Here is a 144179-nt window from a genome sequence, read left to right as displayed (position 1 = left end):
GTAGGTCTTCCAATCTGAACCTCAATTTCTTCACATGCGAAATGAAAAGATTGGGGTAATTTAGTGTAACAACAATGTTGCTAGCAGCTGTGTGGGAGCAAAAGACCAACAACATCAGCACACAGCAAGGCTGCTAAAGCAGGTTCTTTGATCAGCTTTTCTAAGGAAAGCAACTTCAAGGGCTTAATAATCTCACTTTAATTATACATATATCATTCACTTAGTTCAAGAGAAAAGGCCAGCACCCTGAACCACAGAGAAAATACAAACAGAAATTACAAGCATACATTATATAAACAGAGCAAATAAACACAAATACATACAGTTACCAGAGAGAAGCACCAACAGCTGGGGGTCTTCAATAGCTATTACCCAGAGTCTCGGCTGGTCAAATCACATGGCACTCTTCCAGCAAGTGAGAGCCCCAAACAAAACACTAACCTCTGGATTTATATACCCTGTTCAGGGTCGAAAGTCATCACAGCCGTGTGACTCAAACCTATGTGAACTAGGCTTTCTTGTTTCTTAAGGAGGTCATCAAAGACCCCCAATTGAATCAAAGAAACAAAGGCCAGACTTTTCAAGGCTCTTGATTACCTCAGTGCTCCAAAAGAGAAAACAGCAAAAAAGTCCCACTTTAGTTACCATAACATTTAGCTAGGAGATGCCTTCAACTTTAATGCTCCCTGAGGCAGGCTCCTGGGCTAAGACATTGTTTATCAAAGAACCATATTGTTTTCTCTGGTGTTTAGTTGACCCTATTCTGGGGTTTTCTTGGCAAAGATACTGAAGTGGTTTACCATTTCCTTCTCCAGTTCGTTTTAAATATGAAAAACTGAAGCCAGCAGGATTAAGTGACTTCCCAGGGTCACACAGCTAGTAAGTGTCTAAGGCCAGGTTTGAACTCAGGTCTTCTTAACTCCAGGTCTGGTACACTATACACTGCACTACTTAGCTGCTCTTCAAATATGTTATATTAAGCATGTTAACAGGTTAAGACAGAGCTTCAGGAGGTTGCTTGAGGGTAAGGATTGTGTCAGATACTTCTTTTATTGTTCTACTAGGTCAAAAGTCCTTAGCCTGGTGTCCCTGAACTTTAAAAACAAAATATCTCTATTTCAATATAGCTTGTTTAATGTGTCATCCTTCATATTTTATTTTATTCATTTAAAGATAGTCTGAGAAAAAGATTCATAAGCTTCATCAGATGTCCAAAAAGGTACATGAAATTTAAGAGCCCCTGTAACTAGATGCTCAGTAGATGCTTGTCTAATTGGTTAGAATCAATTTAGATTAGATTAGATTAGTTATTCTTGAGGATGGAGTAGAGCCATAAAGGAACAGGTCAAAAAGCATAGGTAACTTTTTTGGTGGGGGACATCTTGGAAGAAAAAAATGAGGAAAGCTTTGAAACATGGGGACAACATCATGAGGTTTGTGGGAGACTTTGGGTAGCCAGGGCCTGGATGATAACAATGGATGTAGATGATTATATAAAAATACAGGAAAATTTGGAAAGCATGTGTTAGTAAAAACAGAATGGTCCATTTTACTTTTTCTTTCAAATGTTACCCTCAATACAGGAAGATTAATGAGAATATTTTCTCATCAAAAGAAAACCAAAGTGGGCAGAGCCAAGATAGCGGCTTGAAAACAGGGACTCGCTTAAGCTCTCCTCCAAATTCCTCCAAATATCTGTAAAAAATGACTCTAAACAAATTCTAGAGCTACAGAACTGTAATATCAATTTAGTCGGGACTTTCTTACTGTTTTAAAATGATTAATTAAGTGTCTTTGATTGAGTCTTACTAGGTGCTAAGCCTGTATGGGTGTGAATTGGTAACTAAGGTGGGGTTCCAGGTGGGGCCAAGGAAGGGAGGTCTGATTATGTCCTAGCTCCCAAGTTGGCCCCAAACCCCTAGCTATTAGGTGCTAAGTACATGTGGGTGTGAAGCCCACAAGGTCATAGGGGGAGGTGCTAACTCCAGAGCCAGTAATAAGAGCATAAGTTCTGGTTACTCAGATGACATTTGATGATGGCTAAAGAGTGCCTAAAAGGGAAGACAGAGCTATTTGCTTAGGGCTCTCACTCTTGGTGGCTCGCTGATGTGGAGACTCCAGACAGCTGTACTTAAGAGCCCTCCAGCTTGCCCAGATGTTCGGGACTTGGTTAAACTCTGGTAACTATGAATTGGGTTTTGAATCAGACAAGGTCTGTCTGTTGATGTTTGTAATTTGTTTGTATTTGCTCTGAAGTTCAGGGTGCTGGCTTTTTCCCCTGATCTAAGTGAATAATATTCATATGCTGGATTAAAGTAAGATTGTTAAGCCCTTAAAGTTGCTTTCCTTAGAAAAGCAGATCAAAAGAAGCTGGGTTTGCAGCATTCTGTGAGCTGGTTGTTGTTGGTTTTACGCCCCCACAGCAGCTGCTAGCTGGATTGTTGAAACAAGAACCCACAAAATAACAGAGAGAAATAAGTCTCCAGCCCAAGACAGCCTAGATGGTTGCTGGGAAGGGTATATACCACCTTGCTGGGATTGAAGCACAGCCCAATATGGGCCACACCAGGACAGACCAGGCCAGAGTACACCAGGAGCAGTCCCTAGGGCCCTGAATCACTGAGCTGTGGCAGTTACCAGACTTCTCAACCCACAAACACCCAAGAAAATGGAGCAGTTCAGTGGGAGAACTGCTGGATCTGGGTGAAGGAAGTGCAGCAGCAGCAGCAGCAAAAACAGCAGCAGTGGCAGCAGCAACAGCAGCAGCCATGGCAGCTGCTACTGGAGCCCCTGGCCCAACTGGTGGGGGAACCAAAAGGCTGATCAGAGAGGGATTATAGGGATCTCTTTGCTGGCACTGAGGCAAAACTCTCTTGCTTTGCCCTGCTTGGATCTCGGTCAAGGTCCTGGCTGACAGTCCATGGGAGAGGAGGAGTGCTGGTGTGGCAGAACTTGTGGTGGCTGTGGAGAGGGAGTTTTCCTGGTGGTTACACAGCAGAAAGGAGTACCTGCACTCACAAACCAGAGCACAGGCCAGGGGAAGAGCATCATACTACTTCAGAATAGAAGGCGCTCTGAAAACAGCAGCACAAAACCCCTGAAGGTTGGGACAAAGCACTCTCCAGTCTGAAAGCAGTCATACCTTTACAAAAAGTTCAAAAGTAAAGTAATTGGCTGGGAAAATGAGCAAGCAGAGTAAAAGGACTCAGAGTATAGAATCTTTCTTTGGTGAAAAAGATCAAAATGTACAGCCAGAAGTCAACAAAGTCAAAGGTCTTACATCAAAAGCCTCCAAGAGAAATATGAATTGGTCTCAGTCCTTGGAAGAGGTGGAAAAGGATTTGGAAAAGCAAGTAAGAGAAGTAAAGGAAAAATTGGGAAAAGAAATGAGAGTGATGTGAGAAAATCATGAAAAACAAGTCAATGACTTGATCAAGGAGACCCAAAAAAATACTGAAGAAAATAATACCTTAAAAATAGACTGCCCAAATGGCAAAAGAGCTCCAAAAAGCCAATGAGGAGAAGAGTGCCTTAAAATGCAGAATTAGCCAGATGGAAAAGGAGGTCCAAAAGACCACTGAAGAAAATACTGCCTTAAGAATTAGAATGGAGCAAGTGGAAGCTAATGACTTCACGAGAAATCAAGAAATTATAAAACAGAACCCAAAGAATGAACAAATGGAAGACTGAAATATCTCATTGGAAAAACCATTGACCTGGAGAATAGATCCAGGAGAGATAATTTAAAAATTATTGGACTACCTGAAAACCATGATCAAAAAAGAGCCTAGACATCATCTTTCAAGAAATTATCAAGGGAAACTGCCCTGATATTCTAGAACCACAGGCCAAAATAGAAATTGAAAGAATCCACTGATAGCCTCTTGAAAAAGATCCTAAAAAGAAAACTCCTAGGAATAATGTAGCCAAATTCCAGAGTTCCCAGGTCAAGGAGAAAATACTGCTAGCATTAAGAAAGAAACAATTCGAGTATTGTGGAAATGCAATCAGGATAACATAAGATCTAGCAGATTCTACATTATGGGATCGAAGGGCTTGGAATATGATATTCTGGTGCTCAAAGGAGCTAGGATTAAAACAAAAAATCACCTACCCAGCAAAACTGAGTATAATACTAGGGCAAAATATGGATTTTCAATAAAACAGAGGACTTTCAAAGCCTTCTAGATGAAAATACCAGAGCTGAATAGAAAATTTTAATTTCAAATACAAGAGTCAAGAGAAGCATGAAAAGGTAAACAGGAAAGAGAAATCATAAGGAACTTACTAAAGTTGAACAATTTTGTTTACATTCCTACAAGGAAAGATGATATTTGTGATTCATGAGAACTTTCTCAGTATTAGACTAGTTGAAGGGAACATATATATATATATATATATATATATATATATATATATATATATAGACAGAGGGTGCAGGGTGAGTTGAATATGAAGGGTTGATATTTAAATAAATAAAATTAAGGGGTGAGAGAGGAATATATTGGGAGAAGGAGAAAGGCAGAGATCGAATGGGGTAAATTATCTCAAATAAATGCTGCAAGAAATATCAGCTATAATGGAAAGGAAGAGCGGGCTAGTGAAAGGGAATAAGTGAATCTTGCTCTCATCAGATTTGACTTAAGGATGGAATAACATAAACACTCAGTTGGGTATCTTACCCTACTGGAAAGTATGGAGCAGGGGATAAGAGAGGGGGGAATGATAGAAGGGCAGAAAGATAGGGGGAGGAGGTAGTCAAAAGCAAACTCTTTTGAAAAAGGACAGGGTCAAGGGACACAAGTTAATAAAGGGGGACAGGATGAGATGGAGGGAAATATAGTTAATCTTTCACAACGTGAATATTATGGAAGTATTTGGCATAATTACACATATGTGGCCTATGTTGAATTGCTTGCCTTCTCAAAGAGAGTTGGTGGGGAGGGAAGAAGGGAGAGAATTTGGAACTCTAAGTTCTAAAAACAAATGTTTAAAAGAAAAGTTGTGTTTACATGCAACTGGGAAATAAGATGTACAGGCAATGTGGTATAGCAATCTATTTTGCCTACCAGAAAGTAAGGGGAAAGTAAAAAGTGGTGGGGAGTAGGGTGATAGAAGGGAAGGCAGACTGGGGAAAGGGGCAATCAGAATTTATATCATTTTGGGGTGGGGGAGGGTAGAAATGGGGAGAAAATTTGTAACTCAAAATCTTGTGGAAATCAATGTTGGAAACTAAAAATATTAAAGAAAAAAAAAACTTTAGAAACAGGAAAACAGAGGTTATGTCACATTTGAAACAACTCACTTGAACGACACATCAAGGAGAGACCACTGTGGGGAATGGTAAAGATATTCAGGTTTACTAAAATATGTGTATGTATGTATGTGCATGTGTTTCTGTACACATATGTATATATGTGTGCGAACATTTGTGTGTATACAATCTGTGTGTATGTGTATGTATGTATATATGTGTGTATGTATATATGTATATGTGTGTATATATGTAAATACATATGTGTATATACGTGTTTATACATACACACAAACACATTAAATGTTATTTCTATGAACTAAAGCTGGAAAAAATTTATTGGAAATAGATGTTGAAAAAGCCTTTCCTTGAATGCCAGATGAAGGGCTCTGATATATGTGTACACATGTATATACAAACACACACACGTACATGCATACATGTACATATATACACATACATACGTGTATGCGTATTATATACATGTATATGTATATATTAGGAAATAGAAAATAATTTTTTTAGACAGCAAAATGTAATACTACATGTATATTTGAAAGGTGAAGCTGGAAGTTATGGCTTGAATAGAAGTTTTAAATTATGGAAGTAGGGAGACCTGTTAGGAAACTAAATAGTCTGGACAGAGGGATTCATTGAAGGGGAAAGGGAACAAGAAGGAAAAGAAGGTGGGAAAGTCCAATATAACTCCAGGTATTTAAATCTGGGTGGATGAAAGAATGGTGCATAAGGAACTTCAGGGCATATATAGGTTTTAGGAGAAAAAAAAAAAAACAAAGGAGCCCATGCCTGCCCTTTGCTTTGTTGTGCGTAATGGATTTGATTCAGACCTAGGTACACAGCATCCACAGCTCCTTATCAGCAAAGTGGTACAATGCAAAAAAAAAAAAAAAAACAGTGTATTTGTGTCTAAAAAATCTGGCTTCTGCTAGATGTATGACCTTGGGTAAGTCACCTTAGCATCTAATCCTAGTAATACCTACCTGCCATGCTTTTGTTAGGAACAAATAATATAATATTTATAAAGGACTTACCATGATGCATGGAAACATAGTAGGAACTATACAAATGTTCATTCCATCCTAAATCTCTCTGGTCTTTTCTTTATAGAATGTCTAGCAGAATGACTGGCATATAGGAGACACTTAGTAAATACTTGTCAGTTGACAGATTGATCCTCAATATTAATTGTGTGTAAAATGAGAGGTTTGACTTTATCAATACCCTTTCCTGTCCTAAATACTATGATCTTCTTTACTTTTCAAAACCTCATTCTCAGTCCCTCTGAGAGGTAGAATTATATTCACCTCAACTTTTAACAGCTGTCTTCAAACTGTGTTTATCATACTGGTCCATAAAACATTCAATTCTCCCCCAAAGAGATCCAAGTCATTTTTCTTTAGTATATAAATTCAATGTGAGGCAGAATCTTTTTTGTTTGTCTTTTCATCTGTCTTGAGTAGGAAACTCCATTACTAACACTATTAAAGCATATGATGAGAAGAGAAAAAGAAATAGAGACTATCAGGATCATAATGTAAGCCAGCATTACCACAGCCCTGACTGACATGGCAAAATGAGAGCCCAAGGGGTACAGCAAAGCCAGAACCTCCTTAAGTAAAGTGAGCTAAGGCATCATGACAAATGGATTTCAAATTTACAAAGCAGAGAGGGCACACGTCCATTCATTTAAGAGACATAAAGAAATACAGTCACACTCATATGGTGATAATTTAAACTATAGCTCAGAGAACGTGTTATTTTTACTTCTGAGAACTTGAAAAGCTGCATATATTTTGCTACTAACTTGCATAGGTGATTATGAAAACCAGTTATGAAAAAATGTCACCTTTGTTTTTTAGCTGCCCATTTAGCTGAACTTTTGGCTTCAGGAGCTAGACAGTCACCATTAGAGACTTTTGAAAGGCAAAATGGCATAACACAGAACCAGACTAGCAACCAAAAGGTGGGACTACTATATTACTTTACTCATTTACTGAAGTCCTGTACTTAAGGCAGGGTTCATGGTATGTGTGTGTGTGTGTGTGTGTGTGTGTGTGTGTGTGTGTGTGTGTGTGTTTGTGCATGCCTTTGTGTATGTGATGTACCCCTTTGACAGTCTGTTAAAGCTTATGGACTCCCTCAAAGAAAAAAAATGTTTTAAGATGCATAGAATTACAAAGCAAATCACATTTATCAGATTGGGTAATAGGAAAGGAAATTGAAAAATGCTGCAGAGGATGTAGGAAAATAGATATACTAAATCCCTGTTGGTAGAGTTGTGTACTGGTCTAACCACACTGGAGAACATTTGGAACTGTGCCCAAAGGGCTATAAAACGGCTTTGACCCGCAATACCACTGCTAGGTCTATATCCCAAAGAGATCAAAGAAAAAGAAAAAGGATGCATACATACAAAAATATTTATAACAGTTCTTTGGGGTGGCAAAGAATTGGAAATGGAGGGGATGCTCATCAACTGAGGAATGGCTGAGCAAGTTTCGATGAAAACTATCTTCCTACAAGAAATGACAAAGGGTATGGCTTCAGAAAAAGCTAGGAAAATTTATAAATTATGAACTGATGCAAAGTGAAATTAACAGAACCAGGAGAACATTGTACACTGTTATATCAATAATGATGTAACCAGGATTTTCAGTTATAAGTTGTAACAATGTAATGATGATCAACTATGAAAGACTTAGCTTCTCTGATGAATAAAATGATCCATGACAATTCCAAAGGATTCAGAATGAAAAATGTCATCCACATTTCCGCATAGCGGAACTGATATAACAAAAAAAAATAAAGGGAGAAAAATTGACCTATGGCCAACTGCTGTGAAAATAATTGTAAAGAAAAGCTGCCTAAAACTCATTTGATTGGTTCAGAACTAACTGCTCCTAAGCTTCCTGATACAATGAATGCAGATTGAAAGTTTTTTAACTTTCTCTATCTTTCATTTCTTTAAAACATGGCTAATATGGAAATCTTTTTTGCATGACCTTACACACAGGGAAGGAGAAAATTTGAAACGCGAAAGAAAAAAAAAGAAAATTAAAAGAAAAAAACAAAGCAAATCAATTATGTTGAAATAGTTATTTTTTTAAAGTTCACAGAGTTCAGACTAAGAAGCCTTTGCTAAAGGTCAAAGCAATAAGAAGTCACATACTTTTTAGAGCAATTTGAAGTTTTCACTTAGAGAAGTAGTATAAAGAATAATGCATCCAAAGTGAGAAGACCTGAGTTCAAATCTCTGTTTTTCCACTTACTGCCTATTTGATATTGGGCAAGCTATTTAACCTTTTTGAGCCCTGAGTTTATTCATCTGTAAAATGAAGATGTTGGACTTGACCTCTGAGGTCACTTCCAGCTCTAAAATCTATGACCCTAATTTTTTTTAAGTACTTTAATGTGAATTATCCAGGTTAAAGTTTAGTTTTCACCTGTATAATTAGTTACTTAATTCCCAGACCTGGAGATCTATTCTATACGAGCCAGAGAGTCACCAGCAAGTTTTCTTTTCTTTTCTTTCTGTTTCTTTTCTTTTCTCTTCCTTTCTTTCCATGAAAGGCAGATAATTATCCTTTCAAGTATTGTTTCCCAGGAAACTCAAACAGATTTAGAAAATCACACTTCTGAAGTTTGTTTGGCAAATAACAATCATTCTTAAAGTTCTAAGGGAGAGATTCAACTTTTACTTAAACATACCCAGGAAATAGTCTTCCTGATAGAGGGCAGGAAAGTAGAAGGAAGCTTAGGAGCAGTTAGTTCTGAACCAATCAAATGAGTTTTAGGCAGCTTTTCTTTACAATTATTTTCACAGCAGTTGGCCATAGGTCAATTTTTCTCCCTTTATTTTTTTTTTTTTTGTTATATCATTTCCGCTATGCGCTCAAGAAGTACGATTGATTCTTTCAGCGAGTTACAAGATGTTTCCTGTGTGGGGTCAGTTGCTTTCATCCAATGGCTAACAACCTATCATCCTCTGAAATTAAGGGAATTAATTGTTGTGAGGTTACAAGAAAACTCTTTAGTGCCTCCTTTACAATTTGAGATTAAATTTAGAGCCTTCTATGAATATATTAACTGATACCAACTACCCACTTTTGTTAATCCATATGGGGACAAATTGTATGATCCAGAAGAACTAGGAAGAAGAATCTGACTCTTGAGAATCTTAGGAGCATAAGTGGTATTTTCATCATGTCTGTCAATTGCAGAAACGAGCTACAGTAAAAAAAAAATCACTGATAAGGGAAATGAAAGATTTTTAAGGTAATTTCTAAGGCTGAGATGTGGATTTTCCAGCCAAAGCTTAATATATAGGAACAATGGGTGTTTTGGCTGGGAAAAGAAAGTCTAAAATGAGAAGAATAATAACTGACATTTCCATGGCATGAGTACACAAAACCAGTGAAAGTAAAATACACATTTGCCTGGAGTTTTATGAATCTAATCATAAGAGATAATGGAATTTATGACTGGAAGAAAACTTAGGGATGATCTAGTCCAATCTCTCTCTGTTTGTTTTGTAGGTAAGGAAGTTGAGATTTCTAAAGTTTTGATTTGTCACCCAGTAGGCAGAATTTCAACCCAGACGCTCTGATTCTGGATGCACTGATTTCTATCATTATAACATACTCATGAAAATGAACATATAAGGGTCATATTAATAATAATAATGACAATGACAAAAATAACACATATAGCCCTTCACATTTACAAAGCATTCTGCATATGTTACCTGATTGGATTTTTTACAACAACTCTGTAAAATTATTCCTTTTTCTCCATTTTAGTGGTGGGGAAAATGAAAGTTACTCACATATATCTCCCCAAACTAGATACTCCAGAGCTAACATTTATTAAATGCATACTATGTGCCAGGCACTGGAAATACAAAGACAGAAAGAAAAACAAACACAGTCCCAGCTTCCAAAGTGCCCACAGTCTAATGGGGAAGACAATATGAAAACAACTATGTAAACAAGATATATACAGTATAAATTAGGAGTGGTCTCAGAGGAAAAGGACTGTTAGACAGACTTGCAGGAATCTCTTGTATAAGGTAAGATTTTTTTACTGAGACTTGAATGATGCCAAGGAAAAAAAAAGGGAAAGATGAAAAGGGGAGAGTTTTCAGGCATGAGAGACATCTAGCGAAAATGCTCATTGAGTCAAGAGATGAAGGGGTTCAATTCAAGAAACAGCAAGGAGGTCAGTGTCACTCTTTCACAGAGTATATGGTAGGAACTAGACTGGAGAGCTAGAAAAAGGTCAGGTTATGAAGGGGTTTAAAATCAAAGAGAATTTGTTTTTTTTATTAAATTCTAGAAATGAGCCACTTCCTTTAAGGAGCTACTACCTTTTTATTGAAGAGGATGGTGATACAGTCAGACTTGCATTTTGGGATCACCAAATTTTTGGTTGAGTAAAGAATGAACTGGGGAAAGGAGAGACGAGGCAGGGAGACCAACATAATTCATAAGACATAATATAAAAGAAAGCCCAAAACAAGAGCAACGATAACTGATAGTTACATGATATTTTTTTAAAGTTCACAATATATTTCAAATATTTTATCTCCATTCACAACCATCTTGAAACTGGGATTGAGAGAAGATAAGTGTTTCGCCTGTGGTTACATAGCTACTTAATATCAGAGGTGCGATTTTAATCTGTGCTTTCCTGACGCCAAGTCCAACAATCTGTCCATTTTGTGAAGTAGGGACAAGCAATAAGGTAAACTTGAGATCTTAATACAAGAAGAAAAGTTCAATATCTTACATATCACTGAGGCTTTGTGGGACAGGATTCATGACTGGAATAAAGCTATAGAAGAATATACCTTATTCATAAAGAAAACAATAGTTAAAAGAAATGATGGATAAAGATTATACATTAATAAGACATTTTCATGTGAGTCAATCCAAGAAGTGGAAGTGGGGGAGGTGGGGAAAGAGTGGATGACATGAGTGTGAAAATTAATGGCAAGAAAAACACAAATAGCATGAGAATATTCGTCAGTCCACTAAGAAGGAAGGAAATACAAGAAGAATTTGGGAAATACGTCTGGCATCAATAAAATAGTGGCAAGGGACTTCAATTGTATGGTTATTTACTGGAGGTCGTTCTGTCAAAAGCAGAGAAGCAGATAAATTCTTAACCTGTCTAAACAATAATTTCGTCAAAAGTTGGAGGAAGTGCCTATGGGACAGATATTATCCTACAGGATTTGGTCAGTAAAGGGTAACTGGTTGTTAAAAGTCAAAATAATGGGGATTTTGGGAGGAAATCTCCCACACTCAACTTGGTCTTAGGTTTGGATAGTGTAATATGTATCAGATTTAGGGAAAGCAGATTTCTAATGATGGATTGGATCCCATGGCTCAAACTTATATGAAGGTAGTTAGTTCCAAAGTTATAAAAAACAGGAGGGTTCTTTGTTTTTATCCTGTTAACAAGCATGGTTTTTCCTTTCCTTTCATCTCCCATGGGGAAAGGGGCACCTTTTAACAACCGGGCACAGTCAAGGAAAACACATTAGCTATGTTCAAAAATGTTTATTCCCTTCTACATATTTAGTCCATCACCTTTCTCTCAGGAGATGAAGAGTATTTTTCACTGCTTCTCTCTAGAATTATGATTCATCATTACATTATTGATCAGAATTTTACAATTCTTCCAAGTTGCTTGTTTTTAGAATATTGTTGTTATAAATTGTTCTCCCAGTTGTGCACATTTCATTCCTTTCGCTCCATTCATACAGGTCTTCCCAAGTATCTTCAATGATATTCCATTTATTGTTTCTTATGGTAAATAATATTTAATTATATTCATATACTATAATTTGTTCAGTCGTTGCCTCAGGAATAATGATGGACATCCCCTCAGTTTCCAATTCTTCTCCACTACAAAATGAGCTGTTATAAATATTTTTGTAATATATAGATTCTCCTTCATCTTCTTCTACATTATAAACAGAGCAAATAACACAAACCAGTCTATCCACAACAATACATAGTTACCAGAGAAGCACCAACATTTTGGTTGTTGAAGCCAGGGAGGGGGTGCATATTTCAATGGCTTGTCCAGAATCTTGTCACCATTTCAATGAGTGTACCCCCGAAAGTGAAACACTAACCTTCCAACACATATACTCTGCTCAGCACCCTGGGGGATCAAGGCTTACCATCCAGGGAAACCAGGTTGTATGAAAGCACCACATCATATACAAATCAATGACTCTCTACCACCCCAGTGCTGAGAAGCATTCCAAGACAAAAGATCCCATTTTACCTGCCCCATTTAAACAAAGGCCAGACTCATCAAGGGTACTTGATAGTCTTAGCATTACAAAAGAGAAGAACAGCAAAAATACTGTTCTGATTACCATTACATAATCCACCTGTTCAAGGATCTTTGGACTTACAAATCCAAATGGCCATGGATGCTGGAACAAATAGAAGCATTATACATTGCAATCACATTCAGGGAACAATAAAGAAATATATCATTCAGTATCCTCCCCAAAATAATTGTTGACAAAACACCATCCTCCCCAGGTCATAGCAAGTTACAATTTGCTCAGTCAACACAGAGTGTCCAAGTAAAGTCCTTCTTGAGGGTGTGTCTTCCCCACACTGACATTGCAGGCTTCCTTCTAGCACCCTCAGGTACCTGCACACTTTATTAGCAAAGTCCCAAGCAAACAAAAAAGTGCAAATAAAGTTCTCTTGGGCATGTGTTCTTCTCCCCACACTGCTCCAGCACCCTGCTTCCATGTCCTGAGGGGCAGATGGGTAACAAAACCAACTGGGTGGGGTCCTAGGGGTCTAAGGCACCCTACCCACCACGGTCAATTCCACCCTCCTCCTGAGTCCCAAACTGTCCCAGGAGAAGGCAGCAAAAAAGGACACTCAGCACCTTGCTGCAAAGCTTCCTTCTTGCCCTAGGGCTGAACTCCAAGTTCCTGGATTCCTGGTCATCCTGCTCCTGCTGGCCGCTCATGGCTTCTGCCAGAATCCCGATGTAGATGGTTCTCCTCTCTCACTTTTCCAGAGTTCTCACATAGACAGTCCTCCGCTCAGGCTGGGTGAGTATTTCGGCAGCTGTCCCCTCGTGGTCTCACCTCACCAACTGCTCCTACCAAATCTACGCAAAGGTTGTTCTCAGCTCCTCTTTCAAAGCTCCACATACAATACAATTTCAGGACATTCACCCTTCCAGCACAGACAGAGAGTGGGGCTAATCCAATCAAGTCCTGGCTCTGGCTATCCCCACCTCTCCCAAGCCTCTATTTGCTCTCCTCCTGTAGGCGGGGGGCCTGTCTCCTCCAGAGTGCTAGTGAGATAGGGAGGGGGAAGGAGAAGTTATCTCACAGGGCCCCTGCTCTAGGCACCTGGGAAACCACTCCTATCACTGCCACCCACCTGTTTTCCTTCAGGCCTCTGGGGCTCTACAGAATCATGGCCACCACAAGTATAAAGAGCAATCCAATAACTGAGAAACATCCAACTACTATCTCAGTACCCCAAAACTCAGACTTTCCTTTTAATCTGCAGATCTTACCACGACTATGCCATTTTGTAACAACAATGTTTCTAGCAGCTATCATGAACTCAGAGATCTTACTCCTTCTCCTTGGCCTGAATTCTGAATTCTGGCTTCTCTTCTGACTTCTGAATTCTCATTTCCGAATGGCTACCTTCTGGGTGTATATGTTCTTTTAGGGCTGGAGGACTTTGCACCCAATTAGCAAAAGAGTATGGGAAAGATCTTTAATCACTGATTGGCATCACAAAGGTGTGGGGCTTGCCCCTCTTAACCTTCCCCACCTGAGGCCTATTGAATGGGTGGGAAAGATCTTTAATCACATTATCACCATGCTGCTCTCCTGGTCTTCCCTGTCTGTGGAGAGAAATACAACAGGAGGACTCAGATATAACAGTTTTGCATAAGGTTACAGGATTGTTAATTTTGAGCTAAATGGATCTGGGCTATCTAGTTCCATTCCTTCATTTTACATATAAGGAAACTAAAATCTAGTAAAGTTAAGTAACTGCCTCAGGGTCACATTAGCAGTAAAATAAATATCAGAGGCAGGATTACAATGTAGGTCTTTTGACTGCAGAGTCTAAGTTCTTTCCAGAGAACTATTTTGTCTCAGTCATATAAGTTGTGAAACATACTCCTTCATCTTAATCTATAATGTTAAGATGAAGATAAGGGATTGTATGACTTGACCCTATACTCAGTCTTGGATATACTGTTTTATTATTATGTAACAACAGAATTTTGGCCATTAACTCTCAATTACATTCTTTACAATTTATGCATGTATGACTCACAAAAATCCTTAGGTTGCCAAATCTTGCAGCAAGTTCAAACTCAAAAATTCTCCTTGTTTGAAATCCCATACGGTCCTACTATAGGAACTCTCTAAAGAGAGCAATGGAGATGGAAATGGACATCACTGATCAATTTAAATATTTGAGACAGACATGTAAATTGAAGTAAGGCCAGGAAACCAAGGATGAAATGATTGATAGTCATATACAAATAGTATAGGACTTATAAAACAGAATGCTAAAGGCAAGTGAAAAAATTAGGAACAAAAAAGAGGGGGTTGTGTATTTTTTTTCTTAACTCAGCTGGCAGTGAATGAAAAATTTTAAAAGAGATAAGATATACTGCTCAAGACAATGATCATGGCTGATGGGATGATTTCAACCTTCATTATGTTTTCATTTTGTCTAGCAAATGAATAATCTTTGGATTGGAAAGTATAGAACAAAGATGATTAACAGGTAGTAACTCCCTAAGAGGAGTGAAGAAATAGTCCTATATACTCTGGCCCCTTTCAGACTCATGTTCAAGTCATGAGGATTTCTGATATCAATTCAGTTCATCCAGATCCCCCCTTTCTCCCAACTTTAAACAAATTCTAAATATTCACAGTTCCCCATGCTAAAGGATCTAAGAAAGAATAGCATTAAAAGAGTAAAGCATTTAATCGTTTATGAAATAGTAGTAAAGTAACTGAAAAAGGTGTTAGCATGTGATCCAAAATAAATACAATCTAATTCTCTGTTCCTCTAAGAGCAATTTAGAAAACAAACTCCCCCAGACTTACACTTCCAGAATTAGAGGTTAGCTATAGGTACAGTTTCAGTAGTCTGATTCTGCTCCTGGATGTGTGTATACTGCCTCAGCTCAGCCTTGACAAAACAGACTTCCCCTTAGGTCTTTCTGTGTTGTCCCCTCAAAGTCTTGCCTACTCACTGAGTCCTCTCATCTCCCTTTCAGTAGATTCACAGACCAAGGAATTAAGATCCACAGAACAAAAAATAAGATCTTCCCTGCTAGTTAATGTCCTCAAGTTCTGTCTTTTCTTTAGATTGCACCTTGCTATCTAGGGGATTTAGTCCATCTGTCAGTGACTTTGCTTAATTTATGATAAGCATTCCATCCCTATGCATCACAATTTTAATCTCTAAAGGGTAGACAATAAATCATGTACTGCTTGTTTAACCAATAACTACCAAAGAACTCTTAGACTTAGCTGTTTTGTTTTTTTTTTTCCCCCATGTTCAAGTCAGAAATTTCTGTGATGTAGGTGAATAGGTGGGGAAGAAGCCCAGGGAAGTATAGATACCCCTGTGGTAAAGTTAAGGTTTTCTATACCAACTTAATCATTTTCTCAGGTCTTTAACATGCAGATACAGCTAGAGGTGCTTTTGTTGTTTGTTGTTATTATTGTTGGTGTGGAACTCCCTGTCATGTTCCTGATTTTTAAAAGTCTAAGAGTCCTTTGACCTCTTTTAAGAAGTCTAGTTGGATAGCAGCCTGAGGTAATCCCTGCTACCCGGGAGGCTGAGGCTAACTTATCACTTGAGTTTCATAGTTCTGAGCTGCCATATATTAAACCAGCACCAATATGGTGATTCTTTGAGAACAAGGGACCCCAAAACTACCTAAAGAGGGGTGAAACAGCATAGATCAGAAATGGAGAAAGTCCAAATTCCCCTGCTGATCAGGAGTGGGGTCAGTGAGTAGCTTCTGTTTTTCTAGTCTGGCCAGGATAGAGAGACCCATTCTCAAAAAACAACAAAGTTTAGAGAAGCAAAACCCATACTCATGAAACAATTAAATAATAGTACAAGACAATATATGATTAAATGGTGAAATGATGGTAGAGATGACTGCTGTTGAAATTCAAATACAAAATTCAAATCCAGTATGTTCAGTATGCAGAAAAAATAAAAATGAAGTGCATCTTGACCTGGGTCTGGAAGGATTAGAAGGGTTGGATAGACAAAGGTGGGGATAAAAACATTCAGGATGAAGGAAACATTAGTAAAGGCTTGGAATTGGAAGCAAACATGAAGAGCTTGAGAATCTAGATGATTATGGGGAAAAATGAAGGGGAGAAATTACGTTTTTCCTATTAGTGTTTCTGTCAATGTTTTGCTAAACTGAAGATGAGAAACCTGCGAAATGTTACTCCAAATATTCCTCTGTGGTAAGTAAACAAGGGGAGAGGTTGAATCAGTTCCTCTCTGCAATTTCAGTATGCAGATTCAATGCACATTAAAGCCAAATGACCTGTCCATGTTGCAGGAAACCAGCTCCTCTGGTTGGATTTCCAGCACTTCCTGCTTCCTGATAAGATACACTCTGAGTACTCTAGCAGGGCTGCTGAATTACAATGAACACAATCTTTCCGACATCATTTCTACACTTTAGTCTACAATATCAGGCTAAACTCCAATGAACTGAATTATGTGAACCCAAAGAATGATTTCCAATGTTCCAAATGTCTACAATCACTTACTTTACCATTACACTGAGTGTGTTTCCATCAAAAGTTCACATTTCAATTGGCAACCTGTATCATTTTGTCTGTTGCCAACATCACAGCACACTTATAGCTTTTATTTTTCATAGAACGAAACTAAAGGGTTTCATCAATGTAAGTGGGTGAAGATTGCATACCATACCTCTGCCACAGAGATTAATTAGAGAGTCATCAATACTGGGAGCATTTACATTTGTGCTGACTCATTAAATGTATCACTTTTCAAATGGCCTTCCTTGGCTATCTGTCTCTTTCATTAGTCTAGTGGACCCTTGACTAATGTCTCCTGCTTGTTCTGAAGCACTGTCCTGGCGAAAGCTCAACGTATTAAACAAAACCAACTCTGGCTGAAGACTTATCTAAAGGAGACATTGAAACTTGACTTTTATTAAGTGTGGTTAAAGATGTAGACTCTTGAGGTAATTTCAAGGACCTTGTAATGATTACAGAATGTCAGTATGCATAGACCACTATTAACCCATCAAGTGCCATGAGAGGGTAATGGAATAGACTGTCTTTGAGCAGGATGACCCCAAGTTCATCATTTTTGCTTTTAGGAATATTTTTATTATCAGTTATGTTCCAGATAAAATTTGTTTGTGGCAGAACTCAACTCTCCTGCAAAATAAATAAATAGATAATGCCAGTTAGGTTGTTTTATGTGTTTTAGCTTCCAATGTAGTGTTTAAGAATAAACTAAAAAGAAATCCTCGAGCAATGTCTATGGAATGAACATTCTGAAAGTAATTATTTATGAAGTTTTAATTATCCTGAAATTTATAGAGGAAATCACTTTGGAACAGTACCAACTGTTCCTCTGATTCCCTAGCTCCTAGAGAGCACATTTCTTTTTCCCACTAAGAACACCTCTCCGTAATGCTCTGATATAGTCTTCTGGGTTTGCTTGCCAATTGTCACATTGTACTTAAACCAAATCATCTTTTCCCTCACCCTCCTCTTCTCTCCAGCAAGGAAACTGGTATCTAGTGGTTCAGAGCTATAGAGTATAAATGACCTTCACTTACACATGTAAATTTAAACAATTACCTTACAGATTGTTTTTAAATCTGAAATTATTACTTAATTCAACTCAATTTAATAGGCATTTATTAAGGGCCTACTATGTTCAAGGCACTATGATCAGCTAGAAGTAAATAAAAGTGAAAAGAAAAGTTTCTGTCCTTGAAGAACTTACATTCTATTGGGAGGGGGGAGGGAAAAGGAAGGGAACAGGCATTTTATTAAGTGCCTATTTTATGCCAGGCATTGGGCTAATTACTTCAGAGATTTTAAGTCATCTGACCCTTATAACAACCCTGAGAGGTGCTATTATTCACCTCATTGATCAATCAGTCAAACATTTATTAAGCACCTACCATGTGTCAGGCATTGTGCTAACTGCTGGGATACAAAAAGGGGCAAAAGACAGTCCCTGCCCTCAATGAACTTACAATCTAATGGGGGAAATATTTTTTGTTTGTCTTTCCCTTTCAAAGAGCAATGTCATTGATTAATTGGATTTAATGAATTGGATTTAAATGAGCAGAATTGCACAAAGTTGTCAGCCTCTCTCTTTCTGAGTCATGGAAGACTAGTGACAGGACAAGTCAAGATTACTGGTGATGGCCTGGGATATGGTGGATGACCTTGGTGTCCTCAATGCTTGACCAAACTCTAAGTGCTCCATCACACCTGCTTCAGCTGTCTTCATGGCCGCTGGAACAAGTTGTTCTCATTTGCCCATTCTGCCAGGGAAAGTCACATACTTGGGGTAGACAATACCTCAGCTCACCAACAAGTGTGAAGCCTGCACATGGATTAGCCCATCTGCTGAGAAGGTTTACCAGAGTGTGGTTCCTATGCATGCAAAGCATCTTGGAGCCACAGGTGAGAGTTGGGTGAATCAGGTAGACACCAAAGGTGAATGAGCAGTCCCGAAAAAGGCTCAGCAGGACCTCACACCAGAAGTACTATTTCTCCTGAACACACCATAAACCCCACAGATATATACAAAGCAAGCTACATACAAGATATATAGGAAACCATTAAAAGAGAGAAAGTAGTAGAATTAAGAGGGATTAAGGGAAGGCTTCCTGCAGAAAGAAGAATTTTAGTTGAGACTTAAAGGAAGCCAGGGATGTCAGTAGTCAGAGTGGAAGAGGGAGAGCATTCTGGGTATAGGTGACAGCCAGAGAGAACATCATGAGTGAAGTAGAAGTATATCTTGTTTGTGGAACAACAAAGAGGGCAGTGTCACTGAATCAAAGAGTACATTTTGGATAGTAAGGACTAAGAAGACTGGAAAAGCAAGAGGGGACTAGATAGGTAATGAAGGGCTTCGAATGCCAAACACAGCATTTTGTATTTGATCCTGGAGACAATAGGAAGGTGGGAATGGCAGGAGAGAGAGCAATGACAAGATCAAACCTGTGTTTTAGGAAAATTACTTTAGTGGCTCAATGGAGCCACAGTTGGAGTGGGGAGAGACTTGAGGCGGACAGTCCCACTAACAGGCGATTGCAATAATCAAGGTGTGAAGTAATGAGGGACTGCACTAGAATGATGGCAGCCTTGGAGGAGCGAAGGGGTAATATTTGAGAAATGTTGCAAAGGTAAAAGTGGCAGGCCTTGGCAACAGCTTAGAAATGTGAGATAAGGGATAGCTTGTGCACCAAAGGGATTGAGAGGATGGTATTGCCCTCTGCAGTACTAGGGAAGGTTTGTGTGTGTGGTGGTGGGAATAATGAGTTCTGTTTTGGACATATTGAGTTTAAGATATCTATTGGGTATCCAGTTCAAGATGTCTGCAAAGCAGTTGAAAATGAAAAATTGGAGGTCAGTAGACAGAATGGGGCAGAAAGATACAATTGAGAATCATGAACATAGAGATGGTTATTAAATCCATGGGAGCTGATGAGATTAGCAAGTGAAATAGTACCAAGAGAAAAGAGAACCCTGAGGGATACTTAAAGTTAGAGGGTGTGATCTGGCAGAGGAGCTAGCAAAGGAGACAAAGAAAGAGTGGTCAGACTAACCAGGAGAGAATGCTATCGTGGAACTCTAGAGAACAGAGTACCAAGGAAGAGGAAGTGACCAATAGTGTCAAAGGCTATAGAGAGATCAAGGAGAATGAGGACTGAGAAAAGTCCATTGGATTTGGAAGAGAAGAGATAATTGGTATGAGAAATGGTGGGAGCAGTTTTATTTCTACAGAGTTGAAATTACCTCCCCAGCTTTAGAGCAGAGACCAGGCTTCTGATTGGTTAAAGATTAAAGGCTTGTGTGTGTGTGCTTAAAGAGCTGTTTGAGGGAGTCATGATGTGGGCAGTTCAGGAGTTGCATCTGGCCAATGAAGAGCCAGGTGGGAGACTTGAATTAGTAGCCAATAAAAGGACTGGCATTTGTCTGATTCCCTTGTACTTTCTCCTGTACTCTGTTCAGGGGATGTGCCCATTTATGCAGGGGGAATAAATGTAAGATATAATTAAAACCTTCTTGGCCTTCCAGCAAGTATTGTTTATTCCTGGACAATGAAAGTATGTTTCTAACAATAAGTAACTTTGGAGAGAGCAGTTTAGGTAGAGTGATAAGGTAAGAAGTCAGATTGTAGAGCCTTGGGGGCAGAGCCAAGATGGCAGCTGGAAAGCAGGGACTTGTGTGAGCTCCCCACCACGTCCCTCCAAAAACCTATAAAAAATGACTCTGAACAAATTCTAGAAGTGCAGAACCCACAAAACAGCAGCGGGAAGCAGGGATCCAGCCCAGGACAATCTGGATGGTCGCTGGATGAGGTCTATCCTGCATGGAACAGAGGGGAGTGGAACCCAGCATGGGCGGCAGCAGGACCAACCAGACCAGGAGCTGGGCAGAGCAGGCCCTAGCACCCTGAATCAGTGAGCTGTGGCAGTTAGCAGACTTCTCAACCCACGAATACCAAAGACAACAGAGAAGGTTAGTGAGAAAAGCTGCAGGGGACAGAGTGAAAAGCGTTCACAGTTTGGCCAACGGCCCAGGGGCAATTGGGGGAGGTGCAGCTACAGAACTAGAGCTTCAGTTGCTTCTGGCCCGAGACCCACCTGGTGAGAGGAATTAAGTGGCGGATCAGAGTAGCAGTGCAGAGCCTGCTGAAGATCTGAGTCCAATCAGGGTTAGTGGTTCTTGGGGAAGGAAGAGTGCTGGTGTGGCAGAGCTGGCTGTATAGAAATAGCTCTGAAATCAATGGCACATCCACTCAAGCTTGGAACAAAGTACTCTTTACTCTACAAGCAGTCATACCCTGACAAAAAACTCAAGGGTCAAGTAAGTTGGCTGGGAACATGACCAGGCAGCAAAAATGCACTCAGATTCAGTCTCAGACCTTGGAATCTTTCTTTGGTGACAAAGAAGACCAAAACATATGGCCTGAAAAAGTTAACAAAGTGAAAGAGCCTACATCAAAAGTCTCCAAGAAAAACATGAACTGGTCTCAGACCATGGAAGAGTTCAAAAAGGATTTGGAAAAGCAAGTTAGAGAAGTAGAGGAAAAATTGGGAAGAGAAATGAGAAGGATGCCAGAAAACCATGAAAAACAAGTCAATGAATTGCTAAAGGAGACCCAAAAAATACAGAAAAAATATTGAAGAAAACAACACCTTAAAAAATAGACTAACTCAAATGGCAAAAGAGCTCCAAAATGCCAATGAGAAGAAGAATGCCTTGAAAGGCAGAATTAGCCAAATGGAAAAGGAGGTCCAAAAAACCACTGAAGAAAATACTACCTTAAAATGAGGTTGGAGCAAGTGGAAGCTAGTGACTTTATGAGAAATCAAGATATTATAAAACAGAACCAAAGGAATGAAAAAAATGGAAGACAGTGTGAAATATCTCATTGGAAAAACCACGGACCTGGAAAATAGATCCAGGAGAGATAATTTAAAAATTATTGGACTATCTGAAAGCCATGATCAAAAAAAGAGCCTCAATATCATCTTTCAAGAAATTATCAAGGAGAACTGCCCTAATATTCTAGAGCCAGAAGATAAAATAGGAATTGAAATAATCCACCAATCGCCTCCTGAAAAAGATCCCCAAAACTCCTAGGAATATTGTTGCCAAATTCCAGAGTTCCCAGATCAAGGAGGAAATATTGCAAGCAGCCAGAAAGAAACAATTTGAGTATTGTGGAAACACAATCAGGATAACATAAGATCTAGCAGCTCCTACATTAAGGGATGAAAGCGCTTAGAATATGATATTCCGGAGGTCAATGGAGCTAGGATTAAAACCAAGAATCGCCTACCCAGCAAAACTGAGTATCATGCTCCAAGGCAAAATATGGATTTTCAACAAAATAGAGGACTTTCAAAACTTCTCAGTGAAAAGACCAGAGCTGAATAGAAAATTTGACTTTCAAACACAAGAATCAAGAGAAGCATGAAAACGTAAACAAGAAAGAGAAATCATTAGGTACTTACTAAAGCTGAACTGTTTTGTTTACATTCCTACATGGAAAGATGATGTGTATGATTCATGGGATCTCAGTATCATAGTAGCTGAAAGGAATATGCATATATATATATATATATATATTTTATAGACACATATATATATATGTGTGTGTGTGTATGTATATACATACATTTGTCTGTGTCTATGTATGTATATATGTAGGTGTATATATATATATACATATATATTATATATATATATGGACAGAGAGAGAGAAAGAGAAAGAGAGAGAGAGAGAGAGAGAGAGAGAGAGAGAGAGAGAGAGAGAGAAAGAGAGAGAGAGAGAGGGAAGGAGGGCACAGGGTGAGTTGAATATGACGGGATGATATCTAAAAAAGTAAAATCAAATTAAGGGATGAGAGAGGAATATATTGAGAGAGGGAGAAAGGGAGAGATATAACGAGGTAAATTATCTCGCATAAAAGTGGCAAGAAAAAGTGGTTCTATAAGAAGGGAAGAGGGGGCAGGTGAGGAAGAATGAGTAAATCTTGCTCTCATCAGATTTGACCTGAGGAGGGAATACCATACACACTCAATTGGGTATTTTACCCCACAGGAAAGAAAGAGGAAGAAGATAAAAAAGGGGGGACGATAGAAGGGAGGGCAGACAGAGGGAGAAGGTAATCAAAAAGAAACACTTTCAAAAAGGGACAGGGTCAAGGGAGCAAATTCAATAAAGGAGGATAGGTTAGGAAGGAGCAAAACATAGTCAATCTTTCACAACATGAGTATTGTGGAAGGGTTTTACATAATGATGTGCATGTGGGCTATGTTGAATTGCTTGCCTTCTTAGGGAGGGTGGGCGGGGAGGGAAGAGGGGAGAGAATTTGGAACTCAAAGTTTTAAAAACAGACGTTCAAAAACAAAAAATAAATTTTGCATGCAACTAGGAAATAAGATACACAGGCAATGGGGCATAGAAATTTATCTTGCCCTGCAAGAGAAGAAGGGAAATGTGGGGGTGGGAGGGGAGTAGGATGACAGAAGGGAGGGCTGACTGGAAAACGGGGCAACCAGAATATATGCCATATTGGAGTGGGCCGGAGGGTAGAGATGGGGAGAAAATTCGTAATTCAAACTCTGGTGAAAATCAATGCTGAAAACTAAATATATTAAATAAATTAAATTTAAAAAAAGAAGTCAGATTGTAAAGAGTTAAGAAGACAGTGAAAGAAGAGATAGTGGAGGTGCCTATTGCAGATGGCCATTTCAGGGCGTTTAACTACAAAAGGGAGAAGAGAAATAAGATGATAGCAGGGGTGGAAAGATTAAGTGAAGGTTTTTTTAATCTTTTTTTCAGGATAGAGGAGACATGTGGGCATCTTTGTAGGCGGTAGGAAATGAGTCAATAGAGGAGGGGAGATTTAAAATATGTGAAAGAATGTGGATGACAGAAGGGGCAATCTGTTGGAGGAAATAGATGGAATAGAAGGGTTAGCTTTGGTAAAGAGTAAGTCACATTTCATTATGTGAGAGAAGAGTAAAAGAGGAAAAAGTGGCAGAAGTCACCTGTGTGATAGGAGATAAAAAAGATGGAGTTCAGAGTGAATATTTTCTATAAAATATGAGGCAAAGTTCTCAGCCAAGAGACAGTAGGGGGAATGGGAGTACTGGGAGGCTTGAAGATGGCTGAAGGGGCTTGGAAGAACTGCAGTAGAAAGTAAGATATTAAGTTGATGAGGGAGGTATAGTGAGTGAGATTGCCTAGCAGCAGTGAGGGTTCAGTTGAGGTTATGGAACATAAACTTGTAGTGAACCCAGTCAGAATGATTGTGTGATTTTCTCCATGTTTGGTCATCAGCACATGCGCAGGTATCAAAGCAATAAATGATGGAAGAGATCCAAGGTTGAGGCTAGGCTGGGGATAATCAGTGATGTGATAAGGAGGGGTAGGGATTCAAGAGAACTGAGTATAGAGTTGATTTGGTTCACTGAAGAGTCAAGATGGGGAGAAGAGGAAAGACAGGATAGTACAGGGTAGATGGCTTGGGAGAGAATTGAAGAGTCAAGGGACTGGAGGTCATAGTGAGGATAGAGTAGGGTTATATAAGGGAAGGCAGAGGGAGAGGTGAAAAATTAATAGATTATAGTCAGATAAGGGGATTTCAAAACTCTTAAATATTAAGGTGTATGTTTGCGGGTGATGGGAAGAGCAAGATTATGGCCATCTTTGTATGTGGCTGAGGAGGGGTAGGGGAGTAGCTAATGGAAGGTTAGTAGGTTAAGGAACTGAGTGGGTGGGGTATTCCACAAAGAATCAATATGTTTTTGATGTCCCTTACCAGGCATCAAACTCATTTAGGAAGGAACAGGAGTGACTGGGGATCTATATATAAAAGTCACCAGGATTTTGATTTATGGTAGATATTAGTAGTATTAATCTAAAAGGAAGAGGGATTCCTGAGTAATGGAGAAAAGGGAAGAACCTAGCAGTGACAATGGGGAGCAGTGAACATGCAGCTAGTATTGGATAGGGAGGCCAAGGAAGATGTGTCTTTGGGGAAAAGCATGGTTTCAGTAAAAGCTAGTAGATGGAAGGAGAGGGAAAGGAATCAATTTAAGATGAAGGAAACATTTTGCTCATGGAAGTCATTCCAGAGGGCATGGTAGAAGGGCTAGATGGAGTTAGGATGAAACTTTGGGTTGGGTGGCTTGAGGGGAGAATGAGGAATCGGATGGTAGGGGCTATGGAATGGGATTTGGATGATGATTTACAAGAATTGAGTCATTTTACAATCGAAGAAATGAAGACAGAGATTTAGTGGCTTGCCCAGGGACACATATGTAGTATATGTTTGAGGCCAGTTTTCAATTCACATCTTCTTGATTTCAGGCCCAATGTTCTATCCACTGTGCCACCAAGTTGCATGTGAGTAGGTAAATATGTACACAAATTATCAATAACATGCACAGAAAAGTATGTACACGTATTATATACAAAATGATGCAAAGTTATATCAAGAGGAAGTGAAGCTTTGAAGAATGCTTAGTTCTCTTCCAGATAGAGTGAAGAGCAACTGATCTGGGGAAATACCTATGCAAAAATATGGAAGTGCATGATGGAATGTTGGATATGGGTAACAGCTAGCCAGCCAGTTTGGACAGAACAGATGATGGGTGAAAGGGACTAACAGAAAATAAGACTGGAAGGACAGGTGGGAGCCATAGTACTAAAGGCTTTAAATGGTCAGATAGACTGAGGAGTTTGCATTTTATCCTTCAAGCAGAAAACAGACACTGAAGAGTTTTGAGTTGGGGATGGAGTGGGAAGTGCAAGTGACATTGTCAGAGTTCTGTTTTAGGAATATAAATTCAGCAGCAGCATAGAGAATGAATTGGAGATGGGAGAGATTGGGAGAAAGAGAAGGCAAGAAGTTATTACAGTAGTATAGAGGAAAGGTTATAAAAGACTTGAAATTGAGCAGAGATTGTGAGTGGAGAGAGTGGGATAAATGTAAGACATATTGTAGAGGTAGAATAAATAGGATTGCAACTTATTGGATATTGTGGGAAGGGAATAGTGAGCAAGGAAGAAGAGTAAAATATATCTCCAAAGAATGGAAGACTGGGAGTCCCTCAGCAGAACTGGAAAAGTTTTGAGTAGTAGGAAATATAAGCAGTTTGGAATATGTTGTATATGAGATAATTATAATTTTGGAAATTTTTATAGCTGCTAAGGATAGCCCCAGTTTAAAAGAGCTTAGAATCCAGTAATGATAATATATGTATATAAGTAAATAATATACAATAAAAGGAAATTGAGAAAAGTGGTCAAGAGAAGCATGCTTTGAATAATGGAGTCAGAAAGCTACCTCCAAGATCCAACCAAGAACTGACAATAAACCTCTTCCCTAATGTATCAAAACAGGTTACCAAGCTTGTATTTGAATACCTCCACTGAGGGAGGAAACTGTTCATTCTTGAACTTCGCCATTAACTTTTATAGCTCTCAATGTTGGTGATGGGTTTGGGATCTGAACCACCAAAAGGAAAGACTATATTTTTGGAATCTGGACTCCAAAAAGGAAAAGCCCCTGGGTTTTCCCACGTGGCCAAGGTCCTTGGCATTGTCCTGTGGCACCCTGCCCTTCCAGGTCCTTCTCTGTTACCTCTCAGTCACCCCAGTCTGTTTGGCCACTCCTAGATCCTTCCCACAATCTTTCTGTACATATGGTCCATCTTGCCCTCCATTAAATTGCTCAAATTCCTTAAGAGTCTGGTCTGCCTGCTTTAGCTATACAAATGCTCAGATTCTTTTAGAGTCTCGCCAATGCCCAGATTCTTGAAATCTGGCCATTAGCTCAGATTCTTAAAATTTCGCCCACCCGATCAGTGTTCTAATAAACCATATTTCTGGCTGAAAGAAGACTTGAGTCAAATTCATTCAAAGCAGGACCCATGTGTTGTTTGCCCCTGAATTTCAGGGTCCCAACATGTGTAGACCACAACATAGGGAAATATCTCTACATCAAAATTAATTCTATCTCTCGGAGCCACCCATCATTTGTTCCTATGTCTGCCCTCCAGAGCCTAAAAGAACAAGTCTAATCCCTTTTCACAACCTTATCACATCCTTTCCCACCTCAAGATTTCTCTTCTTCAAGCTAGATTATCCTCAAGTCCTTCAACTAATTCCCATCTGGCAAGATATTAAGACCTTTCGTCATCTGTAAGGGCAAGCAAAGTGGGACTTTTTACTATTTTTTTTTTGGTGTGCTTCTCAGTACCAACACAATCAAGTGCCTTTGATTGAGTCTTGCCCTTGTTTGTAGGAAGGCTCACATCCATTTGCTAACTAGGTCACTAGAGGTGTGAAGCCCAGGAGAGATGTGAAGCCCTGAAAAAGGTTATGTATACCCTGAGGGTAGCCATTAATCTAGAACTCTCAGAATTGCAAGAGGAGAGGTTTTGCTTGGGGGCTCACTCATCAGAAGAGTGTTCCCACGATTTGGTCAGATGAAACTCTGGGTAGCCATTAAAGAGCCCCCCCGCCTTTGAAAAGTCAGGTGTTGGAGCTTCTCTCCCTGGTAATTATATATGTATTGCCATGGACAGACAGTTAGAAGCCCTGTCTGCTGATCTGTGTTATTCGCTTTGTTTATATGATTTCTACTTGTAATATCTGTTTGTGTTATTTCTGAAGTTCAGAGTGCTCACTTTTCCCCCTGAACTAAGAGAATAATATATGTATGCTTAATTAAAGTAAGATTGTTAACCCCTTAAAGTTGCTTTCCTTAGAAAAGCAGATCAAAGAACCTGTACTAGTAGCCCTTCTATGTGCTGTTGTCATTGGCCTTATACAGCCACAGTAGCAGCAAGTAGCACTGATGTTACGCCATGCCAGCGACCTTTCTCTAGGAAGTTTCATAAATTATCAAAATCCTCCCTAAAATGTCACATCCTAAAATGTGGAATTGAACCACTACTCCTGATATGGTCTAACTAAGATGACATAAAGCAAAACTTCAATTTCCCTAGTTTGAATAATCTCTTAGATACACAAATGGATATGGATGTAATCCCAACAAATGATGAAGATGACAACCTGTTTATGCCTGTCAAGCCCACCCTGTTCTTGTCCACATTGTCCCATAATTTCATCAAAGAAGGTCCACTCGATATGCTAGAGACCTTCCTTGATATCTCTTGAAATGAATACAGCATTGAGTACTACTCTTTTTTACCAGTTATTTCACCTCATTAAACAAGGATTAACATCTACTATCCTCGGGCTCGGCTATTTTTTCCTTAAAAGTTACTGAGACTTAATTGTTCTAGGAGACAAAGACTCAAGTCTTTGATTTGACTTCCTACAGACTAAATACAAGAGCCACCGTAGGAGGAGTAACTGCTTCCTGAGGCTTAATACCCACTTCATACCCACTCATCTCCAAGGTAGGTTGGAGGCAGGGAAGCTTCACTCAACTGAATAAAGACCATATCCTCATTGAATACATTTTGCTTGTTTTGATTAAGTAAATTTTCTTATCTAATGGTCTGTAATTATTCTATTTCATACTTTTTTAATTAAAAATTCTTATTGATCCTACATGGAAAGATGATGTGTATGATTCATGAGACCTCAGTATTAGGGTAGTTGAAGGGAATATGCATATATATATATATGTTTATGTATATATATATATAGGTGAATGTGTATGTATGTATGTATCTAGGTGTATATGTATGCATGTGTATGTAGGTATATATATATGTGTGTGCTTTTATATATGTATATACATACATATACATATATATATATATATATATATATGTAAAAGAGAGAGAACAGACACAGGGTGAGTTGAAGATGAAGGGAAGATATGTAAAAGAAATAAAATGAAATTAAGGGATGAGAGAGCAACATACTGAGAAAGGGAGATAGGGAGAGATAGAATGGGGTGGATTATCTCGCATAAAGGTGGCAAGAGGAAGCAGTTCTGTGGGAGGAGGGGAGAGGGCAGGTGAGGGGGGAATGAGTGAACCTTGCTCTCATCAGATTCGGCCTGAGGAGGGAATACCATACATACTCAGTTGGGTATCTTACCCCACAGGAAAGAAGAGGGAGGAAGATAAAAAAAATAAAAGGGGGGGGGATGATGGAGGGGAGGGCAGATGGGGGTGGAGGTAATCAAAACAAACACTTTGGAAAGGGGACAGGGTCAAGGGAGAAAATTCAATAAAGCGGGATGGGTTGGGAAGGAGCAAAATGTAGTTAGCCTTTCACAACATGAGTATTGTGGAAGGGTTATACATAATGATACATGCGTGGCCTAGGTTGAAGTGCTCAACTTCTTAGGGAGGGTGGGTGGGAAGGGAAGGGGGGAGAGAATTTGGAACTCAAAGTTTTAAAAACAGATGTTCAAAAACAAAAAAAAAATTTGCATGCAACTAAAAAATAAGATACACAGGCAATGGGGTGTAGAAATTTATCTTGCCCTACAAGAAAGGAAGGGAAAAGGGGATGAGAGTGAAGGGGGGTGATAGAGGGGAGGGCTGACTGGGGAACAGGGCAACCAGAATATATGCCATCTTGGAGTGGGGGGGAGGGTAGAAATGGGGAGAAAATTTGTAATTGAAACTGTTGTGAAAATCAATGCTGAAAACCAAATATGTTAAATAAATAAATTAAAAAAAATTCTTATTGAATATTTACTATATGTACAAGCGACTATACTAGTTGTCATGAGAGAAGGAAAATGGGTATAATATAGCTCCTGCCCTCCTTCAAATTACAGTTTCCTTGAAGAGGCCAGACATATACACGTAAACATAGGACATTCTAATTTAAAATAAAATATGTTAAATACCAAACAATTGTGCTTTTTAGGAATACTTTTGGGTGGGTAAAAGAATGGTTGGCCTTCTCTGAATACTTTGATTTCTGTTAAAGTAGGAGCAGGAGAATAAATCTGATCTAAAACCTCTTAGTAAATCAATTCAAATCTGTATTATCTATTTGAATTCTTTGCACCCTTTTCCTATTGCAAATCATACCTTACCAAACCCTAATCTTGGATTCCTTCCCCCTGAATGGAGCTGAACTAAGTGACAAAACTACAAATTTATGTTATCTAATCTCAAAAGGCCCCAAATCTAATGGGGAAAAATCCTGATAATTTCCCACACTCCACAATAGATTTGTTATCCCATTCCCTATAGCATCTATTCAAAACTTCTCTCCTTAAGCCTCCCACATTATCTGGCTCCCAACCCTTGTGGTAACTTCTTACCTCACTTTTTAAAATAGAGGATATTTTCATAGAGCTCCTTCTTATCTTCTCCTCATCTCACATTCCTTTAACATAATCTCCTACTATCTCCTTCGTTCCATTCTCTGATGATAAGGTGGCCTTTCTGTGAGCCATGCCAAACCCTCTATTTTTACACTTGATCCTCTCTTCTCCAGCAAACTGCCCCCACTATCATCCTCATTCTCTTATTTATCTTCAGCATCTTCCTAGGTACTGGCTCCTTCTCAGCTGCCCATCCACACACCTGTATCTCCCCATTATTAGAAAAAACAAAAACAAAAACAAAAACATTTGCTTCAGCCATCCTAGGTAGCTATTGTCTACATCCCCTCCTCCCTTCTCAGCTCCACTTTCCTCTCCTCACATTCTTTTCTAAACCCTCTGCACTCTGCCTCCTGGCCTCATCATTTATCTGAAATTGCTCTCTCCCAGGTTACCAATGATTTCTTAGCTGCCAAATCTGATGGCCTTTTCTCAGCCCTTATCCGTCTTGACCATTCTGCAGCATTTGACACTGTTGACCACCTTCTTCTGCATTATTTTCTTTTCTTTCAATTTTTATGACACTACTCTCTTTTTACTCCTTGTGCTTGTCTGTCTGCTCCTCTGTTTCCTTTGCTGCATCCTCATCCATAAAATACATACTAATTGTAGTTGGACTCCAAGGCTCTGTCTCAGGTCTTTTTCCTTCTTTTTCCTTCCTTCCTTCCTTCCTTCCTTCCTTCCTTCCTTCCTTCCTTCCTTCCTTCCTTCCTTCCTTTCTTTCTTTCTTTCTTTCTTCTTCTTCTTTCTTTCTTCTTTCTTTCTTTCTTTCTTCTTTCTTTCTTTCTTCTTTTTTCCTTTTCTTTCTTCCTTCCTTTCTTTCTTTTCTTTCTTTCCTTCCTCTTCTTTCTTTCTTTCTTTCTTTCTTTCTTTCTTTCTTTCTTTCTTTCTTTCTTTCTTTCTTTTTCTTTCTTTCTTTCTTTCTTTCTTTCTTTCTTTCTTTCTTTCTTTCTTTCTTTCTTTCCCTACTATAACAACTTGAGTCCCATCTCTTCCCATGGATTAGATCACATGCTAAATGCAAGCCTCTTTCCATCTCACCAGGTGTGAGAAAGACACATTTAATTCCTTTCCAGTGTCAGTACAAGCTGGAAGCTGAAGTTCTTTGCCTGTCTGGAATGGTTGTGGCAACCTTGACCCTGCCCCTAATTTCTCTTTGTGCTTCTCATTCATCAGTTCAGCTTAACTCTGCTCTACTCACCCTCTTCCAACTTTTGCTGTCAAATCAAGATCGAGCTCACAGAGGTATGGGAGGGTCTACTTGATAATGTTTTCTAGTTTCAAGCAAAAAGACAATTCCCATGGCAATGAACTTCATCCTGTCTATATCTCTATTCTTCTAACCTCCATCAAAATCAATGCCTAGAGATGTCCGTAAATCTTCCTAGCAAATAACTTCAAGGACACAGGTACCCCTTGAAACAAAATCTTCTGGTAGACTTAGTACATGGCAAAATCCCCATAAGTTCCTAGACACAGGTCCATTTTTCCAGAAGAGGAAATTGAAGCTCAAAAAATTTGAGTAACTTGGTCATGGTCACATACAGCTAATAAGTGTCATGGATGGGACAGGCTTCTGGGTTCCTAATGATCCCACCTGGAAGTAGCAAGTAGTATAGTCTGGTTGAAGCACAGTTTACATGAAGAGGAGTAATCTGTGAACATTGCTAGAGAGATTTGGGATGCTGGAAGTCCCTACTGTCTAGCAGTCACAGAACAGTAATATATTAAACTTATTGTAGCAAGATGGAGGAAGAAAATCCATCTTGAGTGCCCAAGAGGATGGTACACTCTGTTTCAGGCATGCTGCCTCCCCAGGCCTTGGGACCTTGGGATCTCCTGTTGTAGATAATGATGGATGGGATCTGTGGGAGCTAAGTTTCAATTACTTCCCTGAGAAATGACAGGTAGTGCTGGAGGCTATTGTTACAATGTGGATGGGAGTCTTTGCTTCCAGTCCCAATCCTTTTCTCTCCAGTTCAGGGAGGAAGAAAGAGAGAAGGAGAGGGAAAAAGCGAGAGAGAGAGTGACAGAAAGACAGAGAAATTGACAGACACAGATAGAGAAGCACAGAGACACAGTGAGGGAGGGAGGGAGAGAGAGAGAGAGGCAGACAGACAGACAGACAGAAAGATTGAGACAGAGAGAGAGAGAAACAGAGAGAGAGAGAGAGAGACAGAGAGAGAGAGAGAGAGAGAGAGAGACAGAGAGACAGAGACAGAGAGAGAAACAGGGACAGAGAGAGAGAGAGAGAGAGAGAGAGAGAGAGAGAGAGAGAGAGAGAGGTGATATGACCTTTCTGGGCTGCTAGCCAAAAGCAGCTGGTGCTCACACTCCTTACCTTGTCAGTAACCCTTTCAATTTCTTTGCTATCTCCTTTGTTCTTTATAAAAAGTCAGGTGGTCACCAACAATACTTGTTTGTGTGATTAATGATGGCAATGGATAGAGAGAGACTGGGAGAAGGAGCTTTTTTTCCCCTTTAAGAAACAGAGACACTATTCCCTTTCAGCTGAGGCTGGGGGAAGGGTCAGAAAGAAGTCCCTTCTGGATTCCTACAAGAAAGAGAGTGTACCATCATTATCCCCTAGACTAAATATAGAGAAACCCTTGAGGCAAACACAAGTTCATATAGGAAAAGTCTCTCAGAATGATGACTGGGAAACTATGGACAATGGTGTTGCTGAGGACGAATGCCACTGTTAATAACAACAATGATGATAATAATAACAAATGCCATTTTAATATTATTATATTCCAGTATATTGTTGTATAATTGGCACATAGTATTTTATTATGTAACATTTATTGCTGTATAAATAATACCATAACACTTTAAGGCTTATGAAGCCCTAGCCATCTCTTTTCCTCTGGTACAGTGAGGACTTCTAGTAAAATACCTAGTTCCCTTTCAGACCTTTCAAATGAAATTATACACACATTATTAGTATTCAAATTCTCTTATTTGTGCTACAGTAAGATTTAGAAGTAGAAGGATTTGAATATGACTAGTCTGAAATTCTCAATTTGCAAATGGGATAACTGAAAACTTTAGTGATTAAGTCCCATGGAGAGGTCACCTGGGTAGGTTGTAATGGAGATAGAGTTCAGATCCAGAACCTATGAAGTGCCTGACAGCGGTCTTCTCACTACACCACATTGATAGTGATGGAACTACAACTTCTAGAAGGTTCTTACCCCTGGAAATGTTCAAAAAGATTGAATGACCACTTACTTCCCTCATTAGACTGAGCACCCTGAAAGCAGGGTCTGCTGTGTGCCTTTGACTCCTCATCCGTTTGCACAATACCTGCCACATAATAGATATTTAATAAATGCTTGTTGATGACTAACAAAGGTTTTGTATCTTATTATAAAGGAAATAAGGAACTACTGAATTTTACTGAGTGACATGGTGAGAAAATAATTTTAGCAATTGTGCAGGGAATGGAACTGTATGGGGAAAGACTGAGGCAAGAAGATTAACTAGGAGACCACTCCAATGGAGTAGAATAGACTTAATGAAGTCCTGAAAAGGTCCGGTGGCTGTGTCAGTAAAGAAGAATTAAATGTGAGAGATTTTATGGATGTAGAAATTGCAAGAATAGACAAATGATTGTATTCTCTCTCTCTCTCATGTACATATATTTTCATATACATATATACACAAATACATGTATGTGTGTATTATATATATATATATTTGTGTGTGTGTGTGTGTGTGTGTGTGTGTGTGTGTGTAATGTAAGATATGAGTGTGTAATGAAGGATAATAAAGAGTGGAGGATGACACTGAGATTATGAACCTGGGTAAATGGAAGCGTGTGGGCACGCTAGCCATAATAGGAAAGTTTGGAAGAGGGCTGAGTTTATCACTCAACAAGCATTTGCCAAGTGCTTACTGTGTGTCCTTGCCCTCAAGGAACATGTATTTTAATGAGAGACAACACATAAATAAATAGGTACACCTGTGATAGATACTATTAGATTTAGGCACTAACATCAACTGGGGAGAACAGGAAAGATAGTGAGTTCTCTTTGGGACATTTTACCTTAGGGATATCTTTGTGACATTCAATTTGAAATTCACAATAGGCAGTTGATGATTTGGGACAAAAGGTCAGGGAGACTTAGTTAAATATATAGATCTGTGAGTCATTAGCATAGAGATGAAAATAAAATCCATTGGAGCTGATGAGGTTTCCAGTGAGAGGGTAGAGAGAGAAAAGTGTTTGAGACAGAGCTTGGGGGAAGCCAAAGTTAAGTAGACATGTTATGGATTTTGAAATTAGCAAAGGAGACTGAGAAGAAACAATCAGGTATGTAGAAGGAAAAGCAGGAGGAAAAACCTACAGTAGAGAGACTGCCCAGGAGGAGAGGGTGGTCGATATGTTAAGTGTAGCAGAGAGGTTATTAAGGATGACTGAGAAGAGACCATCAGATCAAGCAGTTTAAAGATTGTTGGTGACCATGGAGTGAGAGCAGTTTCATTTGAATGATGAGGTTGAAAACCCAGTTTGCAAAGGGTTAAGGAGTGAGAGAAAAGGAAGCAATAATCACAGATAGCTTTTTTCTAGGAGTTTAGCTAAGAAAGGAAAGATTGTTTGTGATGTGCATGTGTGTGTGTGTGTGTGTGTGTGTGTGTGTGTGTGTATGTAACTCTGCAGTTTGGTTATGCTTCCACTAGTTGGAACTATTAAGTCAGTCCATCAACAAATATTTATTAATGTGGTCTTAAATGAAAGCTTAAGCTTAAACAGTCTTTATCTATTATCCCAGATGGTGTGAAAATTCCATTTTATTTCCCTGAGAATAGTTCTTTAAAGTGGAGATGGCCACCTGAGATATGTATCTCAAGAATAATGCACTTCAGAGGTATGATCCATCATCTTGGAGAATCTGTATACTCAAGTTTCTCTTTTCTCCCAGGAACACAGAGCCAGGACATATTTCCCATGTGAGACTTACCTGGGTTGAACTCAGAGAAATCGTACAGAGTCACACACAAGAAAAAAAGGAAGAGGATCTACAGGCTTCTGGGGAACTAGGGGCTCTTTGGGGTCAGTTCCATTGCATACATTTCTGTAAAAAAATTCATGCAGCTTTACTGCTATAATGACTTAAGCCAAAGACATATCAAGATCAGATTTCCAGCACCATCATATTTCTATTTTAATAGGCAAGACTAACTGCTAGAAGGAGATGAAGACAGCCACAACTTCATTCACCAGATGACTGAATGTTTATACTTTTTGGTTCCATTGCCATTAGTAATTGTTTCTTTACTCAGACTCCCAGGATAGAATATGGGCAACTATACAAGATAAAGTCCTAGAAGTGGAAAGAAAATTAGCAGTCATCTAGTCCATTTTCCCTCATTTTCCAAGCTTCTTGAGGGTTGGGGACTGTGATTTGTTTTTCTTTGTATCCCTAACTCTTAGCATAGTACCTAACACATTTACTGTGTTTAATAAATATTCTTGACTTGACCTGAAAAGGCAGCTCTGCTGCTTACTGTGTCATCGTGGGCAAATCTTTTCTCTAGGTCTGTTTCCTCACCTGTAGCATTAGGGAATAGGATCAGATGACCTCGTAGGTCCCTTCCAGATCTAAGTCTCCTATCTTATGAAGAGACTGATAACCAGTAGAAATAGCAAATGCAATGAGTAAGAACATTTGTGCCAAAATAGGATAACATACAACTCCCCAGTGAAACAAACAGTGCACCAACACATCCAAGCAAACAATATGGAGCAGAATCCCTGCCCTGTCTTTAAAGCAGTTCCCTATTCACTCAGGCCTTCCAGTTTTGTAACTGTGTAGACCAATGTTGTTTCATTAAACAATATCTGCCTTCCTGAAGAAGTGAAGAAGCTGCGGGTTGTCTATTCTGCAACAGGTTTGATGAGATAATTTTTTTTTTATGGATAAGGGGAAAGAGTGGATGAGGAGACACGCCAGATGTGCCTGACACAGTTGCTCCTTGTCATACACTGTATGCTTTTATGATCTACTGGTCTCCAGAGTGAATAAAGCTTTTGGCCTGAAGCCAGAATGACCTGAATTCAAATGCTGTACCAGACACTTCCTAGCTGAGTGACCCTGGGCAAGGCACTTGCCTCACTTTCCTCAACTGTAAAATAGAGATAACAATAGCCCCTACCTCCCAGGATTGTTGTGAGGGTCAAATGGGATATTTGTAAAGTGCTTAGCACAGTACCTGACACATCATAGGTGCTTAATAAATGTCTGTTTCCTTCCTTCCTTCCTTCCTTTCTTCCTTCCTTCCTTCCTTCCCAAGAGTCCTTGACAATTCCTCTGTCTCTTAGCTTCCAGTTTTTGTCTCCTCCGTCATAGGTCATGGACATACAGTTTGCTCAGCATCACCCTGAGATGATGATCTCTCATTGGTTGCTATTTTTTTGTCTCAGCCAGAAGTTAATTCATCTCTTAACCATAGTGTTAAAATTCATCACAGAAAAGGCCTTAGTTTGCCTTTCTATTTGCCATTTTTCAAGTCCTTGCTTTCTCTAAGCACAATCAAACTGTAAAATGTAGAGGTTGTCTAAGATGATTTCTAAGGGCTCTTCTGGATCTAACAGTCTGTGATTCAATGATTACAAGAGGGAAAAAAAAAGGAAAAAAGACCGTGTTGGGCAGTTTTTATTGAAAGCATAAAACTTCTCAGGCTATTTCCTTTTCAATTAGTCCTATGTCTCAAATTATTGCTAATAGCAACAGGCTGTTAGAGATGTAAACAGATATTGTATATAAATCAAGTTACAACTTGCTTCGGCTAAAACAATAAATAGCTTAAAGAAGACGAGAACTTGAAAGATACAAGTATAAATAAAGTTTAATAAACAATTATGAAGGACCTATTGTTTCTGAGGTATTATCTGTACCTCATGGGGGAGAAACAAAATTGAGGTACACCATCATCTCTGATCTCAAGGAGCTATATAATCTAGTAGGGTGATAGGTTACAAATAACTGGGGTACAAAATAATACATAAGTGAATGATGAGAAGTCTGACATAACAGAGGTATAACAATACTGGCAAGACTTGGACTTAGTGATTATCAAGGGGACACAAGTTGTAAAAAACTGAAGGAGTTAAATTTATTCTGAGCTTGGGAATAGAGGAAGCTAGTGGGAGTTAATGACAGTAGGGCTAGAGGGCATTTTGGTGTGATTGGCTTTTATTTTGGCTTGAGTGGGACTAAAAGACCTAGTAAAAGGAAAACTAAGCAAAAAAGTGGGGGAGGCAGCATGCCTCCTTCCTTTCTGCCTGTTTTTCCTCCATTCTCTCTTACAGATTCTTCTTTTATTCTGTCTCGTAATAAACGACAGCAACAAAAATAATAATACATAATTTTAAAAACTCCCCAGTACTGCTTTTATAATAGCTTTCCCTCTTGCCAAGCTGAGAGAAGATCTGACTCCTAGGGTCTTTAACAACTTAGTTTTCCATGAAAGCCAGCTAGATTAAGCCTCATCAGGAGTGTTCAGAGGGACAGCCCTGAAACCTGGAAGACCTTAATTCAAGTCCTGCCTCAAATATATACTGACTCTGTATACTGACTCTGCAACTATAAGCAAGTCTTTAAAATTCTCATTGCCTCAAGATAACTCTCTAGAGGAGTGGTTCTCAAGCTTTTTGGTCTCAGGACCTTTTACACTCTAAACAATTATTGAGAGCTCCCCAAAGAGGTTTTGTTTGTGTTGCTTATGTCTATCAATATTTATAATATTTGAAATGAAAACATTTTAGTATTATTGTGAAAATAGTTTTGACCTGTCAGATCCCTGAAAAATCTTAGAGAATCTCAGGCAGGAATATGCTGGAGCCAGTTACAATGGGCTCATTTTTATATTTTCAATGTATTTACACCTCAGAAACCGGCAATCATTGCATATAATTCTGTTGATTACCAAAATTTAAGAAATTGATGGAAAAAAGGCTAATAGGGCATATTAAACTTAAAAGTATGTTAGGTGCACTTTTTTTTTTCTTTCAGAGAGCCAGTTGTTAAACATTTAGCAGTATACTCCTGCCCCTAGGGGTCTTCAGACCATACTTTAAGAACAATGTCTCTATAGTCCCAGAGGTTCACAAAGTGGGCAATACTGCTCTCTGGGAGTACGGTATGATGGAGAGGGAGAGGGAGGGGTTGGTAGTAGCCTCTGTACAATTGGGGAGTGTTGAAAAAAATAAGGAGGCAGAGGAAGCATAAGAAAGAAGAGAAGAAATTTTTGAAAAACTGCTCCTACGTGTTTCATCTATTTTGTAACAGAATTTAAACTTATACTGATTATATATTTTACCAATAAACACACAAAATGCAAGTTATAACCAATCAGTGGTCAAGTCTGCCAACAGGTCTTAACAAGCAAGTGTTGGCAGGCAGGAGCATGTAGCACAATGTGGGGAAGTCCGCCATGCATTGTCAGGAATATGTGCAAGTAATGACTTGTTATAATATGATACTATATGGTTTTATCGTGCAATATTACATCATCAAAATATCAATACAGGAAAAAAACACAAGTTAATAATACCATATTTCACTGCATAATTGTCACAGATCTTATGCCAATTTCTTTTTTGCAAAAAAGTAGGGTATGAGCATTACGTGAAGCTTTTAAAAAAATTGTACTGGTATCAGTTAAATATCAATTATTACTAAAACAGTATCTCTGGCAAATGAACCTGTACAGTTAAGCTAGCCTGGGAAGATGGAAGTCTTACATATCCTGAGTTATTTATGGCAGCTTTGCCTGACCCACCCACTCCCCTTGTGCCTACAGCTCTTCATGGGTTGAGTGACAATACCATTACTACCGCAATGCTCTAAACAAACCATGTAAGTGGGCTTTTGGAAATATACTGAGGATGTGTGCATGTGCTGAGAATTCTTGACTCCTGGCTAGCAAAGTGTGAGAGATAAATGCACATCCATATGCCACTGGTGAATGTATTGTTGCTTTGTTTGTCTTTTAAGCAGTGTGATAAACAGAATTATACCATGTAAAGATACATAATGAAAGGTTATAAACCAATTTTTTGGACTGAAATAATGGGCTTGACAATATTCAGTAGCAATAATTATGTGGTGAAATATGGTAAATTATTAATTTTAAGATGTCATTTAAAAATTATATTTGTTTGAAACAATGCAATTTTTTTTTTTAAATTAAAGGGTTTAAGACTTCCAGGGGGTGCTGAGTAATTTTTTAAAGGGAGCGGTAGGCCAAGTAAGTTTGGGAACCTCTGCCCTAGACAATGTAGGAAGACTGACATTTTTTGCTGGCCAATAAGGTTTTGATGCTGACAGATATGCATAGTAAAGACAGGAGTACAGACTAAGTGAATAGGGAACTTCAAACTTGTCCACATAGCTTACTTTTTATTATGGCTCAAATTCTCATAGGAATTGTCTATGATGTCCTAATATTGGCAGAACAATGGCTGCATGAGTGAAACAAGCACTACCCCCAGATTCTCAGAACTGTTCCAGTTCATCTGGAAGCTTAGAAAGAATCATTGAGCATGACGATGCAATGGAATATGGCCTTATGGGGTTCCAAGACAGCTTTCCAGATATGGATTACTGATGACATGAAAGACTACCCTAGATCACCCAGACTCCAACCGAAAATCAGTGCTAGTCTTCTGGGTAGCCATCTAAGGGAACCAATTAGGAGACTGATGTAATAATTTAGGTAAGAGGTGATGAGTACCTTAACCAAGTAAGGTGGTGTGTGTATAAGTAAAGACAAGAGGTCAAACATGAGAAATGTAGCAGAAATAAAAAAGACAATATTTGTTAACTGAATAAATATGTGAAGTGAAAGGGTAAGGAGTCAAGGAGAACACTTAGGCTATAAACCTGAAAGAATGAAAGACTGGTGCTTCCTTTGGCAGAAAAAGGGAAAGTTGGAAGAAGGATCAGTTTAAGAGAATAGAAAATGAACTGTACTTTGGACATGCTGAGGTTGAGACATCTTTGGGACATCTACTTTGGAAACGTCCAATAAGCAATTGTTACTACAGGATTGAAGATAATGGGAGAGAATAGGGCTGGAAAATTGATCTGGAAGACATCAACAGAGAAATTATAGCTAAACCCAAGGGAATTGATAAGGTCACGATCTGTTGGACATCATGTGTTCCTGAACACTAATGTTTCGTAACCATCACATCATAGAAAATTTTTGCAATAAATTTGAGCATTACATTTATTTCGCGAGAATTTTTTTCTGAGCTAAAGCCATAGCTTAATGATAGGCCCCTTTTAGCTTACCTTTGAGCTAAGAGATCATTGTGAATTTTTTCCATTTTTTCATATTCCAAAATAAATATGGCTCTTCACTAAACATCAAAAAGTGTAATACAAAATCTTTGTTGCCATTCTTCATAGTATTATGCACGCATGCATACATGCATGCATATTCTATATCACAAACTAACTCTACTTAAGCTTTCTTCCTAGGTCTCGAGGCTTAAGGGTTTTAAATATTGCATAAATTAGATATGCAGACTGCATTGCTCCTAGGGGTTAATAAGGGGTGATATTAGGCTTTTATATTCCGCCAAAGCCAATACCTAGTTTATTCTCAAAGTCTCTGCCTCGGCCAGAGTGGATCCTGGAACAGAAGACAAATATCTATCCCACAAGACTAGCAATTATAGCTGACTTCTGGTTGTATAAGCTTGTGCACAGGGAGCAAAATGACCTAGAAGAGGATAAAGAAGGAAAGGGAACAGGCATTTATATAGCACCTACTATGAATCAGGCACTATGTTAAGCACTTCTTACAAATATTATCTCATTTGATCCTCACAACAATTCTGTGAGGTAGATGCTATTACTGTTTTTTTTTAATTGAGGGACCTGAGACAAACAGTGGTTAGTGCCTTATCCAGGGTCACAAAGCTAGGGCATGTTTGAGGCTGGATTTACATTCAGATTTTTCTGACTATCCATTGAATTACCATCTTCCTTTGTAGATTAGTCATCTATACATTGATTATATATTTCCTTTCTCCCTATGGAGGCAAAAAGTCCATGCATACCAGATCCAAGATTTTACTGGCCCTTATACTCTCCATATATGTAACATATATGTAACATTGTTAGCATTTTTTCATGGATACACTGGGCACAGTTGCATAGGTCTTATAAATAACCCTATGACCATAATCACTGGATGTGACCTCTCACACCCTGAAAATGTACACAAGTGTATTAAAAAAAAGACTACAGAAGGTGGAAAGCACAGGCAAGACATTTACTGACAGGGCAATCCAGAAAGACCTCACAGAATGTTTTGATTTGGACAAAATTACTTCATAGACAGAATAGTATAATTTTAGAGCTGGAACATATACATCAGCTAGACCCCAGATTCATTCATTGGCCAATTACTGGAGATGGCAGAGTGAGTCTGATCTCAGTCACAAACCACAACGGAGGCTGAGTCATCTCTCTTGTTACAAAAAAAACAAACAAAAAAAAAACTTTCAATTTGTTACGGAATAGGGATAGAAATTGGACCTATGATTTCATCGGTGTTGGGAGCAGCTCTCATTTAACAATGTCCTCTCTGAGTTCAGGTTGCTACCTTCTCTACAAATTATAGTCTCAGAAATTTGAGCGAACTTGGAGGATTAAGAGATTGGCCAGTGTGATACAACCATGTATCTCTCTATTTCTTATGTGGAGTTGCCTCTTCTATTCAATTTTCTCAATTCATTAGTCAATATATTTGCTCTAAAAATACTTAACTGTCGTTTACCAGCTTATACATATTAAGTATTTCACAATCCCTAATGCATTTTCTTCAAATCATAACAGCCTCTCACATCTGAAATATTTGTACCATGATGACTACAATTAATAAAAACTTGTCCCATAACTTTAAAGAAAAAGTGTATTATACCTTCCTGATTTTCATTGCACTGAAATGAAGCCAAAAAACAAATGAACAACTTATTCATGCCTCATTTCACTGCTTCCTCCCACCTACAACTTCAACACTAAATACTATGCGTGTGTATGTGTGTGTGTATCTATCTATCTATCTATCTATCTATCTATCTATCTATCAGCCTAAATGTTTCAGCATGATGAAATAACATCAAAATGTGGGACTTTCTGAAGTTTAGTGGCCATTTATGGGCCGGGTTGCTCTGATTGTCATGGAAGCTTTTAACCAATCCTTCTCCACTCAGAGCCAATTCACCAACCTGGGAAAAATATTTTAAAATTTGTCTTAACATTTCTATAAGTATACTATTTTATATAATTAATTAATTTTTTAAAAAAATTTTTGATAAAAATGAGTTTGAAATTCTTTTCCCTTCCAATTCCTCCCAACCCATGAGAAGGAAACCGATGTGATATCAATACAGATGTGAAATCATTCAAACATATTTCCATATAGACATATTGCAAAAAAGGTAAGAAAATAAACCAAGTGAGAAAATTATACTTCAATTTGCACTCAGAGTTTATCAGTTCTCTCTTTGGAGGTGAGCATTTTTCATCATAAGTCCTTCAACTTGTATTGGATAATTGCATTGATGAGAGCAGCTAAGTCTTTCACAGTTGATCATTATTACAATTTTGCTATTACTGTGTACAATGATCTCCTGGTTCAACTCACTTCACTTTGCATCAGTTCACATAGATCTCCCTTCTGAAACCATCCCCTTTGTCATTTCCTGTAGCATAATAGTACTCCATTAAAATAATATGCCATAACTAGTTCAGCTATTCACCAGTTGATGGGAATGCCTTCAATTTCCAGTTCATTGGCAACACACACACACACACACACACACACACACACACAAGAGTTGCTCTAAATATTTTTGTACATATAGGTCATTTTTCTTTTTCTTTGAACTCTTTGGGGTACAGACCTAGCAGTGGCAAGGCTGATTTAAAGGGGATGCCCTTTGGGCATAGTTCCAAATTGTTCTCGGGAATGGTTGGAACAGTTCATAATTCCACCAAAAGTTCACCTACTTTTCTTCATCCCTTCCAGGGTCTAGTGCTCCCATTACATCGTTGGCCCTCTAGTCATCCTGACTGATATCTAGCTCCTTGTCCCAGATGGCTCTAGAGGATAAAGTGAAACTGGTGATGTTGCACAGCCTCTCTCACTCAAATCAAAGTCAATTGCAAGTCAGGTCAAATATGAAGCCATCTAATAAGGCATGGACGAGTTATAATGGCATTGGTATAGGTTATACCCCCACAGATGAAATCATAGATCTGAGGTAGAATACATATTAAAGTATATGGGTTGAAATTTAACAGTTTTTCATAACTTTTTCCTTTTTTTTTAACTTTATATTATTTATTTATTTAATATTTTAGTTTTGAGCACTGATTTTCACAAGAGTTTGAAATACAAATTTTCTCCCCATTCTACCCTCCCCCCCAAATCCAAGATGGCCTATATTCTGATTCTCCATTCCCCACTCAGCCCTGCCTTCTGTCACCCAGTGCCCCCATCTTTTCCCTTAATTTCTTGTAGGGCAAGAAAGAATTCTATGCCCCATTGCCTGTATATCTTATTTCCTACTTGCATGCGAAAACTTTTTTATTGAACATCTGCTTTAAAAACTTTCAGTTCCGGGGGGGCGGAGCCAAGATGGCAGCTGGTAAGCAGGAATACTGTGAGCTCCGTACCGAGTCCCTCCAAAATCCTATAAAAAATGGCTCTGAACAAATTCTAGAATGGCAGAACCACAAAACACAGAGGGAAGCAGGGCTCCAGCCCAGGACAGCCTGGATGGCCTCTGGGTGAGGTCTATCCCACACGGAGCTGGGAGCTGGGAGCTGGGAACGGAGTGGAGCAGAACCAGCCTGAACGGCGTAGACCATCCAGACCAGAAGCCGGGCAGAGGGGCCCAAGCGCCCTGAATCAGTGAGCTGTGGCAGTTACCAGACTCCTTAACCACAAACACAAAGACTGCAGAGGAAGATTCGTGGGAAAAAGCTGCGGGAGTAGAAGGAGTTCGCGGTTTGGCTTCCAGCCCCCGGGAGCAGCGGAGGTGGGGCAGCTAAAGCTGTTGTTACTTCCGGCTCCAGGCTCACCTGGTGGGAGGGATTAAGTGGCGGATCAGAGCAGGAGTGCACAGCCTGCCGAAGATCTAAGCCCAGTTCGGGTTGGGGGTTGGGAAGGAGCAGTGCTGGTTTGGCAGAGCCAGCACATCCCCACCAAACGTGGAACATAGAACTCTCTAGTCTACAAGCAGTCATACCCCACTGAAAAATTCAAAGGTCAAGTTAGTAGGCTGGGAATATGGCCAGGCAGCGACAAACGCAGCGAGATTCAGTCTCAGACTTTGCTTCTTTCTTTGCTGACAAGAAGACCAAAACATACAGCCTAAAGAAGTCAATAAAGTGCAAGAGCCTACACCAAAAGCCTCCAAGAGAACATGAATGGTCCCAGGCCATGGAAGAGCTCAAAAAGGATTTGGAAAAAGCAAGTAGCGAAGTAGAGGAAAAATTGGGAAGAGAAATGAGAAGGATGTGAGAAACCATGAAAGAGACTCATGTCAATGAATTGCTAAAGGAGACCCAAAAAATACTAAAAAAATACACTGAAGAAACACACCTTAAAAAACAGACTAACTCAAATGGCAAAAGAGCTCCAAAAAGCCAATGAGGAGAAGAATGCCTTGAAAGGCAGAATTAGCCAAATGGAAAGGAGGTCCAAAGACCCACTGAAGAAAATACTACTTTAAAAATTAGATTGGAGCAAGTGGAAGCTAGTGATTTTATGAGAAATCAAGATATTATCAAACAGAACCAAAGGAATGAAAAATGGAAGATAATGTGAAATATCTCCTTGGAAAAACCACTGACCTGGAAAATAGATCTGGGAGAGATAATTTAAAAATTATTGGACCTACCTGAAAGCCATGGTCAAAAAAGAACCTAGATATCATCTTTCAAGAAATTATCAAGGAGAACTGCCCTGATATTCTAGAGCCACAGAGCAAAATAGAAATTGAAAGAATCCATCGATCGCCTCCTCAAAATAGATCCCAAAAAAATCTCCCAGGAATATTGTCGCCAAATTCCAGAGCTCCCCAGATCAAGGAGGAAAATACTACAAAGCAGCCAGAAAGAAACAATTGAGTATTGTGGGAAACCAATCAGAATAACCCAAGATCTGGCAGCCTCTACATTAAGAGATTGAAGGGCTGGAATACGATATTCCAGAGGTCAATGGAGCTAGGATTAAAACTAGAATCACCTACCCAGCAAAAACCAAGTATCATGCTCCAAGCAAAATATGGATTTTCAAAAAAATAGAGGACTTTCAAGCTTTCTCAGTGAAAAGACCAGAACTGAATAGATAATTTGACTTTCAAACACAAGAATCAGAGAAGCATGAAAGGTAATCAAGAAAAACGAACAAGAAAAAGAAATTGCAAGGAACTTACTAAAGGTGAACTGTTTTGTTGACCATTCCTACATGGAAAGATGATGTGTATGATCATGAGACCTAAGTATTAGGGTAGCTGAAGGGAATATGCATACATATATGTTATGTATATATATGGGTTAATGTGTATGTATGTATATATCTATGTGTGTATGTATATATTATATATATTATATATATATAATATATATATATATATATATATATATCTATCTATATATATATATCTATTATATATATATATATATAAAGAGAGAGAGAGAGAGAGAGAGAGAGAGAGAGAGAGAGAGAGAGAGAGAGAGAGTGAACACAGGGTGAGTTGAAGATGAAGGGAAGCTATCTAAAAAAAAATGAAATTAAGGGATGAGAGAGGAACCTACTGAGAGAGGGAGATAAGGAGAGATAGAATGGGCTGGATTATCTCCCATAAAGGTGGCAGAGGAAGCCGTTCTGTGGGAGGAGGGGAGAGGGCAGATGTGGGGGGAATGATGTCAACATTGCTCTCATCAGATTTGGCCTAAGGCGGGAATACCATACATACCCAATTGGGAATGTTACCCCACAGGAAAGAAGAGGGAGGAAGATAAAAAAAAAATAAAAGGGGGGGATCATGGAGGGGAGGGCAGATGGGGGAGGAGATAATCAAAAACAAACACTTTGGAAAGGGGACAGGGTCAAGGGCGAAAATTCAATAAAGCGGGATGGGTTGGAAGGAGCAAAATATAGTTAGTCTTTCACAACATGAGTATTGTGGAAGGGTTATACATAATGATACACATGTGGCCTAGGTTGAATTGCTGACTTCTTAGGGAGGGTGGGTGGGAAGGGAAGAGGGGAGAGAATTTGGAACTCAAAATTTTAAAAACAGCTGTTCAAAAACAAACAAAATGTTTTTGCATGCAACAAGAAATAAGATACCAGGCAATGGGGCATAAAATTTATCTTACCCTACAAGAAAGGAAGGGAAAAGAGGATGGGAGGGGAGTGGGGTGACAGAGGGGAGCACTGATGGGGAACAGGGCAACAGAATATACATCCATCTTGGAGTGGGGGGAGGGTAGAAACTGGGAGAAAATTTGTAATCCAAAACTCTTGTGAAAATCAATGCTGAAAACTAAATATGTTAATAAATTTAAAAAAAATAAAAAGTAGGTTTCCATTCGGGTCCTAAAAAAAAATAAATAAAAAAAACTTTGAGTTCCAAATTCTCTCCCCTCTTCCCTCCCCACCCACCCTCCCTAGAAAGGCAAGCAATCAACATAGGTCCATGTGTATCATATGCAAAACCCTTCCACAATACTCATGTTGTGAAACACTAACAATATTTTGCTCCCTCCTCTCCTATCTCCCTGTATTCAGTTTTCTCCCTTGACCCTGTTGGTTTTGAAAGTGTTTGGTTTTTATTACTTCCTCCCTCTTTCTGCCCTCCCTTCTATCATCCCACCTTTTTTATCGCCTTCCTCCTTCTTCCCTGTGGGGTAAAATACCAAATTGAGTGTGTATGTTATTCCCTCTTCAGGTCAAATCTGATGAGACCAAGATTCACTTTTTCCCCCTTACCTGCCCCTCTTACCTTCCAAAGAAATGCTTTTTCTTGCTCCTTTTATGTGAGATAATTTACCCCCCTTCTATCTCTTCCTTTCTCCTCTCTCAATATATCCTCTTTCATCCCTTAATTTTGATTTTATTTTTAGATATCATCCCTTTCATATTCAACTCACCCTGTGCCCTCTATCTATATCTATGTCTATATATCTATATCTATATATCTATATCTATAACTATATATCTATATCTATATCTTATATCTATATCTATATCCCCTTCAGCTACCCTAATACTGAGGTCTCATGGAATTATACACATCATCTCTCCATTTAGGAATGTAAAGAAACAGTTCAACTTTAGTAAGTCCCATAATGATTTCTCTTTCTTGTTTACCTTTTCGGTGCTTCTCTTCATTCTTGTGTTTGAAAGTCAAATTTTCTATTCTGCTCTGGTCTTTTCACTGAGAAAGCCTGAAAGTCCTCTATTTTATTGAAAATCCATATTTGCCTTGGAGCATGATACTCAGTTTTGCTGGGTAGGTGATTCTTTGCTTTAATCCTAGCTCCATTGACCTCCGGAATATCATATTCTAAGCGCTTTAATCCCTTAATGTAGAAGCTGCTAGATCTTGTATTATTCTGATTGTGTTTCCACAATCCTCAAATTGTTTCTTTCTGGCTGCTTGCAGTATTTTCTCCTTGATCTGGGAACTCTGGAATTTGGCAACAATATTCTAGGAGGTTTCTTTTTGGGATCTTTTTCAGGAGGCGGTTGGTGGATTTTTTTCAATTTCTATTTTACCCTCTGGCTCTAGAGTATCAGGGCAGTTCTCCTTGATAAAAAAAGACGATATCGAGGCTCTTTTTTCGATCATGGCTTTCAGATAGTCCAATAATTTTTAAATTACCTCTCCTGGATCTATTTTCCAGGTCGGTGGTTTTCCCAATGAGGTATTTCACATTGTCTTCATTTTTTTCATTCCTTTGGTTCTGTTTTATAATATCTTGATTTCTCATAAGTCACTAGCTTCTACTTGCTCCAATCTAATTTTTAAGGTGGTATTTTCTTCAGTGTTCATTTGGACCTCTTTTTCCACTTGGCTAATTCTGCCTTTCAAGGTATTCTTCTCCTCATTGGCTTTTTGGGACTCTTTACCATTTGAGTTAGTCTATTTTTAAGGTGTTATTTTCTTCAGTATTTTTTTGGGTCTCCTATAGCAGGTCATTGACTTGTTTTTCATGGTTTTCTTGCATCATTCTCATTTCTCGTCCTAATGTTTCCTCTACTTCTCTGTCTTTCTTTTCCAATCCTTTTGAGCTCTTCCATGGCCTGAGACCAGTTCATGTTTTTTTCTTAGAGGCTTTTGATGTAGGCTCTTTGACTTTGTTGACTTCTTCTGGATGTATGTTTTGATCTTCTTTGTCACCAAGAAAGATTCCAAAGTCTGTGTCTGAATCTGAGGTCCATTTTTACTGCCTGTTCATGTTCCCACCCAACTAGCTGACCCTTGAGTTTTTCATCAGGTTATGACTACTTGTAGAGTAGAGAGTACTTTGTCCCAAGCTTGAGGGGTTGGGCTGTTGTTTCCTGAGCTATTTCTACACAGCAAGGTCTGCAACACCAGTGATCCTCCTACCCCAAGAATCAGCAACCTGGACTGCGACTCAGATCTAAGCAGGCTCTGCACTCCTGACCTGATCTGCCATTTAATTCCTCCCACCAGGTGGGCCTGGGGCAGAAGCAACTGCAGCTGTAGCTCTGTAAGCAGCCTCAATCTGCACCACCTCTGTCACCCCTGGGCCAGTTGCTGCCTGCAAACTCCTTTCACTCAATCCCTGCAGTTTTCCCCACTAATCTTCTCTGTTTTCTTTTGTGTTGTGGGTTGAGAACTCTGGTAACTGCCAAGGCTCACTGATTCAGGGCACTATGGACTGTTCCACCGGGCTTCTGGTCTGCTTGGTCCAGGCATGGCCCAGGTCTGGGCTGTGGGCTGCTCTGCTCCCAGGTCTGTGCAATAGCCCTACCCAGCGACCATCCAGATTTTCCCCGGGCTGGAGCCCTCCTTCCCTCTGCTATTTCATGGGTTCTGCAGTTTCAGAATTTGTTCAGAGCCATTTTTATAGGTGTTTGGAGTTTCCTGGGGGAGAGCTTTGGGCAAATCCCTGTTTTCCAGCTGCCATCTTGACTCCACCCTCTCTCTCCTTATTTAATTCTGTGTTTGTTTCTTTCCAGTTTAAATGTGTTTATTATAAACAACATATTTTTGGATTCTTGTTTCTAATCCTTTCTGTTATCTGCTTCCATTTTATGGGTGAGCTCATTCCATTTACATTCACAGTTGTGATTGCTAGCTGTGTATTTCTCATTTTTTTTTTCTGTTTATCCTTCTCTCTCTATCTCTCTTTCTTTCTCTCTCTCTCTCTCTCTCTCTCTCTCTCTCTCTCTCTCTCTCTGTCTCTCTCTCTCTCTCCCTCCCTCCCTCCCCTGCCCCTGTAAGAAAAATCAATTTTCCTTCTGATCACTGCCTCTCTTAATGTAGCCTCCCTTTTATCATCTCTCCCACTCCACCCCAACTTTCTCTTACCCTTTCTTCTCTTATTTCCTTGTTGTGTAAGATAGATTTCTATATCCAACTGAGGTGTACATATATACTTCCCTCTTTGAAGACATTCCCATGAGAGTTAGGCTCAAGCATTGACTGCTACCACCCCATTTTCCCCTCCACTGTAAAAGCTTCTCTTTTATACCTCTTTTATGTGAGATCATTTTCCCCTATTCTACCTTTCCTTTCCCCCTTCTCCCAGTGCATCCCTCTTTTTCTTACCTTCACTTTATTTTGTGGTTATCCCAACAAATCATCTCACACCCATGCCCTGTGTCAGTGAAGATTGCTTTTAACTTCCTAGTAATGATAAAGTTCTTAAGAGTTGCATGTATCTTCTTAACAAATAGAAATGTAAACAATTTAACTTTATTGAGTCTTTTAGGATTTTTCTTTCCTGTTGACCTTTCTTTCTTCCCATGGGTTCTCTTGAATCTTCCTTTTGAATGTTAAATTTTCTATTCAGCTCTGGTCTTTTCTTCAAGGATGTTTGAAAATGCTCTATTTCATTAAATATCCAATTTTGCCCAGAAGGATTATACTCAGTTTTGCTGGATAGATTATTATGGTTGTAATCCTAGCTCCTTGGTGTTCCAGAATATGATATTCCAAGCCAATTGCACCTTTAATGTGGAAACTGCTAAATATTTTCTGATCTTAACTGTGGTTCAATGGTATTCAAATTGTTTCTTTCTTCCTGCTTGCAATAATTTTTTTCCTTGATCTGGGAAGTCTGGAGGTTGGCCATAAAATTCCTGGAATTTTCATCCAATTCTCTTTCAGGTGATGATTAGTGGAGTCTTTCAAGGGACCAGTTTTCTTTTTTTTATCATGGCTTCAAGTAGTCCAATAAATCTTAAATTATCTCTCCTTGGTCTATTTTCCAGGTAAGTTTTTTTTTTTGACATTTCACATGTTCTAGTTTTTCATTTTTTGACTTTAATTTTTTCTCGATTTCTCATGAAGTCATTAGCTTCCAGTTGCCCAATTCTAGTTTTTAAGGAATTATTTTCTTCACTGAACTTTTGTACCTCTTTCTTCATGTGGCCAATGCTTGTTTATAAGGAGTTCTTTTATTCCAGGAATTTTGTCCTTGTACCGTTAGGCCAATTCTGTGCTTTTAAGGTTTTACTTTCTTCAGTACTTTTTGTGCCTCTTTTTCCAAGCTGTTAATTCTCTTTCCATATTTTCTTGCATCATTCTCATTTCTTTTCCCAGTTTTTCTTCTACTAGTTTTATCTCTTTTTTTAAACTCTTCGAGAAATTCTATCCAATTAGCATTTTTCTTTGAGTATTTCTTTGCTTTTTTTCCACTTTGTTGTCTTCTTCTTAGTTCATGTCTTGATCTTCCCAGCCCCTGTAGTAATGGTTTATGGTCAAGGTTTCTCTCTGTCTCTCCGTCTCTCTCTCTCTGTCTCTCTCTGTCCCTGTGCTCTCTCTCGTCTCTCTCTCTCTGTCTCTCTCTCTCTCTCTCTCTCTCTCTCTCTCCTCTCTCTCTCTCTCTCACTCTCACTCATACACAGACACACACTCACACTTACTCTCTTTTTTCTGTTTCCTTATTTTCCCAGCCTATTTCTTGACTTTGAACTTTATGGTAAAGTTGAGCTCTATTCACCTCAAGATAGGGATGGCACTGTCTCAAGCTTCAGGCTTTTTTGCACTGATGTTTTCAGAGACAGAGATAATTTTGGAGGTCTGCAATTTTTGGTGCTTCTAAGTTGATGTTCTCTAGGGATAGGTATGGTCAGTCCTCCTCCCAGTGTGATTTCTGATCTTTACTCAGGAAGAGCCCTTGCTGTCCTGCATCTACAAGTGTTAGAACTCTTCTTGCACGGAATTGCAATAAGGGCCCCTTGTCCCTTGTGACTGACTAAAAGCATTCCTCTTTATCTGGAACTACAACCCCAAACCGTTATAAGCAGTAGAATTGCCAGTCAGTTCCAACTGTACTCAGTGTTAGCAATGGGTCCCCTATAATCTTTTTTTCCGGCCATTTGTCCTACCACCTTACAATCTCTGGTCTGAGCCCCTGAAGCTGTGTGCTGCACTGTCACAGTGGCCTCCCTGGTCTACTGTTGGTGCTACTGCCTTCCCAGCCTCTTTCGCATGCCGTCTGGCTGGCCTCCACCTAGTGCCACAGACCACTCCTGCCAGAGTTGTCTGACATTGGGAAAATGTCTCTCTCTGACCTTTGTTTCTTTTGCCACTCAAATTCACTTTGAGGGTTATTTCAATGTTGTTGGAGGAAAATATAGGAGTATTGGCTGGGTTGCTGTCCCTACTGCTCCATTTTCTGGGAACTTTCTTGATGACCACACCAAGAGAGGTTTAGCTTTTGGGTCAACCCACATTGCAATAGCATTAACACATTCTATTTTCCTTTCAAATGCCAACTTTTATTATTTTATTTGTTATTTATTATATTAAATCACTTTTTCTAGTGAGGGAGGTATCTGGATTTTACACGTGAAAAAACTAGAGATAAAAGGGTTAAATGTCTGCCTGAGTCACATAGCTAGTATTTATTGGAGGCAGGATTGGAATCCAGGTTTTCCTAACTTTAATCAACACTAGCTATACTGCTTATGATTTCAAATTTCAAACAACATTATAATCTATATCGACACCCACATTTATATAGAAGCAAATATATGTATTATGTATATATACACACAAACATGAATATATAATATATACATATATGTATATATGTTTCATATTAATTTATGCAAATGCTTACTGATGGTCTTCTTTTAAATCTTATAGAACAATCTTTTTTCTTTTTACCCATTCTTCTGTACAATAATCTCTTATACTATGGATGAGAATGACATAGAAACTGAGGAGAAGACAAGTAACCACATCTATGTAGTCATTTGTGTGCAGCTGCTGAATTCTCTAAATAACAGCTGGGCAATTATGACTATCAGCCTTGTCTTCTGGAACACAGTGTCTGAAAATAATTTGTATTAAGTTAAAGCTTCATTGCTTTGGTTCTTTTATGGCCCTCCCTTCTTCCTCCCTCCCTTCTGATGCCTGCCTCAAGCCCTCTTCCCCCTCCCATTTCCAACACAAATAAGAGGATTTTGTACAAAGTCAGTGCATTTTCTTTCTAAGAAGAGATGATATTAAATTTTATTGCTCAGACAGTTTTTCTACCTAGCGTACCTTCAGCTTGGATTCAGCATTGGAAATAGGTTACGAAGGCAGTTAATACAAGCCTTAATATGCTTCTAGAAATGCACTTTTCAATTCATACCCTTTCAGTTTCAGAATGTTTCCATACACTCTTTTAAATGAATTAACATGTTACTGTAACTCTCACATCTCTATGGGTCACCAGGGAATTTCAAACTGGTTTCAGAATTGTTTGTAAATTTTATATGACTGTTTGCAAATGTATTCGTTTGTTTCCTACTACTTATCTTTCCCCTAAGCTTAAATTTATATTCTGCCTGATTTTGTCCTTTGGGAAATGCAACAATGTAGTCTGAGTATGAGAAAACCCCAACTAGACTAAGTAGTCTGATTTGAAGCAGAGACCTCTGTGGTTCTAGTCTCTGGTGACTGGAGTAATAGAGAAAAGAGATTTGTAGTCCGATCGTATTTTAAGTAAACAAGCATTTATTAAGCACTTACTATATGCCAGGAACTGTGCTAAGGGCTGGGAATATAAATGTAAGTAAAAGAAAAATGTTCCCTGAGTTCTAGTAGCCTACATTCTAATGGTGAAAGAACATATGAAAGAAAATAAAAATGGAGAGAGAGGAAGATCCCACTCAGGGCCGTAGTGGAGAAAGAAGTCTGGAGTCAGGAGTAGAGCGAGAAAGAAATGGCAGAGTGACCCTGGCTGTCCGGGCATTTTCCTCCAAATAGAGATTTGAGAAAAAAAATGCACCAAATCAGGAACTGACACAGTGGTGGAAGTATGTACCACGTAACAAAGCTGCTGGGGAATAGTGGAAAATGAAGTCGAGAAAGTCAGGAGAAAATTTTGGAGATAATACCAACTCTTTCACTTATTGTCAATTACGTCTTTTGTCTCATGTAGTTTTCATTAATGATCTCTTGAAATATAGCTCTGGAAAACCAGGTTTTGATAAAGCCCATCGGGAATCAAATGGAGCTGCTTGTCTATGCTTTTAAAACCACATCTCTCTGGCTCTCACTGATTGGTCAATAATAGGTCCCGGCCCAAGCTCGTTTGTTTCATTGTTTCAATTTGGATGGCTCAGAGTGGACATAAATAAGATTTGCTTCTCTTGTGGCCAGTGACTCTAAGGGTCTTTCCCTCCAGGTTGATTCTTTTATTAAGGCAAACTAGGCCATGTTTTGCCTCAGTTGTTACCTGGACTTTAACTTCTGTACGGGCATTGTCTCAGACAAATTGAGACCTGGGACAGATCTTAGCTTAAAAGGCCAAGGTCTCCCACTGCATATGGGGCCATCTCCATTATCCTGATCTGCACTGGACTTGGATATCTCTGGAGAGGAGAGTAAAGTTGGTGACTTTGCACAGTTTACCTCACTTAAATCCAATTGGTTTGCAAGTTAAGACATCACCCTCCTGATGTCATTGGATAGAGGAAGGATGAACCTCTGGCTGCTTCTTATCAGCTATGAGGATTATTTTGGTCAGCTGCTGAGGCAGAACTCTGTGGTTATACTAAAAGCGCAATCTCCTTACCTTTTGACTCTTATTGCTACTGATCCTTGATCAGGATAACCTCTCTGAGCTTCAGTGTTGCTAGAGAGATGCCCTTCCCACCAGTGCCCTAACTCTGTGAGCACATGTGCCCCTAAACAAACTGATGTCTAGAATGTGGCCACTTCCTTTTTAGGTCTTCCTTCACTAGTGCAGAGACTCATGAACTCTCTTTCTCCTTTGTGGGTGCTATTGCAGTAGGGTAGCAGATAGCAAAGTAGTTGTGGCAGAACAATAGTAGCAGAGGCAGCAGCAGACTGCCTGAGGGGGAGGTATCTGGAGTAAGGACAGAGTGTATGGAAAAAGAAAAGAGCCCATTTGATATTGATCTCACTATATTTGGTAGTGATGAAATGTAGAATAGCTAACAAGTAGCCCTGTTACATAGTCTAGATGTCTCCAAAGTATTGAACATTTATTGCTTAGCAGGGCAGCTACATGATACAGTGGATAGAGTGCCTGGCGTGGACTCAGAAAGACCTGAGTTCAAATCCAGCCTCAGATACTTACTGTGTGACCCTGGGCAAGTCACTTAACCCTGTTGCCTCAATTGCTCATCTATGGAAGAGGTTGGAAAAGAAAATGGTAAACAACTCAGGTATCTTTGCTAAGAAAACCCCAAATGGGGTTGTGAAGAGTTCGACACAACTGAAACAATTGAACAACTCCTACTTAGCATTTCTTTTTCTCTGTGGGATTCAAACTGCCTGTTCTGTACCTGTTTTATGTTTGTACCTTGAATACCTTTTCACTTCTCCCCACCCCATTCCTATATTCGGGGGAGGATTTCTTGGACCACAGCCTAAATAGATTTTTTTTTTCTCGGAAATCGGAGGTGGGATTAGAATTAGAGAATTGGCAAACCTAGTCCCCTTTTGTTTTTTTTTTTGTTTGTTTGTTTTTGGCAGGGCAATTGGGGATAAGTGACTTGCCAAGGTCACACAGCTAGTACATGTGTCAAATGTCTGAGGCCGGATTTGAGCTCAGGTCCTCTTGACTTCAGGGCCGATGCTCTACTCACTGGGCCAACTAGCTGCCTCCCTAGTCCCCTTTTGAGGTGACAGAAAAGCACCAAAGAAACAGACCCCAGAGCAAACCCCTAGAGCATGTAAAAGACAGAGAGTAGAGAATGGCGATAGTACCTTTGGTTTCAGCCATACACTAACATACACACAACCATGTACACACACAGAAATACATACCTACATACTGTAGGTATTGGTACATGTAACTAAACATAATCACTAGGTATTATGTATCAGCTTACATCAGGGAGCTATGACATAGAGGATGTGGCCTGGAAGTCAGAAAATCTTTTTCCCCAGCCCAGCCACAGGAACATTTGTGCTATGTGATTGGACAAGTCACTTAAACTCTTAGGCCAACATGTCCTGTAAATTGCAGACAGGTACTAACCTGCATCATCAGAAGGGATTTCCTCTCCAGCAGTTTTCTTATATAAATGAGATATAAAGGTATTATCTCCCACCTCCTAGTTGTATCATATTATATATCTGATAATGTAATTTTAAAAGAGAATATAAAGATTTGAACTAGGGCCCCTAAATATGCATCAGGAACATAGCTCATTGCTAATCATTGGCATCTACCTACCCTTGGCCACCACACTAACAGGCACCTGATTTGTGGAGGTACTCTGCTATACCTGGGGATCAGGAAGGAAAGTTTCTTTGAATCTTGAGTAGACCCGAACAGATCATTTTTCTTCAAGTCTAGAAGAGCTTATTATCCAGGCTCAGGTTAAAAAAGGATTCCATTGATCCATAGTCGAGATCTGCCTCCTTCTTTCTCCCCATAATCCTCTCTTCCCCCAGAGTTTCTAAGTTTAAAAAATAGAGTTTAGGCCTTTTTCCTTATGTTGTAGAGTTATCTTCCAGTTGCTACTATGAATAATTTTGTTTCACTTTTTAAAGTCATGTGTTGATCTAGAATTTTCAGTATTGTTATTTATTTGGACATACATAGATCTAAGAGTTTGGTGGCATGATAAGTATCATATAAAAGAAACTTGTCTAGTAAAGGGGAAAAATACTTTTGTATCTCTTGTCAGTCATCAGTAGCAACCTCTCACTATGTCCTTACTTCACTATGATTTAATGGGGCTACAGGAGTTCTGAAGGGATCAACAGGAAGTAAAAAGGAAGCAGAAAATAGGACATTCATAGTGGTGAGCTTCTCACTAGAACTGTTTGTTGCTTCCACTCAACTAGGTAACTGAAGGTTCTGTGACACCAGATGAAATGAAAGGTCCTCTGCCAGTAATCAGACAGCAGAGATGCCTCTCCTGAGTTCTAGTTTACACCCCACCCTATATTCCATATTTCCTTTATATTGTAAGCATAGATTTCCCAGCTCCATGGCCTTTGTATCTGCATTCAGTCTTCCAGGAATAAAGGAAGTATGAAACACACCTCTTTTGGAAGTTTGTGTTGTTATATTTGTCTGCTCAAAATAAGACTCAAATTTCCCTAGAACTCCTGGGTTCAAATTGATTCAATGCCTCAGGGACTTTTGGGGTCTAGGAGAGCAGTGGAAGGGGCTTGCAGACGCTGAGCAGTATTATTTAGGTTTGTTTTTCTATGTATTGTCTCATTTGTTTTTACTAGACCTACAGTTTTAATAACATAGGAAACAACTAGAAAGGTTACTTCCTCTACCAGTGAAAAATAGTACCTGCGGTTTAAGTACTGCTTATTTACTTATTTATTCTGTATTGTGTCCAAATGTTGTATCCAGTATTCCAGCATAAGTGCTGGCCTCTATGGAGAAGAATTCCACTGTGTCAAGGCTGGATAACTGATAGTCATTGAAATACAGGACATTCATTAAGAGCTAGTGTTGGCCGATAGGATGGGCCCTAGGACCTAAATTTTAAGCAGTAAACTTAGACTCACAACTAGCCCCCTCAAACACATACACATATGCATTTATCAGAATGGCACTAGTCAGGGAAGAAAGGTGGAGCTGAGAAATAGAAGGCCATTGACTGTCTGGTAATCCTAGTGAGCAGTGTGTACACTCACTACTTAGACCCCAGCATGCATGCGTAGACCACTAGGGTGAGTGAAGACTAGTGAACAGCATCAATGGCCCCCTCTCATCATTAAAATAGTTAACTTTTGAGGAAATCCAAGCTATTAATAGCCATATAAAAATGTTCCAAATACATGACTAATGCAGAATATGTTTTGCATGACTTCATCTGTATAAGTATTATATTTCTTGCTTTCTCAAGGGTGAAGGATGAGCTAGAGAGAGGGAGAGAATTGGAACTGAAATAAACTGAAATTGAATTTAAAAACATTTTTTAAAATGTAAGAAGTTATAAATTACTAATAATTACAAATATTCAAATTAAAACAAAGATGCCCTACCTGACATCTGAAATGGGGACAGATTAATAAAAAGGTGCTAAGAGAAAACAGGCACATGAATGCATTGATGGTGGAGCTATGAATTATTTAACCATTCTGAAAAGAAATTTGGAACTAGCTATGCCTCAGGAGTTATTAAACTATACCTACACTTTGACCCAGTGAAATATATACATACATGCACACACACATATTATGTGCAAATATATACTATATATACCTATATGTGTGTCCCACACATATATTGGTTTATGTGTTTATGTATGTCTATATATGTGTGTGTGTATATGCTATACACACAAAAAATTTATAGTGATTTTTTTTCAGTAGTAAAGGACTACAAACTAAGAGGATGCCCACAAATTAGAGAATGACTTTACAAATTATCTTATATGAATGTACATTTTTGTGTCATATGAAACTATTAAGGGGACAGATGCACTGAAACCTAGGAAGATTTCTATGAACTGATGAACAGTGAATTGAGACGGACTAGAAAAAACAATTATATAGTAACAAGACTGTAAAGGAAAATAACTTTGAAAGAATAAAAAACTTTGATCACAGCAAAAATTGACTAATACCATAATTTGCATATTTGTCAGGAGGATTTTTTCCCCAATGGAGTGGGTAGGAAGAAGGAAACTGAGTTAGGGAAAGGAGGAAAGAAAGAGAGGAGGAGGAAAAGAGGAAGGAAGGAAACGGGTAGAGGAAGAGAGAAAAATAGAGAGGGGGAGAGAAAGAGAGTAAGAAAATCATTTGCGTTTAAAGCAATAGAAGATATCTGGACAGAATCACACTTATGACAACTTTGAAAGTTATATTTTGAATTTACTGAATATTTTAAAGAGAATTATACCTAATAGAGTATAGTTTCCTACACAATACTCTTTTTTCTGTTCTACTCTGTATATGGGAAAATGTCATTTAATTGTGTTTGTTAAGTTCAGAATAAAAATACTTGAAAAATAGAAACAAAAACATAGAACTACCTTTTTTCATTTTGCATGTAAGTCTTATCCAATCTTTTCCTTTTTTTGATTGGGGAAAGAAGGTCCTTGTGTATTAAGTGTCATAAGAATCAAACCTTCTTAAAAATCTCCAAGCAGAAATTAGAGTTTAGTTAACTCCAAATGTAAATTTCTTTAAAATAGGTAATGAATAGATATTTTGTAACATGGTAGACCATAGATCATATACCATTCATTTGAGCTGGAAAAGACCTCAGTAATAATGCCATCCAACAACACATTTTATAAATGAGGAAAACAATACCCAGAAAGATTGAGTGACTTTTCTAACATCACACTAATAATTTTTGACAGTGCTTGGATTAGAACCCAGGTCTCTTAACTTTCAATGCAAAACTTTTTTTCACTGATAGTCTTCATTAAGATGCAGGGGCAATAAAATAGTCCTCAAACTACTTTCAACTTGAAAATGTGCACAAGAAATAAGGGTAGTAATGAGGAAAAGCAGTCAATTGACTGCATGCCTCAAGAAGATTCATTCTAAATTCTTAAAAGGTTTACAAGAAATTTGATGTTTTATTTATTTGGAGTATTTTGAAGTGACTAAAAGAAGGGAAAAAATACAACTCAGATGTTTATGAAACAAGTAATATAATCCAGCCAGACAGGGTTAATAGTTTCAGTCTAAGTAATTTTTGATTGCCTGAGAGTTTGTTTATAACTCCCATTCCATCCTTAAGAACACAATGCCATTTTCATTAGGCATTTTCATGAAGCCAAACTCTGATTACATACTTTTAATTTAATGAATAATATGACTCTCCATGTTAAACGTCAGAGGGTAGAATGAAGCTGCAACCCATCAGCGGTTTTTTGCTTGCCTCGTAAAATACAAAGCCAGAGGAGTTTTTGGTATCACCAGGATTCCAAAATAGAAATGCAGCCTCCAGTTGTGCAAGGAGCAGGAATACATTTCATAGATAGAAACACATGGAAATCCACCCACTAAAGTCACAAAAATACAGTGCAGCTACTGGGGCCACTTGCAGCTGTCTAAAAGTCATTGAAAGGCTATTAAATGTTAGAAAGTTGTGAGAGGCACTGACAGTCTTTTTCTTTCGAAAATCACATTCCTTCCCAGTGTTTCTCTGATTAGTTTCCCTCATCAAGTATTTTTGGGAGAACCCCCCCCCACCTCCTGCGTATAATACTTCTTTGAGGTTAAAGAAGGGACATGGAAATAAACTTTAGGGCAGTCATCTTATTACAGATTCTCATGTACTTTAGCCAGCAGACCGACCAAAGTATTTTGCAAAAATTATTTTAATTAAAGTGAATCTACTTGACACAGCATATTTAGGCAATCAGCACTGGAGTACTCAGAAGCAGGCCAAGAAAGTTAGCAAATTGTCCCACTGAGCAGAGAATTGGGAGTAGGAGCAGGGAACTGATGGTGTCTGCCTGTAATCCCTGCTACCTGGTCAGTCTGAGGCTGGTGGATTACTTGAGCTCAGGAGTTCTGAGCCACAGCAGGGTTAAAGGTGAGTCAAGCTGGGCTAAGTCAAGCACCAGATGGTGAATGCCTGGGATAAGGGAGACACCAAGTTACCTAAGGAGAAGAGAACTGGCCCAGGTCATAAATGAAGCAAGTCCAAGCTTCTTTGAAGAGCAGTAGGGGCATTCGGCCAGTGAGTACTTCCAGCCTTGGTGAGATGGGAATGGACAATGAAGTTGGTGGGAAGGAGGAGAATAAGCATTTATATAGGCACTATGCTAAGCACTTTTCCAAATATTATCTCTTTGGATCCTCATATCAGCCTCACAATGAACAAGTTAGCGTTGTTATCTTCATTTTGTACTTGAGAAAACTGAGGCAAACAGAGGTTAAGTGATTGCTAACACAAACAGTCTGAGGCCAAGTTTAAAACTCAAGTCTTTTTGACTCCAGGCTCAGCTCTCTATACAATCAGTCCACATGCAGGAAGCTCCAGTCTCAAGACAAACAAAGAAACACAAATGAACGAATAGAAGAAATAAGGGTAGTAATGAGGAAAGCAGTCATGGAGTTGGGCAACTTGTTTTCTACTTCAAACTCAACTACCATTTTGCTCTAGCACTGTGCCTCAATTTCCTTATTTGTATAATTTAATAATGAAAATTGACATCAACCTCATGAAGACCTTTAAAAATCTGATTATTTATAAATGTCACTAAATTACTTATCATGTGGTAAGGTATATTATCAAAGGGGATAATTAGTGTAAAAGATGGTCATTCAATAAGCATTTATTGATGCTTTGAAAAATACTTTGAAAAATTAAATATTACTTTGAAAAATTAAAATTCAAAAAAAAATTAAAAATTAAAAAACTTTATATGATATATCATATTGTATTACTCTCATTCTCATATCTCCTTTTTAAATGGAATTCAAATAGAAATAGTCTCAGAGAAAGTCATTATTTTGGCATCGTTCTTTTATACTTAATGTCCTACAGACTATTGCATTGTTCCACAGAATAACTGCTTTTCTACAACTAGATAAAAGCATTGGTATACAAGGTCATTTTGTCTATGATCGTTCAAGGCATCTTTGGAATAATTCCAGTAACAGACAAGATGATGAAATCATGTGTACCTTATAAGTTTTAAAAACTCATGATTTTGATTTCTTTTGCTAGGTAGCTATATTGTTACATCTTTTATTCTACATAACTTGGATAGTATGAATATTTGATATGTCAGTTGTTAAACTATTCTTAAATTTTATGGATCAATATCATGTCTGGGTGGTTATGGGCAACAGTTTTGTCTCTGATAAATCTAAAATTCCATGACAATCAGTTGTTGAATTCTCAAGGATATTTTAAGGTATTTATGAGGAGTCTTCATTTGTTAATTTTTAGTAAGAGGTCATGCTTTTTTAGGTATTTGGTAGACACTAAGTTTTTGCAACCTGCAGCTATATGTTGAATAATTTCTACAATTTCTTTGAATATCCTATTTCTTTAAAATAATCCTTCCATAAAGACCAGATCTTGAACCACCATAATAAACCTTGACGTATCTATAAACAAATCTTCATAACACGAGTTGCATCTTTCTTTGATTTGACTTCATCTTTCTTAACCTAGAGTTCATTAAATTTTTGTGATTCTTAGCCATGTAACATTTTGATTCTAAATTGTGTCACCTTCTTGTGTTGTTTCAATTTGAACTCTAGCTCCAAGCTTTAAGCGTTGAGAGTCTGTTCCATTTCATTCTTGGTACAAAGGTAAATATATATACACACATACATATATACATAAACACACATGCACATATATGTAGGTGTATATATGTGTATGTCTACACACACACACGTCTTCCTATCTAATTAATTAGGTAAAAGAGATGCTGATGTTGTTGGAAAAATTTTCCCTGTATTGAAGGATCTATTTATTATCTTTTGCCTGAAGACACAGAATGTCATTCATTCATATACATCAAGTGATTTACAGAATATTTTCATAGAATATCCTCTTTGATATAGTAAATTCTATTCCGGAGCGACAACAATGATTTAAGGCTAGACAGAATAATGAAAGGTTTAAACTTGTTTCCCTGGAAGATATCATGTTTCATGTCAAATAATGTTTGACATTATTGCATTGGTGTCATGTTTTGAAAAGAGAATCATTTTCCACGTGGACATCAGATACTCTATCATTCCTCCTATACTTGTTGCATTATGGATATTTCCAAGTCATGACCAAGCCATGAGTGTGGAACTGAATAAAGGTTTTGCAGTAATCAATGAAGACAATGCATACATTCAAGCACTTTTGGTTGACTTGTTCAATAATCATCAAATTGACAATAAATTGGTGGTTTATACTACCGGGACTTTGGGTGCTCTTTTTCTGACCATTAGAAAATATATTGTCTTCTTGGTTTATATGTTTTAGAGTGATACAAGTTTGTTGAAGCTTTGTAGAAAGTATACAAATATGTCATTGATGTATATTTGGAAGGGTTGCTGATGTTCTCATCTTTTGCTAATATATATTTGATGTGTTTTGTTAGGGAAAATGAGACCAGCCTTGTACCAGAGACGGAGTTGTCAAGCACTTTGATAAGAATTCATTTACCACTATGAAACGTATGAACCAATAATTTTGGATCTTTTCCAGATCCAACACTTTATAGTCTTGCAACTGCCCCACCGTTACTGAATTGCCCTGTTGTTTTAATATATTAACGGTATGCAAACTTTCTGTTTTGTGCTTGATAGAATTTGTGGTTTTAGTGTGATGGACTTCTTTCAACCCTAGTAAAAAAAACCAGAAATTTTCCACATTCTCCTCCTTTGTATTTTTTCCCCCACTTCTCCCTACTATATCTCTGTATCTCCTTATCTCTGTGTCTCTCTCTGTGATTCCTTGTCTCTGTCTCTATCTCTGTTTCTTTTGTCTTTCTATCTCTTGTCTTTCATCTAATTTCATTGATTCTCCAGTCTATATTGTATGTTTTTTGTTGTCGTTGTCTTTAATCGGGTGATAAGTTGTTCATGTTTTTAATGTCCATACTAAATATTGGTATAGTTCTTCAACATGTCTGAGTAAGTTTAATAGTTTTCATACTCTGTTTCTTTCATGGAAATATTTTATTAATTCCCAATAGCCATTAGGAATATCCCTAGTGATAAAGAGATGCCAGAGCCTCCCTCCTTTAAGTAGAAGCGGACAACCACTTGTCAGATATTCTATAATGTGGATAACTTTTTGAAAAATTTTTTTTAAATTTATTAACATATTTAGTTTTCAGCATTGATTTTCACAAGAGTTTGAATTACAAATTTCTCCCCCTTTCTACCCTCCACCCACTCCAAGATGGTGTATATTCTGGTTGCCCTGTTCCCAGTCAGCCCTCCCTTCTGTCACCCCACTCCCCTCCCATCCCCTTTTCCCTTCCTTTCTTGTAGGGCAAGATAAATTTTTACGCCCTATTGCCTGTGTATCTTATTTTATTGTTGCATGCAAAAACATTTTTGTTTGTTTTTGAACATCTGTTTTTAAAACTTTGAGTTCCAAATTCTCTCCCCTCTTCCCTTCCCACCCACCCTCCCCAAGAAGTCAAGCAATTCAACATAGGCCACATGTGTATCGTTATGTATAACCCTTATGTGGATACCTTTTATGAATGATTTGGATAAGATGACCATTGTGGTTCTTTCCAGCTCTAGCAGTCATGTCATTCTTTCTTTTTGTTGATCTAAAATACTACTACTACTACTACTACTACTACTACTACTACTACTACTATGGCAGCTAGGTTGCACAATGCATAGATTACCAGGCTGGAATTAGGAAGATTCATTGTCCTGAGTTCAAATCTGGCTTCAGCCACTTACCAGCTGTTTGACCCTGGGTAAGCCACTTAACCCTGTTTGCTTTGTTTCCTCATTTATAAAATGAGCTGGAGAAAAAAAATGGCAAAACCAGTATCTAAGGGGTCACAAAGAGTTGGATGTGACTGAAATGAATGAACATAACAACAAAAACAACAAACAACTGCTACTACTATTACTCCTTATAATAATAATTAGCAATAATAATAATTATGTAGATAGTGTTTTAATGTTATCTCATTGATTCTCACAACTCTGAGAGGTAGGTCCTATTATTAACCCTGATTTTACAGAGAAAGAAGCTAAGACTGACAGAGGTTAAATGACTTGCTTGGGTCACACAAGATAATAAATGTCTGAGTTAAGGTTTGAATTCAAGTCTTCCTAACTCCAAGTCCAGTGATGTAGCCAATTCACCACCTATCTGCCTCAGTTAGTCCCATTATTCCTTCTATGGTCCTTGATATGGCAACACCCACCACACATTCTGTTATGTGGAGGTCCTGAAATTTTTTTCACATTCCCTGTGAAACACTGTTGGAGAATAGCTTTGTTATGATGTCATAGCAGATAACCAGTTTTTAAAAATTATTCTGTTTTGGTACAGTTGCTCTATTATTTGACTTTGTGCAGCCAATGTTAAAAATGGCTTTTCAAAATCTCATCCTTTTAGGAGGCAGAGCCAAGAATGTGGAATCAAAGCAGGACTTGCTTGACCTCTCCCCCAAAACCCTCCAGACACCTATAAAAAATGACTCTAAACAAATTCTAGAGCTACAGAACTCACAAAATGACAGAATGAAACAAGTCTCCAGCCCAAGATGCCTGGATAGTCGCTGAAAAAGGTCTTTCACACTGGGCTGGGAGCAGCCCAGCTTGGGCCACCCTAGCAGAGACTAGGCCAGAGCAGACCTGGCAGATCAGGCCTCAGAGCACTGAATCACTGAATTATGGTGGTTTCCAGACTTCACAACCCACAAAAGCAAAAGACAACTTAGCACATCCATGGGAAAACTCTATCAACCTGGGTGAGAGAAGGGCACGGTCTGGCCCCAGCCCCAGGGTGGGCAGAGGAAACTGTAGCAGTGACACTGGGGAAGCAGCAGTGGCAGCAACAGTAGTAGTTGCTGCTTCTAGAGCTCCAGGTCCACAGAACGTGGGGGTAATCAAGAGGCTTATTATAGCAGGAGTGCAAGGATCTCTTTGCTGCTGCTGAGGCAGTATTATCTTGCTTTGCCCTGCTTGAATCTGGGTCTCATACCTGGTTGGTGGTCCGGGGTGAGGAGTAGTGCTGGTGTGGCAGACCTTGTGGTGACTGTGAAGCAGGAGTCCTCCTAGCAGTTACAAAGCAGAAAGAGTGCTTGAGATCACTCACAGATCAGAGCACAGGCCAAGAGAGGAGTAACACCTCTCATTGGATCATACCACCTCAGAAGAAATGGAAATTTACAGGTACCCAGAAATAGCTCCGAAAACAGCAGCACAAAACCCCAGAAGCTTGGGACAGAGTACTCTCCACTCTGGCAGTAGTCATACCTTGACAAAGAGCTCAAAATCAAGTAATTGACTGGAAAATGAACAGACAGTGTAAAAAACCTGAAACTAAAGAATCTTACTTTGGTAACAAAGAAGATCAAAACATATAGTCGGAAGAAGACAACAAAATGAAAAATCCTATATCAAAAGCCTCCAAGAAAAATGTGAATTGGTCTCGGCAATAGAAGCCCTCCAAAAGGATGAGGAAAACCAAGTAGAGGGAAATAGAGGAAAAATTGGAAGAGAAATGAGAGTGATGCAAGAAAATCATGAAAAATGAGTCAACAACTTGCTAAAGGAGACCCAAAAGATCCTGAAGAAAATAATATCTTAAAAATAGATTAACCCGCGTGGCAAAAGAGGTCTAAAAAACGAATGGGAGAAGAATGCCTTAAAAAGTAGAATTGACCAATTTGAAAAGGAAGGCAAAAAGATCACTTAAGAATATAATTCTTTACAAATTAGAATGTAGTAAATGGATGCTAATGACTTTATGAAAAATCAAGAAATTATAAAACAGAACAAAAAATGAAAAAAATAGAAGACAATGTGAAATAACTCATTGGAAAAACCACTGAACTAGAAAAGAGATGCAGGAGACATAATTTAAAAATTGCTGGACTACCTGAAAGCCATGATCAAAAAAAGAGCCTAGACATCATCTTTCAAGGAATTATCATGGAAAACTGCCCTGATATTCTAGAACCAGAGGATAAAATGGAAACTAAAAGAATCCACTGATCACTTCTTGGTAAAGGACCCAAAAGGAAAACTTCTAGGAATATTGTAGCCAAATTTCAGAGTTCCCAGGTCAAGGAGAAAATATCACAAGCAGCCAGAAAGAAATAATTTGAGTATTGTGGAAACATATCAGGATAATACAAGATCTAACAGCTTCTACCTTAAGGCACTAAACAGCTTGGAATATGATATTCTGGAGGTCAAAGGAGGTAGGATTAAAACAAAGAATCACCTATCCAGAAAAACTGAGCATAATAGTTCAGGGGAAAAAATGGATTTTCAATGAAATAGAGGACTTTCAAGCATTCTTGATGAAAAGACCAGAGCTGAATAGAAAATTTGACTTTCAAATGCAAGAATCAAGAGAAGCATGAAAAGGGTAAACAGGAAAGGGAAACCATAAGGGACTTACTAAAGTTGAACTGTTCACAGTCCTACATGGAAAGATGATATATACATATACATGTATATATATATATATAATATATGTATGTATATATATGTGTGTGTGTGAGTATGTATATGTATGTATATGTATAAGTATGTATGTATATAGACAGAGGGCACAGAGTGAGTTGGATATACCTAGAGCAGAAAGGGAGAGATAGAATAGGATAAATATATAAAAGAGTCCAGAAAAGCTGTTATATGGAAGGGAAGAGGGGGTATTTGAAAGGCAATGAATGAACCTTCCTCTCATTGATTTGGCTTAAGGAAGGAATAATATACAACACTCACACTTGGGTATGGAAATCTACCTACCCTATGGGAAAGTAGGCAGGGGAAGTGGATAAGCAGGGGTAGTATGATAGAAAGGAGGGCAGATTGGGGGAGTGGTAGTCAAAAACAAAAACTTTTGGAAAGGGACAGGGTCCAAAAGAGAAAATTGAATAACTCGGGGATGGGTTAGCATGGAGGAAAATATAGTTATTCTTTCACCACATGACTATTATGGAAGTGTTTTGCATAACAATGCATGTATAACATATGTTGAATTGCTTGCCTTCTAAAGGAGGGTGGGTCAGGAGGGAAGAAGGGAGAGAATTTGGAACAAAAATTTCTAAAACCAAATGTTAAAAATTGCTTTCACGTGCAACTGGAAAATAAGATATACAGGTAATGGGGTATAGAAATCTATCTGGCCTGATACAGGCAAAATTCATGATCTCTAAAAGGACCATGGGCTTGCCTGAATGCTTCGGAATCTCAAAATATAAGGAATTGTCTAGGTAGAAGGCAGAGGAAGCATAACGTTTATTTAGAGTCCAAAGGATCAAATTCAAGGACCAATGCCTGCAATTTGATACTGTGCAATAATATTCCAAAACCTAAAAACCCACCTCAGTATAATAACAAGGAGATTATAACGAAATATTATGGCAGGAACCAAGCCATGCTTGTGCTTCCCCTCGATGCTAGGGCCCTTCTATAAGAAAATCACTCACGAATTCTAACTCTCTTCTCAGCACTCTCTCTTGCAGTTCTGTTGACTCTGAGTTCCTTGATCTCCACCACTCCCTCTTGTGTTCCACACTCTCTGCTCTGCACACCTCTGAATGCCAGCCCTCTGCTTCTGAATCCTGCTGCTCTCTGCTCCACTGCTTCCAGCTCTGTTGTGTCTAGCCTCCCTCTCAATCCTCAGTTCTCAGTTTCTGCTCCAATTCCAAATTTGCTTCTCTCTTTTATTATGGTCCTAGAGGTCATTTGATTGACTAGAACATCATCTGATTGACTAGAACTAAGGCACATACCATTGGCTCTGGTCTTAGCAACTCCCCTTAGGGCCCTGAGGACTTCACACATCTCTCAAACTAGCACACTTGTTTGCTAACTAGCCTGGGGCCTCACAACTAATTAGTGAAAGGTTGTGGGCCTGTCTCTAATCAGATCCCTTTGTTGGCCCCACCTGAACCCCCACTGGAAGCCTATTCAATGGGTGGGAAAGATCTTTCACTTACTGATTGGCTTTAAATGGCCCTACAAGAAAGTAAGGGGAAAGGGGATAATGAGGGGGGAAGTGGGATGATACAAGGGAGGGCAGACTGGGGAAAGGGGCAATCAGAATACATGTCATCTTGGGCTGGGGGGAGGGGAGAAATGAGTAGAAAGTTTATAACTCAAAATCTTGTGGAAATGAATGCTGACAACTAAAAACAAATATATTAATCTTAAAAAAAGAACAAAATCCCATCCTTTGTGTACCCGTGTCCTTTTTCAAATCATTAGAGATATTGGCATTGTTCCCCACGTCATTTTCATTATCACATAGTGCTTCAATAGTATGTTTTAAATATATGTTTTAAGTTCCTTAGCTTTGTATACCTCAGGTCTAAGTAACTCCTTAGTATCCTCTCATTTTATTTAATCTGGACTAAGAATAAGTTATTTCTCATTATTATTTTTGTTATCATTATTATTTATTGTTGTCCTACATTGTTTTATATAACTGAAAGTGTAACTTAGATCTGAGGATATAGTTGACAAGACATGAAGCCTTTGCCCAAAACTGCTAAATTTATTTACAATTTCATTATTATGCAATATTGGTACATAATTAAATAGTGCATATTTTCAATCAATTCTTTGCCCTATTGCTATTTGCCTGTGTTAAAGGTCAGTATTATTGGCATTCAAGCATTGACCAGATGGAATACTGGTACTCTTTATTTGTTCTATTGTGCTCTGCTCTCTTATGGTACCAGAACATGGAGGGATGTTACTCATTCTGCTTGCCTTTTTGTCAAGATAATCACCATGATGGTATCAAGTATGAACAGCATATAGCCCTATCCAGTTTGATCATTATTTTCTGTGTTTTTTTTTCTTTTGAGATTCACAGCATCAATTAAATCACACTAGCTAGATTGATAACTCAATCAATCCTATTGTCAAAACCCAATTATCCCATATTTTCTTCCTTTACTATAGTAGTTCAATGACATAGAGTCTAAACTATATAACACCCTGACTGTCATTCCTTTATTTTGTGTCATTTACCTTCCTATGACATGAATGATGGGTTATCCTCTGAGATATTAATAACGTTTATACATAATTATACCTTTATCAGTATTGCATGGTGAAAAGATCCCTAAATTTGGAGCTAGAACACTTGGGATCAACTTCTTTCTTGATCACGTTCTACTGTCATTTAATTTATCTGGACCTTAGCTTCCCATTTGCAAAATGAGGGTCTTTGTCTAGATATACTTCTGATTTTAAATCTATGATCCAAAGACCTTTGAGTTGAACTATGATATTTCTATACCAACTGAGTAGTATCAATCTAGAGCAAAGATTGAGACTTCCATGAGACTAACAGTAAAAATACCATACCAATGATTTTCTCCAAACAACTTTTTTTGATTTTCTATATTTACTTCACTTTCATTCCCAACTGCTCCCCCATCCAGTTACTCAGTAAATCATTCTTTGTAATAAAGAATAGAAGAAATGGGGTGGGGGGAGGCAGAGCAATTCAATAAAACCAGCATATCAACTGAGTCTAATCAAGCAGCATTTTGTGATTCATGATTCTTTCAAACCAATTCTTTTCAATGATCCATGTTTAAGTTGATTTGACCCCTCTAGGTCCTTTGAAACAAATATAGACTTCTTAAGCTAGAAGAGACCTTCAAGATTACCTAGTACAAACCCCTCATTTTATAGATGAGCAAAATGAGCCTTAAAGGGGTTAAGTGATTTACCAAAGGTAAAACAGCCAATTAGTGATACAGCAAGAACTACAACGTTGCTTTAGCTGTCCGTTTCATTGGGTTTTCCCCTCCACAATAATGCCTTTCTAAATATGTGATCAAGCTAGTGCAACATACAATCAAAGCATTTAAATTCTGATTGTTCATCACTTCTCACCACTATCATGCTTAAATGAAATGAGTTTTGGAACCTAGGAAATTGACTTTGATGTTTTTAAAATTGCCATGGTAACAATTTGAGCCTGGATTCCTAGTTTGAACCATGGAGAGCACACTATCCACCTTTCCTCTTTCTTCAATCCATCAATCAACAAGCATTTGTTAATCTCCCATGATGAGAAGGAGTAGACTATGGATAGAGTGGATCTTAAAGAGAGGAAGACCTGGGTTCAAATCTTGCCTCTGGCAAGTACTAATTGTGTGACTCTGGGCAAATCCTTTAACTTCTCAGTGTTCTTGGCAGTTTTCTAAGATTAGAAGTTATAGAGAAGATTTCAAAACCCATTGATGGAGGGAGTCTCCTCATCGAGTGAAACCATAGACCCAGTCACTATACCTATAGACACTGTGTTAGGCACTGAAGATATATGAAGTCAAAATTAAACTGTTTCTTCCCTTAAGGAGCTTACATTCCATTGCCTGAGACAATATGTATGCTTATAAAGATATGTAAAATAAATAAAAGGTGACTGGGGTCTGGCGGGGGCGGGAGGGGGGTTGGTGAGCAGCTAGGAAGATAAGGAATGGCCTCTTACAAGAGGTGACATTCAGCTGAGTTTTGAGGGACTGAATTTCAGGCTTGGTGGACTTTTGGGGCAAAGGCACAGAGAAGACCAGCTTGGCAATAGCTTAATGGACATAAGGTAAATAATGTATAAACATCTTGAAAAGGAAATTGGACCCAGGCTGCTAAAGACTTCAAATATTTTTTAAAGGGATTTCTAGAAATGTTCAAAGCATGTCCTTCTAAAAGGATAAGCTACAAAGGGATCTTGATAGAGGTAGGGGAACATTTATTAAGCACCTACTATGTACCAGGCACTGCGCTAACACTTTACAAATATCATCTAAATTATAGAGAGCAGAAAGTAAAAGACAGTGTCGTATACCGGAGGGAGTTAGGTGAGGGGGATTATGGAAGAGGATGTAACATGCAGGGGAAAGAACATTGATTTCAAAATCAGAATTTCTGGGTTTAAATCCCACTTTCACTGCTTGTGGAAATTTGGACAAGTCATGTAATCTCCATGAACCTCAGTTTTCTCATCTGTTAAATGAGAAGTTGACACACTATGATTGCTGGAGTCCATTTCTTCTCAAGCTCTATGATCCTATGATAGACATATATGGAGAAATGGGGGACATAAGAGGTCTGAGTGCAAGAGCTGAAATGTTTTATGCCTTTTAGTGTTGTATATGGCTAAGGAGGTAAAGTACCTGATGAACTCAATTTTTATACTGTGGGATTCTGTGGGGAAACTCATAAAAAGCTCATAGGATAAGAATATAGCCCTGGAAAATATTGGTTACATTAAAGTTATGCTCAGTATGTGGTCCATTTCAGACAATGAACTTTAGTGTGGCAGTCACAACTCCCCAAATAATAAAAAAAGTTTTCCATACATCTTGTGATCTTCATCAGCTCAATATCCTGTCATAAGGAGAGGAAAAGCTAGTTCACCTGGTATGATGACAGCTTATTCTATGTGATTAAAGAAACAAATATCCACTCTCCATAGAACGATTGCTAAGAGCAGCTGGGGTACTTTACAGCCCCCTGTAATTCTCATCTTTTAACACGAAGATTTAGTGTCTAAAAACTTACCAAAAAAAATAAAGAAAGAAGCAAAGCACACAATGAAACATATGCTGGCCTTTTAGCGGAGCAGGCTGTTCATCCACAGAGCAGTTTATGATCCATATAAACAATTTAGGTTTGTCTAAGCTTTTAGACCTTGGCTGAAACAAACTACCTGAAACCACTATTCTTAAGTATACTGGCTTTGGAATCTGAGACGTTAGTTAAAGACTCATGTAGCACTTTAACTCCAAAAGCCAATCTTTAATGGCTGTTATCTGTTGACCCTTTTCACCTATTAAATAGAGCCAAGTTCCAAGCCCTGAAATAGTGACGATTATCGGTCTTCTCCCCATCTTCTCTCTCATAAGGAAAATGGTGTTTGAGATCTTCATTTTTTCATTCCTCTTTATTGTTCCCTGTGAAAGCAACTCTAAACATGCATTGCATAAACTTCCCTGATGGGGGTGAAATCTGAACAGTTTGGACGCTTTTCCCCTGATGTTTTTCAGTCTTCTTCCTTCAAGTATTCTCTCTCTCTCTCTCTCTCTCTCTCTCTCTCTCTCTCTCTCTCTCTCTCTCTCTCTCTCTCTCTTTCTCTCTCTCCCTCCTTTTCTAGGAAGAAGAAAGCCTCTAATTCATCTGACAAATCTAATCAGTCCCTGTAATAGCCCTACACTTATCTGTATATTGTGGCATTTCTTTATTGAGGGGCTTAGGAGATTAACAACAACAAAAATCCTTCAGTGCCCCCACCCCAGATAAAAAACATTGTGATTTGGACCTTAGAAAACTTAAAGTAATATGTTTATAACATAAAAATAAGATACAAATAAAAGAATGTAGATATTGTTGTCAGGGCTAGTGTCCTAGTGTCCCAAGACTGAGCTGTGGGAGATATGGAAGTTAAGGGTCCACCTCTTCAAGACCACCCACTCACCACCAGCCTGATCAACAAAGAATAAATCAGCCTCTGAAGACAGGACAATACAATGGATGGTTATGAGAAAAGAAGAAAAGTCTGTTAGGATGACCCAGACGTGACCTCGTTGGAGGCAAAGGGTGGGGAGCACTATGGCATCTATACTTCACAGATAAAACTGCAGGATCATATTTAATGGAAAGCACAGATAAAGCCAACTTTACTGCAGAGCTCAGAAAACTCTGCCTCACAGGCTATAAAGTGCTATTAGTAAGGTCTGAACTCTATTGGGCATCTTGTGCTGACCAGTCAGTGCCATATTGATTGTGCTACATAGAATCACATGACAGACAAAGGGGAATGAGGAAAGAAATGTGATAAATAGATAAGAGAAAAAGACAAGTCTGAAGGAAACCATAGTGCTGTGGACTGAATATTGCACTTGTGGTAAAGAAGACCTGGGTTCAGATCTCAACTTAGATAGCTACTAGCTTGTGAATATAAGCAAATCAGTTAATCTATGTGCCTCAGTTTCCCCATCTGTAAAATGAAGTGATTGAACTCAGTCTCAAAGGTTACTTACAATTTTAAGTCTATGCTCTTATTTTTAAAAGCATTAGTATTAGAAGAAAGATGGAACTAAGGATGAAAGAGATGAAATACTGAAATAATATGAGAAAAGAGGACTCAGAAAAAGTGGGTTTAAAATCTATACTTACTACACGTCTTATATGCATAAGCTACTTGACCTTACCTTAGTTCCTCATCTGAATTGATTGGAGTAGATTCTCCACCAACCCCCTCCCCAAAGGTCTCCTCTGGCTCTAAAACTATGATTCTACCTTCAAAGGTCTTTTGTAAATTGAAGTCTAAAAGTTGTTTGGGGTTTGGTTTTTGTCTTTTTTTTTGCGGGTATCTAGATGACTGCATACATGTGATTTGCATTTCCAGTGTTCCTTAGAGAAAAGTGTGATCTCAGATTCAATGTTCTACCTCCTGACAGAGTATTTGGAAAAGAAAAAAAAAACTTTCGACAATACTACTATTTTTTTTCTTAAATGAAGAATTGCTTAGGATCTATATTGTTTCATTGTAAGTCAGATCAGAGCCCAAGAATGTGAAGAATAAATAGTCAGAGTTAGAGTAAGTTCTTCCCCGGGAATTCCCTATGCCAGTGATATTACAGATCCCATGAAATAAATCATGATCATTATAATCGGAATCAGAACATTTCTCCCTCCATAGTACTTAACTATTGCAAAGTAGTAGTTTAATGTATTTATTATTAAAACAATGGTAATGAATGTATGTGAGATGAGGTACAACTTTACTTGTGATTACAGCAGTGACATGATTTAATTTCTCTAACCGTATACTTGCATTTTTGCCTTCTTTGACCATCAGCCTGTGGAAGAGATAGAATAAAATGTCCTAGCCAACATTTAAGGGCAAACAAGAAAAAAAAATTCTATTAGCTGTACTTGAAATATAAAATATAGTATAACTCATGAACGTTACTTTGAACAAAGGATTTCATCATAGAGTATGGTTTAGTGGATCCTGTGCTATATTTGGACATGGAGAGTCCTACACTTGAATTCTCCCTCAGACACGTACTAGCTATATGATCCTAAACAAATCACTTAATTTTTATGAGTCTCAGTTTCCTCATCTATATAATAGGGAGAATGATACCACCCATCTTATACGTACATGGTAAAATATAACAGTCTATGTTTTGGAAAGCTTATTGTACTATCATATAAATGGGGGCTATGCTTTTTTATTAGACTTCTCTGTGATCATTGAGCCTCACATGTTTTGATTTGATGAAAATGACTTGTATCCAGGTCTTCCTACAACTTTGTCACTCTTCCTCTCTTAAGAAACTAAATATGGATATGAGTATTAAAGGAGAATGAGCATATGTGGGACTTCTCAGATCCCCAGAATTTATTCTGTTAATCCAACAAAGACATCAATGTAAAGCTGGTACATACAATCCAGCTCATACAATCATACAATCAACTCAGACTAAGAACACAATTTATATTTTGGACTTTGGGAACAAGTGCCTCTACTTGAATATGACAGTAAATTTAACTATTCATTTTTTCAGTTTCCAGACCAATAGATAAAAAATCTATTCCCTCTGATTTTTCAATGTTTGTCACAGCAACCAATTAACTATATTACATTGAGAAAATGACCCCATAGAAAGGATAAAGAACCTAAGAAAGCAAAAGTATTTTTAGATTTGTATTTTCTGTGTTCAAAGAGCTACACACACACACACACACACACACACACACACACAAACACACCACTAAACAATCTTAAATAAAGAACTGAATCATTATTTTTTTCTAAGCTTTTCCAAAGTAATAAACTGCTCTGAAGCTATGAAAGTTGACGTGACATAAGTAAATTTGTTCAATTCATCACCTTTAACATACAGATCGAAAGCCCAGGATCACAAAATCTTACATGTAGAACTGACCTCAAGACTATCTCCTAAAATATTTGTAAGACGTATAGAATTAGAAGAGAGCCCATTTCCTCATTTGTTGATTTGGTGTTCAAAGATGGTACTGTGGATAAACGAGTGGGCTTAGGAGCTAGGAAAACCTTAGTTCAAATCTGGACTCAGTTATTTATGATCTGTGTGACCTGGAAAAGTCACAGGGGATACTCTGTCACCTCAGTTTCCTAAACTGTAAAATAGGGATGGTAACATCACCTACCTGTCAGGGTTATTGTAAAGATCAGATGAGATATTTTAAAAGCTTAACACTCTTCCTGGAACATAGTAGGTAATTAATAAATGCTTTTCATAGACCAATATCACCAAGTAGCCTTTCATATTTTTAATCTTGATATTTTTTCATATGCAAATTTCAAAAACTGAAGCTGCCACTTCAGCTCCAAATTAAATCTTGTCGCTCTTTTCTGTGATCTTCTAATATACTCTTTTATTCTGTGTCAACTAAGTCTTCCAACTTAGCAATCAAAAAACCAAAACAAAACTATTTCTCAAAGAGGAGTTATAGTCCGAGAGATGAAAAAGAAGTCTGTGTTCTTAAGAATGGTCTATAATTCGAATAGGGATCATTATCAGATAGGCACAGATTTAGACATTAATGAAAGTAGCAACCTGAAACCATGTAGAAAAGATAATATTTTAGAATATTGATGTATCCATTTTAATTTTAATATATTAATTAAATTTAATTGTATAAAATTTGGGTCTTATTTGATCTAATTTTCTTGAAACAAAGATATCAAGGCAAATTGTGATAATGATTCTTATCTTATTGTTTGTCTGCATAGGTGTGGAGAGTTTCTAATTATTTGACCTGTTCTATTTGACCTATTTGTCTCGTGGTACAAGGCAACTTTAATCAAATCAGGTGCATAAGGGATCAGGTTTGACCAATTACTTTTCCTTTGAAAAGAAAGGGGCAAATAAATGAGCAATAAGAAGAATTCAGAAAAAAAATGTTTAGGTAAGGTAATATTCACTAGGATTCTTGCCATTTAGGCTGGGCTAGTTTTTTTTTAAAGTCAGGGAATGGAAGCAATCCCAGAGAACTGATTGATGCATTTGAACTGACAGCTATCCTCTTCCTGACTCACAGCTTTGTTATGGTTTGCATAGTTCAATGAAACTATGAACTACGCTATGCAGGCTTACCCAAGATGGACAGGTGCAATGTTAAGCAGGGTGGGACATTTTTTTACTGTTTTTTTTTTCTTTTGGAATGCTAAGGCAATCAAGTGCCTTTAATGAGTCTTGCCTTTGTTTGAATAGGGCAAGTAAAGTGGGGCCTTTTGTTGTCTTTTGTTTTGGAGTGCTTCTCAGTACTGAGGTAATCAAGTACCCCTGATGAGTCTTGCCTTTCAAATGTAATAGCAAATAAAGTGGGACATCTTGCTGTTTTTTTTTTGTTTGAGTGCTTCTCAGCACTAAGGCATCGAGTGCCTTTGATTGAGTGTTGCCTTTGTTTCAATCAAGAGTCTTTGATTGGATCGGGAGTCTTTGATGACCTGCTTAATTCACAAGAAAGCCTACGTCACATGAGTTTGAGTCACATGGTAGTAATGCCCTCCAGCCCTGAAAAAGACTATATATATATATATTCTCAGGTTGACATTTTGGTTTTTTTTTATGGTTCTTTTTTATTTTTTTTTTTATTTTTAGTTTACAGCACACGGTTCTACACAATTTTGAGTTCCAGATTTTCTTCCCTCCCTCACCCCCTCCCTCCCCAAGACGGCATGGAATCCCATATAACTTGCACGTGTAACTTTGCATTGAATTAATTTACACACTAATCAGGTTATGGAGAAGAATTATGACCAAAGGAATGAATCATGAGAAAGAAGAAACAGAACAAAAAAAAAACACAACCCAAAAACAAAAACAAAAGAGAGAAAAGAAAGGGGGAGAAAAAGGCGAGCATGAAGTGTGCCTCAATCTGCATTCATACTTCATAGTTCTTTCTCTGGATGTAGACAGCATTCTCCATCATGAGTCCTTTGGAGTTGTTTTTGTACCTTGTGTTTCTGAGATGAACAAAGTCTGTCAGGGTTAGTCTTCACAGAATCCATGTATCTGTGGTTGTGTATAATGTTCTCCTGGCTCTGCTCTGCTCGCTCAGCGTTATGTCGTGTAGGTTTTTCCAGGTTGTTATGAAGTCCGTATCATCCCCATTTCTTATAGCATAATAGTATTCCATTACCTTCATATACCACAGCTTGTTCAGCTATTCCCCAATTGATGGGTGGGCATCCCTTTGATTTTCAATTCTTAGCTACCAGCTAAGCTACTTAGCTAATCAAAATTATCCATTTTGCATTTTGTAATGCTCTCTATCTCTTGTTGGGTCATGAATTCTTTTCTTTTCCATAAATCTGATAGGTAAACTATTCCTTGCTCTCCCAAATTGCTTATAGTTTCAGCCTTTATTCCTAAATCATGAACCCATTTTGACTTTATTTTGGTATATGGTGTAAGATATTGGTCTATGCCCAGTTTCTGCCCTAACGTTTTCCAATTTTCCCAGCAGTTTTTGTGAAATAGTGAATTCTTAGCCCAGAAGCTGGCCTCTTTGGGTTTATCAAAAAATAGATTGCTATAGTCATTGGCAACTATGTATTGTGATTTGTTCAGACAGATAGAAGCCTGTCTGTTGGTTTTGTTATTCTCTCTGCTTGTAATTCCTGTTTGTAATTTCTGTTTGTATTTTCTCTGAAACTTTCTCTGAAAATTCTTCATGCTGACTTTTCTCCCCGAATGATATATGCATGTTTAATTAAAGTAAGATTGTATTATCCTTAGAAAAGCAGATCAAAGAATCTGTGCTAGTAGCTCTCCTGTGTGCTGCTGTCATTTGCGTTACACAGCCACAGTAGCAGCAAGCAGCACTGTTGTTACAAAATGGAATAGATGAGCAGGATATGCAGATTAAAAGGGAAGTATGGGGGTTTGGGGGACTGGGATAGTGGTTAAATGTTTCCAAGTTATTGGGTTGCTCTTTATACTTGTGGTGGTTATGGTTCTATGGAGCTCCAGAAGCAGCAGTGGCCTGAAGGAAAATAGGCAAGTAGCAGTGAGGGGTATGGTTTCCTGGGTGCCTAACCTCTCCTTCCCCTCCGTACCCCACTAGCACTATGGGGGAGACAGGCCAGAGTAGCAGCTGTTGGAGGAAAGCAAGCAGAGGTTTGGGGGAGGTGGGGATGGCCAGAGCCAGGGCCTGAGTGGATTAGCCTGGCTCCTGACTATGTTGGAGCACTGAATGTCCTGAGATTGTATTATATGTGGAGCCCTGAAGTAGGAGTGGAGAACTGCCTTTGTATGGACTCAGCCAGAGTGGTTGATGAGGTGAGAGAAAAAGCAGACAGCTGCCCACATACCAACCCAGCCTGAATGGAGGACTGCCTGAGTGAGAATTTTGGAGAGGTGAGAGCTAAAATGGAGAGGTGCCTGCATGGGGACTCAGGCAGAACCTAGGACTGTCCGGCTCCTGCTGGAGGACATGGAACCCCAGAGCAAGATAAAAACCTTTCAGCAAGACGCTGGGTATACTTTTTGGCGGCCTTCCACTGGGACAGTTTGGAACCCGTGGGGGGTGTAGAATTGCCTATGGTGGTTGGGGGGAAGTGCTGTGGACCCCCAAGGACCCCGGTCTGTTGGGTTTGTTGCCCAGCTGCCCCTCAGGACTTGGAAGCAGGGGCTGGAAGAGCACACCCCCAAGAAAACTTTATTTGGACATTTTTGTTTGTGTTGGGACTTTGCTCATTAAAACATGCTGTCCCCTGAGGGTGCTAGGAGGAAGCCTGCCTGGTAAGAAGGGTGGGCCTTTTTTTTTTTTAACTGTTTTCTCTTTTGGAATGCTAAGGCAATCAAGTGCCTTTAGTGAGTCTTGCCTTTGTTTGAATTGGGCAGGTAAAATGGGACATTTTGTCTTTTGTTATGGTCATAGTGGAGAGTTTTGACAAAAGGTGATCCACTGGAGAAGGAAATGAGAGTTGGACTATGAAAAAAGTGGAGTGCCGCAGAATATATGCCTTTGAATTGTGGTGCTGAAGAAGACTTTTGAGAGGCTCTTGGATGGCAAGGTGATCAGATCAGTCAATACTTAAATTAATTCAAGATATTCACTGAAAAGTCAAATAATGAATCTGAAGTTTAAGGAAGAAGGGAAAAGAAGATTGGAATCTTTGGAAAAGACCCTGATATTGGGAAAGATTAAAGGCAAAAAAAGGAGATGGCAGACAACAAGATGAATACACAGTTTCATGAAAAAAATATTGAGTATGAACTTGATTAGATTTTGAGAGATTATGGACTATAGAAGGTCCATGGGGTCATGAAGAGTCCAACATGACCAAATGACTGAACAACATATTTGGATCCATGACTTTTTAAGTTTCTTAGAGGATAATTTTGCCGAGAAGTAAACTCTTGATATAATTATTCTGCCTTCTATTACCTTATCACTTGTGTTATTTTTCATGTTTCATACAACATGCGTTTTTATTAGGGTCTACTTCTTTCATCCATATGGATGACCAGAAATTTTCCAAACCTTTGTGGTTTAGTTTTTGATTGATAAAGAAATTTGATTATTGTGTGGAAATCTTTTGGGTGTTGTTTCAATTTCTCCGATTGTCTTAACCATTAGTTTTCAATAATAATTGATAATTAAGGGAACCAAGAATTTCCTATATCATTTTGTGTTGCGAATACATTACACATATCTTACTTTTTTTCTTACTGTTCATTGGGCAATTTGGTTTTCAAGTATTTTTAATTCATGTAATGTCTAGATATCCCAGTGTCTTTAATAGGTTTCTCAAGTCACTTCTGACATGGTGGTATATGATACCTGTTTGTTTTTTTTGTTGTTGTTTGTTTATTTGTTTTTTTTGTTTTGTTTTTATTTTGGAATACTTTTAGTAAGCTCTGACTTTCTTTGACTAACTTTATTGTGGGTACTACTACTATGTACTACCAATATTATGGCAATAGCTGCATATAATACTAAGTGTAAGTCCTCAAATGTTTTTTACAGTATGTCAAATATTGTCAGAGAATTTGCTTGTTTATGATGGTTATAGCAGATTATGAAAATCAGTTTTGGTATAGATAGCATATTAGTTGAATATATTTCATCAAACTCAGAAAAGGATTTTCATAATTCCATCATTAGTATGCCTATCTCCTTTTCAAAAGCATTTCAAACATGCAAGTAATTTTTTTCCATACATTTCACTATTAAATAGCATTCCTAGAGTTTGTGTCCAGGGCATATTTTCAGTGCTTTCAGGTTCTATGGCTTTTCCCTCTTCCAATTTAAGTAAGTTTTTAATTTCCCACTCATTTCACCTAACCTGGGTTTAAGAATGAAATTATGTCTTATGACTGCCTTGAATTTGTCTGCAATACGTTTTCGTATAACCTGGATCTAATGATGTCATGAACAAAAAGTAGTATGATATCTTTCCTTATAAATGGTAAGATATGCTTACAATTTGTTTTGATATTATTATATAGGTGTATAATAAAAATATTCATATATTCAGTTGATAAATATTTACTATTTGTCTGCCTTAGGCTACTATCTTCACCAAAGTATTTTTAATTAGGTCCTTTGTGTCTAACCTTCTTGTTATACTTAAAAATGAAAGAGCTCCATTTAATCCACTGGTGTAGATACCAAATTTATCATAATGATTGCTTCAAGAAGAGAAAATCTGAAACCATATGCCACTCTTTCATTTTTTAAAAAAATATATATTTTTTTAATTTTTAATTTTCAGCACTGTGTTCCACAAGTTTTTGAGTTCCAAATTTTCTAGCCCTCCCCCTGCCCCAAGATGGCATGCAGTCTGATAAAGGTTCTACATATACCTTCACATTAAACCTGTTTACACAGTAGTCAAGTTGTAAAGAAGAATTATAACCAGTGGAATGAACCATGAGAAAGAGGAAACAAAACCAAGAGAGAGTGAGAGAGAGAGAGAGAGAGAGAGAGAGAGAGAGAGAGAGAGAGAGAGTAAATAGTTTGCCTGAATCTGCATTCAGACTCCATAGTTCTTTCTCTGGACATTGATAGCTCCTTCCATCAAGAGTCCTTTGGAGCTGTCTTAGAACCTTGCATTGCTGAGAGGAGTCAAATCTATCAAAGTTAGTCATCACAGATACCTTGTGTCTGTAATTGTATATAATGTTCTTCTGGTTCTGCTCCCTTCGCTCAGCATCAGATCATTTCAGTCTTTCCAGGTTATTATGAAGTCCATCTGCTCCTCTTTTCTTGTAGCACAACAGTATTCCATTTCATTCATATACCACCACTCATTTAGCTATTCCCCAATTGATGGTCATCCCTTTGATTTCCAATTCTTTGCCACCACCAAAAAGAGCTGCTATAAATATTTTTGTACATACAGGTCCTTTTCCCACTTCTGTGATCTCTTTGGGATACAGCCCTAGAAGTGATATTGCTGAGTCAAAGGATATGCACATTTTTATAAGCCTTTGGGCATAGTTCCAAATTGCTCTCCAGAATGGCTGGATCAGTTCACAACTCCACCAACAATGTAACAGTATTCCAATTTTCCCACATCCTCTCCAGCATTTATCATTTTCCTGTTTTGTCATGTTAGCCAATCTGACAGGAGATATGTGGTACCTAAGAGTTGTTTTGATTTGCATTTCTCAAATCAATAGTGATTTAGAGCATTTTTTTCATATGCCTATAGATATCTTTAATTTCTTCCTCTGAAAACTGCCTGTTCATATCCTTTGACCATTTCTCAATTGGGGAATGATTTGTACTGTCATAAATTTGACTCAGTTCCCTGTATGTTTTAGAGATGAGGCCTTTATCAGAGACACTGGTTGTAAAAACTCCCAATTTTCTTTTTCCCTCCTAATCTTGGTTGCATTGGCTTTGTTTGTACAAAAAATTTCCAATTTAACATAATCAAAATTATCCATTTTGCATTCCATAATGCCCTCTGTCTCTTGTTTGGTCATAAATTCTTGCCATCTCCATAAATCTGACAGGCAAACTATTCCTTGCTCTCTCAAATTGCTTATAGTATCAGCCTTTATATCTAAATTGTGAACGCATTTTTACTTAATTTTGGTATATGATGTAAGATAGGGGTCTATGCCTACTTTCTGCCATACTATTTTCCAGTTTTCCCAGCAGTTTTTGTGAAATAGTGAATTCTTAACTCAGAAGCTGGACTCTGGGTTTATCAAACTCTTTCCATTTCTTCAAAGCATGGTGGCAATATAACAATATTGCATTGACTGGGAATCCAGTCAGATCATTAGTATTTCCTATCAAGCCTTTGCAGCTACCATAGTCAATCTCAGGACATGTAGAATCTCCATGCTTGAAATTAGTCCAAGTCAACAAGCATTTATTACATCATTACTATATGCCTGGCACTGTACTAAGTGCTGCAGGTACAAGGATGGCCAAAAATATTATCCTCCTTGTCCTCAAGGAGCTCACAGTATTACAAGGGAGACAACATATAAATAACTATGTACTCACTATATCTAGAGGGAGAATGGTTGAATTCCCTCTCTATCATCCCTTTCTTTGGGGAAGTAATAGGACTATTCTGGATATCAAGATATATAATGTATACAGTTTTTTTTAAATAAACCTTAACAATTTTACACCTAAGTAACCATTTATTATTATAGCATGTGCTTCTTATTTCTTTAAAGTGGTAGTCATATTTCCTCATCATAAAAAAGCTTTATTTTACTTGAAAGTGAATTATTGTGCATTTCATGAAAATACATTGGTATTTCCACAAATATTTGAACTATATTTTTACAAAAGTGAAAAAATAAGAAATTAAGTTCCATCTGAATATATGAATTTGCAAAAAATATATCAGTTTGGTACTTTAAAATAGCATTTTTTTAAACTCTGTTTCACTGAACCCTAAGTTATATGAAGCAGGTCAAGGGATTCCAGAAGGAAAAAATTTATATTATTCTCTTGGTAAATCTCCCCTTGGTCATTTGATTTTTCACACACAATGTATAAATTCAACCAAAGCAGATAACCATTACTGATTGGCCAGAATATATCTTATGACTGAAATTTGACTTTTGAAAGGTTTATAATTAATTATTGGATATACCCCAAAGTATATGGTAGTCAGTTGAATGTTGTTCTGTTTTAGCAGAATGAATGCAAAACAAGTAATTCTCATGTATATTCTTAGGCATTAAAAAAAAAACTATGTTTTTTGGTCCAATTCCAATTATGGATAATTGGATAAAATAGGAAAGATTAAAGAGATAAAAAATGTGTTAATGACTCAGACTCTAGTGATCAATCAAATATTCTTCAAACCAAGTCAGAGAAACAAATTCCAATTATGGAAAAAATGCAAATGTGATGATAACTATTTCCAATTTGGCTTTACTTCTAGGCATTCAAATACATAGATAAGTTACTTTTAAAATATTTTGGAGTTCTGGCAAAATTATGAAGTAATTTGTAAACACGGCACATTTCAAAACAAAACTCTCTATTTTAATTTTAAAAAAAGACACTTAACTAAATTAATCCCTACAAACACTCACTTCTCTAAAGGGGAAAATGAACATTTTTATAAAACATTATATAGAGTGACCTATCATCTCTCATAAACAATATTATTCTAAATTGTAAAACACATACATTCACTAAATTGTTTTCAATATTGTTAGATTTAGACTCATATTGAATCGCTAGTGTTCTCTCTTTTCTAAAATTTTCTTGTATTTAGTTATCTGTATAAGTAAATAAATGTAGGAAGATACCTGTCTGCCAAAAGACAGAAATTCCCTAAAGTCCATCTTATAAGCCTTTAGAGAACTTAGCTTCTCCCATTTCCTAAAAGAAGAGAAAAGAAAAGCTGCTCAAGAGGTAATTACATCTCATAGTACTAGAGAGCAGGATACAAGTATGTTAGGATTCGTGGGAAAACTGGGGTCAATGTATCCATTGTGTTGGAGACATGAGAGCTCAAGTTGGAACCCTTAGTGTCATACATGCCATAGCATGAGAGAAGTACCAGCCTAGGAAATGAGAAGATGATGTTGTGACACAAAACAGAAACTATGTGACTGGGGTTGGGTTAAAACCAGACAGAGTTGATAACAGACCACTGAACTTTCATGTTGCTAAAATGGACCTAGTGATTGATATTCTCCCATCCTCTGCTTCCTTCAGCCATCTCATTCTCTCAAGGGTGAGATAAATCTCCTCTTCCAATCTCTGTTCTTTAAGAATTCATTCTGCTTTCTTTTTCTGCCATTTGTTTCTAAAAGAAACTGGTTTCTATAAGATAATGTGGTTGTTCATTGCAATTAACTGTTAAATGCAGCTGAGTTGAGGAAGATGGATGGTAAAGCACATAGGAGAGAGAAGTGGGAGATTTTATACTTCAGTATATATTTGCCAGCTGGGCATAGTGCTGTAATCCCTGCTACTAGAGAGGCAGTGTCTGTACTGCTTAATTTTGGTATGGTGAACATCTGGGAAGGAGGGGGTTAGAGTTGGGGAGAAGACCAGGCTGCCTAAATAAGGGGGAAAACATATATGCATATATACATATATGTATGTGTATATACATATATACACATACATATGTATATAAATGTATACGTACATGTATGCATATGTGTATATATATGAAAGAGAAACAGAATGCATTCATTTATTATTAAATAATTATTTCCAGACTGGGTCTCCCTATCTTACCCATACTGGAAGTGAAAGGGTTATTTTCACTTCCATCAGAATGATAGGTGTGTGTGTACACACACATACACACATACATACACATATGTGTATATATGTATGTATATGTATTTCTCAGATAGAATCTCCATCTAAGCACTGGGACTTTCCCACCTTGTGATTTGACATGAACAAAAGAGATTTTATTGATTTAAATTCTTATAACTTTCCCAAATAAAAAAAAATCAAGTGAATCTGAACCAATATTAAATATATATCCCAAGCAACTTGGTATTGCTTGTGGGATAAATGGCAGCTGGTATAGGAGGTGGCACCTCAGGCATTTTTCATCTTTCTTATTTTTCTTTATGGTAGAAACTGGGAAAGTACAGCCATCCTTCTGGTGGTTGGTGCCAGGGACATTGACTAGAGAGAAAATCACACCTCAGAGGGAGGAGCTAAGAAAGAGTGGTGTTTCCCCCAAGGAGGCAGGGACCAGTCAAGAAGGAAGTAGCTAGCACTCTGCTTGCCAACCTGTTATCTTTTACCTCATGCAATGTTAGGGCATTTTTTCCAAAAGTTATATTTTAAAAAGAATGTATTTGTTATATCCTCTCAGTGAAAGGTAAGCTCTTTGCATATGAGCCTTTTTAATGTATTTGTATTCCCAGTGCTTATATTGTGCCTTTCCTCTCAAAGACACATAATATATTATTTTGTTTTGTTTTTTGAGAGTGGTTGTCTCTGTCTTGCGGCATGCAATTGGTGCAATGGATAGAGTGCCAGCCCTGGAGTCAGGAGACTGTGAGTTCAAATCTGGCCTCAAGACACTTACTAACTATATGACCTTGGGCAAGTCACTCAACCCTGTGTGCCTCAGTTTTTTCATCTGTAAAATGAGCTGGAGAAAGAAATGTCAAACCATTGCAGTATCTTTGTGAAGAAAATCCCAAAAGGGGTTTTGAAGACTCGGATATGACTAATCAAGTAAGCAGCAATTACTCTCTATCTTGGCTAACGGGGAGTGCAACATCCACTCATGTTTCAGATCCCACCATTGATCAACAGTTTTGACATGCACCGTTTATAGTGTGGTCCAGTTTGACCCTCTGCAGGAAACCAGATGGATCCCTTTTCTCAATGGCAAACGATATAGGTGCTGGATTTATTATGAACGACTTATTGGCTTAGCCCACTGTAGGTCAGAATTCAAGAGCCCAAGCCATCCATCAGCCTCACCTTCCACCAGTAGTAGGAATTATAGGTGTGTGCCACCGTATCCACTTACATATTCTTTTGGAATTTAATTAAAGCATATTCAAAAATAATTATTTAATTTAAGAGGTTCTGGATAAGGCTGCTCTAGTGCAAATATTTTTCTTCTGGTTTTTATGATGTGTAATGAAATGCCATAATTTAAAGCAGGGTAATAAAATGGATAAAGAAGTTGCCTCAAATTCAAGAAGACAAGGATTCAAGTCCTGATATATACTGGCTAAGTGATGCGGACAAGAGAATTGAAGTCTAAAGGCTCTAGGCACTTCTCTGAGATTATAAATTGCAAAAGTAATGCTGGACTGCATTAGTAAAGGCAATTTAACTGATTTATACCAATGAAATCACAGGTTTCATCCTTATCCCATTTGAGGTATATTCCTTGGCAGGTTACTCTTCTAATCAAATCCAAGTAGTTCTGAGAAGAGGTACCAATTCTCCCAGAGGTAAATAAATTTATCAGATCTCTTTCAATTCAGCAGCTTGTGGTAGTAATAATGCCATTTTAATACTGGGAGAAAAGATGGAATGCGCTCTTGACAGGTGGTCACCCAACCATCCTATGAAGCAGAAAGAGAAGGCTAAGAGGGGAGTTGGGAGGACATACTTTATTTACTTCACAGTTGTGGCTAAGGCCAACTCTGAACAGACAAAATGGCAAGGTAATTCTGTGCCTCAGAGGAAGCAAGCTATGAAAATCACAGACTCTCAGAGTCAGACTGTTCTTAGAGACCAATATATGCTTCCACTACAATATGACTTAGAAAGTGGTCATCCAGCTTTTGCTGAAGAACTACAATGAGGAGAGACCACACTATCTCAAGAGGTAGGCCATTCTGCTCTTGAATATCTCTAATTATTAGGGGGAAAATATTTTCTTCATGTAAGGGGGACTGGCACTATACAGAACACCTCTCATGCTGTTTCCCCATGTGGAATAGATTTGTTTTGGGAGAGTGATCATAATGTATAATGGAAATATGTTGGAGATACAACAGAGTATGTGTAAACATTCTGGGACTGGTTCCGGTCTGCTTACCACATGGGTTAGTTTGGATTGGATGCACAGCCAGACTATGAGTGCTTTCAGAAAGCATTAGCTTACCAGAGCCCTTAGCTTGATTTCTCATCACCAGCTTTATGTTTGACTTCTTTCATGATGGCATCCAATGAAGGATAAAATAGTAAGGGGAGATACCTTATGCCTTCCCCCCATCTAAGGCTAACATGGGGCTTCAGGACACAAGCCATGTCCCTTTGTCTCTGTAAATGTGCCCTTCTCCATTATGATATATCAGTAATAAGTTTGCCCCTTTGCAACTTCTACCCCATTCCTTCTAGCTCTTGTCTGAGGCACCAAATATAATATATCTGTTTTCTTTTCCACAAATTAGCCCTTCAAATACTTACAGTTAATGATCATATCCTCCATACATTTTCTTTTTCTCTAAGCTAATTATCACCAGACTCTTCAAAGAATCTCATACAAGAAGATGTCAGGACCCATTCACCCTCATGGTTGCTTTCACCTGTTGGCATGTTACTTTTCAATTAATCAATTATTAATTAATATAAGCCAAAAACTTGGGGGCAACAAGGTGTCATGGTAGATAGAGTATAGGGCCTGGAATCAGGAAGACTCATATTCCCAAGTTCAAATCTGGACTCAGACACTAAATAGCTATGTGACTCTGGGCAAGTCACTTAACCCTGCTTGCCTCAGTTTCCTCATTTGTAAAATGACCTGGAGAAGGAAATGTCAAACCACTACAGTATCTCTGCTAAGAAAATCCCAAATGTGGTCATAAAGAGTTGGACATGCCTGACAAACAACTGAACAATGGTAACATTAAAAAAATTGTGCTGCATTGCAATAAAGTAAGATTGAACATGTATATAAAATGTGTGAATATTTTGGCACGGGAATATAGGGTTATGAACAATGTAATTTTCTGCGGTGAAAAGACTGGAAACTTTTTAAAATTTATTTTATTTTGAACTTAAGAAATAAAACAAGGATTTCCATAGTATAGTAGAATGAAAAAAGATGATTGTATGTTAAACTACAAACATGTTATGTACAACTCGCTATTCCTTTTAAATATATAATAAAGTTATCAAATTACTTTCTTTTTTCCCTTGTTTTTCTTCCTTCTCCCCTCCCCCACCCTAGAGATGGCTACCATTAGATACAAATGTGTGTGCGTTAGTACATAAAGTCATTCCATATATGTGTATTTATCACTTTATTTCTCTGGAAACTTTAACCTAAGGTAAATCAAATGTCAGTCAATAAACATTTATTAAATGATTTTGATGATATGTAAACAACTATATGCAAAGCAAGCATCTACAGGATAAATTGGAAATAAGCATTTAGGATACAAAGAAAGACAAAAGAGAGTACTTGCTCTCAAAGAGCTCATAGTTTAGTTGTAGAGACAATGTGCAAATAACAATGTACAAGTGAGCTATATACAGGACATGTTGAAATAATGAGCAGAGGGAAGGAATTAGAATTAAAGGTGACCAGGAAATTAAGGGTGATCTTTAGAAGATGGAATTTCAGCTAAGACTTAAGGGAAGACAAGGAAGACAGCAAGTAATGATAAGAAGGGAGAACATTCTAGGCATGAGGGACAGTCAATGAAGAAATCCAGAGTAGGGAGATGGAGTGTCCTATTCAAGGAACAGCAAGAAAGCTAGCGTCATTATCTGTCAGAGTAGGAGGGAGTGGGGTGGGGGTGCATGTTGTAAAGTGTAAGAAAACGGGAGCAAAAAGGATCAAGTTACAAAAGGCTTTAAATGCCAAACAGAGAATTTTATATTTGATATTGGAAATGAAAGGGAGCTACTGTGGTTTTTTGAGGGGTGGCATGGTAACATTTGTGCTCTTGGAAGATCACATTTACAGTTAATTTGAAGCTAGACTAAAGGGGAGAGATTCATCTGACAGGGAAAACAATCAGCAGGTTGTTGTAATAGTATAGGCATGGCACAGTGAAGTCCTACAGTATAAATGGAGAGAAGAGAACATATATGAGAGATATTACAAACGTAAATTATAGGCCTTGGCAACAGATTGTGTATAGGGGTAGGTGAGGGAGGCAAGAGAAACTGAGGAATCAAACATGACACCTTGATTGTGAGCCTACCTGACTGGGAGCAGTCATGCTCTTGACGATAATAATGAAGTTAGGAAGAGAGGAGGGTTTGGGGAGAAAGATATTGAAATCAGTTTTGGTGAATTTAAGATATCTTTGGAATATCTAGTTTGAGATATCCAAAAGATAGTTGAGGATGAAAATCTGTAGATCAACAAAGAGTTTAAGGTTGGATCGTCAATATAAAGATGATAAGTGAATCCATTGAAGTTGGTGAAATCTGAATGAAACAGTATAGAGGGAAAAGAGATGAAGGGCCAGGACAGAGCCCTGTGAGACAACCATGTTAGAGAGCATAACCTAGATAAAGATCCAGAAAAGGAGAATGATGAATATTCAGATAAACCAGAGAGAAAACTGCAAGAAAGTAGAGTCATAATTACATTTGATAAAGGCTTTGAAAGCATAGATTAGAAGCTAATAGGGAACTAAATAATCTAATCCCAAATAATGACTGGGCCAAAGAACAAATCATACAACTAATCAATTATTTTATTGAAGAGAATGACAACAATGAGACAACATACCAAAATTTGCAGGATACAGCCAAAACAGTACTTGGCGGAAATATATGTATCTCTAAACACATACATCAATAAAAGAGAAAAAAATCCAGATCGATGAATTGGGCATGCAACTAAAAAAAAAAAGAAAAAACTGAAAAAAGACACATTTAAAAACCCTAATTAAATACCAAGATTGAAATACTGAAAATCAAAGAATAAGTAAAGGTGAAAGTTAAAAAAAACAACAATGCAATGGCATTGAATTAATAAATAAAACTAAAAATTGGTTTTATGAAAAAAGATAAACAATTAGTTAATTTAATTTTGAAAAGGAAAGAAGAAAACCAAATTACCACTATCAAAAATGAAAAGGGAAATACATGACAATAAAGATACAATTAAAGCAATTATTAGGAGTTATTTTACCCAGTTATATGCCAGGAAAACTGACAATCTAATTAAAATAGATGAATATTTACAAAAATATAAATTGCTCAGATTAACATAAGAGGAAATAGAATGTTTATTTTAAAGACTTGTCTTCATACTTACTTAACACTCACTTAAATATTTAGCTGTCTTACAAATAAAAATTGAACACACTATAAATGAGGTCCTTGAGAAAAAATGCCCAGGATCAGATGGATTTACAAGTAAATTCTACCAAACATTAAGGAACAATTAATCCCAATATTATATAAACTATTTAAAAGACAGGTAAAGAAGGAATCCTACCAAACTTCTTTTATGACAGAAATATTGTTTTGATACCTAAACTAGAAAGACCAAAAACAGAGAAAGAAAACTATAGACCAACTTTACTTATTTTAGATAAAATGCTAGTAGAGAGATTACAACAATGTGTCACAAAGATCATATACAATAACCAGGTGGGATTTATACCATGAATGCAGGACTGATTCAATATTAGGAAAACTATAAACATAAGTCAACATATTAATAACAAAATACCAACAAAATCATGATTATAACAATAAATACAGAAAAAAGTTTTTGACAAAATAAAACACACATTGTTATGGCCACATCATTACACAAGAGAAGCCTGAAGAAGTAGACAGTGACAGAAGGTAACCGAATCATGCAAGATGCGAAGGATGAAGGAAAAGGAAGCTCTCAGTGAATGACTTCACTTTTTTTGCAGTAAAATATGAAGCAAAGCTCTCACTTGAGTAGGTGGAGGAGGGGGAACTACAAGAGATTTGAGGACTGATAGCTGCTAGGTAGTGCAATGGTTAGAGCGCCCTGGACCTGAAGTCAGGAATACCTGAGTTCAAATTTGACCTCAGCTAGTTGTGTGACACTGGGCAAGTCACTTATCACTTGTTTGCCTCAGTTTACACGTCTGTGAAATGAGCTGGAAAACTTAATGGCAAACTACTTCAGTATCTTTTCCAAGAAAACCCCAAAGAGGTCATGAAGAGTAAACAAACAAACGAAATAGAAAAGATTTAGTAAAGCTACTGTGGTGGGTGGGATAGCAATTTACTTATGCAGGTGTAAAAGGATTTTCTTGCTACATTGAGGGTCCAGTTGAGTCTACATAGCACACATTCTTAGTGAACCTAGTCAGAACAGTTTCATGATTTTCTCCAACTTCATTCAGCTCTATATTACCTTTCCCCTATTCACATATTTCTGCTGTTCTTTGCCATACATATGATTTAGGTAAGATTCAGATTAACAAAGAAAGGAGACACAGTTATACCCACATTACACTAACTAGGGTTTATTGAATATTGCACATGCCTTGTTTATATACTAATAGAATGGTGAAACATGATGACATGTGCACACCCACATCATTGCCACCAGCTGGGTCCCTATCTCTGAACAGCATAGAGAAATGAAGATGCACATATCATTGGTCCCAGAAGGGTAGCTCTATCCTAAAAATGATAGGCTAGATATCATGTGAACCACAGATACTGAAGGCTGTGCAGTTTCAGTGAGATTGACAACGGGAGTATGATTTTCTTACAAAGGGATGATCTTCAGTAGCTCAGAAAAGGCTAAAATGATGGTTAGTAGAATTACTTCGGAGTCAGGAGTTTTATTCATTAACATTTATCAACTAGTGTTTGCATCTACTTCATCTCTATTTTCATGTCACCCCTTTACTTTGGCTGAAGGAATCTGAATAAACTGTTTGGGATCATAATTTCACATTTTTCTTCCTGCATATTCACACATGAATCTTTTCCAGAACAGTATGAATCTGTGTCAGCAATAGTGGATAGCTACAAATATATAGAATGATAAAAAATCAAGAAAGAAATACCTTCAAAGGATTAAAATAAACGACTTTTAGAATTTCCTGGTTAAGTCCAACAGGAATTAAAAGGAACTATTTGCTGAATTGGAACAAAAAAGGAACATTGCCCACGTTGCATCTCTAGAAATAATAGGACTATAATTGCCTTTTCTATAGCTACAGTGCCCTGTATGAGTAAAATAAAAAAAAAAGAAACAAAAACAAAAACTAACGTGGCTACTTAGAAGTTTAACAATATATTCTCCTTCTCTCTCCCCATTTCTCCATCAGCCTCTCTTTCTGTTCTTTTCTTATGTTTGTCTCTGTCTCTCTCTCTCCCTCTGACTTTCTCAATTTAGTATGATGTTCTTTCATAATAAGCATAACTGAGATTCAGAAGTTAAAATACAACAATTTTCAGGAATATGTTGTTACTTCTCCATTAATACTCAAGTGTAGGAAATAATGAATTTCACATTGGCTTCCCCCTCACTGAAACACTGCCTCCCACTTTTCTTAGACACATTCCCTAAGACTAATGAACTCTTTCTTAATTAGAGGCCAGTAATGCCAAGCTCACTAGCTGCAAAACTTAGAGATGAATATATGATGAAAAAGATGTGTATTTGGCTCCCCAAATCTCAATGCTTTGGAAAACAATTTGCTGCAATTCTAGTACAAGCCCCATTGCACAGCCGGGTTTAAGAGACTGGAAGTAGCATTAAATAATGATGTCTCAATTACTTTACACATTATGTGCATGAAATTCCTTATCCCCAGTCTCATTTTCCCAGACAACTGAATTCAACTAAGAGACTTTGGTAAGCTTATTTTCTTTCTTTCTTTCTGTCTTTTTAATTTGCCTGCATTCAGTCCAAATAGAATATTCTTCTGACACCCTCTACTTATTTTTATTGGCAACTCTTAGTACTAACACTATCTGAACAATAAACTATTTTCTTTTTAAATAGATCTTATGTACTATGAGAAGCATCCATAAAACACTTCATACTTCCAACTTTTCTCAAGCATATCGTATTGATCCCAGATAAATTTTCCTTCTCCTCTTGCCTCCTCCTTGCTGCCACCATATCTATTTTCAAATAAAACCCAATGGAAAGTTATTATCAATATTTTTATTTATTCCCCCAACCAAGGATCTAATTTATAAGGATGCAGCCTGCATTCACGGATGACACATATGTGTATATGTACACATATATGTATGCATGTATATGCTTCATGGTAAATGTCAGAAGCACTTCTTTCAGTCACTGATATGTCATTCTGGATCGACTGATACATCTGTGGGTTTGAAATTTTTTGTGGCTTACCAGCTTTATTGGAAAAAGAATTGCCTTTGGGATCAGGCTAATTCATTTCATATATCCCTAAAATGTCACAAACCATTTAAGCTCGACCTGCTCAGTTTGCTGTTGATTCACTCGAGAAGCAAAAATTGAAGAAATTTTTTTTTCAATATTATATTTTTATCCTAGTTCAGTCATGCAACACAAAAGTTAGATACCAATCCCTTTTTAAAAATTCTGACCTGCACAAGCTACCACTTCAGATACAATCTTTTGTGTTCAACATTTCAGTCAGTAACTAATGGGTCATTCTGTAAAGGATGATGCTACTGTGCGATGAGACTTTTAATTACTAAGTATTTTAATTTTTTTTAATTTATTGATATAACATTCCACAAACCAACTAAGTAGGCCTCTTCACTATGTTTTTGATTCTCTTCAGAGTAACAAGAATTCGAGGAATAAAAGGATAAAATATGGGTTAGTAGATATACACCTCCATGTTTCAAGGCTGAGTGGTGCTCTTGGTGTGGGTATTCTCTTCAATGCAGAACACCTGTACATTCCCCAAAATTTAGAAGCAAATTCTCTCTAAACATATAATTATGGGGTATATGTTACCTCTGGTAAATATTATTACTAAAAATTGAAAGCAAAATCCAAGTGCACATCTCATATATATATATTCCATTAGGGATTCTTAAAAGATTGAAGCTATTGAAGGAGATGAGTTACAGGCAGCTGACTCTTAGATGACCAGAAGGTAAAAAGAGTGTAAAAGATCCAAAGGTCCTCTTAGGTGCTTCCAGAAGAGACATGCTCCTTTATACTTATGGAATTTCTGTTGTCCACCAGCCTTCTCCTGAATGATTGTATCATTGTGAATATGTCCATATGAGAATAGATGGGTTGTATTTGTCCTTCATTCTCGAAGAAGACCATGACAACAGGGAAATGATGACATGACTTGCAGTTGACTTTGATTTGAGTTAAGGAAGGCTGTGCAATGTCACCAGCCTCACTTTCTCCTCCAGAGACATCTGGGTCCAGTGGCCTGATATTCACTAGGATGACCAGAGATGGCCCAGGATGCATTGGGGGAATACACGGGTAAGTTTGGTAGCAATGCGCTTCGAAGCCGGCTTGATCTGCTTTTGATATTACTTCTTATCAGCAAGACTCCTACGTTTTCAAGAGTTCTTGGAGATTTTAGGGCTAATTGGTCAAGGAATATATCCTGAAATTCATGTACTATATTTTCTGAGTACCATTTTTTTGAGTTGTCAAGACATATGTATTTAGCATGTGGGTCGGTTTCTTTTTACTCACTAATGGACTTTGAGGCGACTTAGATATGGCACATATCCAAGACTATCAACAATCTTGGGAATACTCATGATGGGCTGGTTCTAGTAATGAACCTAAAGATGATATACAGTTAATGACATTGGGAAATGGCTGTTATTTCAGGAGGAGCCATTTGCTCAGCTTGAATAATAATAAATAGCCTGAGAATGACCTTAATAGAAGCTGCTGTTATTTTAAAAAGGAAAAGAGGAGGGGAGAGTCTTTTGCAGGAGTTACAAGAAAAGGGTGGTGGGGACTTAGCTGAATTTCTGATGTGCTAATATATGAAGGTATAAGGTTGTATCTCCAAAGAAACTAATAACTTAACACATGAGGAACAAGGATTGTAATAAAACACGTTTAATAAAAATATTTCTTCTGCTAATGGAAGTAGTCTCCCATAATTGAAGTTGTAGTAGCAATTGCAGTAGAAAAGTAGCAGCAGCAGCAGCAGCAGTAGTAGTAGCAGTAGTAGCAGTAGTAGCAGTAGTAGTAGTAGTAGTAGTAGTAGTAGTAGTAGTAGTAGTAGTAGTAGTCATAGTCATAGTGGTAGTAGTAGTAATAAATTTCATTACTCTAACAACTCTCAAAGTCTAATTTATCATCCATATCTTGAAATAGGATGGAAGGCGCAATGACAAAATGTCATAATTGGTGAGAGCCAATACCAATCAAGTGTGACATATAGCAGAGACTCCTATGTCTGCCAGAATAGCTGTGAAGGCCTAGAAGGAACCCTAACACACCAGACAACTGGGTTCTGGTAATACTACTGGAAAGATTAGAACCCAATTAAATAGATGTAATGGATATTATGAATCTGAACAATAGGAGAGGCAAAAAAGGATAGTGGAGTGAATATGGTGCTTCCTGACAACAAAAAAGACAATTTATATCAGAATAAATATATATATGTGTGTGTGTGTGTGTGTGTGTGTGTGTGTGTGTGTAAACACACACATATATATAGTGTGTATATATAATGCATGTATATATGCACACACATATACATATATGTGTATATATGTGTGTCCATATATAAACATATACATACATATGTGTGTATGTGTTTTCCAACTTCTGCAAATGCCTTGGTGTATTTAGTGGTGAATACTAAAGTAAGTATGATACAGGTGGATTGACCTATTGGGGAAGGGGGGCAGTAATATTTGAGAGAGGTACAAGACATTCCCTACCCAATTTTATTTAGTCCAAGCTACCATATGGGAACTTAAGGGGATCCAAATCCTGACCATGATCATTCAGAAGTTGGTACTTTGTGAAGATGAAAAATCTTCCAATTGACTGGAAAGCTAAAAGAACATATGTTACTGAGTGGCACCTCTTCCATTGCTTTCTTACTTTTGTAGTGGTAAGGAGGAAGGACTACTTTGAGCTTCCTCCAAAAGTCAAGTGGGGAAAGGGTGGCTGCCCTATCTCCTGTCCAGTTCATAACTATCTTCATCTCTGGAATTTGTTCTATCCTGATCTTAGGAAAACAAGCATTCTATGTGTTCATCCAATTCACAGTAAACTATGAGTTCAAGAGATCCAAAGGCCTCAGCCAGTGACTGTAGGTGGTAGCAATGACCACCAGAACAATGGAAGCTTATTGCAGTGGAAGTAGCTGCAGACAGATGCACGAATATGGTCCCCATCTTTGTTGTCTTACTGACCTGAGAACAGTAATAGCTTCAGGGAGTAAGACCCCTCATGGTGCAGGAAAGAGCTACTATAGCTTCAATATGAACCTTTGGGGTCCAGGTGGACTAAGCCTTTAGCAATGAGCTATACTAAAGAACTTCATGAAAACTCTATGAAGAGAGAAAAGTTCTTCCAAGGCAAGGTAGGAAACATCCACTTGACTTGTGTGCTTTCTACAAATGTTCCTCTCTACTATTACCTTAAGTTTGGACAACTGCTTTCCTTGGGCAATGAAGGGGTATATTGTTAAGAAGTGCCTTGCTTTCTGAAGGCAGGGAGAACATGAAATTGGTGCTATATAACAATGGTAAATGTGGTTCCTGGAACCACATTTCCTGGAAGCAAAGGAATCCCTTATCTGATTTAATGCTATTCTTGAACTTAGGTAAGGGATAGTCCTTATCTAGGTCCTTTTGATCTAGAGGGCAGCACCTTCACAAAGGTCTCTACAATGCAAAATATTTGGTATGATTCTTCTTATTGGGTTCCCAGAAAAAGGTTTGGGTGAATGAGCCAGGGGATACCAAGTCACGGTTGTGTAAGGAGAGCCTCAGTGTCAACTTGGATCCCAGGACAGGTTGCCTCATAACCACTTTGCTACAGATGACTATGACAAGTGATAGAGAATCATTGAATATGCCAGAAGTGTCATCTTTTATGCTGTGCCCCTGATATTACTGGCATTTTCCTTCCCAGGGACACCCCGTTATATCAAGAACCCTACTGTGAGATGACCAGATTGTTGAGATATGGGTCTTGGGCAATCTGAATTTGGGAAGAAAAACCTAGGATTCCTGATCTTCTTTCTCTTCCCCATTTTTGATCACTTTTTTACTTGTACGTCTGTTGTATTTGTTAGCTTTTTTTAGTTTAGCTCTCCCTCCTCTATTTACCCCCTAGAATTGCCTGTCCCTTAAAAACCCGTAAAATAATTCTATTGGTGGAAGGTCCCCAGGAAGCTTTTTCACACGTTACCACCAAAAAGTTGCTATGATATGATCATTGTCCATCAGGATTCTCCATCTCCCTGCAATATTTGTAAGTCTATTTTTTTTTCTTTTTCTCCCTAAGTGTCAACAAAGTTGTCCATGGGACTTGAATGGTCTGGGAAGCTAAGGCTCACTCCCAGTCTTTCTTGCTATGCTTTCTGAAGCCTTCTGGGCATATTGATGGAGCTTTAAAGAGACCCAATCATGTGGAGTCTAGTCCCTTCAAATTTAGTGTATGTTCCAAAGCCACATATATCACCACATTCTGCACAATTGACCAAAGGTATTTCATATGAAGATAAGCTAAGTGCCACAATGCTTTATTGAATGCCTTTTCAATGTCATGACTAAGTAAAATTTTGCTAATTATGAAAGACAACCTACAAGTATTTCATTTTGTTCCAAAACTCAACTTAAATTACTAGGAACCTGACTTGAGTCAGGCACGTCCATTATCAAGGCTTGAAATTAAAATAAATTAGGAGAGAAAGAGAGAGAGAGAGAGAGAGAGAGAGAGAGAGAGAGAGAGAGAGAGAGAGAGAGAGAGAGAGAGAGAAGGTGTGGAAAATTTCTCATCTATTTTTTGAAAAATCTAAAACAATACAAATATAAGTGGAGTCAAAAGTGAAAGAGAAAGTGGGCATACAATTCATATAATGAATGATGTTCATATCAGGGGAGAGGACTGAAACTCTCATTTCTTTGCAACAATGGAAAGCAGGGGATCTGGTTAAAGATCATAATTACTGACTCAGACACTTAAATGTGACACATAAATTACCATTAAAGTGCCTTAACAGCTTCCTCTCTGATGCTAACCTGATCTCTTCTTTCTTAACAGATGGTATCACATATTCATTACCTACAAATGAGATCACTGGTGACCGCTATAAATTTAGACAAATTACATGTTTATGCACCTTATATAAAGCCTTTACAAATTCTATTGCTATTTTTTTAAACAATGCACTGACAAGAAAGCAATGTATTGGCTGAGAAGTAAAGGGTATCAAAAAGTCCCAGAGGATTAAGAGCAACTCATTAACACTTTAGGTAGTATTGAGAAGGCCACTGAAAAGTCTTCTAACGTTTATACCACCTCAATTGATTATTGAAATCCTTTGACTCAATTCTGCATTCATGCCTAAGTCACATCCCACAAATATTTAAAAAGAGATCCACTTAGAGGGAGTCAGTCAATAAATACTTAGTAAATACCTACCAGGTTCCCGGTACTGTGTTAAGCGCTAGGGATACGAAAAGAGACAAAAGACAGTCCCTTCCCTCAAGGACCTTAAAATTTAATAGGAGAGACAGCATAATATAGATATCTAGATATAGACGTAGCCATAGATATAGATATGTAGACATATACATATGCAACAAGCTATGGAAAGGAAATGATTTTAAAAAAGAAGGTGCTGGAATTAAGAGGGGTTGGGGAAGGTTTAATATAAAATGAGTTTTCACTTATTCAATTAAAGGAAGCCAGGAAAGCCAGTAAATAGGGATGAGGAGGAAGGAATATGCCAGGTATGGGAGATACCCAAGGAAAACTCCCAGAACTGAGAAGTGAAGTGTCTTGTTTGTGGAACAGTCAAAAGGCCAGTGTCACTGAATTGAAAAGTACAAGGCATAGAGAAAGGTAGCAAGGGGTATAGATAATGAAGGAGTTTGAATGTCAAACAGAGGATTTTGCATTTGATCCTGGAGGTGGTAGGGAGGCACTGGAGTTTCTGAGTAGGTGATGGGGGTGGGAGAGCAATGCGTGATATGGTTGGACCTGAACTTTAGAAAATTCACTTTGGTGGCTGACTGGAAGATGGATTGGTTTGGGAAGAGGCTTGAGTCAAGTAGACCTACCAGGAGGTGATAAACTCCTCCACCAGGGTGGTGGTAGTGTCAGAAGAGAGAAGGCGGCATATTGAAGAGATACTGCAAAGGTAAAATTGACAGGTCTTAGCAACACATTGGATAGTGGGGGTGAAAGATATTGAGAAGCTGATGATGACATTTAGGTTGCAAGCCTAAAGGACTAGAAAGAACAGAGAAGTTCACAGGAGGAGAGTGTTTGGGGGAAAGGTAATGAGTTTAGTTTTGGACATGGGTACTTGATATACCCATGGAAAACTGTTCTCATTTAAAATTTAAATGTATCATTGTTCTCATTTAAAACATGTCATCAATGCAATAACATCAAGAATAAGTAATACAAAATGTAAGATCTTCTCAGGAAGACAGTTTAAGCCTTTTATGATTATATCTAGCCTCAAATCCATAATCATAACTCTTGAATAGAAGTCTTCAAAATCAGAGCAATTTTTTTTTATCTCATTATGCATTTACATCAGCAGTTTTCAAAGTATGGTCTGGGGACTCTTATGGGTTCCCAGATCCTTTTCATATGATCTACAAAGTCAAAACTATTTTCATAATAATGCTAAGATATTTTAATTTCTTATACAGTAAATATCAACAGATAAAACCCACATAAGCACAAGCAATTTGTGAGTCCTGAATAATTTTTAAGAACATAAAGGGGCCTTGAGACCCACAAGTTTAAAAGCCAATGATTATATGGATAGCATCAACTTATATGGATCATCTGAAAAGCTATTAAACTCCAATTTCATCTTGTGGAAACTTTCACCAAGCATCTGAATGTCATTTGGACATAATAAGTATACATTTTTTAATGTGAGCTAAGGAAGAATAGAGACTAAAGGTTTTGAGCTTTGATACCAAATTTAACCAATGGGTAAAGATGTTGTTTTTGTTTTTTTTTTTTTTCCAGGTAAGACACATTAAGGAGAAAACTGTAATAATGTGTGTTAAGAGACTTACTAGAATCTTTAAATCAAAGCTTTAGAAGAAAATGTTTAGAGCAATTAATACCTATACAATGCCAGCCTTCATATATTCATTATGGTACAGTAAAATGGACAACAATTAATCTAAAATGTTTCCTGGAAGAAAGCTTTAACTTTTTTTGTTTGTTTAAATAAAATATAGGATACCTTATCACAAAGCAGCTGTTGAAAGATAAATACTTCATCAAAAAAAGAGGAACAGGATTGATAGGTGTTCTCAGATAAGTTGATTAACAGGTTTAAGAATTTATAGGAATTATTAAAAAGAACTCACTTTCCATAGCAGTAGCAAAGGTTGTCCATAGCCACGTGCCAATGGATTTGCCCAACATAACCAAAAGGGTTATCTACAGACAAAGCCTATGAAATAATGAAAATATTACAGTGCAATCAAGTGGTACTCATTTCAAAGGCAACAAATGTGAATTCAAATAATGTGTTGAGAAAAAATTGTCAGACAGCTATTTGTCACATAGATTTCTCTAAATAAAGAGTTTAAGCTAGTGATCCAGGATGAGGTACTTGCCAACAGAAATAACAGAAAGGTTGTCTTTAAGAGGTCTGGACTTAATTGATTCACATTATGCAATGAAGTGGTGAAAACCATGGGACACATAATTAAGATAGAAAAAAAAAATTAGCATCTACCAGCTACCTTAAAAAACATAGTCAGATTGGCAAGAATGAGACACCTGAGCTTCACTATTTTTTATAAACTAACAGATGACAAAGAATTCATAGTATCACTGAAAATATTTATGACAAAAGAAAATACAATGTCAGCTAAGGAATACAAAATATTTGCCGAAAATTTCTAAGAGTATAAAGAACAGCTTATTATTGATTTAGTAATTAGTGAATAAGTTGCCCAAGAGCAACAACATTCACAGCACTTTATTTATTTATGTATTTGTTTTAGTTTTCAACATTCAATTTTATAAAATTTTGAGTTCTAAATTCCCCCCTCCCTCTCTTCTTCACCCCTTCCCCAAGATGGCATGCAGTCTGATATAGGCTATACATTTATGATCATATTACACATATTTCCACATTAGTAATGTTGTGAAAGAAAAATCAGAACAAAAGGGAAAACCATGACAAAGAAAACAAAACAAAAAAACCCAAGAAATTAAAGAGAAAATAATATGCTTTGATCTGCATTCAAGCTCCATAATTCTTTCTCTGACTATAGATAGCATTTTCCATCATGAGTCTTTTGGAATTGTCTTAGATCATTTCATTGCTCAGAAGACCTAAGTCTAACAAAGTTGGTGATCACACAATGTTGCTGTTACTGTGTTATCCTGGTCCTGCTCACTTAACTCAGAATCAGTTCATGCAAGTCTTTCCGGATTTTTTGAAGTCTTCCTGCCCACCATTTCTTATGGAACAATAATATTCCATTACATTCATATACCACAACTTGTTTAGCCCCTCCCCAATTGATGGGCGTCCCCTCAATTGCCAATTCCTTGCCACCACAAAAGGAGCTTTTATAAATATTTTTGTACATGTGGATCCTTTCACATTTTTATGATCTCTTTGGGATACAGATCTAGAAGTGATATTTCTGGATCAAAGAGTATGCACAATCTTATAGCCCTTTACGCATAGGTCCAAGTTGTTCTCCCAAATGGTTGGATAGATTCACAACTCCACCAATAATGCGTCAGGGTTCCAATTTTCCCATGTCTTCACTAACATTTATCATTTTCCCTTTTTGTCAATTTACATTCCTCTTGGTGATTTTTGAAAAGCCTTGGACTCAGTTCCTCACAGATGACTTATTTGTGTAATGCGAATATGTAAACTAGATCCAAGGATAATGCAAATGTTAAAGTATTTATCGTCCACATGAAAAATTGTTCTCTGCTCAAAAGGTGTCATCATCACAAATCCATTTTGATTCCACCTAGCCTTAAATCCATTTTTGTTTTCTAAATAGAAGTAAATGACTTCCAAATAAAGTGGAAATGGAAACAAAATATAGTAAATATTTGATGTAAATGTATGATATCCAGCATCGTGGAACCACTGAAAAACTCATTAACAGCTCCTTCATCTTACAGAACCTTTCTCTAGTGCTATTAAAATGTCATTTCGACTCATTAAGTGTAAAATTTTTAATGTAAAACAAGAAAAGATAGAAACTGAGGGCTTCAAGCTTCCCTTCGGAGGTCTCTTTGAACCAATAAATGAATGTGGCACCTACTGCTATCTTCTTCTCTTTTAGAAAAGCCTCTTCAAGCATAAGAATAGCAAAGAGAAGTCTGTGGTTGAATATGCTAAGGGTCTTATCAACATCCTGAAATCAGGTTTGAATGGGAAGAAAACTTTTAAAACAGTTAACACCTACATAACATTATTTTCAGAGCTGAAAAATAGAACAGATTTAGAAAGTACCTTGACAAAAAATGCCCTGTTAATGAAACATGGGTCCCATTACCCTATGGCAACTCTACAAAAATTAACATTTCCTCATCAGAAGGAGAATGACTAATACTCATTATCTCATTAGAAATAAGTTTGGAACAAGCAGATATTACTTCACCGAGAATTACTGATTACAGGTGCAGATCACTAGATTTGCAAAATGCTATTGGAAAATTGTTCTTTCAAGTAAGTCTATGGAAAAGAGTTAAGCTAATGAATCAACAAGCCCTCCACTGGGAACATTAGCCTAAATTCAGCCAACGGTATGTTGAAAAGAAGAAATTTAGGACTAGGCCATTGCCAGCAGAGATAACCAAAGGGTTATCCTTAAGAAGTCCTGACTTGATAACCAAAGTAGATTGTGGAGAGAAACAATGGAAAATGTACAACATATTACTACAGGCTATAAAAATGTATTATTTACTACATACTTGGCAATATGTGCCCTAATGTCTAAAATTGTATGTCATAGTCAGTCAACAAACAATTTTTGTCAGTCAAAAAACCTTTATTATGTACCTACTATGTGCAAGGAAATATTTTAAGTGCCAGGGATAGAAAGAAAGGTTAAATATAGATGCTCAAAGTTTTCCAACTGATAGATGACAAGGTCTGATTCTACAAAAATATTCCTGAAAATATCCTGAAGAACTCAATCAATAAACCGTATGGGATTTGGACCATTTTGACAGATTGGATTGTTTTCCACACTTTACATGTATATACTGTTAATCCATAAAATTGGGAGAGTATTACTTTTAATAGATTGCCTGAAGAAAATAATCATAATCACCAAAGCACCTGTAACAAAAGCTGTCAAAATATAGAGATCTAATGGAAGAGATCAAAATCAGAGGGAATAGGATGAGGTATACATCATCCCTGCTTTCTTCTCTGCTTATAGCAATAATGTTTTCAGCAAGCTTTCAGAAAATGAGCTTCTGTCTTAGTACTTCTATTCTATTACAAAAATCAGCAATTTTAGCAACCTAAAAAATAGTCTGTATAACCTTAAATCCAAAAGAAACAATAATAGAATAGCAGCCTTTCCCAAGATCATTTATAGTTGCATCCCATTGAAAAAAGATGACGATAAGATCATAATATGCCACTGTATTTGTTGAATATAAAAAGTAGTTGTTTATCTCCAGATGGAACTTGTGAAATGACTAAGATACAAAAAGGGAATCAAAAAGCTCTCCATGGGTGAGAACCAAATGAACTCAATTAACAATGTGGTGACAAAGAAATTCTGTACAAATGGTTGAATTCTGTGATTCTCCATCCCATCCCATTTTCTGGTACAGGTGTCTATATTTATACCCCAGACATTTACTATTCTTCAAAAACTAACAGACAACAAATCTCCATGCTATAAATGCATACCACCAAATATCAATTCAAGAAATTATTACAATCACTCAGACATAATACTTATATATAAAAGTTGGAGAACAATGTTTTTAATAGATCTCTCCATTGTAGCTATACCAAGTATTCAATCACTAAGCTTCCTGACAGGGAGGGGGGAACACAGGGGGATGGGAAGCTATCAAAATATAAAAGCCTAGCATCCTCCTCATCTTTTCTGCTACTGGAAGTGTCAGAAAGATGCTCTCAGCTAGACTACAGAAGATTAATTTATGTCCTAATATTTTTATTCAATTACAAAAGTCAATTTTTTCCACCTATTCTGTAGTCTAGAGAATATTAAGTATAAATCATATCCAACATTTATTAAGCACATATTATATGCTATACTAGCATGACAGATATTTGTCCCAAGATTGTTTGTGTCTAAATCTTTAATAACAATCTGTATAACATGATCTCACCTTTAGAAAGAAAAAGATAAATCAGAGGAATAAGACATGATTTAACCAGTTTAAAAATTGACAGAAATGCTTATGGAACAAGAAGATATCATTATAATGAGAAATTATAAAGACTGAGAGGAAATGTAAATAAAAGATTTTTACATACAAATGAAGCCTATGAAAGAGCTAAAAAATCAGGGATGGAATCAAAAGGTTCTACTTTGGTGACATCTACATGAATTCAGATTACAATACACCAGATCAACAAAGAAGTATCAAGATTGCTGTCACACATGTATTTATGGATATAAAATAGTTATGATGTCAATTCAGGATCAGGTCATTGCCATAAGAAATTGTAGAAGGCTCATCCTTGTGAGACCCTAATACAATGATCAATGTAATAGATTATGTAAGGAAAATTGTAAAGCCATGTAATAATTATTTACAGATTTTTAAATTAAATTTGTCCCCTAGTGAATTCTGAGCAAGATGTGACCAGATGGCTATGATTGTGCATCAGAAACATTTATTTATGCACTGAAATATGACAAATCCCAATACTACAAGTATAGACCTCAAAATTCTCTGGAGAATTTAACCAATAATCTATAGTGGAAACAGTCCATCATCACAGGATGTACTGTTGGCTGCAATCACACATACTTCACATTGATCCTTAAGAACTCAAGAGAATTTTTTAAAATTAATGTTATTTTAAAATTTATTTATATTAAATTTGATATTAATTTAAATGTTAATCAATGTTTTAATTAATGCATAATTGATTGTTCAACCTCCAAGCTACATGGAAGAAAAGGTTGCCAAAATATATAGCCATTTGAGATGAAATGAGCATAATCATACAGAAACAAGATGAGGTAATACTATTTCTGTTGTCCTATCTGCTACTGGAGCTGTAACAAGAATGATTTCATTGAACTTAACGGAAGATTATATTACATCCTAACCCTTTTATTCCACTTGTTTTTGGTCAGTCATTTCCATTATGTCTGACTCTTCATGACCCCATTTGGGGTTTTCTTGGCAAAGATACTGGATTGGTTTACCATGTCCTTCTCCAGATCATTTTATAGAAGAAGAAACTTAGGCAAACAGGGTTAAGTGACTTGCCCAGGATCACACAGCTAGTGTCTGAGGCCCGATTTGAACTCAGGTCTTCCTGGCTCCAGGCCCTTTGTTCTATCCACTGTGTCGCCTAGCTACCCTTTTATTCGACTACAAAATCTTCTATTTTTCCCACTTGTACAATAGTCTATAGAGCATTAAATCTAAATTAATAATAGCAAGACTAATCCTCTGGGCTTTTCCATCTCAATATCTTAAAAAAATAACAGTAACAAACAAAAATAAATAATGATGATTATTATGCATCACTCAGCTTCACTTCTACAGGTAGAAATTTATATATCAGTAACAATTTGAAATTAGTGGTTGGTCACAGTGCCACGGTACACAGTACCAAGTCCCCTCTACTTCTTCAGATTATCCCATTCTTTCCCATTTCCCCCAATAAATTGCCATATCATCCACATTCTTGCACTTTCTTTAGTCTCTCCCTCCTTACTGACTCAGTTCTTACTGCCCCAAAATCCATGTTTTCCCTATCCTGAAAAAACCCTCACTTGATACTTATATTCCTGCTAACTATTATTTTACATCTCTCCTATACTTTGTAGCTAAACTCCTCAAAAAGACCATCTACAGTAGGTGCCTCCACTTTCTCTTCTCTCACTCTCTTCTTAAACCCTTACTATCTGGCTTCCAACCTTATCATTCCACCAAAACTCTTCTCACCCAAGTTACTAATGATCTCTTAGTTGACAGATCCAATGGACTTTACTTAATCCTCATTTTCCCTGACTTCTCTGCAGGCTTTGACCCTCCTGATCACTCTCTCCTCCTTGATAGTCTCTTCTCTCTAGGTTTTCAGGACACTATTCTCTCCTGGTTCCCCTTCTACCTATCTGACTGCTCCTTCTCTATCTCCTTTGCTGGGTTGTTCTCCTGTATCATTCTCCTGAAGCCTTCTAACTGTAAGCCTCCCTCAGGCTCCTGTCCTGGGCCTTCTTTTCTTCTCCCTCTATACGACTTTACTTGATGATCTCATCAGCTCCCATGGATTTTTTTTTTCCAGTTTTAATTTTGTTATTCAAAAACCATATCCTTTTTATTTACTTTTTTGACTCTGTGCTTGTGCCTTCAACAGCTTCACAACAATTTTCTGCTCCTCAAGCAGGAAATCACACTTGATCCTGTCACAGACACACTAAGCACACATGGAGCCATCATAAGCCCTGCCGATATGCTTTTTTGTCTTTGATAGCCACATAAGAACTTTAGGTCTCATTGCATGAACACCTCGAAGTCTTCCCGGGCATACACCACAGGCTGATTTTGGTGCTTTTCCAACTTTCTTGGTATAAAGGTAAACAATTCTGTTACCCGGGGTTTGTGACAGCTGAGTTTTGTTGGAAGTTGTGTTGTAGGACAGCCTACGGCAATATGTCAGACGCCGAACCATTTTTAATTTCTGTCAGGTCCATCACCGGAAGAGGGGAAAAAAAGCAGCTCCCATGGACTTTATCACCATCTTTACTCTGATGATGCTCAAATCTGTCCCAGTCTCTTGTTTACGTACAGTATCACATCTGGAACCTACTTTACATCCCAACTCAAGGCCTACCTTCTCCAGGAAGTCTTCCCCAATCCCTCTGAATTTCAGGGCTTTCTTTTAATTATTTTTATTCACCTTCTATATAGCTTGTTTTATATGTATTTGTTCACATATCTCCTCCATTAGATTATAAGCTCCTTCAGAGCAGAGACTGTCTTTTGCCTCTTTCTATATCCCCAGTACTTAACACAATGCCTGGCACAATGTAGGCACTTAATAAATATTTATTGATTGACTTAGCAGTCATAATAAAGCACTCAAAGAAAAATGTCTGCCCAGGACATCAGAGCCCTCCACAGTTTAATGAGACCTTAAAATACAGTAAGCCTTTTTGTTGTTTGTTGATTTCAGTAGTGTCCCACTCTTAGTGACCCCGATTGGGTTTCCTTGGCAAAGATACTGAAGTGATTTATCATTTCCTTCTTCAGCTAATTTTACATATTAGAAACTGAAACAAACAGGGTTAAGTGACTTGCCCAGGTTCACACAGCTAGTAAATGTCTAAGGTCAGATATGAACTCAGGTCTTCCTGACTGCAGGCCCACTGCTCTATTCACCATATCACCTAGCTTCCCACTTTAAAGCTTAAAAGAAGTAATATATACATATATATATGTATATACATACACATATGTATACATACATATATATGTATATAATTTAAATATTCCATATTTATCCACATTTACTCATTTTCTGAATGATAAAAGGATTAATCCAAGTTTATCCAAGTATATACTGTATTATTAATACTATACTTTGAATAGATACTAATTATTTATGATTATCATAAAGGAATAAAACAAATTCCCAAGGTAATACCTCTATTATTGATATCATATATGTAATTCAAGTTCATGAAGACACTATTTTAGATTACAAATGTCAAACTGTCATAATGATAAAGTCATTATGACATATGACATATAATGATAAAATCATTACATGACTTATTTTTTTATGATTCAGATGTAACAGTAGGTCAAATCATGATTACTGCTAGCTTTATTAATCAACCAACCCATTAATAAAGAAATAAAGATGATATAAAAGAATAGAGGCATTTAGAGCTACATACACACACCAGATAGTTATGTATTTGTGTGCGTTGATGACATTTAACAAATTTAGAAATGAAATGATGAAAGGCCAGGAAACATCATCAATATGAAGCCATGATATATAGTTCTGTCATAGATATAAAAATAATTATTTTTGTCAAATGTGAGTATTTGTTTTCCCACTTAACTTCTGCCATGTCTCTGATTACAATGAGAACTCTCTTGCATTTTGATTCTTACTTGGACTGACACAAAGATTGATTGAGTTCCCATTGTGAGAAGAGCATTACACACTCCAGAACTCTACAGGGAGTTAAAAGGAATGCATAATATATATTCTAAATACTTCACATCAAAGAAGGGAATTAAACAAAAACATTCTGGGGTAAATGGAACTCTAAATTGAGGTCTACAAGTAACAATCGAAAAAATGTTCCACTATATTTGAAAATTGACCATTTTCTGTGAAAACACTAATTTAGGGCTTAAAAATCAAAAGAAAATTATAAACATTTTGTTGAATTAAAAATATTAAATGAAAATTGAGTGAGTTTTCAAAACCCAACTTTAGTTAATTGACTGTAATTCTAGAAACACGTAGTGAATGGCGAAAAGAAACTTGCATTGAATGTAAAAAGTTAATTTCATTTTTAGCAAGTGTTTCTTATGTGACTTGAAAGGAGGGCATTGTGTTTGGTTCTGGGGATACAAAGATTAAAAATTGCAAAATTCCTGGTTTCAAGGAGTTTATATCAAGAAAGGCACACCCATAAATATAACACAATTTAGGATGTTATGGGTCAAAGGACAGCCCCAGATAACAATATGTTGGGGAAATTTGAGGAAGAAGAGAAAATTTTAAGCTGAAAGGAATCAGGGCAGATTTGGGGGGAAGGTCATACATCTGAACTATGAAGGAAAAGAACACTTTGGAAAAATGGAGTTGAGAAAGTAATACATTCCTTCGAGGCATGACATCATGAAGGTATATCATACCTTTTTACCTCCTTTTCAGTTCTCGTTGTTTTTCAAATCCATTGACATGCTCATAACAATCACAGAATTGCTAAATCTAATTGAAATGGGCTTCATGGTTTCACTCATCCAAATTGCAAAGCCATGAATTCTGTTTACAAATTGAGATAAACTGGTCCAGTCTCTGCTTGCATATCTTTAGTGATGTGGATCTTATCCAACCTTCAAAGGAAAACCATTTCCACTTGGGGAGAGCTCTAGCTGCTGGAAGGTTTATCTGCATGCTTTAATACCTCAATGAATCTCTGCTCTAATTGATGTGGTCATATACTCCAGCAGTTCTATAATCCACTCAGAATTTCTCATCCTCTGCGGTCCTTTTCCATATTCTCCTCTAATTTCTCTATAGGATTCCAACCAACATTTGGTGGATTTTCCTCCATATCTCTTAATATTACTTGGATACCAATGCAATGCATGGAGTGCCTACTAAGTATTCCTCTCTCACATCAATCAACCCATTTCCTTTTCCAGTTGCAACTCTTTTGAATGTATGCCACTTTTCAAGTGTGTAATTCTTCATCAGAAATACGAGAGGACTACCACATACCTTTCTATTGTCCTTTCAGTAACCTGTAACTTGAGACTGTGGTATTCCTTTTTTCAGATAAAATATGCCTATCTATTGTTTTTAATAACTGTTTCTAGTTTTGCTCCCTGGGGTCAAATAGAACAAATATAATCCTTTTTTTTTCTATGTGACAGTTCTTCAAATATTTGAAGACAGCTATCAGACCTTCCACTTTCTATTTCTTCTTTTCCAGAACAAACATCTCAATTCCTTCAACATGTGTAATATAATACATAATTACGCATGTGTTATTATATTAATGATATATCATGCATCATATAAAATATACATATGTATATGTTGTGAATATATTACATACATGATTACATATTTTATGCATATTGTGCGGATTGTATGTGTATATATCCATATGCACACATACATGCATATACCTACACACATACATATGCATGTACATGTATGCATACGTGTGTTTATGTATATATGCATGTATATATGTGTGTGCATGTGTGTATACATACACTGTGTATGTATGTATATATATATATATATATGTGTGTGTGTGTGTGTGTGTGTGTGTGTATGGAGATATATACATATACAAAGTAAACTTCAAAGGGTACAGAGGCTGTTGTGATGTGGAAGAGTCACAAAGCCTAGATGTTGTTGTCTTCATTCCTCCCTGTACTCCACTCATGACTCTCTGGACTGTTTCTCTCATGTCTCAGCAACCTTTACCCAAATACATACGTATATAGATATATATGTAAGTATGTATAACATATATTCTATAAATATATAATTACATTATCCTGGCTTATAAATGATGGTGCTATTTGAGTATGTGTTTAATAGGAAGTAAAACATTTCTTTAACAAGACAAAACAGACAGGCTCAGGGATTTTTTTAAGGGTTTGGATTTTTTTTTTTGAGCGAGGGAGTGGGAGTCATTTTGATTTGCAAAAGAAAAAAAACACTTCTTATGTGAATATATTCATAGGAACTATCTCAATTCTATGGTTCTGTGATCACAATACTACTAGAAATGCTTCACAGCGAGTAGAGAAATGAATAGAATTTGGGGGAAGAGAGGAATTGAGTAGGAAGAAATATAACACTTTTCTAACACTGTGGATTTTGAATGTTTCTATATTTTAAGTATGTAAATATTTTAAAATTCAATATGTTGAATATCTTAAAAAGCATTTCAATAAATACTCGTTGAATAGCATTTATTCTCCACATGCAAACTCCTGAGCTTGCCATTTATGTCTACTAGTCTAAACTAATTTCATATTTCTCCCCCTTTTATACTCTTTGTTCCAATCAAACTGACCTACTTTCTGCTGCCTGAACTCAACATTTCATTTCCTGCTTTTATGCAGTCTCTCCTGCCTAGGATTCTCTCCTTCGTCATTTCTACCTCTTAAGCTTCCTCTAAGATTGAATTCAGATATCACTTCCTACCATTTTTTCTAGTTCCCACAGTATTCTCTCCCTCTTCAAATTTTCTTGAATTCATATATTCATATGTACGTTGTCCTAGCCCATACTCCTATTTCTAGAGAAGAATATAAAGTCCTTGAGGACAGGATGTTTTTTTTTTCTTTTTGTATTCCCGAAGTCTATCTAACACAGTGCCTTGGATAGTAGATATTGAATTCAATTGAATTGAATTCAAACTGACTTTAGATATGCTTTGTTTTGTTGTGTTTTGTCTTGTAAAAATCTGTAAACCAGGTATAACCTGAGTCCCGAGGCCCATCATACGATAGTATCTTCTCATTCATTAAGATCATTGTCCTATGCCTTCATGAGGGGCAGGGTGGAGTTGGTAAGAGAAGCAGAGAACAGAACTCAAAAGTCTTTTCAAAGGTCTTAAGTTTCTTCGGGTTCTGGAATCACTTTGGGTGTTTCTAGCTTCTTGGTTGAAGAGAAAAGATGGAAGATGCCCATTCCACTTCAGGTTGCTGAAGGAAAATAATTGGAAGATGCCAATATGAGAGAGATGGTAATCCCCGTCATGTCCCTATGTCCAGCTTCCTGCACTAGAGAGCTTCTATCATAGAATTTCTCCTTGGTTAAGATTTGGAATTCTCTTAGTTGAGCTGAGTTACCTCTCTCTTGATGGAAGACCTTTTTCATTCTGTATGGTTTAATATGTATTCACACACACATACACATACATAGATATTTTTTCTCTGTTTTCTCTCTGCAAAGAAATTGGTTAAATGGGTTTCTTTGCTACTTCCTATGTGTTTTCATTGTGGAACTGTTATTTGGTAGGAAAAGAGTCAAGCCTTGGGTATAAAGCTTAGGGTTCTGCTCCCCCAATTAATGAACAGTAATCATAAGTTAGCTTGAACTCAAAGACCACATTCTCCAGGCTAATGATATTTAAGGGAACAGACAGATAAAATTCTATCCCAGTACCCCTTCTCTCTGAGGATAGCAAAACTTCTGGCCCCAACTCCCTGCTTCCCTTGATGGCAGGAAATGAAGTCTCACTTGACGAAGGGTTGGGGGAGAAGAGACTAGAGACATCTATCCTGTCTACTTTCAAGTCATACAATATCATTTACTACATGTAGTGAGAAGGATAAACCTCACTCCCGGGGTTATTTGAGACTGTCTAGTTTAGATCAAAGTTTATCCCTCGAAATCATTTCCTTATCAGGAGAGTGTTAATTCAATTCAATTCAGTCAACTTTTACTGTATATCCACTACATTCACAGGTAGGCACTGGGGGCTAGAAAAGTTTAAATATATCATGGCCCCCATCCTCTTGGAGAGTACAATCACCATATAGGGGATATGACACATACATGGAACATATTACTGAAATGCATTAGGGAGATTTAAAACATGGAAGAAGTAAAAAGACACCTCTGATTGAGACAATGTCACTTTAAATGTAAAATAGATTTAAAGGGTGTGCACAGCCCTCTTTGATGATCATAGGATGGGTTAAATGGGCTTACAAGAGTCTATGTTTATTGCAGATGTGGGAGGTACTTCTGTTCAACAGGGAGAATATGTCATTTTCAGCATTTTGGAAAAAAAAATTCTTTCCCAGCTGGAAGCATGACACAGCAATTTGGAGCTAGTTGATGTGGTTGAACGTGCCTAACAATTTTCTTTACATTCTAGAAATTAGAGATAGGTCAATTAGCTAGACCTACTATACAAAGAAAAATTCAAGTAACTCAAAATTTTATCTCCCAGGGTGCTTCAAAATATAATTCATTAGAAGTATATTTTGCCACGCTTGTATTTTTTTAAAATTCAAACACTTTTTAGGAATTAAATTTAATCCGTAGCCTTCTGGTCCTCATGATAGTGTTTATCATTTGGAATTGTTGAATTTCTGTCAAACAAAATGGATGGAAGAGACAATTTCTGAGTACTCTGCCATCTGGGGCTTTTCCCAAACAAACAAAACTCCCATTTTGCCAGGAGTTCAGAATTGTGCAAATTAAGCTACTTCCATTCCACTTGAAATCTTCTCTTATCAAGTTCAAGATGGGCTATAAATTTAGCAGAAAAGATTTTACCATAACAGCTACAAACACGTGTCTGGAATAATCTGTAAGTTCATTTTTTATATATTAGGATCTTCATGTTTATGAAATGCAGAGGAGTAAGAATATTTCCCAGCATTAGTCAACTGGATGCATCCCACTTTTATTTGTTTTTCGGTACAATTTAATGTTTATCATCACATGAGTACTTATTGAAGTGCAAGAACATTAAATAATGGTGACATCAAATTGATTGATTTGTGTTAACTTTGTGAGAAGTTACGTCTTTTATGTTTATGAAAATAGTGCTGGGATAGCTGTAAATGGTATTGTGTTTATTTACTTAATAGTTGTTCTAAATAGATAGATGTCTGTAGAATGTTCATTTATTTGCTTCTTTGTGGCTTTCCATGATGTAATTTTCAAAATGTATTATTATCCTTAAAAGTAACATAGTGAATTAAAATAGTGAGAGAAATTATTAAAGGACAGAAAGCATTAATTTGACACTAGCTCAAAAGAATTAAATTTATATATAATCTTGTTAAATTATAGCTGGGATTGTGATTATATCCAAAGAAGGGAGGAGAAGAATGAAGCAATTGTCATCTGTGTAATTCAAGCCATTCTAAAATTCCCCAAAAATTTGTTTCTGTTTAGAATAATCTAAATAATTGCCATACTTTTGCAAGTCAAAAATGTATCTCTAAGATTGCTTTAGACTCTATGATTGTCTGCAAATATTGTGAAGGATGATATGTGGGGGAGGGGGAGAAGTAGCCATAAATTATATATATGTGACAATTGTAAATGACCTCTAAAAAAATCATGTATAGCCAACAGGGGTCATTGTAGAGCAAAATTGGCTGCCTACTAGCTAAATCATTTTACTCCCTTTGCTACAGGAAATGGAAGAAGAACTGATTCTTCTTTGACCATGCCTTTCTCCTCTCACTGGGCAACCCAAGGAAATAACCTTTCCCTTAAGTCTATGGCTCAATTCTTCTGTTCATCCTCTTGGAGTTAGAAGCTGGGGTTTTATCACAGGTCCTCACTACTTGAAAAGATATACCTAGCTATAGGAACTAAGTCTGTTTCTAGCATACATGCAAAATTGACCTTGGTCCATATCAGCCACTTTCTTTGCTAGATTTAGGCATTTATATACAATAAAAAGTTATTACTGAAATCATAAGAACTCAGAGCCCCCAGTTAAAAATAAATCCTAATGTTCAAACACTAGGAACTCTATGCTATTTATATATTTCTAGCTAGCCACTCACTTCCTCTAAGTACTTTTGCTTGTTTGAATTAACAATAGTGAGAGAAAAGAGAGAGAGAGAGAGCATCCCTCTAACTAATCTTTGCCAATACCCTTCTCTCTCAAAAGCTAAGTGTTTATCTACCTCTCTCTATGCTATTTAGACTGTCATTTTTCAAACACAACTTCTCTAGCCAGACTGACTTCTACAAGGTCACAGAGCTATTCAAAAGCACCATGTCTTACAAAACTCCTCCTCCAGACTCAGACCTCATCATGGTCTAACCTTCTCACAAGAATATAGAAGGAACACTGTTGCTCCAATGCCTGAATGCCTGATTACATATGGATTCAAAGGATTTGTTTTGTTAAATGTAAGGGAGAGAAAAATAATATAAAAATTAAAAGTTAACTAGAGAATTTAGATTAAGAAACTGGTTTCTAGGGGAAATGGTAGAAGCCTCTTCCTTAAATTACTTCAAAAAATTCCTCATTTCCTGAAGGTGCCTAGAATTCAATGGATAAATGGTCAGCAATGCCTGACAATGGAAAGCATGAAAGGATTGAACGTGGTTGGGCTTTCATAGAGGCAAGAATTGTTTTAGTTGTGTAGTATTCTGAGGAGATTGAAGGAGGTGCACAAATTATTAAATGTTCATATGAGTCAAGTCAAAGATCTATGAATCTGAATAGTCCAAAGCACCATAGCCAAAGTCTGAGAAGGGAAGAATAGGTCATTTGATCAGAAGCAGTCTGGAAATAGGCTATAATTAAAGGTTTTGAATACCAGAACAGGACTAGGATAAACCCACATTTTGGATGTCCTTCTAGATCTCAAATAGGCATCACCAGATCAAACTTTAGTTTCATATAATGCTTCAATATACATCTGTGATGATCCAACACATGAAGGGATGATTCTGAAGGAAAATCAAGCACTTATCTGGAAATTCCACCTTAGATGCAAATGAGAGGGGAGAAAAGAAATGGAAACAGGAGAGCTGAGAGCTGCTAGATGTGAGTCTGAAAAGGGATAATTTGAAGAAAACATGAGTCAGAATTGGTATCATTGAGATCCAGAAATGGAAAAGGTAAAAAAAAAATCAGTCAATTGGATCAGGGCCTCCGATCAAGGGGCAGTTGAAGATTAGAAAAGTAAAACCCAATCCAAACAAATGCAATGGAGTACTTTATATTGGGATTCAGGATACATGTTCTCTCTGGTGTTAGTGAAAATGACCAGTGTTTGTCCCTAGGAGCTGATGAATTACAGGACCACAGTGCTGTTCTCATATGTAAGCCCTATTTGATCCTTGGAATCTATAGCACTTGACTGTGAAGGAACTCAAACCATATGGTTCATATCTCCATAGAGTAAAACTAGATGGGATTAGAGTCCTTATTTCATGTTATTCTTGGCCTAACAATTCTTTAAAATATCATTAGAATTATATATATATATATATATATATATATATATATATATATATATATATATATATATATATATACATATATTATATCTGGATGGACATTTAATCTAAACCATTTAGTTTAAAAATAAAACTGAAATCTAGAGAGATTAAAAGAGGCAACATTCAAACTTAGGTCCTAATATTCCACATGCAGAATTCTTATCTGCTTCCAGGTCCTTTCCCCACAATTCTATATCACTTCTAATCAGTCAGTCAACAAAAATTTATTGTGTCTACTATGTACCAGGCACTGTACTGAGCACTAGCTACAAAAAAAGTGGAAGATGGCTCTTGCTTTCAAGGATCTCACAATCTAATAAAGAAGATAAAAAGCAAAAAAAAAAAATAGATACAAACAAGCTATATACAAGATAAATAGGAAATTATCAAAAGAGAGAAGGCATGATAATTAAGTGGAGTTGGGAAAAGCTTTCTGTAGAATATGATATTTTAACCAAAACTAGAAGAAAATTAATAGACATCCCAGACATGGGGGATAGTCAGAAAAAAATGCCTAGAGCCAAGAGATGGAATGTCTTGTTCATTGAAAAGCCAGGAAGCCAGTGTTGCATGGATCAGAGTACATTACAAGGAATAAGGTGTAAGAATACTCTAAAGGTAATAATAGGCTTCATTATGAGGGGCTTTGAATACCGCAGTATTGGGAGGTATAATTGCTAAGACACTTTCAGGAAAATTGGAATTTATTAAGAGTGATTAGGTGTTCTCTTATTATTTACCATGGGGATCAACTTGGCATACAGGACAGAAACAAAGGAAGAATTGAGCATCTTTTCCTTTTCCCTATTGTTGGTTATTGGCATTCACCCCAATCAGTGGTCTCCTGTCCCTTATTTCATTCTCCTTTATTTCCCTCTAACATAGATTTAAATAATTCAAAAGCCTTTTTTGAGTAGTGGAAGGTTCTCTTACCAGCATCTGCTCATTCTGAAATTCAGCACTCCTGATACTTTTTAAAGGACCATGCCATACTCTCAAATTGATCCTGTGTGAATTGCCTTTGCTTTCCATCTTCCAAACACATCGAAAAAATCTGTTATTGAATTTTCTGTTCACACACATTAGTTTCTTCAGACACTTGCCATTTTTCCTCTTTGGAATTCTTTCCTTTTGTGTCTCCAAAATTAAATTTGTCTGAGCTTCCATCCCTTCTGGGCTTTACTCTATAGAATTTTAGTCAATGACATCCTATATATCCTTGCTCTGAACAATTTGAAATCTGCTTTCCCAAAACCTACCTACCTATCTATCTATCTATCTATCTATCTATCTATCTATCTATCTATCTATCTATATCAGATTGTGCTTAGCTTTCTTCACCTACACTGTCACAAACCTCTAGAAAGAGTTACTTCCCCAAAACACCTGCACCATTTTTCAACCCAGTAACTAGTTTCTCCATGTTCAAATCAGATTTATTTTAGAATTTATCTTCGTTGTTTCTACCCCCTTTGGAAGGATGAAATTATCATTAAGCTAAAGAGTTATTAACTGCTTTGTTTTGTGCAATGAAAGAGTTCCAGCAAGTGCCTAGATAATTTAAATCTCCCATCACCCCTATATTATTCCTCTATTCTAGTGTGGTGATCTGTCTTCCAAATTCCTTATCTAGTCCCTCTTCCTCTCCAATTGATTTCTAGTATAGACAGGTGACAAAAATCACTTCTTTTTCTGTGCCCCTAGAGTTCCATCCAAATAGTCTTCTCCATGAATCTCTGCTTTCTGAAATTCCACACACAAGTCTGCCTACTTAATGGGTAAAGTCACTCCACCCTCCTATTTATCTATCCTGTTATTTTTGAATAAGGTATATCCATAAAGAGTCATATTCTCTTAGTTTCATACTACCAAGTCTCAGAATTACCAACAGATTTTATCATGGAAGTAAAAGGAATACAATCTAACACAATAATGACTTATGATTCCACCCAGGCCTAGGAAATCTAACCCAGTGCAAATTCATGAGAAACCAAGAGTACCAGGAACATCGCTTGGATACCTAGGTTCAGATATCTTCCTCTTGTTCTTACAAGGAGTAGAAATATTAGTGGTCATTAATAGCCTCCCAGCTGTCTAGACATTACAGGTCAGCTCCTGAAGTCACTGTTCCTTCTCTTGTATTTTTTGGGGCCTACTCTCAGACATACATTACTGCCCTCTGACTGTTTTCCAGTATAGTTGATTCAGCACTGGATTATTTAGGACCTTAACCACTCTTCGTTGCCTATAAGGTGGAGTGGTAGTTTAGGTTCAAGGAAAAAGACTCCTTTTCTTAGCCTACATGTCTTATTCCTGAACCACCATATTATTTCTTAAAGTCTAGATAACGGCTATATTTAACATCATTTAGTCCTCAATTTTTGGTCTGGAATCTTCCTTTAGCAGTGGAAGTTTGGTATGTATGCCCAACTTCAGGAGGTTTAGAGGATACATATTTGCACCCTTGGAGTATAATAAGGCAGGTTTTACATAAAAGATTATGTAACACATCTTTGGAATTTAATTATATATTTGAATGAGTTTACTCCAACTCAATATAAGAAACATTTTAAAAACATACTTATTACTTATTTTTTGAACACTGATTTTTTAATGTTGAGTTTTGAATTATCTCTCCTTTCATTCCCATCATTGAGAAGGCAAAAGATGTGATATAAATTACGTATGTGAAATCATGCACAACATATCTTTATATTAGCCATGTCACAAAAAACAAGAAAAATAAAGAAAGGGAAAAATATGCTTCAACCTGCACTCAGACTTCATCAATTCCCTCTCTGGAGGTGGATACCATTTTTCATCACAAGTCCTTTGGAATTATCTTGGATCATTGTATTGAGCAAAATACTAAGTCATTGACAGTTTATCATTATACCATATTGCTGTGACTATATGCAATGGTCTCCTGGTTCTGTTCATGTCACTCACTGCATTAATTCATATAATTCTCAGGTTTTTCTGAAAGCATCCTGTTCAAATTTTTTTTTTCTGCATTGAAATTTTGGTTTCACAATATTGTCTCATGTAACCATATAGTATTCATATTGTAAACAAGTCATTACATGCACAAATTCCTGCCGATTAATGCTGGACTTCCTGACAGTGAGAGCTTGCCTACCAACACTTGCTTGGTAAGACCTGTTAGTGGACTTGAACACTGATTGATTATAATTTGCATTTTGTGTATTTATTTGGAAAATAATGTAATCACTACAGTTTTAACTCTGTTGCACAACAGATGAAACATGTACAAACATTTTTTTTCAAAATTTTCTTCTCTTTATTTTTTCAATGCCTCCCAATTGTACCTGAGGCAACTACCACCCCTTCCCCATTGTTCCAGTGCCCCCTCCAGGGGTGGCATCACTCATTTGGAGAACCTCTGGAATTGATGTATATACCCTCAATGAGTAATTATTCAAACATAGCGGTATCTAAAAGAAAAATGACTTCTAGCTGCAGATATCAGAAGAAACAATAAAAGAGGGGGCAATCTAACTTGTACTTGAAGGAAGAGAAGAATATCAATTACACAGGAGTTCATTCCAGCAATATGTGATGGTGTGTACAAATGCATGGAGGAGAGAGAGGTCAGGACAAGATTAGGGAAGAGCAAATAATCAAGCTTTGTTTGAATAAAAGAATAATGCTGAGAAATGAAGGAGAAAAAAAATAGAGTCAAAAGGTAGCTTACTGATTATTTAGTCCAATGTCCCCATTTTCCTTCTTTTTAAAAAAGAGATAATTGTAAAATTTAGAGCAATCTCAGTTTATTTTTTTTCTTTTTTCTCATCTATTTTTAGTTTGCAACATTCACTTTTATAAGATTTTGAGTTCTAAAATTTTCCCCTTTCTTCCCCTACCCCTCCTTAAGATGGCATGCAATCTGATATGGGCTATACATGTAGGATCAAATTAAACATATTTCCATGTTAGTCATGTCGTAAAGAAGAATCAGAAGCAAAGGGAATAACCATGAGGGGAAAAAGAGAGAGAAAATAGTATGTTTCCATCTGCATTCAGACTCCATAGTTCTTTCTCTGGATGTGGATAGGATTTTTCATCATGATTCTTTTGGAATTGTCTTAGATCATTTCATCGCTGAGAGGAGCTAAGTCTATCAAAGTTGGTCATCGCACAATGTTGCTGTTATTGTGTACAATGTTCTCCTGGTTTTGCTCATTTCACTCAGGATCAGTTCTTGTAAGTTTTTCCAGGTTTTTTCCTGAAATCTGCCTGCTCATCATTTCTTCTAGCACAATAGTATTCCATTACATTCATATACCACAACTTGTTCAGCCATTCCCCAATTGATGGGCATCCTCTTAATTTCTAATTCTTTGCTACCACAAAAAGAGTCAATTCCCCCATTTTTCATATGAGGGACCTGAGGCTTGGAAAAGTTGAATGGTCTGTGCTGGGACTCAGAATCATAAAATGATTTTCTTAAGATCGCACAAATGGAAAAGGAAAGTGCTCTTAACTAATGTTCTTTCTGCCATGCCATCTTATTATATTTTTTTCATAGTAGGGTAAGGAATTGATCCTATGTATACTTCTTAATTAAAGAAATTTTACTTTTTGAAAGCAAAGAATAAACCACCTTGTATCCCCCCACAGTACTTAGGGAAATATTGCACACAAAGTAGGGACAGGGACTGGATGTGAATTTTTATTACTATATTGTATACTATATTGTATATTGATACAGCTTGGTACCTTCTGTGCAGTTTACACTTTTAGAGAATTTCCTAGAACACTGAGAGGTTGAAACTTGCCCAGGGTCACACAACCAATACATTTCAGAGGCAGACTTTGAATTCAGGTCTTTTGGATTTCTAGGTTGTCCCTATATCATACTGTTTCTCAGATGCACATAGAAATTACTCAATAAATAGTTTTCAAATTCAATGAATTATAAAGTTAAGATATGCATTATATAAGAGAATGTCAGGTGGTCAGGGGAAGAGGAAACAAGCATTTATTAAGTGCCTACTGTGTGCCTATCATTGTGCTGAGTGTTTTACAAATATTATCTAATTTGATCCTCACAACAACCCTGTAATTGGGACATACTTTCCTAAAAGGAATCCCCTGGTTTACAACAGTGTGCAACACAGCTTCATAGTCTCAGAATTTCATTTGGAAACAGTGTGGAGATTATTATTTCATGAGTGTACTCCTGGGGACCACAACATTCTTAAAATAAAAAAAAAACACAAGTTAAGACAAAAGTATCATCTTCATATAATTTCTTCTAAGGTGCTTGATTTGTCCTGTGTCCATACAATATATAAACTCTTAAGTGTATAGCACTTGAAAATTTACTATACAAATTACTTATTTCATAAGAAATCTGTGAGGTATATGGGATATGGATATGCCTAAGGCAACCAAAGCATGGTGTCACACAACTAGTCAGAGTCCAAGCTAGGAAACGCATCCAGGTTTTCCAATTCCAAGTTCAAGATCCTAGCCACTACCCAATCCTGCACCTGCTCCATTCCAACAGCTGTGCTGTGCAAATGTTTTCCCAAATGGCAATGAAAAGAAAATAATTTTGTTTTTAATACTTGTGCCTCATTTCAATTGAGTATTCTTCAGGGAAGGGAGAGTGCAGTGTGGTCCATCTAAAAGTCTAAACATTCATCAGAATTCATGAACCAGCATTAGCGTGACTTTGAGGTATTAGAAGATCAGGCTGGAGGATTCTTATTTAATGATGCTTAACATATCTAAAATTGTAACTAATTGAAGTTTAAATAGGTAGTGTAGTGCCTCTACACCTCATTGCTCTAGTAACACTGGTATTGATGTCACCATATGAAAATGCTTGGGTTGGAAACCTTGAGTTTCTAGAGAAGTCAAGAAGGAGGGAAAAAAAAAAACAACTTATCACCACTGAAGTTCCATAAAAAAAAAAAAAAAACATGGTCAGGTGGGCTTGAGTGACCCACTGTTACCGAGCTACTTAAGAATGACAATTAACCATACTCACATGTAGTTATAGAACAAAATGAAATGGAAAACAGAAAGGAGGGTAAAAAGAGTAGATTTCTAAAGTTCTACTTCCAGCTCTCCTGAATAATCACCATTATGGTAGCCTAGTATGATGGAAAGTGTATTGAACAAAGAGCCAGAAACCATAAGATTTTTCTCTCCCAATTATTAGTTGTGGTCATGGTTTGAGCAAGAATGATATAGGGGGAAGAACACTAGATTCTGGGTCCCACTTTTCTCGTTTACAGAATGAGAGGGCTTCTTGTCTGATCAAATACACATATATTCATATATAGTAATATAATATAACATAACATAACAACATAGTATAACATAATACAATAGAATAGAATAGAATATATTCATACACCATAATACATAATATACATATGCATATAAGCATACGCTTTGTACATATATATATGCACAAAACACACAATAGTTAGATTTGTTTGTGTATGTATACATTATACATGAATTTTTATATGCTATATGTATATTGCATGCCTTGTGTGTACATATATACATAAATGTATATGTGTATATGTGTGCATATATGTACATATACATACATATATAGCAAATAAAAAGTAATTTGGAGAGTAAGGAATCCCTCCTAACCCTGCCAAAATTACTTCATATTATACCTGGGAGGTATCAGGGAAAACTTCCTGTAGGGGGTCTTACTTAACCTGTGCTTAGAAGGAAGTTGGGATTCTATGAGGTGGTTATAAGAGGGAGAATGTTTAATGAAAAGATGACAGTCTCTGTCAAAGCCTAGTAGGGATGAAAGTTAGAATGTCATACATGGAGTTTTGTAAGCAGACCAATTTAGTGAAATGTAGAGGTCATGAGGTGATATATGATTTGCCTGGAAGGTAACCTGAAGCACAATTCTTAAGGGCTTCTAATGCCAGACAAAGGATTTTATATTTGTTCCTTGAGGCAGTAGGAAACCACTAAAGGTTTTGAGCGTGAGTGACAATTAAGCATATCAAATCGGCACTAGATTGTAGTTTCCCTCTCCAAATTTACAATGTCTCATCTGACTTTTTTCCCCATATTCATCTCTCTATAGGTTTTGTCACTGTTGACCAGCATTTCCTACTAGATACTATCCCCTCTATGGGTTATGATTTCACTATCTCTTGGTTTATTCTCTGAATATTCTTCCTTCACTGGATCTACCATCAAACACCATATATACCATATACAGAGTTAAGTTAACTCTAATTCTGTTTCTAACCCAAGGCTCTTTCCTCTTCTCCATACTCTCTTATTTAGTAGCCTCTTGACCTCTCATGACCCTTATCAGACCACTTATTATGTGTATAAATTACTCCCACATCTGTACATACCAATCTCATCTCTCTTGAGCTCCAGTCCCATATATCTAATATCATGTTGGACATATCACACTATGTGTGCAAATGGACATCTCAAATTCAATATGTTCAAGTCTGTTTTCCCCTAACCCACTCTTTTTCTCTATTTTCCTATAACTCTTGGGGGAACTACCCTACTTGCAGTTACTAAGGTTCACAACCTTGGATTCATGCTTGTCTCCTCACTCTCACTCACCTTGTGGTTTTAAATAAAAGAGTTACCAGCTCCTATGCAAAATTTAAGTAATAAAATATATCAGATATAGCTCAGCCTTTATTTCACCCCCACAGAGAACAAAGAAAATATTTACAAAATGGTGGCCAAAAATAATCAATTCTTTGTGAATCTCATCTTCCCTGCAGGACCTCCTACAGCCCCCTAGATTCTTACACACAGATGGGAGGAAGGGAACAAACTTGGAGTTACTGGAGGCAACTTGATATTATGAAAAGTTCTACTTTCACACTGAGGATGCATGCAGACCTCTACCTTTATTGTATTATTTTATATCTCTCCTCCCTTTCACAACTAAACAACCAGAAAAAGCTTTCTAAACTTACTGCCTCTCTTTCCTCACCCCCCACTCCCTTCTCAAACCTATGCAATCTCTCTTCCAACTGTACCTCTTGACAGAAATTGCCCTCTGCAAGATTACCAACAATCTCTTCACTGACAAATCAGTCCTTCCTGACCTCTCTGTAGCATTCGACACTATTGACCTGCCTGTTCTTCTGGACTCTTTCTCTCAGCTGGATGTTTGTAACTCTGCTTGATTATGATTTTCTACCTGCCTGTGGGACCAATTCTTCTTAGTCCCTTTTGCAGGAATATCATCCATGTTCCATCACATTTGCTTGGATGTGAAACAAAGTTTTATATACAGTTCTCTCTTTCCTTTTCTATATTAGTTCCCTCTCATAATGGAGCTTCCTTCATTTCCAATGTCCAGTCAAACTGGCTCTATAACTTTGCACTGGCTCTCTTCCTATAACACATTTCCTCCTCACTTCTGCCCTTTGACACCCTTACCTCCCATCAAGGCTCACCTCCTTTAAGATCCTCCATCAAGTACCCTAATTGTTAGTGCTCTTCTCATCATTGTGCATTTTTAAAATATATTTTGTATTTATATCTTAACCATATTATATTCCCCTAGTGCAAAAATGTCCTTGAAGGCAAGAGTTCTTTCATTTTTGTCTCTGTATCCCTAGTATTTAGCAGAATAATTGGCAAATAATGGATGCTAATAAATGCTTGTTAAGGATTGATTGATAATGCTATTCTATGGGAGTCGACTTTGAGAAGAAGGAAAATTAATTTAGGGTTTCTAGGAAGGCCACTCCCTTTGAATTGAATCTGCTCTGAGTTTGTACTTCTCACATGGCTCATTTTTTATACGGTCTTTTCTCCCCACAAAGACTGGTCACCACTCCCTCATGTATATTGTTTCCTCTATTAAAATGTAAGCTTTTTGAGGTTAGAGACTGCCTTTGCTTTTGTATTTTTATACTTAGAGCTTAGCACATAGTAAGAGCATAATAAACACTTTTTCATTCACTCATATGTTCTTAACTCAGGACTTCCATAAATACCAAAAGAATGCTCTATGAAATGTTTTGTCACTTTATTGGTTTACAGGAGTCAGAGCTGGAAGGGACTTTAGAGGTTAGCCAAGCCCAATACTCTCATTTTACAGACAAAGGCTTTGAGACCTAGGGTCACAAGGTAGTACCGTAAATTATAGATATATATCTCCCCCCCGCCCCAATCTAGTGACAGCACACTGCCAGATTCCAAAGAGTTGGGGTATTGCTTCCATGTAAAACACAACAATATATTTCTCACATTGCATTACTAATTGATAAAAAAGAGACTAGGTGAATTATTTTCTTAAGCATGAACTTGCAGGATAAGCACACAAAAATCATGTTAGTAGCTAGCAGTGGCTATTGAATTTTATTTTTGAAACTCAAATGATAGAGTTGATGAGAACAAATAACTCTCATTTTTGAAAGCCTTTGAATTCTAATGGGCTTCATACATAATGAAGAAATAGTTTTATTGTCAAATGCATAATGGATTTCATATAATTCACTTGAATCTTCCTGAAATCTGGTAGCTACCACAATGTACTACTATTTTGGGAAAGATTAGATGATGCATTAGTCAAAGTCTGACCTTAATTTGTTATTGAGTTAATTTGAAATTTTAAAGAAATTAGTCCATACTTTTTAGGTCTGGAGTTTGAGCTCATTTTCTCATAATTCATTGCAGTGAAGCAATACTTGACAATAAAATATGTCACAACAGAATTGTACCCCTATCCAAGATATTTTTAAAAAGCCAGTGGCTTAGGTCATGCAAGAAAAAATAATATTTTCACTGTTCTATGAAATATGGCAAAGGAAAGATTGTGGAGCAGAAAGTTCTTAGATAAGCTTTCTAAGAGGAATAATATGGTACATAAAGAACCTGGAATCAGAAGATTTGGGTTTCTGTCCATGTCATCGTTCATCCTTTGTTTTCAAAGAGGACCAGTAACATCATGGGTGCTATCTTGACTTGTGTGTGAATTGGATTTAAGTGAAGCAAAGCTGTACAAAGTCATCAGCCTCACTCTCTCTCTTCAAGAGTTGTTGAAGTCCCATGGCAACACAAAAGTCAGGATGACTGGAGATTGTCCAGAATGCAATAGATGACTTTGGTGTCTTTGATGTCTGACCAAGCTCTTAAATACTCCACAGCACCTGCTTCAGCTGTCTCCAGCTGAACAAATTGTTCTCATCCACCCATTCTGCTGGGGGAAGCCTTCATATGCATATAGTATACATCCCCCTAACTCACAGATGGGTTAAAGACCTGTTGATTATCCTTATCCTGGTTTAGCCCATCTGCCAAGATGTGGCTGCTGCACATGCTAAAACTTTTTGGAGCAAAAGGTAAGAGTTGGGTGAAAGATGAACACCAAAAGTGGATGAGTATTCCTGAAAAGGGCTTGACAAGACTTCCTGCCAGAAGTCCTAGCCCTCGCTGAACACCCCATGCACCCCATTGGAGTCATAGTTTATTAGTCATTGAATTTTCAGTATGTAAGGTATTTAATTTGCCTCAGCCACCATTCCCTCATCTGTAAAAGATATAACAATTCTGTACTTCCTGTCTCAGGGGCTTTTGTGAGGGAAACACTACATAATTCATAAATTCAACAAATATTTATAAAGTGCCTACTGTATTTATAGCTATACTGTGATAGACACCCAGAGACTTACAACATTTAGATAAGAAATGGCATCTGACCTCATATAGTTTAATAATCTAGCTGGGGAATAAGACACAAACATACATAACACTGGGGTCTGGGATCAAAAGATTAGATAGTAGCACAATAAAGTGCTGCATGATGTCTAAGGGATCATAGAAGGCTTCATGTAAGAAGTGGCATTGGGCAGGTAAGAATTCAACAGGTGAAGAGGAAGGAGTAACACTAGAAATAGGGAAAGAAATGAAGAAAATAAAGGCATGGTTAATGGAAGGCATATGATACTCTTGGGATATGAACAAAGAGATGACTTAGGGTAGATAGAGCATGGAATGTGTATGTGGTAGGTGGGAAGTAATAGAAGTATAACACTGTTACAATAATAACTCATAGACAATATAATGGCCCCTAAGGTCCTCTTGGTTTCCTTCTCTTTCACTTTTGAGACTTAATTTTAGATAAAAAAGCTCTAAGTTATATTTCAATTTCTCTGAACCCCTAATTAGGAAATAATCTTAACAGACAGAAATTGACTTCTCTGACTAACCTTACATTTCTATCCATATCATAAAATAGTTGAGGAGAAATTCAGTTTACTGTAAATGTTGGGATAATGAGCAGTAGATTGTTTAAATTATCTGTGAATAGTCAGGATCAGGAGGGGAAGTTGGGGGAAAAGCTGACCTTTTCTTGGGACTTAGCTCAGTCTAATTAATCCTCTATATAATGTCCATAGAGTCAAGGACTGCCCTCTGTCACAGCTCAGTAATTCTTGTTTCATACTTACTTCAAATTCTTGAAACCAGACTCTCAGAATTTCTTCTTCCTGAATTTAAGATTGATTCAAGTAGTTGTGCAGGAACTGTTTACACTCAGTTCTGATTGTTTGATTAATTTATTTTAAATGTTTGCACCTAGTGGAGGCATCAAGGCCAAATCAGGTAGTTTCAATCCCACATTTATATAAGACTGGCTTTTTAATAACACCAGCCTTATTGTAGTTTTTCCTTGGATCTCCAAGAGGACTATGACATCAGGAAGATGATGCCATGACTTGCAAGTGAATTGGATTACAGTGAAGGAGGGCTATGCAAAGTTACCAGCCTCACTTTCTCCTCCAGAGTCATCTGGATCCATTGGCCAGATACAGATCAGCACAACTGGAGATGGCCCAGGATGCAATGGGAGACCTTGGCTTTTATCAGCTAAGGTTTTTCTGTGTTCTTACTTTTACTGAGGTAATGACTATTCACTGATTAGGGCAGTTTAAGAAGTGAGCCAAGGGATGGCCCCTTTAATAAAAAAAAATTAAAGAAAAAAAACCTGGAAAGGGAGACCCTCACAGTTGATTCTGCTGAAAAGAGAAACCATTACTATTTACATTCACTCTGAGACATCCGGGCCCGAAAATAACCATTACGTGGTACAGGATATACTTGCAAAAGACTATGGAAGACTTTAAATGACAAGAAAATTACTCTAAATTTGACTTGGGAAGCAACACGGAATCACATAAATCTAACCTGACCAATGCAACAACACATTCCAAATTTCCTTTCCCAGTTCTTGTAGCAAAAGTTCCAATCACTTGGCAAGTCAGCCTTTTCTTGACATTCTATAGCCTCTCCTCATTGTAGCTGTAGCATGCACAACAAGTGCTGGATGGGTATTGGGAAGAGTAACATTTCATGTAACCTTGCTTTACTTTTATCCTTAACCAACACACACACACACACACACACACACACACACACACACACACACACGCTCGCGCGCGCATGCACTTCAGAAGTTATCAAGACCAACAAAAGTGGCAAATAGCCACTGGTCACATCTCTCTATTTCAAATCCGAGCTGAAGAAGTAGGATGGGAACCAAAAGTCTCCAAAGGAAGAAAGCAGATGTAGTAACATTCCTCAAGTAGCATCCTTTCCTTGTACACATACATCTAATTCAACCAGAATCTGGGCTGGCTAGTCACATATGTATTTATAAGTCACAGGAGTGAATGATTCATTACAAATGTGTTTGTTCCTTTAGTCTCCCAAAGAAGACTTGACTAAGTTTGATAATGACCAGATGGACCACACAATAATACATAGATACCATTTGTGCAGTCAATGGAAGAAATGATTTGAGAGCTCTCTCTAGTCCAGAAGGATTGAGAATTCCATCTGTTGGGAACGAACAAATTCAACACATATTAGTTTACTTTAGCCACAGATTTTTACATATTTAGAATTCTCCTACCTTAGCATCTAAACTGTTTCCAGTGTCATACTATGATTAACCAGGTTGTGCTCCCAAAGCCACATATGCCACAATCAGAAACAAAGAATTTAATTGTACCCATGTTATCAGATTAAATGAGTTTAACTATTTATTTGATTTTTATCAGATAAAGTACAGGCAACACAACATAAGTCAAATCTCCATGGTGATTTTAGGAACAAACTCAAGTTTCTAGCTTCCTGATCATTGTTGATCAGAGTAGATAAGTAAAATTAATTGAGACAAGAAGATTAAAAAATGTCAACTAACTTGCCATCATTTTGTGTTTGCCCTCCACAGTATTCTTCCTATCATTATACTATTGCATTATTTCAAGGGACTACCAGCTTTAAGGAAATTAGGTGACATAGTGGAAAGAGTACTCAACCTAGAGTCAGGAAGATTCATCTTTCTGAGTTCAAATCTGGCCTCAGATGCTTATTAGCTGTGTGACCCTGGGCAAGTCACTTAACCCAGTTTGCTTTAGTTCTCTATGGGTAAAATGAGCTGGAGAAGGAAATGGCAAACTACTCCAGTGTCTTTGCCAAGAAAAGCCCAAATGGGGTTATGAAGAGTCAGAAATTATTGAAACAACTGAGCATCAACAAAATAAAGCTGGTACACATTTTTGGTTATCTCAAACCCTAGTTGTTCCATCCTTTCCAAGTTAATAGACCAATGGTTAAGTATCCCTAAATAAGGTGGGAGTATGCTTAGTCTAAGTTTATTTCAGTGATGTTGTAATTTTCAGTCTTATGTTATAGGTGTAGGTCAACCACTTAGTAGAAACAGTCGATCAATCAATATATTTGTTTGTCTTCTGAGTTCATCACCCCATTCAGGACAGTGATGACAGCTGTGATGATGATTATGATGCTGCTGCTGCTGATGATAACAGCACTTACTATATAACTTACTATATGGCAGGGACTGTGCTGAGAACTTTATAAATATTATCTCATTAGATTCTCACAACAACCCTGGGAGGTAAGTGCTGTCTCCATTTTACAGATAAGGAAATTGAGGCAGAAGCTAAATGACTCAACCAGGATCACACAGCTAATAAGTGTCTGAGGCTGGATTTGAACTCTGGTCTTTCTAACCCTAAGCCATGTCCTTTATCCTCTCTATGTTTCACCTTCTTCCTTAGTGCTTTAATAACATCATGGCAGATGAGACTTTCCTCTAGAGCACCAACATACAGGGGAACAAATTTACTCTCAGGTGAGTCGTTGAGCTTGGTGAGCTTCCTTCTTTTAACAGTTATTTTCCCCTAATCTTACCTCAATGTCCATTATAAGTAAGCATGTACAGATTATAAATAAAATAAAGCCAAGGTAATTTGAAAAGGAAGAGCACTAGGAGCTAAATGTAGCTTGCAAGCCCCCTTGTAGAAGATAACATTTGAGTCTTCAAGGAAACTCAGGATTTCAAGTAGAGATGAGAAGGGAGAGAATTCCAGGTATGGGGAACAATCAGTACAAGGCATGGAGACAGGAGATGGAGTATCTTGTCTGAGAAACAGAAAAGCCAATATGGCTAAACTGGAAAGTGCAAGAAAGGAGAAAATATAGTGAAGTTAGAAAGATACAAAGGGGCAAGGATGTGAGCAGTTTCAGATGTCAAACAGAGGAATTTATACTTGATCCTGGAGTTAAGGGGAAACCACTCAAGTTTATTGAGTGGAGAGTGACAGTTCAGAAAACCATCACTTTGGCATCTTTGTAGATGACAGATTAGAGAGAGAAGAGACCAGACAGGGAAATAAATCAGGAGGCATGGGAGGAACAACGTCTCCCCATGGATCCCTGGCTAATCCCCCCCCCCATAAAAGTCAGTGGAGCCTGAGCAACTCAGTCACTCCCACAATATTCATCTTTATTTTACCTAAACCACTCTCTTGAGGCTTCTTTGTCAACATAGCATTGACTCAATTCATGCAGATTTCATCCATTGGAACATTTTTGATTTCACCTTCAATTCATAGGCTCCATCCAGAGGTAAACCATTTTAGTTACATTTCATAAACTCACTACTAAGAATTTGTCTTGACTATTGCTCAAAGAAGTGATTCTTGAAGTCAAGAAGTCCTGTGGGCCACGTTCAAAGCCACTACCAAACAGAAACCAAGAGCCTTTGTTCACTCTATCTTTTCATACAGTCTTCCACAACTTCCCTGTCTCTTACAGTCTACCTCCTAAACAAAGGGCTTTCATAGTGGGTTTTCTTTTTAATTCCTTTGGATGGAGCTACAGACACTTAGAGATGCAAAGACTTTCAGACAAATTGGAGAATTTACCATTGGTGTAGAGTTGTAAAACCAGGTGAATCCGTAGTCTTTGTCCTGAGATAGTTGGGCTTCATGGTTCTGCAGATAGTCTGTTTGGGGATTTCCAGAATCTCTTGGCCATCTTAGCAGCAACCTGAGTCAGATAAGACTAACGCAAGAAAACTAATCTAGTGAGTAGGAGGTAAACTCCCCAGAAATGTATAGCAGGAGCATCTCCTTCAGTGTATTCTGGCTTCTCTAGACATTTTGGAACAAAATTCAGGGGGAAAGTTTCTCAAGAGCCAGAGAATGCAAAGAGGGCTGTTGCAAAGACTCCCAGTTTTCTCAAAGTATTCCCTGTGAAGATAGGAGCAAGAAATTTCTTTTCCCATCCTATACCCACATCAGGATCAATGATTCAGATGACTACTGTCAGAATCACATCCTACTCTTGGCTAATTTAGGCTAGTCATCCTAGTCATTTGAAAGTTTCCTCTGACAATCCCTTGTGCTTAAAGTCTCTCCTTTCTCCTCTTCATCCTACCATTATTCAGCTCTTGTGGCAATAGCCTATTCTCCCTGAACATATGATTTGTTGATTTTGTTAAGCTTCCTGTAACTGTCTGCATTACATTTTTCTTTCAACAAATGCTCTTTGAGGTGGCGTTACTTAGTAAATAGGACCTATCCCAGATTCTCTTGTGCCATCTCTCCTTGCCAATCTCTAGCACCATCTTCTATACCACCCCAGCTGTTGCCTAGGGGGCAATATTTTCTCTAATTTACACTATGAAGAGAGAGTGGGTATCACCATTATTTTTTATCACCACAGCTGCCCACATACACATCTTTGGTCACCCAGAGATGCAAAAGATCTCTCCCCATAAGACAGTCACTATGTTGAAATGACTTTGTGACATTATTTTCCTCTTTTTTTGTTTGTTTAGAGGATGTCCCTGTCTCCTCATTGCCTCTCCTTTTCTGCTCCAAATCACAGCATTGCCTTGGCTGGGGGCCAATAATTCTTCATGACTATGCCAAGTGTTAGAGTCAACTCGGTGTCTCAGTGGATAGAGTGCTGGGCCTGGAGTCAGAAAGAACTGAATTAAAATTCAGTCTCAGATACTTATTAGCTGTGTAACACTGGGCATGTCATTTAATACCTTTTTGCCCTAATCCGCTAGAGAAGGAAATGGCAAACCACTATAGTACCCTTGCTGAGAAAACTCCATGGAGAGTGTGGACATCCAGAGGGTCATGTAGAGTTGGACAACTGAACAACAACCAATGCCAAATGATGTCCATGAAATATCTGTGTTGGAATCATGGGAAGGCCAGAAAGACAAGAAATCCAAGATGGTAGCAAAATTAATTTTTATTAAAGGTAATAGATAAAAATGTTAAATGGGGTAATTCATGCTTCTAGTTGCAGGGGAAGTCCTGGTAAATACCTTGTAGAGTAGCTATCCATAAAGGATCATTCCGGTTTGATCTGGATTAAGTTTTCAATGAGTTGTTTAACACAGCTATTTTTATTTAGACCAGATTTAGCTAGGCAACCTAGAAAGTAATATAGATTCTGTAAAATGAGAAAGGAAAAAACAAAGGGAGTGGGTCGGGGAGAATTCTGTTTGTTAAACAGCGATCACTACTTGGCTGAGGAAGTGTAGCATATATGCAGATTCAGACAGCAGTCACTACTACAGCTGCAACCAAAAGAGAGACCCTTTGTTCATCATGTCTTTGCATATAAAATCTTCCACAAATGTCCTGTGTTTTAAGAATGTCTATCATGATTATTACCAAAATTGCTTATTCTCGACTAAAACTGCGAGCGTAACCCCCATGTTGGAAGAGTCCTTTCTTAAGTAGAGGAAATCTTTGTAGCAAGTATGATTTATTCCAATCCTTTTTTCTTGCATTTTGAGTTAATAGGTTCCTTTGAAGTGAAGTTGCCTGTAGTCATATAGGGTTTTATGCAAAACATTCAGTAGCTTTAAAAAAAAATCTTTGTAGTTTCTTTTTAAAGTTTTCTCATCTATTCTCCCCCTCTGCTACCTCCATGACAACAATGGCTTCTGTCAAGGCCATTCATAGGTCTTTTGTAGTTTCTAAGGTGAGATAACCACTACTTCCCAATGTTATTGACTACATATCATTTTATATTAACTATGATAACTGTATATTGTAGCTTTCTCCAGAGACAAATACCTCTCGCTAAGGCTGCTGAAATCTGCATTGTGTAGCAAGGCCAGGTAGACTTAAAAATTCAATTATGAGTGTGGAAAAGACTGAACATGAGCTAGGTATGTATGTTGTGACCATTTTGCACTTAGAAAAGATTGTCCATGAGCCCTACCCAATTGTCACTCTTCAGTATTCAATAATACCTTTAGATTAGGAGCCTTACTGTTAAGGAGTGATGCCAGGAGCACTGCAATCCTTTCTCTAAGAGTAATGTTGCTGAAGACTTATCCTACAACCTTTATACAGATGCTGGTGTTTGTATCTTCACTAGAAGGCTAGGAGAGGAATAAAAACCTTACCAACTTGGATGAACATTCTTTTCATCTAGAAATATCTACTTGGTGCAATGTGGGAGTAGGGCTTGGCAGCATTTATGCTCCCTGCCCTGACTTTTCATCTGAAATACAAAGATTCACTTAGAGACCATTTGCCTCTAAATGTGAGAGAATGATCAAGATGGCTTTATTACTTCTCTAACCTATGGAATCAATCATATAAACCCAGAATGTGGCTTGAAAACCATTGAGGAAAAGAAGTTCAAAATCTCAATTTCATATTATATTTTTTAGAGTTTTCATATTCTAAAACCCACTTGTTCATAATTTTAGTCTTAGTCACTCCCTCGAGAGTTACACAGAATTAGTTTAATGTTGGCATCAAGCCCCATTCATGTATATGCATTTTTTTTTAAATTTCAGAATCTAAGTGGGGTGTATGTGTGTGTGTGTGTGTATGTATGTGTGTATTGGGAGAGTGTAGATTGGTTCCCCACCCCAGCACGTTATCATGAAATAAATGTACAGAACAGAGATAATGAGATGTTCAAATATAAAGAGATGTCTATATAACTTTACAAAATTCTGAAGAAGTTTCCCAGAAGAAGTTGGAAGAGCAGCTTTCCCTGGCTGCCTGAAAACTAACTGTGCCCCCAGTAGCCTTTAAAAATCTAATCTCGTCAGTCCTGGAGATAGACAAAACAATCATCAGCTAAAGCAAGGAAGCAGTTTTGTATGGTATAACCCTTGTATCTCTACCAGAAGAACACAAGTAAAATGTGGGAGTAGAAGTATTTACCAGAGTCGTCTGCCATGTAGGCTGTGCTAGATTTTCCCAAAGCCTTATACAAATCCGGTTAGGCTAATTTCACTTTAAGTAGACACTGAAATCGTCCTTGAGACTTGATTGACTCAGAAGACTAAGACTTAGGATATTGACTTGCTTTCCTAATTATCTGAAGAGAAATCCAGTACAAGAACAGTAAGAAGTTTCTACCTAAGACGTCACTCTTAGAGACCAGCAGTGTAACCAACACTATGAAACTCTGCTCAGATGAATCAAGTCCCTAGCTTCAGTGAATATCCTTTCCCTGCTCTTAATGTCTTTCCTCTATTATGGCTAAGTAAACTGCCTTCTCTTAACTATTAGATTGCTTTCGAGTGTCTTGTTTCACTTGTTGAAACTGTGGTCCCAACCTGTGTGAACAAGGAAAATCACAATCCCCACACATCCACCCTCTCTAATTCTTGCTCATGTCTTCATATAAATCTCCCAAAGGAGGTTCACCTGATGTGCTGGGAAAATTTCTAAAGTCTCCTTGACATTTGTTTGGGCATAAAACATAAGACCATTCACAGACTACCCCTCACCTTTACTCCATGAGGGTAATTTATTTTTCTGATCATACATTTTGTGGATGGCATAGTTTATACCACTTTTCCTAATTATTCATTCATCATATGTTAAGCCTGCTCCTGATTGATTTGATATTTTTCTCATAAACACCTGTCATTGACCCTATTCTTGTGTTGCCTATTGTTTCTTTGTTCATGGCACAAGGACACAGGGCTGCTCTGGGAACCACACAGAAAAGAATGACTTTCCCTAAGATAAAGTTGGGTTTTCAATCCTCTATCAGCAGTGGGGAACCTGTGGCATCTAAGCCACATGGGGCCTTCTAGGTGCGGCCTTTTGACTGAGTCCCAGTTTTACAGAACAAATCATTTTATTAAGGGGATTTGTTCTGTGAAGTTTGGATTCGGTCAAAGGGCCACACTTGAGGACCTAGAGGATCACATGTGGTCTCTAGTCTGCAGGTTCCCCACCCCTGCTTTAGCTCATTGTTAAAGAGTTTTTCTAACTAAAGTCATAAGTGTGAGCTATTTAATAAATGCATTTCCAAACATAGAATTGCTGACATTTTATTTTAAGTAAATCTATCTCAGGGATTTAATAGTAACTGAGTATTATAAAAGTTAAAGAAAAAATTTAATTTTAATTTTAGAAATTCAGGAAAACTAACCAACAATCAAATCTGACATAATTGCTACATTCCATAATCAGAGTCTCCCATCTCTACAGAACTTTGAATTGCTCTCTCATCTTCTCCTATGGGGGGAGGGGTTATTATTGCTTCACAGTGCAGCCCATCTAATCTCTGGGAATCCTTAACCTAAATCCTACTCTCACAGATGAGTTTCAGGTCTAGGGTAAGGGCACATTTACTAAAAAAGGGTTAGGAAGTGAAGAGTGATTCTCCTCTACCTTGACTCAATCCCCCACCAGTGTGCTGCCCCTCAAGATTAACAAGTGAGGATCATTTTAGTTAGCCAGTCTTTACTAGCTTTCATTGCTGTTGTCACCATCATTGATAGTGTGTGTGTCCAACTCTTCGCGACCCCATTTGGGGTTTTCTTGGCAAAGATACAGGAGTGATTTGCCATTTCCTTCTCTAGCTCATTTTACAGATGAAAAGACTGAGGCAAACAGCACTAAGTGACTTGTCCTAGTTCACAAGGCTAGTATCCAAGGCCACATTTAAACTCAGGAAGATGAGTCTTCCTGATTCCAAGAACAGTGTTCTATCTACTGTGCTACCTAGCTGCCCCATTACTAGGTTTTTAGAAATGGGTATTTACTAAAGTAGTACGTTAAGAATAATTAGCACAAAACATCCCCCTAAAAGTCTGTGACATACTCTCCAACAGGTATATAACAAATGGGCTTTACCTCATACTCAGCTCCTGGCTGCTCAAAGACCTTTTCTTCCATTCATAGGGTGTTCAATAAGTTCCTCTCAGGCACAGTTTCATTTCTTTTCTCAGTGCAGACATCAATCCAGGGACACAACTAAGGAAGCAATGGGAAGGTGGGAAGGTCACATCCCCCATACCGTTTGAAGTTTCAAGATTTTACTCTAATGAAATGGAAGAGACCTAGGGCAAGATCAAAATTGAGGTCTCTCCTTCTACCCCAGGTGTCTTCTAAATTGAGGGCTTTCACTGGAATGGCGTGCTTGTTCCAACCTCTTGAATGACTTTGGTCTAATATTGCATTCATAGATGATCCCCAAGGGCACAATCAAGTTGCCAATGGTTATCACAAATATGTACCCTCTAAAATTGTATGATTGTTTTGCCTAACTAAGCAACAAAGGTGTCTTATCAGTTTCAATGGAGTGGGAATGGTTTGATTAAGTCAATCAACTGTATGCAATACAGGATTTGGCTTTTTTATTTTGGGCCCCCCCCCTTTTCTTGGTTATTGTTCCATTTTGTTATAAGCAGATATGTAAGGGGGAAAATGGTGAGCAGAACAGTAATATAGTTGAGATTTGTAGCGATTTTTAAAAATCAGACTCCTGGAAACAATCCATAAAGACAATAAAATCATCACGGACAAAAGAAACTCTGCTTTAGAATTATGTTTTTGTTAGAGTGTGCTGTCCCTTTGTGGGAATTTGATTTAAGAACAATTGAAAACAAAAGGAATTTCAGGGACCATATAATAAAAAAGAACCCACCCTGTCCCATCCACTATGTCAAAAATTCCCACTTTTAATAAATACACCTAACAAAAGGTCATCAGTTGAAGATCTCCAGTGAGAGAGAAGCTATCACCTCCACCAGGCGGTACATTCTCCTTCACATATCTTTAAGAAGTTTGTTTCCTAACCTCAAGGTTTAATTTGCCCTGTTGCGACTTCCATCTATTGCTCCAAAATCTGCTTTCACAGTACAAAAACTAAGAAGTTATTTGAATTTAAGTCTAAATTTAGACATCTTATACCATTCTTCTAGCTTCCATTAGCTGAACACTTACTTGACTATCTATCCAAAGGTGCTTTGATACGTATGTATGGATTTGGAAATTAAAGGGATCTATTCTTTCTAAGGAAACTGAGGAAAATACTCACTGTGTTTAAGTCTTAACTCATGGCTCAGGGAGATTTTTTTTTTTACTTTTTAAACAGAGGGAAAAGAGTGGAAGGGGGGAAAATCTCATCCCAAATTGGGATAGGTTACATGGTCTTATGCCAAGTCTCCACTGCCAAACTAGAAAAGGGTAGAAAGAATCCCAGTTGTAGAAGAGTATTTTCCCTTTCTTTTTTTTTACTGTCTCTGTTTAAGAACAGCTTTCTCACAAAGCTCGGTTGGTTCTTACAATGGGTTTGATTAAACTCCCAGACTCCCCTGAGCACTCACACTTCTTATACTTCCTTGGGGGATTAAGTAACTCATTCCAGCTGGGCCCAGCCACACTTCCCTTATGGCCCAGTTCCCTGGCAATCCTCTCAATGAGGGCATGCAGCTGTGGTGTTCACTCTAGTCAAGCGATTGTTAACCCTTTTTCAGACAACAGAGATATCAAAGGCCCTTGCAAAAAGACAACAGCTCTCCATTGCTCACTTCCTTCCCTCCAGAAATGCCAAAGCAATACATACACATGAGGCTATCAGAATGCCTACATATGGTTAAAATGCAGACTTAGAATTTTGAATCCCTTTTGCCAGATGCCTATTATCACCTTCCTACCAATCCCCATAACATAGAATGAGGCACTTGTTCAAAATGAGTTCCACTGCTATGTGAGAGCTCTTCCATGTCCCTTTTTATCTCTGCTCCCTCAGGTGTGTGTGTGTGTGTGTGTGTTTTGAGTTCCTAGTAGTAATGAAAGCTCCTGAGAAGGCTTATGTTATTCTTGTCTGTTACTGTTTGTGGGCAGCAAAGGTGCTGACAAGGGGTCTTTGTAATTGTGTGCACCAGATGCTTCCTAAAGAATTGAACTTTCTTTAAGTCTGCTTTTCCCCACACTGGTATGATTCAGGCTAGGTTCAGATAGACAGAAGAGATACTAATAAGCAAAATACCTGACCCCAGAGGGTGATGTTTGGGAATCCACAGAGTCTTCAGAACTCTCCTCTCTTAAACTGTATTCTCCTTTAAAAGAAATAGAAAGGTAGGTGCTATAGAAGAGTGCAGCCAACATTGTTCTAAGAACTGAATTTGTCTACCTACAAAACAAATTTACTTCCTGAGTATAATTTAAGAACATTATCCCAATATTCATTCATCATGAGTCAATCATCAAATACCGATAATTGCATCCCTGAATCAGCTTACATAATGCATAATGTAGACAAGTCTCAGGCATTATAATCAACATGTGCTCCCATGGTTAACTTACATCTAGTGTATATACTAAAATATCTTACTGTCTTATGAGTAAATGTTAGTGTCTTTTAGAGGTAACCTCTCTAGCTTTAGAAACAATAGGGATTTTCACAGAGGAGAAGCTAGAGGAGAGTCATATGTCTTCGGAGAAAAAGAGTAAAATAGTTGAAGGATTCTTAGTTGATTGATTGATTTAGCAAGAGGGGGGAAAGAGAAAAAGGCAAAAGAAAAGTACTTGGACTAGAAGGTGAAAGAATTTTTTACATGACCCAAGAGATTATGTTCCAAATGAGAGGTTGGTTGTTTTTCAGGAATCAGGCAGGAATCCTAGACTGGAAATTGACAGGACTTGGCAGAGGCTGGTCAAGAGTTATCCAGAACAGAGAAGGAAAACAGGATGAATTATTTTCAAAGCTGAACACTATACCTCCTCTTTGCAGCTGCAATTTCCTAATATGTAAATAGTTTATACTTTATTGCCTTCTTGTTGCAGCCAAAACTAGTTAAAGTAAGTGTCTTGATCATGAATTTACACAATATCACAAATGTGTCAGCCAGTATCATGTGGGTAGACATCAATAGTCCTAGGTGCTTTCCAGTACAAGAGTAGGAATACCACCACCAGTGTGGCAAAACCATAAAGTAATTGAGGCTTCTCATACTCTCTTCCTTTCTTCAATTCTTTCCTCATTTCTCAAGAAGATAATGCATATATCCTATATCTTCCAGCTCCTCTAGATGCTTAATACTATATTGGTAATTAAGGTGGGACTTCCTTACCATTTTGGAATGCTAAGTTAATTGTCTTTGATTGAGTCTTAGTAGGTGCAAAGCTCCAGGCACATAAACTTTTGCTAACTAAGTGTAAAAGCACCAGGCTCATGCCTTTTTGCTGAGTAGGTGTGAATCTCTTGAGCCCTGAACAGAGTATTAAAGCTCAAAGGTTGGTGTTCTGTCTGGGGCTCTCGGTCACTGGAAAAGGGACAGCTCATGAACCCAGATGTTGATGCTTCCCTTGTAACTATGAATTGTGATTTGGTCTGTTTATATTGTGTATGTTTATAATTTCTTTGTATTTCCTCTGAAGTTCAGGTTGCTGGCTTTTCCTCCTAAACTAAGTGAATGATATTTGTATGTTGGATTAAAGTAAGATTGTTAACCCCTTAATGTTGCTTTCCTTAGTAAAGCAGATCAGAAGAACCTGTGCTAGCAGCACTTGTTGCTGATCTTGTTTGGGTCTTGCGCCCCTACAGCAGCTGCTGTTGCTACAAATACTTACTTCAATAATTAAAGTATCTATTTTTTTTAGTATGACTACACACTGACATATATCATAGCCCTTCTCTAGTTCTAATCTTCTCAGAGATTTGACTGTGTCATCTCACTCCATTCAATAAATTCCAGTGGCTCCCTATTGTTTCAGGATGAAATATAAAATCATCTATTCGGTGTTCATAGCCCTTTGGAACCTGTCTTCCTCTTACCTTTGCAGTCTTCCTACACCTCACAACTCCTTGCCCCCATATATTTGGCAGTCCAGTGACACTGACCTCCTTGCCATCCTTGAACAAGACACTCCATCCCATGAGTGAGCATTTCCCCTGGCTGTCCCCATCCCAGGAATGCTCTCTCTCCTCATCTCTGTTTCCCAGCTGCTCGTGCCTTCTGGAAGGACTACCTTTTATGGGGCTCTTTAATGCTAGTGGTGCCCCTCTGTTGGCTATATTCCATTTATCTTTGTCTGCTGATTTGTGCTATTTGCTCCATTTATATAATCTCTGCTTGTAATTTCTGTTTGTGTTTTCTCTGAAGTTCAGGGTGATGACTTTTCCCCATGAACTAAGTGAACCATATATGTATGCTTAATTAAAGTGAGTTGGTAAACCCCTTAAAGTTGTTTTCCTTAGAAAAGCAGATCAAAGAACCTGTGCTAGCAGCACTCCTGCGTGCTGGTGTTGTTGGTCCTAGCACCTCCAAAGCAGCTTAGTAGCATTGTTGTTACAAACCAGAAGGCAAAATAGGCATTGAAAGAAACGGTCCCATCACCTCATGAAAGAGATTCCAAAATAAAAACTCTAAAGAACATTATAGCCAAATTTCAGAACTATGAGGTCAAGAAAAAAAAAAAAAACTTCAAGTGGTCAGAAAGAAACAATTCAAGTACTGGGGAGCCACAATGAGGATTACACAGGAATTAGCAGATGCAACAATAAAGAATCAGATCATAGAACATAATGTTCTGGAAGGCAAAGGACCTAGGACTATAACCAAGAATCCCCTACCTGGAGAAATTAAGCATAATACTTCAAAGGAAAAAAATTGGCATTCAACAACATAGAAGGAGAAGACCAGAATTGAACAAAAAAAATGATCTCTGAAAACAGAGAAAGAATCTTTACAACCAGTGTCTCTGATAAAGGCTTCATCTCTCAAATATACAGGGAACTGAGTCAAATTTACAAGAATACAAGTCATCCCCCAATTGATAAATGGTCAAAGGATATAAACAGGCAGTTTTCAGAGGAAGAAATTAGAGAGATCTATAGTCATATGAAAAAATGCACTAAATCACTATTGATTAGAGAAATGTAAATCAAAACAACTCTTAGGTACCACATCTCTCCTGTCAGATCAGCTAACATGACAAAACAGGAAAATGATAAAGGCTGGAGACGATGTGGGAAAATTTGGAACATTGTTACATTGTTGCTGGAGTTGTGAACTGATCCAGCCATTCTGGAGAGAAATTTGTAACTATGCCCAAAAGGGCTATAAAAATGTGCATGCCCTTTGACCCAGCAATACCACTTCTAGGGCTATATCTCAAAGGGATCACACAAGTGGGAAATGGACCAGTATGTACAAAAATATTTATAGCAGCAATTTTTGTGGTGGCAAAGATTTGGAAATCAAGGGGATGTCCATCAATTGGGGAACAGCTAAACAAATTGTGGCATATGAATGTAATGGAATGCCATTGTGCTGTAAGAAATGGGGAGCAGATGGTTTCATTACAACCCGGAAAGATTTATATGAACTGATGCTGAGTGAGGGGAGAAGAACCAGGACATCATTATGCATGATTACAGACACTCAGTATCTGTAAGGACTAACTTCGATAGACGACTCCTCTCATCAATGCAAGGTTCAAAGGCAGCTCCAAAAGACTCATGATGGAAAAATCTATGCATATCCAGAGAAAGAATTATGGAGTTTAAATGCAGATTGAGGCAAACTATTTACTCTCTTTTTTTTTCCTTCTTTCTCATGATTCATTCCATTGGTTATAATTCTTCTTTGTAACTGGACTACTATGCAAATAAGTTCAATGTGAAGGTATGTGTAGAACCTACATTGGATTACATGCTGTTTTGGGGAAGAGGGAGAAATAGAGGGAGGTAGAGAAAATTTGGAACCGCAAAACTGGTGGAACTGAGTTTTGTAAATTAAAAATAAGTTTATTTTCAAAAATTGATCTCCAATGTCAAAACACCAAAAAAGCCAAAAAAAGGAAAAAGGGAAAAGAAAGCATAAGGGTTTCAATGGAGTTAAACTGTTTATATCCCTACATGGGAAGATGATACTTGTCATTCTTTAAAAATGTACCATTAATAGTACAGCTAGAAGGAATATATATAGAGAGAGGGTTTGGGTATGAGGTTAATTTGAAGGAATGACATAAAAATAATTATGGGATGAGAAAGAGGAGTATATTGGGCGCAGAAGGAAGGGAGGGGTAGAATGGTGTAAATTATTTCACATGAGGAAATACAAAAAAAACCATATTACTGTTGAGGGAAAGATGGGAGGGTGGGTGATAAGCATCACTTGAACCTTACTCTCATCAGTATTGGCTCAAATAAGGAATAATATACACAATCATTTGAATATAGAAATCTATCTTACCTGACAGGAAAGTAGGAGGGGAGGTAATTATTTAAAGGGAAGGGGAGACTGACAGAAGAGAAAGTAGACTGGGAGACAGTAGACAGAAGCAAAATACTGGTGAGGAGGGAAAGGGTGAAAGAAGAGAGAGGGAAAACAGGAGATAAAATAGAATGGAGGGAATGCACAGTTAGTAATTATGACTGTGAATGTTAATGGGATGAACTCTCCCATAAAATGGAAGTGGGTAGCAGAGTGGATCAATAACCAGAATCCTACAATATGTTGTTTACAATAAACACACTTGAAGCAGAGAGACACACACAGGGTAAAGGTAAAGTGATGGAGCAGAATCTATTATGCTTCAGCTGAGGTAAAACAAACAAACAAAAAATTCCCCCAAAATAGGCAGAGCAAACCTGATCTCAAACAAGCAAAAGCAAAAATAAATCTAATTAAGAGAGATAAGGAAGGGAACTATATCTTGCTAAAAGGTATCATAGGCAATGAAGTAATATCCATACTAAACATATATGCACCAAGCAGTGTAGCATCCAAATTCTTAAAGGAGAAGTTAAGTGAGTCACAGAAAGAAATAGATAGCAAAACTATACTAGTGGGGAACCTCAA

The sequence above is a fragment of the Trichosurus vulpecula genome, chromosome 1, assembly GCF_011100635.1.
Source record: "Trichosurus vulpecula isolate mTriVul1 chromosome 1, mTriVul1.pri, whole genome shotgun sequence".
NCBI classification, from domain to species: Eukaryota; Metazoa; Chordata; class Mammalia; order Diprotodontia; family Phalangeridae; genus Trichosurus; species Trichosurus vulpecula.
This window is presented reverse-complemented; position numbering follows the sequence as displayed.